The sequence below is a fragment of the Neolamprologus multifasciatus genome, chromosome 3, assembly GCF_963576455.1.
Source record: "Neolamprologus multifasciatus chromosome 3, fNeoMul1.2, whole genome shotgun sequence".
Lineage (NCBI taxonomy): Eukaryota > Metazoa > Chordata > Actinopteri > Cichliformes > Cichlidae > Neolamprologus > Neolamprologus multifasciatus.
The window spans coordinates 34990458-35116552 of record NC_140441.1 but is presented as its reverse complement, the minus strand read 5'-3'; the positions used below and the strand labels follow the sequence as shown (position 1 = coordinate 35116552).

The 126095-nt window shown below is 40.1% G+C and overlaps 6 protein-coding genes, 1 long non-coding RNA gene and 1 pseudogene across 15 annotated transcripts; 4 read left to right on the top strand and 4 right to left on the bottom strand.

The window, feature by feature from the left end:
* Positions 1-4182: 4182 nt before the first annotated feature.
* LOC146522799 (uncharacterized) lies at positions 4183-10486 on the bottom strand. 2 transcript variants are annotated; one of them, XM_085153367.1, is made up of 2 exons: positions 10136-10486; positions 4183-5100 (listed from the first exon to the last, which is right to left on the bottom strand). In XM_085153367.1, the coding sequence occupies exons 1-2, from the start codon at positions 10344-10346 to the stop codon at positions 4385-4387; spliced, it is 927 nt and encodes a 308-aa protein (XP_085009493.1). In that variant the 5' UTR covers positions 10347-10486; the 3' UTR covers positions 4183-4384. The 2 variants fall into 2 exon arrangements, with proteins under 2 accessions (XP_085009493.1, XP_085009486.1); XM_085153360.1 differs by having other exon boundaries at positions 4186-5109; positions 10136-10484.
* Positions 10487-20318: 9832 nt separating this feature from the next.
* On the bottom strand, positions 20319-39688 carry LOC146522798 (uncharacterized). 4 transcript variants are annotated; one of them, XM_085153218.1, is made up of 4 exons: positions 39659-39688; positions 28878-29066; positions 27257-27517; positions 20319-25243 (listed from the first exon to the last, which is right to left on the bottom strand). In XM_085153218.1, exons 2-4 carry the CDS (start codon positions 29047-29049, stop codon positions 24252-24254), a joined length of 1425 nt encoding a protein of 474 aa, XP_085009344.1. In that variant the 5' UTR covers positions 29050-29066; positions 39659-39688; the 3' UTR covers positions 20319-24251. The 4 variants fall into 4 exon arrangements, with proteins under 4 accessions (XP_085009344.1, XP_085009340.1, XP_085009338.1 ...); XM_085153214.1 differs by lacking the exon at positions 39659-39688 and adding an exon at positions 29889-30223 and having other exon boundaries at positions 28878-29279; XM_085153212.1 differs by lacking the exon at positions 39659-39688 and adding an exon at positions 30007-30223 and having other exon boundaries at positions 28878-29279.
* LOC146522797 (tripartite motif-containing protein 16-like) lies at positions 36379-39785 on the bottom strand (annotated as a pseudogene). The gene is made up of 2 exons (XR_014872702.1): positions 39659-39785; positions 36379-38937 (listed from the first exon to the last, which is right to left on the bottom strand). The product of XR_014872702.1 is annotated as a tripartite motif-containing protein 16-like (transcript).
* Positions 39786-41356: 1571 nt separating this feature from the next.
* Positions 41357-46583, top strand: LOC146522796 (uncharacterized). Of its 2 annotated transcripts, XM_085153062.1 has the most exons (4): positions 41357-41628; positions 42674-42862; positions 43626-43889; positions 45188-46583. In XM_085153062.1, the coding sequence occupies exons 2-4, from the start codon at positions 42691-42693 to the stop codon at positions 46420-46422; spliced, it is 1671 nt and encodes a 556-aa protein (XP_085009188.1). In that variant the 5' UTR covers positions 41357-41628; positions 42674-42690; the 3' UTR covers positions 46423-46583. The 2 variants fall into 2 exon arrangements, with proteins under 2 accessions (XP_085009188.1, XP_085009178.1); XM_085153052.1 differs by lacking the exon at positions 41357-41628 and having other exon boundaries at positions 42378-42862.
* A 4733-nt stretch (positions 46584-51316) lies between these two features.
* On the top strand, positions 51317-71374 carry LOC146522795 (uncharacterized). 2 transcript variants are annotated; one of them, XM_085153254.1, is made up of 4 exons: positions 51317-51539; positions 52574-52762; positions 55314-55577; positions 69090-71373. In XM_085153254.1, exons 2-4 carry the CDS (start codon positions 52591-52593, stop codon positions 69836-69838), a joined length of 1185 nt encoding a protein of 394 aa, XP_085009380.1. In that variant the 5' UTR covers positions 51317-51539; positions 52574-52590; the 3' UTR covers positions 69839-71373. The 2 variants fall into 2 exon arrangements, with proteins under 2 accessions (XP_085009380.1, XP_085009375.1); XM_085153249.1 differs by lacking the exon at positions 51317-51539 and having other exon boundaries at positions 51867-52762; positions 69090-71374.
* Positions 71375-73924: 2550 nt separating this feature from the next.
* LOC146522792 (uncharacterized) lies at positions 73925-123658 on the top strand. 2 transcript variants are annotated; one of them, XM_085153314.1, is made up of 2 exons: positions 73925-74884; positions 118337-123658. In XM_085153314.1, the coding sequence occupies exons 1-2, from the start codon at positions 74716-74718 to the stop codon at positions 119269-119271; spliced, it is 1104 nt and encodes a 367-aa protein (XP_085009440.1). In that variant the 5' UTR covers positions 73925-74715; the 3' UTR covers positions 119272-123658. The 2 variants fall into 2 exon arrangements, with proteins under 2 accessions (XP_085009440.1, XP_085009432.1); XM_085153306.1 differs by lacking the exon at positions 73925-74884 and adding an exon at positions 110158-110441 and having other exon boundaries at positions 118337-123657.
* Positions 85031-104130, top strand: LOC146522794 (uncharacterized). The gene is made up of 3 exons (XM_085153295.1): positions 85031-85887; positions 95966-96229; positions 102416-104130. The coding sequence occupies exons 1-3, from the start codon at positions 85719-85721 to the stop codon at positions 103180-103182; spliced, it is 1200 nt and encodes a 399-aa protein (XP_085009421.1). The 5' UTR covers positions 85031-85718; the 3' UTR covers positions 103183-104130.
* LOC146522793 (uncharacterized) lies at positions 98055-108452 on the bottom strand. The gene is made up of 2 exons (XR_014872987.1): positions 104956-108452; positions 98055-104888 (listed from the first exon to the last, which is right to left on the bottom strand). It is a non-coding gene; the product is annotated as an uncharacterized LOC146522793 (long non-coding RNA).
* Positions 123659-126095: the final 2437 nt, after the last annotated feature.

Sequence of the window (126095 nt, the reverse complement as noted above, 5' to 3'; positions counted from 1 at the left end):
ACTTTCGTGCCCTCTGATTACCACCATTACTCTGAGCCATAAGACTCGATTATCTCACTCCCTTGCAAAAACATCTCCCATTAACAGAGCACAGTCCATCTTCCATTATGTTCAGAGTGAAAAATGTGGGAATAAAAAGCTTTAATGAAGTCCCATAAATAAAACAAACAGACATTATATATTGATCACTCATGCTCAGAACAGTCTATATGTTGTGAGATGCAATCCTTCTCAAAGACGCATGAAATGAGAACAACAATAAATTGTCATCTAGTGCTGATCTATGTGATTTTCCAGTGTTGGATCAAGTTTACTGAGAGTTCAAACTGAAGGGGACTTTACAGTGCTTTCATTGGTATATCATCAATAATAAACACGATGGTTTTACGCTCCACACATAATATTTCAAAATGGAAAGGGTTAAAGGTCAGAATGGTTATATTGATGAAATACAGAGTGCTGGAGAGAACAGAGTGACTATCAGTCTGGTTTCCTGTGAAGAAAAACAGGAAAACAGATCACAAAGTTTTTATACGTTTCATTCAGAATTAATAAGCCAAGACTGTAAAAGAAGAAAAAATCTGTGTAAAAGTGAAATAATTTTTCATAGTAGTTATCTTTTCTTCTGTACGCATTTCTCAAGTACTGCATTGCACTTGCACTGCTGAAAAAGTTCAAGGGTGACCATTACGCTGACAGGCTTCATTTGGCTTGGGTTTCATCTGGAGAAGCTTTCTTTACCTTCTGTGGTAAATATTAATACTTATACTTTGAATAATGTGTCTGAAATGATTTAGCTCAGACGATTATTATTGGAGTATCTTGTGTCTGCTGCATCCAGATAAATCAGGAATATTTAACAGACTCGTTTTGAAATACTAGTGATTTACGTGACTTAAGCTTTACATTTTAGTAAATATAAATTTTATTTCTGGCTATGTTACCACCAGTTTTTGGACTCAGGTGGCCTGACAAGCACCGGTATTTATTAGCCACGGACAGGTACCTCAGCAAGAGCTGAGGCTCGGGTGTGAAATTTATGGTTTTCTGGGTTTTTATAGTTATTTTTTTAACTTGTTTATCATTAACTCTGTTTCCCTGGGTCTTTTCCCATGTGTTATGAATAAATCTTCAATTTTTTGGTAGCGGTACTGGTTTTATTTTGTTGCATTGATCCGTGACACCTTAAAAGCCGGTCCGTGAAAATATTGTCGGACATAAACTGGTCTGGGACCGCTGAGTTAAATTAATTCTGCACCCAGTATGTTTACCATTATGTGCATGCTGTAGTACATAGAACGGTTTAGTAAATATTTGCAGACAGTCTTTGTGTAACTGTGTTCATTACATTGCAGTGTAATGTGTTTGTATTAAGGATTTAGCAAAACATTGAGCACATAACTGTGTGCCTTTTATTCCATCAATATCCTTAGATCTGAATTATTTATTAGTTATCTGAAATGTGCATTATGAGCTTTCACCAAATGAAGCACTCTAAGCACTGCGCTGGAAAAGTCCCTTACTTCACTCACTGAAAAAGGATGAAGATATAAGGCAATGATGACTCAGGAAATGAAGGAAACCCCTGATTTTCTACAAAAATAAGCTAACTCAATTAGAACATTAAAGTTGTTTTTTTCAATAAACAGCTTGCAAAACAGAATGCCATTAAGTGCTTATATTTAGTCTTGATGTATACTTAGTGGCACTTTAAGCACAGTCATGCAGCTCTACATTGGCACAAAGTCTCACTCTGTTTTTTCCTGCTGGCTTTTTAGAAATCTGCTTAAATGAATGCTGTGATGATGATAATAATAATAATCCAGCTCAGACTAATCAATATTAAACTTTGTTTTATTCATTGTATTTCTTCTGTAACTGAAAAATAAAAACAGATAAAATATAATAGCATCTCTTAAGTCTGAAAAAGGTGAGTCAAAGGAGCAGAACGTCCTCAAATTCATCCAGGCTGCTGGAATTTGTAAATTTTCCCTGGGGGTGAATTAACTCTCTCCTCCTCATATCTGGTTGTCGAGTCTTTGCCTCGGTGTCATGCTATTTCTCTTCATATTGTTCAAGACCTTTGGATTCTGGAGTTAATTTTCTATTGATTTCATACCTTAAAAAAAAAACAAATATATATATATAGGGGAGACTGGGGATAGTTGTAACGTGGGTCAGTTGTAACACTTCCAATTTCTCCAATCAGAGCTAAGTTTCAAATGATGTGACTCATCCTGTGCATGCCCAATTCAGTTCTGCTATCACATGTGAAAAATCAGCACATTTTGTCAAACACAGACAATTTAACACAAAAAAAAGTAATTTTTATGCCAAAAAGTAAGTTTTTCTACTTTATTTCAATTTCTAATAGCATTATCTGCTTTGCAGTTAAACTCATCAAACTTAAATTATGTTATTTGTATGTCTATGGGGATATATTCTGTGTAGGTCTTTAGTGCTAATGTTTTAGCCGTTGGCTGTAATGTTAGCTAGTTCATGGCTATATGAGTCTGGGTCAGTTGTAACAGCAACAGTCTGGGTTAGTTGTAACAATAATGCAGATGTTACAACTGACCACACTATTACTTTAACTTATATTAAACAAGTTGGGGCAACGACATCAGCAGAGAGAGGTTCACTGGTCGCTTTTGTATATGCGGTTAATGCCATTGCAACACAATTCCTCCACTGTTTGTGTTCCCACACATACATTATGCAGACCACTGTGTCAGAGATGGACCAGTAGGAAGTACTGGTAGTGGAAATAAATCAGGATGGGTGCAAGAAACAGATTTCCTCATCTTTCTGAAGCACTTTTCAAACCACACCAAGGTAAGCCATGATAAAAAGTAATGGAATTGCGATGCTGGTGAACAACTACATTTTTTCAGTTTCATTGTTATGTTCAAAAGTTGGTGCAAGAGTTGTAGGTTATAATGCCCACTGAGCCAATGAGGCCAAACTCAATCAAGGAAGACCAACCAAAATTAATGAAATATTCAGTTGCAGAAAATTCCATAATTTGTCTTTTTTGGGGGGTTGGCATATGTTCAAAAGCTAGATTTCTGCATTCTGTCACACACACACATAGCTACATAAATGGCTCTAAGTGCATTCATGTGTTGAATAAACAAAGATTACATGTTAATTTTTTGTTAGTACCCTTATTTCATTGTGTTACATTTCACCCCAGGATATGTTACAACTAACCCAGACTATGGGGTTAATTGTAACATTTCACTCTTTGTGTTTGAGACCATACCATGCAATGGGTAATTGTGCTGCAGAGAAAATAGCTGCACTATTTAATAGCAGAGACATGTAAATACTTTGCATTACATTTTGAATCCACTACCTTAAAAGAGCTCCAAGCTACAGACAGAAATGTCAAAAATGTTACAACTATCCCCGGTCTCCCCTATCAAGTTTTGCACCAGGAATCTGAATTTGAGTATTTTTCTGTACCACATAATGAGATAAAATCTAATAAAATACAAATAATGACTGATTTAATGAGCAAAAAGCAATGAGAAAACTCAGAAAATAAGTCAAAGTTGTTACTGCAGCTACAACTCATGCATCTTGTTAAAGCATGGAAAGGCAAACAGAAATTATAGTACACCGGGCCGTATTTATCTGAAATCCAGAGCGGGGAAAGCAGTTTTTAGAGATACCGCAGAAAAAAAAAAATACTCAAAAGAAGTTTTGATTAAATATTTATTTAAACTTTGAGAAAGGATAATTAACTCCAATAAACAATAAAATAAAAGAACAGGAGCATACTGAACTAGAACCTTCATGAAATGTAAGAATGTCAGGTTTTCCCTGAAATAATTTTAAGAGTAAGGCAGCAAAGTGCAGGGCAGTGCTTCCTGGTGGGCCATGGTACTGCATGTGGGCTGCAGCAATAACAACAGAAATTCATTACTTAGGAGCAGGTTAAGTTACATATTTATAGAAATACATTTATTTAAATAAAAAGTGAATTACAACCAACATATAACATGATTAGTTTACTCAGAACTTACTGCTCTTTTACTGACGTTTGTGTCCCAGTGGCAGGTGGGTCACACTTTAGCCTTAATGCTAAGTATGAATGGGCAGCATTATCAATTTATAACCAACAACCTTTGTTGCTTTTGTTATTATTTTGTTATTTATTTGTTGAAACCAAGTCTCAACAAATAAATCACTCGTGTATTGATTGATAAAGAATTACAATGTTTCTGGGTTGTTGTTTTTTTAAGTGAGCTTCTCTCTTCACTTTGTGAATGGCTTTTCACTCAGCTGTCGCAGTAATTTGACTTCTGGTCAGTGTGAGGTCTACCACCAACACGCTGCTATGACTCACAGCTGTCCCACATTTTCTAAGCATGAAACCTTAACCAGTGTGAATTTTCATGTGTTTCTTTAATTGTATCATCTGAATGAATCTTTTCCCACAGATGCTACAACAATGCGGTTTCTCACCTGTGTGAATTCTCACATGTCGCTCCATACCCGACTTCTCTCTGAATTTTTTACCACAAATAGCACAAGAATACGGTTTCTCCCCCGTGTGAATTCTTACATGACGTTCCAAATCCGATTTCTGACCAAATCTTTTCCCACAAACGGTACAAGAATACAGCTTCTCACCTGTGTGAACTCTCAGATGTGTAATCAGATGGGATCTATAGGGAAACATTTTTCCACAGGTGTTGCATTGCACAGAATTTTTCCTTGTATGGGTTTTACTCTGACTGTCTGACACAAGAGTGTCATCTAGACTTTTACCATGATCTGTTCTCTTCTTCAGCTCTGCTTCAGGAGAGCTGAGAGGAAGGTACTGCTCACTGTTTGGTTCTGGTTCACTGTGGTCACTTTGCTCATAAGTTAGAGTCACCATGAAGGTATCAGCCTCCTGCTTCAGTCCAAGCTGCTCTCCCTCCTGACTGCTGCACAGTTCCTCCTGTTCCTCTTTAATCTGTGGAGGCTCTGGGTCCTCCTGTTCCTCTTTAATCTGGAAAAAGATTAAACTGGAGTTCATCTCCTGGTTACAGACCTGCTGCTCATCCACACTCTCATTTTCCACACAGTCGTGTAGTTGTGGGAGGTCTTCAGGAACTAAAACAAACAGAAAAACAAACAAACAAGGTCACTCATGTAATTATACAAAAACTACAAAGCTCAGCATAACTGGTGCCACAGTGAGGTCCCAGTCATGCTCAAGAAATATATGAATATATAATATTTTCATCACACGAGGCACCCCGGTGGCACCCTCAGATGCTAGGGGGGGAATTTACAGGTACTGATGAGCAGAAAATATATACATATTTTCAATGCTTAAAATTAAAATTAAAAGTTTCAGGGCTCAAATGTGTAAATGTCACATCAGAAATAAAAAGAGCACTTAGCTTATATATATTAATATATAAATATATAAATTTGTGAATATACAAGCTTAATAGGGTTCCACTGACACTGCTCTTGTCATATTTGCAGCATTTATGTTGGGTTTTGGTGTCATGAAGCAGAAAGACCGTCTGAACAGGGAAAGTTAATAACCACCGTCACAATAGAGCTCAACAGTGAAGTTCAAAGTGAAAATCCCATTCAGGGATTTTGATTATGAGCATAATGTTGTGACCATATAAGTAGACTTGCTAAAGGCTACGACACTGTGAAACGATGGTATGTGCTACATGATATCAAGCATGTTTGAACAAAAAAGCCTTTGTGGAAAAGAACAAAGCTACCTACGATCGCAAACTGAAACAGTGACGTCTCAATTGGTAAAATTTACAGTTACCACGTTTTGATAACGTCAAAGCTCCTCACTGTGAACACAAACATCACCAAAGTAAACTGCAGGTTGACTGCCATGAAAACGTTTCTAACAACCCTTATCAGAAACTTAAACATGAACCTGTTAAAGAAGGTAACAAGGTTGCTGAAAGTGGCTGAAGGTAAAATAGCCAGAGCCAGTCACAAGCCAGTAGCCTCAGTATGAGCAAAGGATCAAAGCAGTAAAGGAGGAAAGTTATGGAGATGATGAAAAAAATTACCAAAATTTTTTCTTATATTTGCTGAAGTCAGGGTTATACGGTGAGGTGCTGATGCAATGACCTGAGCACCCCCAATTGCTCATCTTAACCTAAAGGAGGTGGTACACTGTTAACGGTTTCTACCCTAACAAACCTCTTATTAGAATGTTCCTGATTCCTGAGAGTTCTCGAAGGACAAATCTGATAAACATTTTAAACGCCTAAATACAGCTTAGACATTTATTCAGCTGTGTGAAAACCAAGGAGGAACCCACCCAAGGGAAGTTTTATTTTGTCTAATCTAATCTAATAACTTTAATCTCAGCCAAACCGATTTACTCACGAACAAATAAAACTGAAAAAAGCCAAACAATAACATTTTTAGGTTATCTAAGTGACATATATATCATGATTAACCTGGGTAGTGAAATACCATGATGATCTGAAAATGATGTGCCGTGAATTTGCTATTCTCGCCGGCTCTGACCATCAAGCTCCCGGCTAGCTATCGAGCTGGTGGATAACAGACGTCTCCGAAAACGTCGGAGCACTTCTGCAAATATGCAATATTTTGATAAACCAAGCAGATATTTGAAGTTTACACAGCTACAATCACACCTGAAAATATGTTAAAAGTTTATTTGTGACCCAAAAAGAGCAATAAGAGTAATATTAAAACTTAGTAGCGGCTGCCATTGTTGACTGGAATTGGCTGGGCCGCGCTATGAATTCTGGGATATGGTAGGCCACGAAGGACACACCCGAACCATCCTTCAAATTCAGGGAAAATGAGGATGCATTTGTCGGCTGCATTCAGAACAGTCTACGAATTTGGACAGCCTTTGTCGCGTCACTGTGATGTAAACGGCCTACAATTGGGGCCTCAGAAGGATGCAGCCCATGAATTTGGACACTCCATATGTATCTCCCATTATTTCTTTCTCCTTCTGTTCTTCACATGCCTCCTCCACCACTGGTCTCTTTTGTCTCTCATCTACACCTCAAACCTCATCGCCTGAACTTTAGTCAAGGGTCTAACACACACAGGAGTGTGTGCTTATTTATTTATGATATTGTTGCAATTATGAATTTTCAACATGCGACTTTCCCTCCAATAAACAGTTTAATTACATTCTCACAACACATGAGAGTTCAATCACCAAGTGTCCAAGTGTTCCCTGACTCATTTACTCCTTTTACAAAGTTTTATAATCTCCTCAAAGTAAATAGTTGGGAATGTCCACAATCAGCATTATGAGGTAAACAGTGACCTGATAGCCTAAACTCGATAAACTAGGTAAATGCCAGGCAGAGTGTTTGAGTTGACTGGGGAGGTAAAAACTATCACCTATGAGTTTTTTAAGTGTTTGCATTATTTAAATATATTAAAATATAGTGTGAACAAAAACATTTGTATACAGAATCAATAGCAGAAACATGCTCCCTGGACGCAGACCTGGGTAGGGAGTAGGGCTGGGTCATATTACACCGTTCACAGTAATACCGGTACAATGTTATGCAACGATAAGAAAATAAACTATCACGATAGAATATGGGTAAAACGCGCATGTGCAGCGCCTTTGTCTTCATACGCACATGGCCGGAAAAGCATGGCGGCAAGGGAAGATGAGAAGGGGGGAAAGTGGATCGTTGAGTGAAACGGATGAACCATATTTGGTTTGTAAAAATGGTGCAATTTCAGTGGTGTGGAACTGGTTTGGTGTTTGTCCATCAGATAACCACCAAAGCACAATTTTTTTGTAGAACATGCAAAAAGGCCATTGTTATTACCATATTTATGGGACGATAAGGTGCTCGTAAAAGCCTTAAATTTTCTCAAAAATCGACAGTGCACCTTATAATCCAGTGTGCAGTGAGCTTTAATGCACACAAAAAATTATTATCTAAAACCTGCAGGACATCGGCTCTCGAGGCCTGGAGTTTGCCACCCCTGCCATACCCTAGCTAGTTAGAGCCCGAAGAAGATAGATGGGCTCACTCCTGTAGTCCCATCTCCTAGGGCAGGGGTGTCAAACTCCAGTTCTGGAGGGCCAGCATCCTGTTTGTTTTTGAGATATCCCGGCCCTACCTGCTGCCGATTACCTGGATCAGGTGTGCTTTGCCAATAAGAAGCTTCAAGGGCAGGTTCGTTGAAAAACAAGCAGGACAGCGGCCCTCGAGGCCTGGAGTTCGACACCTTTGGCCTAGGAGTTAGAGCCAATGTGTGTCAGGCGGTGGTCAAGAAGGAGGCCCTGGCAATCCTCAGCTATCAAGTGGTGAAGGAGCCTGAGCTAGTGAATGAAGCTGAAAGATACCAAAAGCACTCAACTTATTGGTCAATCTAGACCCCTACCCTCAATTATGGTCATAAGCTCCGGATAGAGACTTAAAGAATGTGATCGCGTATGCAAGTAATGTAATCAAGCTTTCCCCAAACGATGACTGAGCTTTTCGTTAGAGATAAGGTAAGAAGCTGATAGTAGAGTCAATACTGCCCCACATTGAAAGATGCCAGTTGAGGAAGTTCAGGCACCTGAAAAGGATGGCTCTTAGGTGACTCCTGGGCTCCCAGAAAAGGTTTTTCGACCATGTCACCAGAAAAGACGCCCAGGTTCAAGACATGCTGAAGAGATTATATCTCTCAGCTACTGTGTTATCCCTGATATGATGGAGGGGATAGCTGGGAAGAGGGAGGTACGGACTTGCTTGCTTTAGCTACTGCACTGCAACCCAGCCCTGTATAAGCAGAAGAAAATAGTTGTAGTTCAAGAGGTGACAGTGATTGACACTTAGCAGCAACCACGTTGACCAAAAGTTTATAAACACACCACAGTGGAATATTTTTTCCCAGTAGGCTGGTAAGTAAATTATATTTATTTTAGCATGCAGCATACCTGTCGTAGTAAGTTTAGAGCACTTGGTGTTGATAAGTGTCTTCAAATGGAGCTGCAATGCCTTTCAGTGGTTTCACTGAATTTGCCAATACAACAAGTTGCAAACAGCCGTTCATACAAAATATATGTTTGTGTTAATATAATCTACATGCAATGTTACAAAAACAATGTCTTGATCAAAGGTAAATATATGTAATGAACCCTGGTGATCAGACTTGTAATTGTGTACCTCTGTAATGTAGTTCCCATGTAATGGTTTCCTTAATATGCTTCTGACCCGTTTGAATGGATGCCTTCACCTTCTGTAAGTTACACTGTGTTGGTCAGTCAGCTTGACAGGCAGGTACATAAAATTGCATAAAATAAGAAAATGTGCTTTCATCAGTTCACCAGCTGCTCACATGGATCCCAACAATAACACAACTCATTTAACTCATTTAACAGATGCAATTTACAGGATGTTAGTGGTGATGTGCATACAATCAGCCTGAGAATGTAAACACAACAAAAAAGATTCCCAGGGAAGCAGAATGGTTTCCATTTTCCTCATGAATAACGTGATGATTTAATTGACAGACGGTTTGTCACTCAGGTGTGTCAGCATGTAAACCGGTGCACTGACTATCTAAAATTGAGTGGGGGTGCAGTGATTGTTAGGGAAATGATTAATCATAGTTAGTCTTTTACTACAAACTAACCTGACATTTGACCTGACAGGTAGGTCAGTCTGTCTCTACAGTAACATCATGGCCTTTGGTTACATGTTAATCAGTCTGCCCTGCACAGTTTCCACAAACATCTCTTCATGTTTGTGGAAACACTGAATTGTCCTATATCTGCTCAGCCTTTGAAGTAAACTCAGGTCTGTTTGAATGTAGTCAGTAAGTATAAATAAATAAATAATAGCGAATAGTTTCTTAGTTCTAACTCACTAATCTACAGGCTGAGCTGGTGGCTATATCGGCCAACAACTGAAATCCTGTTATTTGATTATTAGCATTATATTTTTAAAATCTTACTGACTATTTATGTCGTAGTGTTTACGTCTGAACACGGGTCTTTTTAAACTCCAATTTTCGTCCGGAGTTTTGTCGAAATGCTGACAAACAACCAGTAAACCTGGAGCACACAGTTTAACATCTTCTAGTAAAGTCAGTCACACTGAAGAATCTGAGCTTGAACAGCACAGAGTTAAAAACACGTCCATACCTATGATGTGTGAGTTTCTGTCGGGTTTCCGGCTGATATCCAGCAGTCTGTGCTGACGGTTGATCTCCTCCTCATACTGGACGATGGTTTTTTGAACCTCTGAGAAGATTTCTTCACAAACAGCAGTTAGTCTCTGCTTGATGAACTCTCTCAGATACTGAACTGAACTCATTGCTGCTTCCGCTGAGGCTGGACGGATCGATACAAGCATCGATGAAGCGATACAGACGTTGGTATCAGATCCACACTGACGTGAAGGTTTGTGTCTCTCCTTTAATTTCGATCCGCTTCGTCAAACAGCAGCCATGTCTGCGCACCCCGCTCTTGGCTCCTCCCCTGCTCTGCAGTGGTTTGCTCCAGTCACGTGAGGAATGTTTTTTCTCCTCCAAAACTTTATTCATATCACAGAAAACAGGATAAACAGGTTCGTACGAATGTGCAACATGCTGAAAAACAGTTCCTTCAACTTGTTATTGATACAGTATTGATCACAGGTCCTCCATCCTCTCCTGCTGACTTTGGTAACAGTATGAGGACACGTTTAGGTGCAGCATTAAAAACGTCAGTTGATACTTTTAGTTGTATGAATATTTTGTATTTGTCCACAAATTCTTTGTATGATAACAAAAACATTTCGATAAAGCAACTCTACCGTGATTCATTTATCAAAGCATATATGATAACAGATAGTCTTATTTTTTACTTGAACACTATTCATTTACATTATTATGTTTGTTTTAATCCCTGGCTTAGATTGTTCTTTCTATTTTTCTCCTCTCTGTGTCAGTGGGATAACTGTACATGTATCTCTGAGTGAGTGCAGCACAGCACACAGCAGCAGAGACTGTATACAAGGATAACAAACTGTGTGACATTGTACAACAGAACAAGAATTGATAATCCAGTTTTGTTTTGTGACCTCTCTTCAGTGATGTGAAAGTAAAGATTGTGTTACTAAGTTAAGTCTATAAGGCCATTGTCAGTTCACGTGGATGCTGAAATTAACATTTCCTTAGTACCGAAATTAAACATGATCGAGCAACTAAGAATCATATTTCATCAGGGAGCTGTTTTGAACAAAAAAGATTTCGTTCAGTATTTTGAGGGTTTGGGCAACAAAGGATGTTCATGAACAGGTCGCAAGGAAAACTTTGTTTTTCTAAGTTGTTGCACTTTAAAGCATCAGACAGTTTCAGTTTCTAATCTGCAACATTAATCGTGACGGCTCTGAGGGCAACTCAACCAAGGAAAAAATGTTTTCTGAATGCATTTAACCTGATGGACTGGTTTCCAACCAGCTGTGTGTGACTGTCATATTTTCACATACAGCCAAAAATTCTCACCTCTAATTCAAATTAAACTTCGACACATTTTAGTTGTTCTTATAGTTTCTCATTTTTTAACATACAGTTTAACTGTAGCAAATCATGCAGTTTAATATCAGTCATATAAACCAAAATGTTCAGATTACTCACTGAACGAGCTTCTGAACGAAAACAGATTGAACTGTTTAAAAGACTGTTTAAACTTCTAGAAACATCCAGCAGATAATATTGACAAATAAATATGCCCACTATTAATTGTAATACAACTGAATGTAAAGTTTATTTCATTTCATCAAAATAATCCCAAATGAAATTTATACATTATATTGTTGGCTTCTCCCCTTTTCACTCTATAAAATGATACAATAAGAATAAACTGATCTACTAATAAATAGAAAATATGTTAATTAATGGATTAATTAATGGTTACATGTAAAATTAAATTAAAATGAAAACAATCAAAGCATGTAAAATACCCAAATTACTATCAGTTTCATCTTGTAAAGTCCATCAAGACTATAAAGTACTCCTGCACTTTTCTTTACTCGAGCTAACACACTTCCCCTCTAAAGTGTTATGCAGTCTGATTGGCAGGGGTATAAAGGACCTCCTCAACTCTTATACATCAGAGTTGAGGAGGTCCTTTATATGCGGAAAGTAATCCTCTGTGTCAAGGTGGAGTGCAGAGGATGGGTTTTATTTCCATGACTGACTTTAATCTAGACAATGTTGTCTGTTCTTTTTCCAGAAGGTCCAACCTCAGCCCAAAAACCAAGCCTGCATTTATTATTATTTTATTCAGCCAGTGAATGTTCTTTGTTTTGGGACAGCAGCCCCAGCAGTCCACAGCATGGAGACACAAACTAACAACCACTAACTGATAAAAAAAAAAAATTGTAGCAGCTGCCTGCAGATTTTAAAATACACCAGCCTCCTCAGGAAATAAAGCTTGGCCTGTAGGGAAGGTTGGAGGCTACTGTCTCTTGAGTTTAACTCTGCAGTTTCTCTTTCTAACCAAAGCCAAAGTCCAGCATAGAGCGGCTGAGTGAATGTGGTCTGGACTCTGTGGAGGAGAGTCATGGTTTCAGAGACACTGTAGAAAGACAGAATACGTGCTCTGTGATCCAGGTACACTCCTACTCTGGAGGACCGAGGACCTGAGAGGACAGTTTGGACATTGTTGTGCCAAAATTTGTAACCGTTTGTATCACAATGTAACAGCCACGATTTGTTATTATGTCCAAAAAAACATTCATTTGAATTTCCTTCTCTGGGGATATTCTTGTATGCTACTGCTACATAAACCCATTTCCCATTCCATTCTTCCTCCCAGTAGCAACGTCCAGGTAGGCGTTCTTTACTGAGGACCTGACAGTAATAAGTGAATCTGTCTGGATGATCAGTACAGACAGAGATAACAGATACTCTGCTGATCAGTACGACAGAAAATCTTCATCACCTCATCATGACGAGAGCAGATGTTGTCCTGGAGTTTCTTGGAGAGGGCCACCAGCTTGTGTTTCTTTAATGGAGCTGCATCATAGTGAGGTTGGAGGTGTTTCTCACAGTAAGAGGTCAGACAGAATAAACAGGACTTGATGGCTTTCTGCTTCCTCCCAGTGCAGACATCACAGGTCACATCTTCAGGTCCAGCATAGCAGTGATCAGCTGGAGCAGCTTGGAGTCCAGTCTTCTTCAGCTGCTCCACTAAAACTGCAAACATGATGTTTTTCTCCAGGACAGGCCTGGAGTGAAAGTCTTCCTGCACTGAGGGCAGCTGTGGATTCCCTTCCTGTCCTCTTCATCCCAGAAACATTTAATACACTTCATGCAGTAGCTGTGTCCACAGGCTGTAGTCACCGGATCCTTCAGTAGATCCAAACAGATGGAACAAGAGAAGGTTTCTCGGTCCAGCTGAACTCCTTTCTGCGCCATTTCTCCTCTCAGTGTCAGTGACTGTGTGAGTTTCTTTATAACTGAAACTAGTCTGAGCTCTGATCTCAATAACAAGTGTTTCTGCAGTGAATGAAGCCTGTCAGCTCTTACACGTCATCACATGTTGGCTACACCCATCTTCAAAGTGCACATCTGAAGAGGGAGGAGAGGAGTGGACCCAAGGGCAGACAAACAGTGAGAAAGACGGATTTTTAACAGAAAGCAAGCATTTATTGTTGGTGCACAGGAATATTACAAAAACAACCAGCAAAGGGGAAACTGTGAAAAACCCTCAACAATGACTAAACTGAGGGGAAACTAAAAAGATGAGATTCACAGGAAACACAATAAAGAAGTCTGGGCAAATACTGGGACCTTGGAAACACGAGGGGGGAAGTACTGGATAATGAGCAGGGGAGGTGAGTGTCACACAGGTCAAGACAAGCAGACAAGCAGACAAACTGACGATGAGCAGAGGGAAGTACACACTAAAAATACACAAGCAGGAGAACGAGAGGATGGAAAACAGGTGGGAACATAGCTGGGACAAATCAGACCTAAGGAGACCAGGGAAGCAAAACTAGATACACTCCACACAGGACAGGGACTATCAAAATAAAATGGGAAGCATGACATTCATAAAGACATAGACTACATGGAGACACAGCTGACAGAGGAGATACAGGAGAGGCACAGAAACAGAACAGAAACCAAGTGAATAGAAAGTATAACGCAGACACCAAAGCTGATGCGCAGAAAAAACTCACTGTCCCTTTTTCATCACGGCTGACAGTTTTAACAGTTTGTGGATCCCATTTTCTTAACTTTTGTAGTCTCAGGGGAAGAATGAGAAAAAAGTCATCTTCACGCACCACTGGGAGTTGCTCAGTGAGCGTAGAGTGACAGCAGCGGGAGTGCTGCTTTCTCCGGGAAGAAGAAGCTGTGTCTCAGCGCGCAGGACAGCAGCACTGAGGCTAAAGACTGTGTATCCATGGAAAAATGGAGATATCACACTTGCAGCTTAGGAAGCAAGTTTGCTGGCAGGGAAGCAGGTGGAGCTTTACGGCATCTCCAAGGAACCCCCAGAGCTAAATGGGTCCCACGAAAAATGTGCTCGTAGTTGGGAGTGAGCCATGGCTTCCACCTGAATTCGTCCTCCAGCTGGGAGAACACTGCCTGCCGCCGCTTGTACAGCTCAATAGCTGGAGGGTCCATAGTGTGGTTGGTTCATACTGTCATGGTATGAGCTGGCAGACCATGTGGGGAGGAGAGGAGTGGACTCAAGCGCAAGAAAGGAAGCAAGAAAAATGGATGTTTAACAGAAAGCAAGCCTTTATTGTTGGTGCACAAGAATATTACAAAACCAACTAGTGAAGGGGAAACTGAGAAAAAACAAACAAACATGGATGATGATGAGCAGGGGAGGTCAAGCAGGAGAAACAGATGTGAAGACAAGCAGACGACCCGATGAGGAATGAGGAGCGGGAGGGTAGGTCGGTGTCAGTGTACATGCGTATGTGTGCGTGTGTTCAAGGGCCAAGAAAGAAAGAAGGGAAGCCACAAGAATCGTTCAGTGAAAGAATAAACCGCCTCTGACCTAACCTTAAGCTCCTTATTCCATACTCTCTGATAACTTGGCCTTAAGTGGTATTCTGGCTGACACACCGCGGTGGCTGTAGTGCTAAAGAGTAAACAGTGTCTATCCCTGATATGTTCACTACAACAAGATAAACCCCAGAAGAGGTTTCACTGCTGGAGATGGAAACGATGATGATAATCTGGCCAACTAGCTCATGGTCATCAAATTCAATTTCCTTCTTTTCACGAAATCCAGACTCAATTTCAAGGCAAGCACTTGACAGCTCCAGATACCACTGACTGACATATGGCATGGTAGTAAATACATTATAGTTACCTCAGGTGTTTTTGTGTCTAATTAACAGTAACAGTAGGATTATAAACCATGTTGGATTAGCAGCAGCTGTTATTAAATGTTGTAGCTTTAGTCTTTTGTAGAAACACGTTTCTTTGGCTCAGCTTTCGATAACGGTACAGCAGCTCTATGTGATCAACACTTTACAGCTCTTATCAAAATCTTACCTTGGGGATCTCAGACAATCTGTGGATCAGTTTTCAATAGAACTGTTTCCTCATGTTAATGTCTGTGGTACGTTTTTTTTAGCTAAGGTGTTTAGCACATCTTTTTAAAGTGTGTGGGAGAACGTAAACTCTACAGAAAGGCTCCAGCTGAGCGTGAAGTTTGAACCAGAGCCTTCCTGCAGCAAGACCACAGCAATAACCACGTCACTAACACAATCTTCTTGTTTCTCACTCAAGGGCAGCTACACTAAAACTTTCTTATAAAACATTGCTACATATTGGGGTAAACTTAAATAAAAACTAGAACACTTCAGTTCTGGACATGTTAGCAAACCTGTTACTTATCCAAACCTGCATTCCCTGTGTGAAAAAAGTGATTGCCTCCTAAACCTAATAAGTGGTTGGGCCACCCTTAAAGGCATCTACTGCAATCAAGCGTTTGTGATAACTGTCAATGAGTCTTTTACAGCGCTGTGGAAGAATCTTGGTCTACTCATCTTTGCAGAATTCTTGTGCTTAAGCCACATTGGAAGGTTTATGAGCATGACCCCAATTACTTTGTTCTCATTTGTTCCTGAATTTCCTTGGATCACAGCGAGACGTGTGGCTTTTAAGAATCTCATGGTCTACTTGTCTTTGTCAAGCAGGTCCTATTTAAGTGATTTCTTGATTAAGAACACGTGTGGCAGTATTCAGGCCTGGATGCAGCTAGAGAAATAGAACTAAACTTTCCAAAGATGTGGTACACCAAGGTTAATTTATGTTATAATGGTATAATAATAAACACATTCATTTAGAAACTGCATTTAGCGTTTACTTGTGTTATCTTTATTATTTAAATTAGTTGATGATCTGAAACATTTAAGTGTGACAAAATTTTAAAAAAACAACAAAAAAAAAACAGCAAGGTGGCAAACACCATTTCAGCTCATAGCAGCTCCATATGATATGTCTATATCCATCATGCACCTGAAAGCACAAGCCAGTGTCATGAAACTTATATCTGTCCCTTGGTGCAACCCGGCCCTCGAGGACTGGAGCTTGACACCCCTGTTCTAGTCCAAGTGCATTCCCAAAGAAGAAAAGCTTTTAAATCACTCCAAGTTATTTCCATATAATTTCAGATTCCTTCCTGGTACAACTTTCTTATTGCAAAATAAAAATTTCTTCAGAAAGTCTAAATCTACAGTGTTCTAATTAGCTGTACTGTAAACATGAGTGAAACCATCATCAGAGAGCCTCCACTATTTTCCGTGGTTCAGCCATCCAGTCGATTTATTCCAGGTAATTTAATCAGGATACCAGTTACTTGGGAGTTACTTAGAAATAGAGCAAACCTCATTCCAGGCTTTTAATTGACCCTTCCCATCACTGGATTCCTGGTTAGTCAGTGCTGCTTATACCAAGCCCCAAGACATGATTATCCAAAGAGTCAAAACATCGCTTTCTATATTTATATTAAACATCAGAAACAAACTTATGTAAAATAAAAAAAAGATGTGCTGCTTTCATATTAGAGGTTTCATCTCAGAAAAAAACCCTCAAAATATGTTTGAATCAAGTCTTTATTTAAACTTTAAGACAACATAAACACTAATAAACAACAGAACCAAACAATGAACCATCAGAGCAAAACAACTTTAACCTTCACCAAATCTAGAATCAGGATTTTCCTGATACAATAATAAAATAAATAATATAAACTGAATATACAATACTGAGAGGATATAACTGGTTTAAGTCATATCTGCATTCTTAACCCTCTGGCCTTGTTAAAAATCACTACCCTTTCAGCTTGTTCGTGGCCAAAAATGGCCACCCCTTGTTTACGTTTACAAAATGCTATAAAATTCATATATATTAAGAAAAATTCCCACTTTTTTTGACATGATTTTTTAGATTAGTACCAGTGCTGTTCATGAAAATCAAAATTTCATTCAAATTCATAATTTTAACCCTTTAAATACCAGTTAGATCACATAATCCTAGGAACTCATAAATGGAAAAAATCACAAAACCCCAATTTTTTTCCAAATAAAACATGCCATCTGATTTACTTTCTAACCATGATGGAGGTTAGATGCATAGCAATAATTAACAGTATCAATGACTTTTATACATCTTTGTTTTTTTGTGCAGTGACAGAAAAACATAAAAACTTCCTCTCAGCTTGTTCGTGGCCAAAAATGGCCACCCCTTGTTTACGTTTACAAAATGCTATAAAATTTATATATATTAAGAAAAATTCCCACTTTTTTTGACATGATTTTTTAGATTAGTACCAGTGCTGTTCATGAAAATCAAAATTTCATTCAAATTCATAATTTTAACCCTTTAAATACCAGTTAGATCACATAATCCTAGGAACTCATAAATGGAAAAAATCACAAAACCCCAATTTTTTTCCAAATAAAACATGCCATCTGATTTACTTTCTAACCATGATGGAGGTTAGATGCATAGCAATAATTAACAGTATCAATGACTTTTATACATCTTTGTTTTTTTGTGCAGTGACAGAAAAACATAAAAACTTCCTCTCAGCTTGTTCGTGGCCAAAAATGGCCACCCCCTGTTTACATTTACAAAATGCTATAAAATTCATATATATTAAGAAAAATTTCCACTTTTTTTGACATGATTTTTTAGATTAGTACCAGTGCTGTTCATCAAGACCAAAATTTCATTCAAATTCATAATTTTAACCCTTTAAATACCAGTTAAATCAAATAATCCTAGGAACTCATAAATGGAAAAAATCACAAAACCCCAATTTTTTTCCAAATAAAACATGCCATCTGATTTACTTTCTAACCATGATGGAGGTTAGATGCATAGCAATAATTAACAGTATCAATGACTTTTATACATCTTTGTTTTTTTGTGCAGTGACAGAAAAACATAAAAACTTCCTCTCAGCTTGTTCGTGGCCAAAAATGGCCACCCCCTGTTTACATTTACAAAATGCTATAAAATTCATATATATTAAGAAAAATTTCCACTTTTTTTGACATGATTTTTTAGATTAGTACCAGTGCTGTTCATCAAGACCAAAATTTCATTCAAATTCATAATTTTAACCCTTTAAATACCAGTTAAATCAAATAATCCTAGGAACTCATAAATGGAAAAAAATCACAAAACCCCAATTTTTTTCCAAATAAAACATGCCATCTGATTTACTTTCTAACCATGGTGGAGGTTAGATGTATAACAATAATTAAAAGTATCAATGAGTTTTATGCATCTTTGTTTTTTTGTGCAGTGACAGAAAAACATAAAAACTTCCAAAAATGGCCACCCCCTGTTTACATTTACAAAATGCTATAAAATTCATATATATTAAGAAAAAGTTCCCCTTTTTTTGACATGATTTTTTTAGATTAGTATCAGCGCTGTTCATCAAGACCAAAATTTAATTCAAATCCTGACTTTTAACCCTTTAAATCACAGTTAAATTACATAATTTTAATGATTTACAAAGGGATAAAAGCATAAAATCCCCATTTTTTTCCTAAATAATACATGCAAACTGATTTATTTTCTAACCATGATGGAGGTTAGATGCATAGCAATAATTAAAAGTATCAATGAGTTTTATGTATCTTTGGTTTTTTGTGCAGTGACAGAAAAAAAAAAAAAAAATCCCTCTAATTTTGTTCGTGGCCAAAAATGGCCACCCATGTTTACGTTTTCAAAATACTATAAAATTCATATATATTAAAACATTTTTCTACTTTCATTGACTTGATGTTTTAGATTAGTATCAGTGCTGTTCATCAAGACCAAAATTTAATTCAAATCCAGACTTTTAACCCTTTAAATACCAGTTAAATTACATAATTTTAATGATTTACAAAGGGATAAAGGGATAAAGGGATAAAAGCATAAAATCCCCATTTTTTTCCTAAATAATACATGCAAACTGATTTATTTTCTAACCATGATGGAGGTTAGATGCATAGCAATAATTAAAAGTATCAATGAGTTTTATGTATCTTTGGTTTTTTGTGCTGTGACAGAAAAACAAAAAAAAACTCTCATTTTGTTCGTGGCCAAAAATGGCCACCCATGTTTACGTTTTCAAAATACTATAAAATTCATATATATTAAAACATTTTTCTACTTTCATTGACTTGATGTTTTAGATTAGTATCAGTGCTGTTCATCAAGACCAAAATTTAATTCAAATCCAGACTTTTAACCCTTTAAATACCAGTTAAATTACATAATTTTAATGATTTACAAAGGGATAAAGGGATAAAGGGATAAAAGCATAAAATCCCCATTTTTTTCCTAAATAATACATGCAAACTGATTTATTTTCTAACCATGATGGAGGTTAGATGCATAGCAATAATTAAAAGTATCAATGAGTTTTATGTATCTTTGGTTTTTTGTGCTGTGACAGAAAAACAAAAAATCCCTCTCATTTTGTTCGTGGCCAAAAATGGCCACCCATGTTTACGTTTTCAAAATACTATAAAATTCATATATATTAAAACATTTTTCTACTTTCATTGACTTGATTTTTTAAATTAGCACCAGTCCTAGTCATGAAAACCAAAATATAATTCAAATTTAGATATTATACGCTTTGAACTGGGTGTGGTTCCCAATCAGCCAGAGTTCACACCCAGTTTCACACCTTGGCTCAGGCGATTAGAGGATCATCAGGGGGTCCCTTTGTCCCTCTTGGGGTGGGGGGGACACTCCCACCTTCTTGCCATATTGCCAGAATAAATGGTCTGGAAGCTGTTAGGTTGACTTACAGCAGTAGCAACGTCTGCACCTGCATAAACTCCAGGACACGTTTACAAACAGTGTTTGTTGTTGTTTGCGCTGCAGCTGCAGGTTTGAACTGTGCAAAATGTCCTGTGATTGGGGTTTTTTTTGTTTTTGTTTTTGTTTCTAGAGTTAATATTTTGGGTATGGTCTCTTTTTATGAAAAATACAAGAGTAAAAGTGCTTTTCACATGTGCTTCAAAGCTAAGTTTGACTGGGAACCTCAAAGCTCAATATCCTGCATCCACAGGAATTCACTGCAGCCTATGTAATGTTTGATGCGTCATTATTTATTCCAGTCTATCTTGCAAATACATGTTTGTGCTGCAATGTCATGCACAAACACAAACTATCAGATCCTTAAGACCAAACCTATGTCAAAATTGTTTCATTATATTGGTCCATTGGAGTGTGGTAACCCATCAACCCCACCTAGTGGAAACCAAGAATATTACATGAAATTGCTTGCTTGGCAGAAAATGGGCCAAGGATGTCATGTGGTAGAAAAAATGAAAAACTACAATTTTCATGTGTTGAGTTTAGAATGAAAGCAATTTTACCTAAATTGCATGCTATAGTACTGCCAGTAACAAGGAATCAAAAAAGGTGGTTATAATGGGTTTCAATTGGCCAAAAATGGCCACGATCAGTAAAACAGGAACAAATTGGTGTATAGTGAATATTATTGACATTATTAAGTTGAAATGTTGAAAATTAAAAAATTTTTAAAAAATGCACACCTTTGGAAAGTTTCATTCCATTTGCATTAACAGAACAAAAATGGTTGAAAACCGAATAAAGAAAGTGGCCAAAAATGGCCAGATAGAGACCAGAGGGTTAACAGCAGTGTTCAAGTTGATTGTTTGCTATTATCCTTTAAAAACAAAATGTGAATCCCACAAGGTTCAATTTTAGGACACTACTCTTTTATCTATATAGATATATAACCCAGACACCCTCAAAGAACCAGAGTACTAAATGTATCCTGATGATGTAGTCGCATACGCAACAGCAAAAACTGAAAAGGTTGAAGATTTACTGAACAGGCACATGATTCGTGTCTCAGTGACTCCAAAATAATTTCCTGTCTTTGAACAATTAAAAAAATTAAACACTGTCAACGTGTTTCTCAATCAATCATAAGACAATTATGTGATAGTTTTTCCATAATTATTGATTATCGATCAGAAAAAAAATACGTTAATTAATTAACATGCTGGGAAGTAATACGGACTCATCAATTATAATTTGAAGCCCATTTTAGAAAAATGCCCGAAACGAGAGATTATACAAAGATTGAACTGTTTGACTTGTACAATTATCATCTGCCTGTAAAGGCTGCCCAGTTAAATTTAATGCTATGATTCTTTTTCCATATCTTTCATACTGTGGCAACCAAATCAGCCAGTACAGTGGCTGTACCGTAAAATTTAGGAAGGATATAATATAATATGCTTTTTTTAAAACACATTTTTCCTTATTAAAACTGTACTTTAGATGTGTAAATGGCCTTTGCCTTTAAATCAGTTACATGATTTGGAAATTCAGCAGTAAAGGTGTAAACACAAGGAGAGTTATTAATAATTGTAGGTTACCAAAATGTAGACACATTTGGTCTGTCCTCCGAGTTAACGACCCACAGATTTGGAATACTTTGCCACTGAAAAATAAAAATATTAGTCACTAAATTTTAAATGCAAAGGTAAAGTTATGTCTTTAGTCGACAGACACACCAGTGCCTCCAAATGAGCTCGCGGAATTAAAATGATGAAGTAGCACGATGCAGTCTCACTGAATCTGTCTCAATTTGAGTTGACAGTGAAGACTAAAAACTACCAGTTTTAAAATTGTGTTGATAGGAAGGGTTTTCTAAGCACAGCGCATGCCCTTGCGATCGGGGGCAAAAAAACCTAAGTATTGGTTGAACAATTCACCACATCAGGACCTCCCCAAAGGACACTTTCAAAGCTAAGCTAAGGTCTAAAAACCCACTTTTATTCCTTGGCTTTTAAATCAGAATGAGTTTGTACTCAAATCTAATTTTTTGAGAGAACAAGGGCCTCTGTAAAGAGGGCGCAGAAACCTGATAAATTAATTAAAACATAATAATTAATCAACAATAATATTTATTGCATATTATAAATAATTAATACATGTTTGAATATACAATAATTATTCTAAAAAAAAAAAATCTTTATGCCGCCGAAACCTGTGATATGGTATTTTTTTTTTAGATTATAATTCTAATTATTTTTTCTATAAAGACACAATTTCCTACTTTTCCCCTATTGCGGGGGTCCCGGGACGTAACTCCTGTGACAATTGAGAGAATGCTGTAGTCTAAAAGACCCGTTTTTATTGTTTTTCGCCACTGACACACTCAGCACAAGCTGTGCTGACACAAACCAAAATGCTGCAAAAAAAATAGAAAAAAATCCGGATTTAGGCAAAGAATACAAATGGACTGATGTAGAAACGGAAGATTTCTATCAGCTTTCTGGTCTCTGGATTTACATATCGCTGCCAAGACTAAGACTACTGGAGACACAATCATGCCTTGTCTGTGCCCCTTCCATCAATGACATAATGACAAGAGACAGGTTCAGAGCCATATTTTGGAACATCCACCTCACTGATCCTGAGTAGGATGTAAAAAATTATGAAATCCTCTGTGCCACCCAGCTTATTAACACCTGAGGAGGGAACTGGCAGTTGATGAAAGGATGGTGGCACCTAAAGCAAAGCCTGGCATGACACAATACATGACGGACAAACCAACTAAATGAGGGATGAAAGGTTTTACATTGGCTGAATCAACCTTTAGATTCATCACATACACTATTAAGACTTTAAAAGCAAGTGATGATGGGCTGTCTTACGATGTGGCGATGAACCTTTTTCAGCTGTTGCTTAGCACAGGATGCCATGTTTACATGGACAGTTGTTTTATACCAGTCCCAAATGTTCCTGGATCTGACCAGCACAAGATTTGGTGTATGTAGTATCTACACAGGGAATGCCTGGGAGGGAGGGAAAATACTCTCAACAAAAAAAATGTGAATTGGGATCTGTGAGATGGATCAGAGATGACCCACTTGGGAGGTGCCTGTGCGCACCACCATCCACCTTTATGTCCAGGGGAAACGGTGAAGAGAAAGGTGGAGGATGCAGATGGACACTGGGCTGTGAGAGGGGCTGACATACTAGACCAGTTCATTCAGTATTAGTCCACCCACAGCAAGACTGCTGCAGGTACGGGACCGTGCTGTTACACTTCCTGGAGATTGAGACAAGAAAAGCATTCATCTTGCACCGTGAGGCGATCAGTGCCATGCAGGTGCTGCCCATGGCACACAAAGAATTTGTGGCGGAGCTGGTGTGTCAGCATGGAGACAGGCATTCCTCACAGCAGAAGAGCTGAGCAGATCGTGTTCCCATTGTCACAGACAACGATGCTGTCCAAGGCACTAAAGGCAGACGCTTATTTATACACCGTCTCGAGGTGGACAGCAAGAGGAGTGACACATCCCGGAAGTATCAGGACTGTGATGTGCCTTTCTGTCTTGTGGTGGACAGGAACTGTTTTTGTAGAGGCATCTTATTGTGACACCTGATTGTTTTATTATGTATATTGTTGTTATTTCTGTTTTTTTAAGGGTTTGATTTTATACTTTTTTATATTAACTGGTGCATTAGTTACTTGCCAAATTGCCCATAGGTGTGAATGATTGACCATCTATGTTTTAGCTCAGGAGCTGACCTGTATCAGCCTACGTCAGCTGTGATAGGCTTTAAAATGCAGAAATCTTAATGTATCATCCTTGTATAAATAAACAAAAAATATTTCTTTTTACTGCTCTGCTCTACACAACTTCTTCACTCAAGTGTTGCAGTCATTAAACTTCTGGTCAGTGTGAGCTTTATGACCAACAGACTACTACTACTCAGCCATCTTATCTAAGCACGAAACTTCAAGTAGTATGAATTTTCATGTGCCTATTTAAGTGTTGCTTTTGAACAAAGCTTTTGCCACAGATGCTACAAGAATGTGGTTTCTCTCCCGTGTGAAGTTTTACGTGAGTTTGCAGTGTTGATTTATGACTAAATTTTCTCCCACACATGCTACACGAATACGGCTTCTCGCCTGTGTGACTTCTTACATGAGTTTTCATTCCTGATTTCTGAATGAATCTTTTCCCACAAGTACTACAAGAATACCGCTTCTCACCTGTGTGGACTCTCCTGTGAGCTATGATCCCTGACAGGTCAGTAAATCTTTTCCCACAAGTGTTACAACAATGTGGCTTTTCACCTGTGTGAATTCTTAGATGGCGTTGCAATTCTGGTTTCAGACCAAAACTTTTCCCACAGGTGCTACAAGTAAATGGCTTCTCACCTGTGTGTGTTCTCAAATGACGCTTCAAATTTGATTTCTGAATGAATCCTTTGCCACAAGTGGTGCAACAATGTGGTTTCTCACCTGTATGAACTCTTAAATGTGCAGTCAGATTAGATGTATGTAAGGTTTTCCCACAGATTTCACATTGTACATACTTTTTCACTTTGTCAGATTTACTTTGACTCTCTGACACAGTGATGTTGTCCAAGCTCTGACTGTGTTTCCTCTTCTTCAGCTCTGCATTTTTACTTGATCCTGAGTCCACGTGCTTTTCTTCATGATCTTGGCTCTCTGCTTCAGGAGAGCTGTGAAAAAGGAGCTGCTCTTTGTTTGACTCTGGTTCACTGTGGTCACTTTCCTCATAAGATTGAGTCACCATGAAGATATCAGTCTCTTGCTTCAGTTCAAGCTGCTCTCCCTCCTGACTGCTGCGGAGTTCCTCCTGTTCCTCTTTAATATGTGAAGGCGCTGGATCCTCCTGGTCCAGACTGGAGTTCTTCTCCTGGTTACAGACCTGCTGGTCTGTGAGAATTTCCTTCTCACAAATGTGTTGGTGTCGGAGGTCTGAAGAGACAAATTGGGAGAAATAATAGAAAAAAAAAACAACCCAAACATCTGAGGAACATTTTCTGATTTGAGCCGTTGTCTCTAGATAGTAGTCACTTCTGTGTCATTTTAAATCTCAGTAACCTTCTGCTCTTAACTCTTAGGCCTGTGTCTTGGTTAAAGACAAAGGAAGAGAAGTGGGTGAGGCATTGTTAGAGAAGAAAAGGCAGGAACATGAAGGTTAGAGTACAGGCTAACCTTATCTTGACCTCATTGGTACTTTACTTTCAGTGTCATCTCTGCAAAACAACACAGTTTGTCACCATGGAAGATGTCTGCTCCACCTCTGCTGTAGTTGTTACGCCTCAAGAGTCTGTGCATGGACCTCTTCTTTTCACCATCTATGCCCTTTCTTCATTACCACCTACTCAGCTGGACTTGGCACGGTTCACCACACACGCATACTTGGTTATAATGGAAACTCGGTCAATTTGAGTTGAGTCGTGGCGTATTGTGCCGAGTCGATTTGAATAGGCATTAATGGAAAAGGGGCTTATATGTACCCCCTGCTCAACTTGCCCTCACAATCACGTGCCATCTAACCTCCCCAATCTAAACAGTAATAAAACAGTGCTCCTGTTTGTGGCCCCCAAAGTCTCACTCAAAAATCCTTCACTGCCCCGACCCTCAATACCTGTGCGACCTGCTGAAGCCAAACACACAGTCTCAGACACTATGGTGCTCTGCCTTGCATCTGCGTTCTGTCCCTCGCATTAACCCTCATACCTCTAGTGACAGAGCCTTCTAAAAAAGGCCCAGCAGCATCGTTTTTTGAGAGTGCTCAGGAGGAACAACCTGGAGGAGAGGCTGCTGGTGACATTCTATAGAGCCACCATAGAGAGCATCCTAACATACGGCATAACAACATGGTATGCAGGGTGCTCAGTTGCAGACAGGAAAGTACTGCAGAGGATCATCAACACAGCCCAGAAGATCACTGGCTGCTCTCTGCCTAGTCTGGAGGCCATTGCAAACTCTCGGTACCTCAGCAGAGCTGGCAATATCATTAAGGACTACTCTCACCCCAGTAATCAACTGTTTGAACTATTACCGTCAGGCCGACGGTACAGGTCACATAAAACCAGGACAAACAGATTCAGGGATAGCTTCTTTCCCAGAGCTATCACCATAGTAAATAAGCACAAAACAATTGAACCTGCTTAACTATACCATACTTGCCATTGTCACTATATTATGCTGCTATTCATACTATCATTATATTATGCTGCTATCCTGTATATATCGTACTTATTATTGTCTGAGTACTTCGGTTGTTTTATTGTACTTTTTATATTTTACATTTATATTTATTATTGCATTTTGCACCAAGGGAGTGGCACTCCAATTTCGTTGTACTTTGTACAATGACAATAAAGGCTATTCTATTCTATTCTATTCTATTCTATTCTTCTGTGTGGCAGCCCCGACCCTCTGAAACGCTCTCCCATCTTAGTTTTGCAACACCTCATCACTGGACTCTTAAGAAACGTAAAACTGACCTCTTCAACAAAGCCTTTCAAACTCTAGCATTTTTGTATGTTTATAAATTGATTTATTTAAACTCCTTTGTACAGTGCCCCTGGGTTTCTTGAAAGGCGCTATACAAATAAGTTTTATTATTATCATTGTTAAATATAGGGATATGACTCCCCCATTCCTTATTTTCCTACTGGCCCCTTTGCTTTTCTGTAGAAACGAGAAATCGACTGGTATTTATTTCAGGAACAAGGGCCGCGTGCAGGGTTGTAGTAACTACAGCTAATAAGCCAGATATGCGAAACATTAGCTGAAGTTAGGTTAAGGAGAGAGGTGATGATGAGCAAGCAGTAGTATGACTTCATGTTGCTTATTACAGTTGGACCTTCAATTCTTCCTGTGCCTCTAAAAAGACCAAAAAATAACTTTAAGCTCTGATTAGGATCCTAGGTGAGTCATATTCATTGTCATTAAGCCCATCACAGTTTTACATACCTTTTCTGTGCAAGTTTATCTCAGGTTTCCAGATGGTTCCCAGCAGTCTGAGCTGCTCTTTATCAGTCCAGACGATAATGCCTTCAGTCTGCTTCAGTCCAAGCTGCTCTCCCTCCTGACTGCTGCAGAGTTTCTCCCATCCCTCTTTAATCTGTGGAGGCTCTGGGTCCTCCTGGTCCTGACTGGAGTTCCTCTCCTGGTTACAGACCTGCTGCTCATCCAGACCCTCCTCTTCCTCACAGTCATGCTGTTGTGGGAGGTCTTGAGAAAACAAAGAAACACAAGAATAATAATCACTAAGGTGTTGATACAAAAAACACACAACACTATTTTACAAAAGCATGAATCAAAACCTGAACAAATGGTGATCATTTACACACAAATGTTTTAGAGACAGTGAGCTCAGATTGTGGCGTGACTGGTGTCACAGTGAGATGTTGATCGTGTTAAATAAACTACATAAATAAAAAATATTTTCATCAGCTGAGGCGCTCCCTGGTGGCACCCTCACATGACTTGATGCACTGCAGCTTTTTGCAGGAATGTTTTCCTCATTAGAAATGATCTGGTGTAAATTTTTAGAGCACAATATGCTTACAGTCTACAAAAATCACAAGTCCAAAAGGCTAGGCAGCGCCTGTACCACCTACGACAACTGAGGAAGTTCAGGGTCTCTCCAGGGATCCTCAGGACTTTCTATACAGGCGCTGCGTAGAGCATCCTCACACAGAACATCGCATCATGGTAATGGGAACAGCTGTATTAAGGACCAAAAAGCTCTTCAGAGAGTGATCTGTACAACAGAACGCTCCTGCAGGACTGCTCTTCCCACTAGAGCAGCTCAGATACTGAAGGAGTCGTTCCGCCCCATCAATAAACTGTTCCAGCTTCTGCAATCAGGCAGAAGGTTCTGCACCATGCGGACAAGAACAGAGAGGCTCAAGAGGAGCTTCTACCCTCAGGCCATCTGTGTGTTAACTCAGGCCATGCCCCCCCCCCCCCCCCCCAAATCAACCATAATGAACTGAGAAAGGACTCACATATTCCCATTTTATGCCTGATCCTTCTGACTTTATTGCGGCACAAGCCACTTTAACACCCCACTCACACAATGTACATTCCCAAATTTTGAACTGTAAAATTCCAGATTGTTTTATTCTAACTTAATGTACATAATTCACTCACTTATCGCACTTAATGTCCTCGTTGTATATATCCACTTACTTACTGTATATAATGTTTTTTGTCTCTCTATTTTGCACAGTTGAGGAGCGTATCAGGTCACATTTCCCTGTGTGTTAAACTGGTACAACTATGTACGTGACAAATAAAATGATCTTGAATCTTGATATTAAGCTTGTTTTATTTCATTTCATTTTCTTTTTTAAAGCCTTTTATTAATGATTATCATGGAAAAGAACCAGCCTACCCTAAACAGAAACAGTGACGTCTCTTATTGGTGTATGTAGCAGTGACCATGGACCTGCACCAGTCCAACATAGTCCATCACTGGACACTGAACCACAGCACTGTTAAATACCCAGTTTAACATCTTCTACTAAAGTCAGTCACACTGAAGAATCTGAGCTTGAACAGCACAGAGTTAAAAACACGTCCATACCTATGATGTGTGAGTTTCTGTCGGGCTTCCGGCTGATATCCAGCAGTCTGTGCTGACGGTTGATCTCCTCCTCATACTGGACGATGGTTTTTTGAACCTCTGAGAAGATTTCTTCACAAACAGCAGTTAGTCTCTCCTTGATGAACTCTCTCAAATACTGAGCTGAACTCATTGCTGCTTCAACTGGGGCTGAGCGGATCGATACAAGCATCGATAGAGACAATACCAGCAATGGTATTGGTACCAAATCCACACTAATGTGATGGGATCAGTACTTTAATTTGTGTATCTCATTTAAGTTCAGTCCACTTCATCAAACAGCAGCCATGGCCGCACACCCACAGCACCTCTCTTGTTCTTCACAGCTTAATGGCATTTGGCAAACAGATCCATTATCGTCACCTGTGCAGACAGGAGTAAAGCAGGGAAATCAGGTACACACTTCCTGTGTGGCTCTCCCTGACAAATTCCTACCAATTCTAGCAAATTACTGCATCCAGTAATGTGTTTTACTGATCTGATTGTTTCCAAACCAATATTTCCAATACAGGTCAAAACAACTGACAGCCCAAGATAAAAATCACAGTGCTTCACTCATGATATGATGTGATATATGTGCAATTTATACGTTTTGTCATCTTTAAATCACGTCCTCACAGTGAAACTTTTGTCATTCTCATTTAATCCAATAAAACAGAAACAAGTAATCTGAGCTGCTTTGATACTTACAGCATCTCAGAACAAAACCATCTCCGTGGTGGGGAGGTCTAACCTCATAGCTAATTTATCCAGTGTACATCTTACTTTGCTCATAAAACTTAATAACAGCAGCCAAGCCGTTGCCGTTACATTTCTCGCTGTAATATGTGTTTTAAACCAGCACTATTGTCCCTGTTTTCTTTTCTTTTTCTATTTCAGGTACTCCGGATAACCCCACAGACGCTCTTTTGTTGTCAGGCAGCAGACTGTGGAGTTCATTAACGCTTATTTGACTCAGTCGTGTGTCTTTACCTTGCTGAACCACATCCCTACAAACATTCATCAGAGATCCGTTTCTCAGTATTTTAGCACTCTTCATCTCCCTACAGGCGTATTTATCGCTGTTGTAGCTGAATCTGGTTCCACTCACCGAACGACGACCGTCTGGAGACGATTTAATGATCACTTTAAATCCGTCCTCGTGTCTCGTTGTCACGGTTACACTGCGCTCACTGTCCGTTTCCTCCACATTACAGGTTTACTTTCACTCTTCTTGTCGTTTTTCGCCTGTTTTAACGTATTTCCGCTCTCCCGCCATCTACTTCTGTTCGCGTTTCACTTCCTGATACGTCACTTATCTACAGCCAGCTGGCTAAACCCTGGTCGACCCCGCCCCCTCCACGTCAGCTCTACTGTGTTCACTTGGAAGAGCTAAGTTTCTTTGTCTGCTCTAAAACTATTTCTCTATTTTATTTCTCCAAACTATTTTATATCACACAGAGACAGCGTTAACATCTAAATATGCATCAGATGTGCAACATGTTGAAAGACACCTTATATTTGTTATTGATACAGTATTTATCACAGGTTCTCCATGCATTCTCCTGCTGTATATCATTAAATAAGGAAGAGCAGGAGTGTTTAGAAGCGCAGACAGTAACAGAATTAATTAGATTCCTAATATTTTTCTTTATCAACACATCAGAGCAGTGGAATGGTCTTGAAGGTTGTGTTGCTTAAGTTTACATGTCTGTATGTAGGTGTGTGTGTGTATCTGGGTCTGCTATACCTAGCAGACCTAACTTTACACAGTAGACAAGATGATTGTTACTTGAATGGGTTTGTGCAGGATTTGAACGCGGGACCACTCACACACACCTAGGGAGAGGATCATACACCTAGACCAGGGGTCAGCAACCTTTAAAACGCAAAAGAAAACACTGGGAGCCACAAATACTTCTTGACATCTAAAATGAAGATAACACTGTACATCGTCAGGTCTGCCGTGATATTTTTACAATGGGACTTCTGCTCCTCAACCTCTGAACAAAGCGTCTGCAAATCGGGGCTGTACGAAGTCATTTTCATCTTTACGCAGGACTGTAAGCTGCCGTCTGTGAGGCGTGAGCGGTGTTTGTTTTTAACATTGTTCACGGTGGAGAATGGCTGCTGACATAATGTGGATCCGAAGGTCCATAATTGGCCTACCTCGGGTTGAAAGTCTCGATAAATGCACGACGTTTAGGCTTCCGCGAGTTTAACAGTTATTTTGAGCGATGAAAAAATTATAGAATATATATTTTTTTGTATTTCAATATCACAATAATCTTCCAATTTAGAACTACAAGTTAAAAAAGAACTAACATAAATAAAATACACTTCAGCTAAATACTTCTAATTTATTTTCCCAAACTACGCAGAGCCGCAGTATAAGGACTAAAGAGCCGCAGGTTGCCGACCCCAGACGTAGACCAACAAGCCACAGAGCGTCTGTGAAGTTTTTTTCTAAACACAAGTAAAAATTAATCTGAGGATACAGGATTACTGCTGTGACATAGAAAGTACTGCTTATATATATTTGTTAGCTAATATAGGTTAGACTGTTTGAGCTCATTAGCTAATTTTAACGTCTACACTATATGCCTGCTGGTATGTCACCAGCCAAAGAGCTAATGTACTTTATCAGTTTACAGAGTCAGGAGACTGGCAAGCAATGTTCCCTCTAAGCTGCGCGCATGCGCAATTGCGCACTGCTGGCACGGTCTCTCCGCACAGAAAATCTGCGTTGCACACAAAAAAAATCTAACCTGAATTGAAATTAAAATTAAAACTTTAATAATTCTGTTTTGCAGTGTTAGTCAGTAAGTGCCGTCATCCTAAGTCAAATAATCATACCTGTAAAAGATGTACAAAAGAAAAGGTAAAGATAACACAAATGTGTGGTCTATCCACAGAAGATCTTCTGGAAGTTGAGCTCGCCCTTATCTGATAATGCCAGCAATAAAGATTTGGAGAAGAGATTGCTACGTTGTTAAGTGGAAGCAATAAATCCTTAAGCTGACATGATAAGTATGGCTGGAGTTACTGGACTTTCTCAGTACCACAAGTCTCATTCATAACAGAGGCATCAGATTTCCCTGCCCTCCTTGGGATGTCTAGAGGTAAGAATCAAGTGCACCCAAAGGAACTTTGCATCAGTGGCCATATGCTTACCATGCAGAGCAGATATTCGGAGCTGCTGCAGAGCATTGCAGTTGCAACTTGTTGTTTTATGTGATTAAGTTGTGCGTTAATGAATCTGTAAGTGTTGTTCCTTTGGTGAATTAATTGGCGTGATTCGCCTTACTGAGGCAGATTAACTTTGTTATTTAAAGGTTGCAGGTTAGTGCAGGATAAACAGGTTAGTTTGCTGCACTGTGATGGATTTAAAGTAAAGAACAGTGTGTTACTGCTGCACAGTGGCTGTGGTTTTCATGCTCAGTGTTCGGTTACATTAAGTGTAGCAGAGATGAATTTGAGTTAAGCTGATAATGCTTAGATTCATTCACTAAATGTATAAATTCCACAGCTGTTTTACTTTTGTACATCAGACTTTTTTTTGTCAATTCCACTAATCAAAACTCTATTTCTGGGAAAATGTCTTCTTGCTGGTTTATGAAGTGTGTAAGTATCCTCCCCTTTAGACAGTGTTTCACCTCCTGTAGTGGCAGCGTTACATCTGTTGATTCCCCTGCAGCAATGTGAAGCTTATTCACACTGCCCAAACCCACTGAGTGAGCAGGGTCATGATATCATTTATGTCATGTGTTTTCCACGATCGCTATGAGACACAAATGATCAGAATGTGAATGTTAACACATCTTCTTATTTTATTTCCATCACACAAAAACACTAAGCAGTGCACGCCCGTTAACCCTTTGAGTTCCACACCAAGAAAAAAGCAATGGAAAAATATTTTGTTTGTATTTCTTATTGACTTGGGTGAGTAATAACCACAATCAATTTTTTTTTCAATAGACCCTGTAGTTTTTAAAATATTGATCTCTACCAAATGCTTGAGAAGTCACTGGTAAAAGTATGAAATGTCATGCAAATACAAGTACATTAAATAATACAGTTGAAAAAATCTAATTATAATTATAATTAAATTAATAACAAAAACTATCCAGGGCACAATAAACTGTATCCTTGTATCCAGGGATACAAGTTTATTTCTAGTAGCATGCCAGTGACCATTGCTGGCTTCCATTCCATCAAAGGAAAGTATTACATCAAACAACAAAATACATGTTTTTTAATCTGCAAATGTGACAAGTGTGCAACAGCACAAAATTCTCACATTCAGGCCACTTCTGATTGAATGCTACAGAGCAAAATCATTTTTGTTTAAAAAAAATAAAAATAAAAACAGTGCAAATCAAGCACATCTGCTTGTGGTTTTGGTCTTTGGTGTAGCATTTATTCTGTGGTCTTGGAGAGCTGGATCATGGTTGTCCAACTCTAGAGGCTGGCTTGTTAACTTGGTTCACACAGCCAGGTGGAAACCTTTTGAGAGCCATTGGTTTCTGATCCAGTAGGGCACAGTTCCTCTTGTAGACCAGGTATTCAAGTCAAGGATGTATCTGAACAGTGGAATATGCTATCTCCTTAACTTATAACTTGTGTAATATCATATCAGAAAGCTTAATTCCTCTTATATGCTAATTATATACAGGGATGAGTGATGGGCATTGATCTTTGCATTGGACTCTTTGCTCCACCGTTTGACCAATGAAAGAAGCATGAACCCACAGGCATTGTTTAGGAGGTTGACACATTTCTTTTCAAACCATTTCATTGCAATCAGACCTTCATCAGAGCCTGTAATAACAGGCTCCATGGCCCTTCTTCATCAGGTTTTTGGTTTTAGTGTGGGAAGCATGGTTTTTCTGCTATCAGGGGAGCTCCACAAGTGCAGTTTGGTCATACAGTGCCAATGTACCTGACAGGTGCGCAAGTTCTGCACCAAGCTGAAACTTGTGAAGAGCTGAGGTTCTTTTATGGGCTTGCATAGTGTTTTTTTTACAACTTTGCCCCCTTAGAGGTAGCTCCTGTTCCTTTTCACTGAGGGGAGAATTGAAGAATGTAGATCCCCCTTGATACAGCAGCGAGTCGTGGATGATGCCAGATGAACTTGCTTGGCAGAACAATTTAAAGCCCCACTCATCAGTGGACTTGTTGTGGCGGTATGCAAATAGTAGAGGGTCCAGTGAGTCGGGTAGTGAAGAGCAAACGAAGTTCCTGACCAGCTTCTCGAAGCATTTGCTCACGATGGGGGTCAGGGCTACAGGTCGCCAGTCGTTCAATGCTGTCATGCTTATTAATGCTGTCAAGTGGCATACATCTGTTTAGTAAGTCCTCTAACACTACCATGTATCAAAAAATTATATCTTCCTATAGTTTCATCAAAAACACTCAAAATATGTTGGATGTTTTCTTGTTTCTGACTTCCTGGTTAGGAGAAGTATAAGAAGAGTCAACCATTCACATTCACAGTGCTTTCTGGTGGATTTATTTGGCATTACAGATGTAAACCAATTGGTAGAAAAGACTCAATAAGGTAGGTCAATTTCAGTGAAAGCCCCAGTTAGATATAGGGCCTGAAAATGTACCCTACCAATTGGTTGAGCAGAATGCTAAAGGGTTACATTTTATGCTTCCCACACTAAAAGTTTCTGACCATGTGTAGGGAATTGTGCAGCACATCATCAGTTGTGTTACACTTTATTCTGCTTCAGCTGGAAGCTGATGGAGGGCATTCAGAGAATGTGTTAATCAAACCGCAAACATAAGGCTGGAAACCCGTTTCATAAATCCTCTGGATCGTACCATGAATCTCGTTTGTTTTTGATTCACTTATTGAAACTTCAAACATAAGGGAAGTACTCTTAGACTGTGTAAAGGACCTGACATGACTCAGATGTGGGATGCTTTATATTTTGCCCAGCACTCTGCTGGCACTACCACAGTTGTGTTTTTACACTCCCCCTGACACTCCTTCTTGTGCTGCTTGTCCAGCTGCTTCTCCCTCAGCTCATTTCTCTCCTCCTCCGGCCACAGCAGCTACTTAAAGAGGGAAGATATGCTTAGATGATGCTTGCTGGCTGTGACAACCAGCCTCCCTTGACACCACACCCTGAACCCATTTCTCCACCCCTCCACTGAAGCTGAGCTACAAAGCACACTCTGCCACAGTCTGCTGCTAAGAATCAACATCACACAAAACATTGGACATTGGATAGACCCCCGACTACATTGGGACCGACAGACCCAAAATAGGCATGAGCTGCATGTCTATATTGGGTCCGTTGGTCCATGACCAGTTCACATCATGTGGACATCTATTGGTGGTCCAAGAAAGACTTGTAAAACATGTCACTCCAACCTTTGCGCAGTTGGGAGCATTGTCCAACTCATTTTGAGACGCTTGTCTCGTGGATCCTGTATTCTGATTTTTTTGGTTTTATGGATATTTTTGAATTTGTCCAGAAATTCTTTGTATGATAACAAAAAACATTATAATTGATGTCCTTTTTGTTCCATTAAGTATGTATGTGGGAAGAAAACAATTCAAATGAGGTGCTTGAATATGATACATTTACATATTTGTTGTTGTTTTTATCTGTAGTATTTTCTCCTCTCTGTGTTTTTCTGAAGAATGACAATGTGTATTTCCAGCTGTTTGTCTCCCCTCTGCACTTTAGTCTTTCTTTCTGTCATGTCTTTGTTTGTCCACCAGGTGTCTCCCTCAGCACTTTTTCTCCAAATCAGAAGCATCAGATTTGTGGAGACGCTCTGCCTGCCAGACACAGCTCGGAGCAATGACACATGTCTATTCTCCACAATATACAAGCCTGTGTTATTTAGCTTTTATATTTCAATGTATAAATGATCAAGTGTGATCAAGCATTTCATTTGAAGAATGAGATTAAATGTCATCACTCTAGCTATACTAATAATAATAATAATAATAATAATAATAATAATAATAATGATAATAATAATATCAAAAACCTCAAAGATTCAATTTTTTGTTATATTTTTAAAAGTTCAAACCTCAAAGACATTAAGTTTACGATCATATATGATCGAAAAGAAAAATCAACAATCTTCACATTTCAGAAACTGGAACCAGCTTTAAATGCGACTAAAATAATGATAAAACAATCAATTCTCTAATCATTGACTAACTGATGAATCACTGCAGCTCCAATATATTGTTGCATTTGACAACCCACTACAGCAACTACAGAATAAAACCACTAACCAGACTGATGACAGATTTCAAACATGCTGAATATGAAAAGTAGTATCATTTAAACTCACATGATTATCAGCCATAAGAACAAATTCAGATTTATATTGATGATATATAAGATATATAAATGTAAGTACAGTGTTATGGCCCGTCTAGGCGTGGCCAGACCATAACATAAGGGTGATCCATCCCTGTCTGATCCAAAGCAGCACATCACGCAATTAATACTTTTTGACAGTGATTTATTTACAATGAGTGAATTTGGAAACAAAGGAAGGGAGAGAATTATAACTTCGTGGTGAACCTAAGGCCAAAAAACACACAGAAGGGAGCCTATCTCAGGGATAAATCAAACTTACCTATTCAAAAGAATTAAACCAAACCACAACGAATTACCTCCCTAACTAACAAAAACAGGAGAAAACTGTAATCAAACAAAAAGGCGGTCCACCCGTACATGCTCCTGCATTAAACAAACATTACTATACAGTGAACACACAGTCTGCCGGTTGGGATGAGCCGAGGATGAATGACTGGCCGTCCAGGGGGGTGTCTTCTTATATGCTGCCTCCTGGTCATTAGCCAATCGGTACGAACCGTCCCACTGGATGCACCAATCATGGAGAGGCACCTGCACACTCAGATTTGAATATTAAAATTACGACAACAGTCGTAACAAAAGTTTGAATCAGTCCAATATTATTTTCACACATCAATGGACCACTGAACTTCTCAACTTCTAAAATGTAAAGCCTCATTTAGAAACTACACAAGTACATATAATGGTCAGGGATCAACATGAACCTGACTTCTCTGTTTATTTGACTTTAATCAACTCTGCAGTGGCTCCAAGTCCATAAAGAAAAAGTCCAGCATAGAGCGGCTGAGTGAATGTGGTCTGGACTCTGTGGAGGAGAGTCATGGTTTCAGAGACGCTGTAGAAAGACAGAATACCTGCTCTGTGATCCAGGTACACTCCTACTCTGGAGGACCGAGGACCTGAGAGGTGATTTTGGACATTGTTGTGGCGAAATTTATAATTGTCTGTGTACCAATATAATGCCCAAGATTTGTCATTGCGTCCAAAGAAACATTCATTCACTCTCCCTACTCTGCCGATGTTCTTGTATGCGACTGCTATACAAACTCCTCCCCATCCCCACTCCACCTCCCAGTAACAACGTCCAGTCAGGCTCTCTCTACTCAGGACCTGATAACATCCAGTGAATCTGTCTGGATGATCAGAATAAGACTGTTGTTGCTTCATAAATGTTGCTTTTCTGTTCCCATCAGATAATAACAGATGTGTGTGTGCTGTGTTTGGATCCAGTGTGATTTCATGTGAATATTTTAAGAATCCAGCTCTGGTCTTTGGCTCTGCTGGTGACAGTAAAACATCCTCTTCAGTGACTGTCAGTGAGATGTTTGTCCATTCCTCTCTCAGAATGTCCTGTAGTTTATCTCTGGTCTCTGACACAGCTGCTGTCACATCCTCAAAGTACCTCAGAGGACGAATATTGATGCTGGATGAGTGTGTAGACTCACTGAGTGCTGACAGTGAGGGGTAGTTGTGTAGAAACTGGTTGTGATCCTCTGTGTGTGAGAGCTGCTCCAGCTCGCCGTCTTTCCTCTTCAGCTCAGCGATCTCCTGCTCCAGCTTCTCCTGAAGCTCTTTGACTCGACTCACTTCAGTTTCCTGCTGGGATCTGACCTGCTGCCTCACATCAGAGCTTCTTTTCTGGATGAGACGGATCAGCTCAGTGAACATCTTCTCACTGTCCTCCACTGCTTTATCAGCAGAGCCATTGATGGCCTCCACCTCCTGTTGAAGCAGCTTCACATCTTTCTCTCGCTCCTGGATTCTCTGCTGGATGTTTAGTCGTCTCACCTCGAGCTCCTTCTGCTTCTCAGTCCTTTCTGCTGCAGCTGGGACTGTTTCATGGCCTTTATGTTCATCCATTGTGCAGAGATAACAGATACTCTGCTGATCAGTACGACAGAAAATCTTCATCACCTCATCATGACGAGAGCAGATGTTCTCCTGGAGCTTCTTGGAGGGGGCCACCAGCTTGTGTTTCTTTAATGGAGCTGCATCATAGTGAGGTTGGAGGTGTTTCTCACAGTAAGAGGCTGGACAAGATAAACAGGACTTGATGGCTTTCAGTTTCCTCCCAGTGCAGACATCACAGATCACATCTTCAGGTCCAGCATAGCAGTGATCAGCTGGAGCAGCTTGGAGTCCAGTCTTCTTCAGCTGCTCCACTAAATCTGCTAACATGATGTTTTTCTCCAGGACAGGCCTCGGTGTGAAAGTATTCCTGCACTGAGGGCAGCTGTGGATTCCCTTCCTGTCCTCTTCATCAAAGTGGGTTTTAATACAGTTCATGCAGTAGCTGTGTCCACAGGGAATAGTCACCGGATCCTTCAGTAGATCCAAACAGATGGAACAAGAGAAGGTTTCTCGGTCCAGCTGAACTCCTTTCTGTGCCATTTCTCCTCTCAGTGTCAGTGACTGTGTGAGTTTCGCTTCCTTATAACTGAAACTAGTCTGAGCTCTGATCTCAAAATGTGAATGGAGCCTGTCAGCTCTTACATATCACGACATGTTGACTGCATGTCAGATCGATAGAAGTGATACAGATGATGGTATCAGATCCACATTAATGTAATGGTATCAATACTTTAGTTTGTGTCTCTCCTTTAACTTAAGTCCGCTTCATCAAACAGCACCTCTCTTCTTCAGAGCTTAATGGCATTTGGCAAACACAGATCCATTATCATCACCTGTGCAGACAGGAGTAAAGCAGTGAAAAGGAAAAAAGAAAATCTTTGAATAAATCAATTACACAATTGGCCTGACAAATTCCTTCCAATTCTAGCAAACTGTTGCATCCAGTAATATGTGTTTTACTGATTTGATTGTTTTCTTAAACCAATGTTTCCAATACAGGTGAGAATCAACGGAAACCCCAACATAAAAATGCCAGTCCTTTACTCAGGACATGATATGTGCAATTTAGACATTTTTCATCTTTAAATCACGTCCTCACAGTGAAACTTTTGTCATTCTCTTTAATCCAATAAGAAAGAAACAAGTAATCTGAGCTGCTTTGATACTGACAGCATTTCCGTGGTGGGGGGAGGCCTAACCTCATAGCTAATTTATCCACATCTACATCTTACTTGGCTCATCAAACCTAATAACAACAGACAAGCCGTCACATTTCTCGCTGTAATATGTATTTTAAAACAGAACTTTTGTCTTCGTTTCTGTTTTCTTTTTCTATTTCAGGTACTCCGGATAAAACCCCACAGACGCTCTTTTGTTGTCAGGCAGCAGACTGTGGAGTTCATTAACGCTTATTTGACTGAGTCGTGTGTCTTTATCTTGTTGAAACACATCCCTACAAACACTCATCAGAGAGCCGTTTCTCAGTATTATAGCACTCTTCATCTCCCTACAGGCGTATTTATCGCTGTTGTTGCTAAATCTGGTTCCACTCACCGAGACGAAGAGTTTTTCTTCTTGGGCCATTTTTTTTATACTTTACATCGCTCTTCGCGTCTCGTTGTCATGGTTACACTGTCCATTTTCTCCACATTACAGATTTCATTTTGCTCTTATTGTGGTTTTCGCCTCGTTTAACTTCGTCGTCTTCTTCTTCTTCTTCGTCGTCGTCGTTTGTTGGCGGTTAGCAAACAACGACGTGGCGCATTACCGCCACCAAGTGGCTTGGAGTGTGGACCAGCGTTAGCTCATAGCAAACAATCAAATAAATAATAAATAATACCGTTTATTATTATTATTATTATTATTATTATTATTATTATTATTATTATTATTATTATTATTATTATTGTGTTTGTTGATGATGGTGATGATAACAATAATAACAATAATAATAATAATGCTAGAATAAAACACATAACACAACGTTTACAAAAGAAGATCAATAAACACAAAAGCACAAGATAAAATGAACAAACAGTGGGTTCACAGTGAATATGCAGATTTGAACAGATGGGTTTTGAGTCTTGATTTAAACTGGGGGAGCAAACCAATGTTTCTTATATCTGCGGGTAGAGAGTTCCACAGCCTGGGAGCAGAGCAACTAAAAGCTCTGCTTCCCGTGGTGGTGAGGCCGTAAGAAGGCACAGAAAGCTGGATAGAAAAAGAAGATCGAAGTGAACGGGCAGAAGAGGTAGTGCTTAACAGGTCAGAGAGGTAAGGAGGAGCAAGGTTTCTCAGTATTATAACACTCTTCATCTCCCTACAGGCGTATTTATCGCTGTTGTTGCTAAATCTGGTTCCACTCACCGAGACAAAGATGAAGGGCCTTGAAGGTGAGCAGAAGAAGTTTGTATATTATCCGGAAGTTCACGGGGACCCAGTGAAGTTCCTGAAGAACAGGGGTGATGTGCTGGTAGGAAGGGGTTCTGGTAATATTGCCAGCAGCAGAGTTTTGAACCAGTTGAAGCTTATGGAGGGATTTTGGAGGAAGACCCTGGAAGAGAAAATTACAATAGTCAATGCGAGAGGTAATTAGACTATGGACAAGAATGGATGTAGACTGGGTGGAAAGAGAAGGGCGTAATCTGTTGATATTGCGTAGATGGAGATAGGCAGAATGAGATTATTACACAGTGACCATAGCTTTCTCACTGAATTCCTTATGTCTGTCCTCTATCACTGCTTTCAAAGCCTGAAGGGAAGATGCTTCATGTGCTCACATATGCACTTACTTTGTGGAACAACATCCTGACAGTAGCTCAGTTGGTTACCTTCTTTAAATTTATTATTATTATTATTTTACCATACAAAGAACTTGTGGGGCAATTTAAAATATCCATAAAACCAAAAGGATCTGCTGTAGTTTTATATGCTGTACCAAAAAGTGTCATCATACTGTTACTAAACTCTGCTGTTGGTGCTGTTGAAAAGAGAAATGTTACTGTCTCTCCTTCTAAACACTCCTGCTCTTCCTTATTTAATGATATACAGCAGAAGAATGCATGGAGGACCTGTGATCAACACTGTATCAGTAACAAGGTTAAGGAAATGGCTTTCAATATGGTGCACATTTGATACGTGGGCAATTTTTTGCTGTTATTAGGCGAGTAGAAAAGGTCACGTGACCACACACACACGCACACACACACACACACACACACACACACACACAACGGCAGGGGGTGGCGAGAGGTTTGACCGGCAGGTCTGCGAAGGGACCGGAAACAGCAGAAGGACGTGACGTTTCAGGAAGTGAAATAAGAACGGAAGTCGATGGCGGGAGAGAAGAGCGGGGGTGAAAAAAAGGTCAAACAAGAGGCGAAAATAAAAAAAAAACAGTGAAAGTAAAGCTGTGATGTGGATGAAACGGACAGTGAGCGCAGCGTAACCGTGACAACGACACACGAGGACGGATTTAAGTCGAGGATAAAAAACTGTCTCCAGAAGAAAAACTTTTCGGCTCGGTGAGTGGAACCAGATTCAGCTACAACAGCGATAAATAAGCATGTAGGGAGATGAAGAGTGCTAAAATACTGAGAAACGGCTCTCTGATGAGTGTTTGTAGGGATGTGGTTCAGCAAGGTAAAGACACACGACTGAGTCTAGTAAATGGAAAGGAGGTGCAGTTTGGGCAAAGTGTTCAAGCAGTAGAATGACAATAAATGTGGTGGAAAACGTGACAAGATGGTGATAAAGTGGCTGAAGTGATAAAGAGCTCAGCATAGACAGGAAAACATGACAAAAAACTAACATCATGTGAAATCAGCTCATTGTTATTGTTCTTAATATTTTTACTTCAGCTGGGATAATTGATGGATGAAGGAAATGTTACTGCAGTCACAGAAGGTGGAAATAAGTTCCACTGAATTACAACAAGTAGATATAGGAAAATAAGATATGTGTTACTATATAAGCTATGGGACAGATTTATGAAGCAGGACAGATTATTGTGACGCAGCAGTTGCAGTGAGATTTAGAAACATTGTACTGTAATTTATTTAGAAGCGTGAAGCCAGTTCACTTGAGTAAAGAACAGCTCAAAAACCAACCGATCTGATGAGGGAAAGAGTGACGGCCTACTAGCTAAATCAAGATGTGACCCTGTGAACGACTTCCCTAAACCTGCAGTCCAGCAGTCCAGCAGTCCATCTAAACAAAAGGTACCTAGACTAAAACAGATGTACTTGTGTTTCCTATACCATAAAAGAATAAAAGAAGGTACGAGCTCTTCTTGTGACTCCAGGATCCGAGTGAATGCCAGAACACTCTGGAAGACACACAGTCTTTTCAGACTACTAAGGATCACACATCCTATCACTACACAATCGATTATACACCTCTAAGCATATATGGTTATATTTTTCTAAGCATAAATGACAATCAACAATATAAACCTGACAGATGTGAATGGCCTGTATTTGTGAGAAACACAAACTAAAGTATTGATCCCTTCACGTTAGTGTGGGTCTTATACCAATATGTCTGTATCATTTGTACCGATCCGCCCAGCCCCAGTTGAAGCAGCAATGAGTTCAGTTCAGTATCTGAGAGAGTTCATCAAGGAGAGACTAACTGCTGTTTGTGAGGAAATCTTCTCAGAGGTTCAAAAAACCATCGTCCAGTATGAGGAGGAGATCAACCGTCAGCACAGACTGCTGGATATCAGCCGGAAACCCGACAGAAACTCACACATCATAGGTATGGACATGTTTTTAACTCTGTGCTGTTCAAGCTCAGATTCTTCAGTGTGACTGACTTTACTAGAAGAAGTTAAACTGGGTATTTATCAGTGCTGTGGGTCAGTGTCCAGTGATGGACTATGTTGGACTGGTGCAGGTCCATGGTCACTGATAGATTAGGTGTTCTGCTGTTTGGAATAACACTATCCTCAGCCGTGGTGAGAATATCCAGAATAAATCTAAACTAGTTTATATCATTGCACAAAACCAGATTACAATAAATGATTAAATATGTTGACTGAAGTTTTCTGCAGTTAAATTTAAATATAGTTAAGGAAAGCTCCTTTTTTGATTGATATGTTTTGATTCATTTATTTAAAGTGTTTGTCGAACAGATTCCACTGTTGAGTTCATCAAGCATCAGTGTTCCTCTCTAAGCACTGAGACTGTGCAGTAAAGATAAAGGTAGATCTCAGATATACAATACACATTTAACTTTAAAAGTTGTTATCAGACTTCTCTGAAGGGGATGACATGTTAGGAGGCAGTAAGAGAGGAGGAAAGGCCGCAAAGGAGGTTCATGGCTGTGGTGAAGGAGGACATGAAGGGAGTTAGTGTGAAAGAGGAGCGTGCTAGAGATAGTGTGGTGGAGGCAGATGATCTCCTGTGGAGGCCACTAAAGGGGGCAACCTTTTAGGATGGCTGCCAAATGCACAAAGTGCTTTTTACAAATAATTATTTCGCATTAATTACCTTTTTATTGTGTTTCTTTTCTCCTCAAGACCTCCCACAACAACATGACTGTGAGGAAGAGGAGGGTCTGGATGAGCAGCAGGTCTGTAACCAGGAGAGGAACTCCAGTCTGGACCAGGAGGACCCAGAGCCTCCACAGATTAAAGAGGAACAGGAGGAGCTCTGCAGCAGTCAGGAGGGAGAGCAGCTTGGACTGAAGCAGGAGGCTGAAGCCATTATCGTCTGGACTGATGAAGAGCGACTCACACTGCTGGAGACCATCTGGAAACCAAAGTTAAAGTTGCACAGAATAGGTACGTAAAATTATTATTGCTTTTATATTATTAAAATGAATATGACTCATGTAGGATCCTAATCAGAGGTTAAAGGTGTTACGGATTCAAATATTGGGGATGGATACAAGAGGAAAACCCAAAATAACCACATTGGTCCGGCCGGGTCAAGTCAAACGATGATTTAATGAACACACGCGTGGGAGATGGACACCATACAGCAGACAGCATCAAATCTCAAAATGGTGGAGCCTTGATCAAACTCTTATAGCCTCTAGTGGCCCCCACCTAATCATAAAAGCCTAAACATTCACATTCTTTCTCACACACAGCGCCTAAGCTACGACCTTGGCTCCCTGTTTATCTGCTCCTGGTGAGATGGGGCAGTATGCTCTGTTCTCTTCTAATCAGACAAATAAGGCGATGACTTTCTGTGAACAATATTTTCTTATAACTCAGCAGTATAATGCATCATAAAACAATATCATTCATTCACAATAAATCAGCAGTCTAATATAATGCAAATCAGTTTACCAAATGTAATAGTTATCACCTTCTTCTAATTCAGGAGCATAATGCAAACTAAAACTACATAATAATTCACAATCTTTAGTTAGGGTCTAACATAGCATAAAATAATATTATAATCCGACAAAGGTGTTTTTTTTTTTTTTTTCCTTTTTAGAAGCACAGAAAGAATTAAAAGTCCAATCAGCATGAATGCATCTCTTTTCTCTTAACATGTAACATTAAACCTTCACTTGGTATAAGTCAAAGAAACTGACTTTAGTCTGGAACCTAACTAAGCTGTTAGCTTAATAATGTTTTATTACCTTAAAGGGTTGTTGGTTGTTTTCTAAATACAGTATTTCCTCGATTATCAGGAGGGTTGTGTTCTGGGACCCACCACATTAGGTACGAATCAATGAAGTGGAAACCATATCTTTTCTAAAATTATTTTTTAGATGTTTTTTTGCAAGAACTTCAACAGATAACAAACTGATGAGCAGTCAGGCCGAAGCGTCCATTTCTACCTGTTCATGTTTATAAAGTAAAATCACTATGACGACCACTTTAAAGTCTTTCTGTTGGTTTTCATTTTTAATTTGTGTTTTCGGCTTTGTGTTCATATCTTAATACTAAGAGAAAGATCATATGTGTGTCCTTATTAGGATAGGGATTTGTGTTGGTGTGTGGCTAATTAGTAGAAAATGGATTTCAGGTCATTTTCACAGAGAAATGTGAAAGTAATGAGAATATTCAGAGTTTAGAAAATATTTTCGCCCTTTTCTATCATTTTTCTCTGTTTGTCTCTTCAGACCCCACACAGCAGCAGGTCTGTGACCAGGAGGACCCAGAGCCTCTACACATTAAAGAAGAACAGGAGGAACTCTGCAGCAGTCAGGAGGAAGAGCAGCTTGGACTGAAGCAGGAGACTGAACAAAAACTAAACAGTGAGCAGCTCCTTTCTCACAGCTCTCCTGAAGCAGAGAGCCAAGATCAAGTAGAAAGCCAGCATGTGGACTCAGGATCAACTAGAAACATGGAGCTGAAGCAGAGAAGACATCACAGAAAAACAAGCCACGATCAGAGAGTAGACAACACTCCTGTGTCAGGCAGTCAGAGTAAAACTGAAACAAAGACAAATGTTCTAAAATGTGACAGCTGTGGAAAAACTTTCAACTCTGAATCCGATCTGACTACACATCGGAGAGTTCACACAGGTAATAAATCACGTTGCTGTTGTTGGACCTGTAGGACAAAATTCAGTCAGTGCTTGAAAATTCACACAGGTAAGAAATCACATCCTTATAGCACCTGTGGGAAGGAATTCAATCGGAAATCAAAAATGGAAATTCATACAAGAACTCACACAGGTGAGAAACCGTATTCTTGTAGTACCTGTAAAAAAACATTCAGTCATAACTCGTCACTGCAATCTCACATAAGAACTCACACAGGTGAGAAACCGTATTCTTGTAGTACCTGTAAAAAAACATTCGGTCATAACTCAACACTGCAATCTCACGTAAGAACTCACACAGGTGAGAAGCCGTATTCTTGCAGCACCTGTAAAAAAACATTCGGTCAGATCTCAACACTGCAATCTCACGTAAGAACTCACACAGGTGAGAAACCGTATTCTTGTAGCACCTGTGGGAAAAGATTCCGAGAGAAATCAACACTGACAATTCATACAAGAACTCACACAGGTGAGAAACCGTATTCTTGTAGCACCTGTGGGAAAAGATTCAGTGAGAAATCAAAAATGGAAATTCATACAAGAACTCACACAGGTGAGAAACCGTATTCTTGTAGCACCTGTGGGAAAAGATTCAGTGAGAAATCAACACTGACAATTCATACAAGAACTCACACAGGTGAGAAACCGTATTCTTGTAGCACCTGTGGGAAAAGATTCAGTGAGAAATCAACACTGACAATTCATACAAGAAATCACACAGGTGAGAAGCCGTATTCTTGCAGCACCTGTGGAAAGAAATTCAGTGAAAACACACACTTAAAGAAACACATAAGAATTCATACTGGTTGAAATATTCATGCTTACAAAGTGTGAGACAGCTGTGAGTGATTTCAATGCAGTGAAAGCAGAGGCAGTGGCAGCTTGTCAAGTGTTCTTATCTCCCTCCAGTCTATTGGTGACCTCACTTAACATTAAGATAAATCCTTCTGTTGTGATTCTGTGATTTATAAAATGTAATTTAATGATTATATTCAGTGAATATATGTTTGTTGTGAACAAAAAGCTTTTATATGAAATAAAACTTTGAACAAAATCTTTTCATCTTTCTTCATTCCAGGATGTCACTCACTTCTGAAAATGTGAAACTAATCTTTGGCTACGTTCACACTGCAGGCAAAAGCGCATCAAATCCGACTTTTTTGACCCTATGCGACCCATATCTGATCATGGTATGACAATGTGAACGGCACAAATCCAATATTTTCAAATCCAATCTGGGTCACTTTCGTATGTGGTGCTGAATCCGATACATACAGTGGGGCAAAAAAGTATTTAGTCAGCCACCGATTGTGCAAGTTCCCCCACTTAAAATGATGACAGAGGTCAGTAATTTGCACCAGAGGTACACTTCAACTGTGAGAGACAGAATGTGAAAAAAAAATCCATGAATTCACATGGTAGGATTTGTAAAGAATTTATTCGTAAATCAGGGTGGAAAATAAGTATTTGGTCACCTCAAACAAGGAAAATCCCTGGCTCTCACAGACCTGTAACGTCTTCTGTAAGAAGCTTTTCTGTCCCCCACTCGTTACCTGTATGAATGGCACCTGTTTGACCTCATCATCTGTATAAAAGACACCTGTCCACAGCCTCAACCAGTCAGACTCCAAACTCCGCCATGGCCAAGACCAAAGAGCTTTCGAAGGACACCAGGAAAAGAATTGTAGACCTGCACCAGACTGGGAAGAGTGAATCTACAATAGGCAAGCAGCTTGGTGTGAAAAAATCAACTGTGGGAGCAATCATCAGAAAATGGAAGACATACAAGACCACTGATAATCTCCCTCGATCTGGGGCTCCACGCAAGATCTCATTCCGTGGGGTCAAAATGATCATGAGAACGGTGAGCAAAGATCCCAGAACCACACGGGGGAACCTGGTGAATGACCTGCAGAGAGCTGGGACCAAAGGAACAAAGGTCACCATCAGTAACACACTACAACGGCAGGGAATCAAATCCCGCAGTGCCAGACGTGTTCCGCTGCTGAAGCCAGTGCATGTCCAGGCCCGTCTGAAGTTTGCCAGAGAGCACATGGATGATACAGCAGAGGATTGGGAGAATGTCATGTGGTCAGATGAAACCAAAGTAGAACTTTTTGGTATAAACTCAACTCGTCGTGTTTGGAGGAAGAAGAATACTGAGTTGCATCCCAAGAACACCATACCTACTGTGAAGCATGGGGGTGGAAACATCATGCTATGGGGCTGTTTTTCTGCCAAGGGGACAGGACGACTGATCCGTGTTAAGGACAGAATGAATGGGGCCAAGTATCGTGAGATTTTGAGCCAAAACCTCCTTCCATCAGTGAGAACTTTGAAGATGAAACGAGGCTGGGTCTTCCAACATGACAATGATCCAAAACACACCGCCCGGGCAACAAAGGAGTGGCTCCGTAAGAAGCATTTGAAAGTCCTGGAGTGGCCTAGCCAGTCTCCAGACCTCAACCCCATAGAAAATCTGTGGCGGGAGTTGAAAGTCCGTGTTGCTCGGCAACAGCCCCAAAACATCACTGCTCTTGAGAAGATCTGCATGGAGGAATGGGCCAAAATACCAGCTACTGTGTGTGCAAACCTGGTAAAGACCTATAGTAAACGTTTGACCTCTGTTATTGCCAACAAAGGTTATGTTACAAAGTATTGAGTTGTATTTTTGTTATTGACCAAATACTTATTTTCCACCCTGATTTACGAATAAATTCTTTACAAATCCTACCATGTGAATTCATGGATTTTTTTTTCACATTCTGTCTCTCACAGTTGAAGTGTACCTCTGGTGCAAATTACTGACCTCTGTCATCATTTTAAGTGGGGGAACTTGCACAATCGGTGGCTGACTAAATACTTTTTTGCCCCACTGTATCTGATGTTTTAGAAAGCGACTGCTGTTTGAATGGTCACGTCGCATTAAATGCGTCTTTTACGTCACTGACACAAGACAGACGCCAATTATCAGCGCCGGAGAAGACATCGCGAACGCTTCCTGGCCATCCCGTGTAGATGTTAGTGAAACAGTTGGTAAGACAGCGTTGGAGGAACGTGGACATTTTATTTGTACTGTATAATCGGCAGATTTTGACAGAAATCTGCAACTATCCTTTGAAGCACCGCTCCTCTCTAAAACAGCAATAAGGAACATTATTAGGCCATATGTAAATAACACAGTAACTTTATTACTCAAAGCAAAATTGGGAAACGTAAAGTCCGAAGTCTTTATATTAAGGGTCAACAGTCAAACAATACTGTTTGCTTTGGGTCTAAACAGCGCGTTGTGTGTGACGTCTTTTTTTGCGCATGCGGGCCGCTTTGAGGGTTCACACTAGAGCACATTTGCTGTCGCATTTTATTTGTAGTGTGAACAAGCAGACAAAAAAATTGAAATTGAGCATTAAGACCTGCAGTGTGAACGTAGCCTAAGAGACGTGTTTGGTTTTGCCTCATAAATCATTGTGTGTGTGTGTGGAGAGAGTTTTTCCGGAGGGTTAAATTGGGTGTTTTGCTAAAAAGTGATTCCAATGTTTCCATTTGTTTTTGTTTTTTTAATGTGTAATGTCTTTACTTAAATTGTCTAATAGACTTTAGTGAGCAGGATTTGCAAAGGGGTTATATACAAAGTGTAAAAGTGTCTTTATGACTTTGCATTATTGTACCAACATTATAACCAATCCACTCCTTTTTGGCCACTTGAAATATGTTTACAGCCAGCTCATGCTTAAAAAAATACATTTTTAAAGTCAGTGAGGTTTTTTTGGCTGGATAAACAAATGATATATAAAAGTCACTTTGCAAATAACATAATTCAGTTTTTGGCACCATCAGCTCTCCTTCACAGTTGAGTGACATCCAACTCTTAATCCATAGTGTATAATGATTTTGGCCCAGTCTCTAAAGCTCTAACAACCTCAATGCTTCTGCAGGGCTTTCCACAAACTTAATCATCCCAAAAGTGTTCTATTAGTTGAGGTCCTGGCTCTGCACATGCCAGTCAAGTTATTCCACACCAAAATTGCTCATCATTGTCTTTATCGACCTTGTTTTGTGCACTGGTGCGCAGTAATGTTGTGACAGGAAGAAACCATGCCTAAAAATTGTCCACTAAGTTTGAGTCAGATAATTGTCCAAAACATCTCAACAAAAAGTCTCTGCTTTCAAGGAGAAAATAAAACAGGAAGAGTTTTCAGCTCTGTCTGTCCTTTTCGATTTTTTTCTACTTTCAAGAGAAAATGTTATTTGCTCAAGTGACATCATCCTCACTATAAACCATGACTCACATTCTGTGTCACCACAAGAAAAGAAGAGCTAGAAAAACACATTAATTAATTGCAGGTGATCTACTTCTTAGCAATTTTCATGACAAACTATTTTTTTCTTTTCCCTTGGTTATTCTCACAGACACTTCTGGTGCGACTATCACGCAGGTGTTGAACTCCAGGCCTCGACGGTCGGTGTCCTGCAGGTTTTAGATGTGTCCTTGATCCAACACAGCTGATTTAAATGGCTAAATTACCTCCTCAACATGTCTTGAAGTTCTACAGAGGCCTGGTAATGAATTAATCATTTGATTCAGGTGTGTTGACCCAGGGTGAGATCTAAAACCTGCAGGACACCGGCCCTTGAGGCCTGGAGTTCGACACCCCTAGAGTATCTCATAACAACAGGAAGCCAGACGTTTATTATAACCGAAACTCGAGACTCAGGCTGAGTAAAACATCATACACAGCGTCCAAAGCAGCAGCTATACATCGCAAATAAAGTTGAGGAAAGTTTCTTCATCGTTGCCCCAACTGTTGCGATTGGTCAGGCGCACAAAAATACAACAAATGTGATATTTTTACATACAAGGTATAGGTTCCAAAGTGGGGAGGCGTGCCCCCTGGGGGCGCAGAGCCATTGCAGGGGGACTGCGGCATGAATAAAAAAAAAATTTAAAAAAAATGCTTGGACACTGCTAGCATAATGGACAGGTTTTTGACAGGGCTCCCACACAAACGCAAGGCAGAGGCTGAAGCATCGCCAAATATGTTTCCAAACCAACTTCCTTCCAAGCCAAAGACTAGAAAATATGATGAAGCATATCTTGCCTTTGGCTTCACCAGCACAAGTGCCGAGGTAGGTGTCTGTGACAGAATTATTATTATGTCGTGTGATGAACTCTGTATTCCTCGTTATTTATTGCAGTTTACTTACTGATAAAACAAAAATACAGTATTTATTTGGAGATGTCAGTAATTACTCATATTTAAAATATAAATTAAAGTTGTGTAATACAAACATACCATGTGATTTTTAAAGGTTTTAGCCAGGTTGGTCTCCTTGTTTTCCTGCAAGTCTCTCTAATACTGCAAAAGAGCTGAGATTTTATTGTTCACCACAGCTAAGTATTTACAAGTATTTATTAGTATGTGCAGAACTTATTAGGAGACATCAGCTCATAATAAGTATGCTCAGACAGGTGAAAAATACACCTTTCTTGCAATTTCCATTAGATAAAAATAAGTTTAAAAAACAAACAAACAATAAAGTCAAAAGTCCACAAAGTGTGACTTGTAAGTTGTAACTGCCCCCTATTTTAATGTCAAGCACACACACACACACACACACACCAGCAGAGGAGGGGGAGGGGGGGGGTCCACGAGAGGTTTGACCGGCAGGTCTGCGAAGGGACCGGAAACAGCAGAAGGACGTGACGTTTCAGGAAGTGAAAGAACAGAAGTCGATGGCGGGAGAGAAGAGCGGGGGTGAAAAAAAGGTCAAACAAGAGGCGAAAATTAAAAAAAAAAACAGTGAAAGTAAAGCTGTGATGTGGATGAAACGGACAGTGAGCGCAGCGTAACCGTGACAACGAGACACGAGGACGGATTTAAGTCGAGGATAAAAAACTGTCTCCAGAAGAAAAACTTTTCGGCTCGGTGAGTGGAACCAGATTCAGCTACAACAGCGATAAATAAGCATGTAGGGAGATGAAGAGTGCTAAAATACTGAGAAACGGCTCTCTGATGAGTGTTTGTAGGGATGTGGTTCAGCAAGGTAAAGACACACGACTGAGTCTAGTAAATGGAAAGGAGGTGCAGTTTGGACAAAGTGTTCAAGCAGTAGAATGACAATAAATGTGGTGGAAAACGTGACAAGATGGTGATAAAGTGGCTGAAGTGATAAAGAGCTCAGCATAGACAGGAAAACATGACAAAAAACTAACATGTGAAATCAGCTCATTGTTATTGTTCTTAATATTTTTACTTCAGCTGGGATATTTGATGGATGAAGGAAATGTTACTGCAGTCACAGAAGGTGGAAATAAGTTCCACTGAATTACAACAAGTAGATATAGGAAAATAAGATATGTGTTACTATATAAGCTATGGGACAGATTTATGAAGCAGGACAGATTATTGTGACGCAGCAGTTGCAGTGAGATTTAGAAACATTGTACTGTAATTTATTTAGAAGCGTGAAGCCAGTTCACTTGAGTAAAGAACAGCTCAAAAACCAACCAATCTGATGAGGGAAAGAGTGATGGCCTACTAGCTAAATCAAGATGTGACCCTTTGAACGACTTCCCTAAACCTGCAGTCCAGCAGTTCATCTAAACAAAAGGCACCTAGACTAAAACAGATGTACTTGTGTTTCCTATACCATAAAACAATAAAAGAAGGTACGAGCTCTTCTTGTGACTCCAGGATCCGAGTGAATGCCAGAACACTCTGGAAGACACACAGTCTTTTCAGACTACTAAGGATCACACATCCTATCACTACACAATCGATTATACACCTCTAAGCATATATGGTTATATTTTTCTAAGCATAAATGACAATCAACAATATAAACCTGACAGATGTGAATGGCCTGTATTTGTGAGAAACACAAACTAAAGTATTGATCCCTTCACGTTAGTGTGGGTCTTATACCAATATGTCTGTATCATTTGTATCGATCTGCCCAGCCCCAGTTGAAGCAGCAATGAGTTCAGCTCAGTATCTGAGAGAGTTCATCAAGCAGAGACTAACTGCTGTTTGTGAGGAAATCTTCTCAGAGGTTCAAAAAACCATCGTCCAGTATGAGGAGGAGATCAACCGTCAGCACAGACTGCTGGATATCAGCCGGAAACCTGACAGAAACTCACACATCATAGGTATGGACATGTTTTTAACTCTGTGCTGTTCAAGCTCAGATTCTTCAGTGTGACTGACTTTACTAGAAGAAGTTAAACTGGGTATTTATCAGTGCTGTGGGTCAGCGTCCAGTGATGGACTATGTTGGACTGGTGCAGGTCCATGGTCACTGTTAGATTAGGTGTTCTGCTGTTTGGAATAACACTATCCTCAGCCGTGGTGAGAATATCCAGAATAAATCTAAACTAGTTTATATCATTGCACAAAACCAGATTACAATAAATGATTAAATATGTTGACTGAAGTTTATTCTGCAGTTAAATTTAAATATAGTTTAAATTTGTTTGTCGAACAGATTCCACTGTTGAGACTGAGACTGTGCGGTAAAGATAAAGGTAGATCTCAGATATACAATACACATTTAACTTTAAAAGTTGTTATCAGACTTCTCTGAAGTGGAAATAATTCTTTATTTAAAGGTACAGTCAGTCATCTTTTCAATTTATTTAATAAGAAAAAAGAACATTGTTCTCATTCACATTTATTAGTGTCTTCTAACAAACTGATTCAATGTAATGAACTTAGAATTAATCCATTAGAAACAGGAGCATTTGTTGGTTTGTGGAATGTCACTAGAGCAGGGCGATATGGCCAAAAATATTTATCACAATATACATTTGAAAATTTGCAATAACGATATAACTGACGATATAATTGACACTAGACAAAATACTTTACAACTCCACAACTTTATTAGTGCAAAAAACCCCAACATCAGTGTATTTTCACTTAAACAAGCAGCTGTTTTTTAAGTGCATTAAAGTTATATAAAAATTTAACAGTGCAAATGCAAATTCCTTGCTGACAGTTTAACCAAAAGGCATTTCCAGTGGAAATTGGCCGACATATCCTCAGCATAACCATGTATAATATCCACAAAACTTAAAAAGAGGTTATACAGACACAATACGGTAATATTATGTTGAAGCACAGTACGTATCACTCCGCGAGGCTCTGCCTACGATAGCCGTAATGCTCCAACAATCCATCAAGCAGTGCGGCTTCGTAGCTTAGCAAAGTCGTACTAAAACTTGACAGATTTTCGAGCGCCGTGTACGACATAAAATCGTTTCGAGGTCAGTAAGCACAACCAGAATTCATACATTTTCAGAAAAATCAAAGGATTGATTTTAAGTGTGCCGTATGTTCCAAAAAACATGGTAACAACAACGGCCCGCTAGCATGCTCTACCAAAAATAGTGTGATAGGTTTGTAGCTTAAACCTATTTGCTGGAACGTTCAAGACAATTTACTACACAGCAAAAAGCAAGACACGAGTAGGCAAAGTTCTTTGTGTTGCTCATGCATGAGGGAGGCCTGCCTGGAGCCAAGTGTTGTTCCACCCAATTGACCTCCGTCAGACTCTCAGCCAGGTTCCCCATAGCGCTCCTTTTATTGTGGTTACATGATTATACATAGGTTCATTAACATATGACATATACATACACACAAAGAGTACTTTCCCTGTGTGTGTGTGTGTGTGTGTGTGTGTGTGTGTGTGTGTGTGTGGTCAGAGTGACTTAGACACAGGCACTTAGACTTAAACAGATATACGTGTGTTTGCTATATCAGTAAGAGCAGATATAACCTCTCTCCTGACCTTAAGTTGTGTGTGCAGGATCAAACCTCTATCAATCTACAACTAATTATAAAACTGTAAGCATATATGAGTAGATATTTCTAAGCATAAATGACAATCAACAATACAAATCTAACATAGTGCTTTGTTGTGTTTTTGACAGACGAAAGCTAAACCAGTTCCACACCACTGAAGTTGCAGCATTTTTACAAACCAATTCTGGTTCATCCGTTTCATTCAACAATCCGCTTTCGCCGCCATGATTTTTCCGCCGTGTGCGTATGAAAACAAAGGCACTGCGCATGCGCGTTTTACCCATATTCTATTGCGATATTTCATTTTTCTATCGTTGCCCAACATTATACCGGTATTACCGTGAACGGTTTGATGTGGCCCAGCCCTATTACCCACTATCTTGAATACACTGGCTGAGATGGTCATCCCTGTGTTTCAGTAGATTCACAGCCCTTTTCTTAATATAACTGCTTTAAACAAATCCCCTTTGGGGGGTTTGTCATGAAGGATATCTGGTGTAAAATCTTCACCAAATGTGGATAATTAAGAATTTGACCTCCGTACTGGATTGATCAGGGCCCAAGTTAACGACAGCCTTAAGTCCTTTTGGCCAACAAGGTGTTGGTGGAAACTGTGTTACTGTTGGCCAGAGACAAAAGAATCAGAGAGGGGGATGACATGTTAGGAGGCAGTAAGAGAGGAGGAAAGGCCACAGAGGAGGTTCATGGCTGTGGTGAAGGAGGACATGCAGAGAGTTAGTGTGAAAGAGGAGCGTGCTAGAGATAGTGTGGTGGAGGCAGATGATCTTCTGTGGAGGCCACTAAAGGGGGCAACCTTATAGGATGGCTGCCAAGTGCTTTTTACAAATAATTCTTTCACATTAATGACCTTTTTATTGTGTTTCTTTTCTCCTCAAGACCTCCCACAACAACATGACTGTGAGGAAGAGGAGGGTCTGGATGAGCAGCAGGTCTGTAACCAGGAGAGGAACTCCAGTCTGGACCAGGAGGACCCAGAGCCTCCACAGATTAAAGAGGAACAGGAGGAGCTCTGCAGCAGTCAGGAGGGAGAGCAGCTTGGACTGAAGCAGGAGGCTGAAGCCATTATCGTCTGGACTGATGAAGAGCGACTCACACTGCTGGAGACCATCTGGAAACCAAAGTTAAAGTTGGATAGAATAGGTACGTAAAATTATTATTGCTTTCATATTATTAAAATGAATATGACTCATGTAGGATCCTAATCAGAGGTTAAAGGTTTTTTTTTTTCCTTTTTAGAAGCACAGAAAGAATTAAAAGTCCAATCAGCATGAATGCATCTCTTTTCTCTTAACATGTAACATTAAACCTTCACTTGGTATAAGTCAAAGAAACTGACTTGAGTCTGGAACCTAACTAAGCTGTTAGCTCAATGATGTTTTATTACCTTAAAGGGTTGTTGGTTGTTTTCTAAATAAAGTATTTCCTCGATTATCAGGAGGGTTGTGTTCTGGGACCCACCACATTAGGTACGAATCAATGAAATGGAAACCATATCTTTTCTAAAATATATTTTTAGATATTTTAAGCCATAAAACCTCCCACTCCTGCTGCTACTTCAATCATGAAACGGATCAATGATCAGCTGATCGTCTTTTCTGTCACGAGTCTGTCTCTCTTGTTTGTTTATCGCCCACTTCGCGCCAGAAAGAGGAAACCAGCGGCTGAACAACAGCAGCACGTTTAAGCTTGATAATCTGTTGTTAGAATTTATTTAATATTACTTTCTAGACCAGGATCGTTTTCTACTTAGCTGACGGCTGGTAACTGTGCAGGGCCGGATCTAGCAAAGTTTTGCCAGGGGGCCAGGTAGAGCATTAACTGTAGTTGTAGAGCATCTTTCTTATTCTCATTTAAAATGTCCAGCTTTTAATAAATAATTATCTAAATCTTACAACCAAAGTTTTTATCTGATGTACAACATATAGAAATCATACATATACCAACAAGACAGTGTACATCACTGTCACAACAGCATTTGTTTTAATTCAAAGCCTTTATGGATTTTCCTATAATTCCTGGTGGGCCGGTCTCTAGTCAAAATGCCCGGGCCGATTTTTTTTGTCCCAGTCCAGCTCTGGGCACAACACGCAGTGAATTAATCTGAGCGGGTGCATTAAAAAATAAATGGCCGGGCCCGCGGTGCACATCGCAAATCAGCTCGCATAGACACATTAGTTGTACCGCTTCTTAATGACGGCATCTTAGCTAACAACCCCAATTTTAATTGGCTAAAAATCACATAGCCTACTGGTGAGAGGGACGTTGCTAGCTGGCAGTTTTTTCAAGCGATGTTGAAATTTCCACATTCTGACACTTCAAATGCTTCAGGAGCTGTCCACTCAGCGCAGCAACTGTTAATATAGATCGTTATTAAATTTATTGCTAATGCAATTATATGGCACATTGACTTCTGAGGAAGGCACTCGTCATCAAAAAGGTTGCCTACCCCTGGTATATAGTAATTATTAAGTCTAATATACCCTAGTAAGCTATAGTACTTTTTCCTTTGGGAAGATACCATCTGTGCAGTCTGCAATTCTGTTGAAGAAAGATGTTGAATCTATTTAATTATTCTTGAAAATAATTGATTTCTGTGCATTTTTTTCACATTGCATCAAATAAAAGTTAAGCATCATGAGGTGGAGGGTGGGGGGTGGTTCCCTATTTTTATTTTATTTTATTTTATTTATTTTTGCTAGGAGTTTCCAACCCTATTGGTTAGGTTGCTTACTCTTTAAAATACCAGAATAGGGAGGATGGAGTAGGTTTAAGTTTATTAGATTGATCAGTATTGCTGAACTATGAAATATTTTGGGTGCAGTATATTTTTTGCATACAGGTATAACCAGTGTTGGGTAAGTTACTTTAAAATAGTAACTTAGTTACATTACTAGTTACTTCTATCAAAAGTAACTCAGTTACTTCAAGTTACTCGTTACTTTCAAAGTAACTAGTTACTAGGGAAAGTAACTTTGGTTTTACTCAGAATTCTCCTTTTACATCCAACACAAAAACTGCAGTCGTGGTGCTTTGATTGTACTCAGAACTCAGAAATTCTGCCTTCTGAATAGGAAGATATAGGTAACACCAGACTGCAGATGAGCTGCATACAGGGCTGGACTGGGACAAAAAATCGGCCCGGGCATTTTGACTAGAGACTGGCCCACCATTATAGGAAAAATCATAAAGCCTTTGAATGAAAACAAACGCTGTTGTGACAGTGATGTTCACTGTTTTGATGGTATATATGCATCAATCTATCAATCCTTTGTTGTAAGATTCAGATAATTATTTTTTAAAAGCTAGACATTTTAAATGAGAATAAGAAAGAAAAGTATTTCTTTGTGCCCCCCTCTCCCTTTTAATGCCCTACCTGGCCCCCCTGGCAAAACTTTGCTAGATCCGCACCTGCACAGTTACCAGCTGTCAGCTACCTAAAAGGGGATCCTGGGGTTATCTGTCTCTCAGAAACAGTTCATAACTTCCCTTCAACTCATTCATGTCACCTAAAAGATAAACCTGTTTCTCCATCACCTGTTCAGCTCTGATGATTCAGTAAGGACATCTCCTGGTTTCATCTTCATGTTTCCCTCTCACCAGATAACCAAACCGATATCATGACCAGCAGCTTTTTTACAGCTGTGGCTCCAGCAAACATCAGCTGATACTAGAAAGTAATATTAAATAAATTCTAACAACAGCTGATCAAGCTTAAACGTGCGGCTGTTGTTTAACGTGACATCGGCTGGTTTCCTGTTTCTGGCGCAAAGTGGGCGATAAACAAACAAGAGAGCTGATCAGCTGATCATTGATCAGTTTTCATGATTGAAGTAGAAACGGGAGAGGGAGGGGGGAGAATGAAAGAAGAAGAGGCAGCTGTGCAGCAAAGACACAGAATAACTCCAGCTTTGTGTCTTTTTCATTGTAGCTGAATTACGGGACAAACGGTTCCTTTTCACCTCAATAAGAAACGCGTAATATTTTCTCTGAATACCAGACGGGACGGTTGGCAACTCTAATAACTTATGAACAAAATAAAGTTCAACATCATTAACTTCATAGCACCCACACAGCTGTATAGAAACTCCGTCATGCTAGCTAGTACGCAGTACGGAAAAAGTCAAAATAACGAAAATAAACTCCACCTAAACTTGGTTTATATCTGACCCAGATAGACTGCAGGTCATAACTTCTTACCTGAAGTTCAGTTCACACTTGGACCGGCGGCCGCCTCGGGTCTCTTTTCCTTCTGCGTCCCCTTTCCCTCATCCACCTGCTGCCTCCACCACTTGCTAATGTTATTGAATCTGTGGAAGCTCCGCGATAGCCACCACACGAAGTAACGAGTAACGACCCTATCTAAATCCCAGTAACGACTAACGCGTTCCTGATTTTGGCATAATAACTAGTTACCGTGCTCGTTACCACAATAATAACGTAGTTACTGTAACGCGTTACTTAATAACGCGTTAGTCCCAACACTGGGTATAACAGAATAGCTTCAGTGTTTTTTTGGTTTTTTAAACTTGTGTATGAAGTTATTCAAAAAGCAGCAAGATATTTTAAAAAAAAAACTGTTTTATTGATTAAAAACACACTATATCGGATTCATATCGGTATCGGCAGATATCCATATTTATGATATCGGTATGGGACATAAAAAAGTGGTATCGTGCCATCTCTAATATGGACTGTTTAACCCAGTACGCGGAGTTACAATGGAGGAGACGGGGCTGTAGAGCTGGAGCTAAGTGTCGAGAGTGGAAGAGACGGTACAAACCATCTGTACCCTCGATCGTTATTGGAAATGTCAGATCTCTTCCCAATAAGACCGAGGAACTGGCGGTGGTAACCAGACTCCAAAGGGAGTACCGGGAGGTTAGCATGATGTGCTGCACAGAATTGTGGCTAGCACATCCGTGTTAAGGAGCAGCGCTGTACTCGAGATGTGGAGCTATTAGCTTTTAGCATCCGACCGTATTACCTACCTTACGTTAACCATGTACATCCCGCCAGCGACAGATACGGCAGCAGCATGTGAGACAATTCACACAGTAGTGTCCCAACTGCAGACATGACACTCCCAAGCCTTCCTTTTCATCTCTGGAGGTTTCAATCATGTTTCCTTGTCCTTAACTCTCCCTACTTTCACTCAGTATTTGGATTGTTTCAGGGAAAACAAAACACTGGACTTACTGTATGCAAATATTAAGTATCCATATACATCATCACCCCACTGGGTCGCTTGGACCATAACCTGTTCCATCTGGTTCCCTCATACATACCTTTTGTGTGTAAACAACCCCCCACCACAAGGTATGTGAGAGCATCGTCTGAAGAGGTGAGCGGTAGAGGTGGGAATCACCATACATCCCACGATACGATATTATCACAATACTTAACGCACGATACGATATTATTGCAATTTTTAAAAATATTTTGCGATATTCAGATTCTGTACATAAAGGTAAACTTTATCAATATTCATTTTATCTAATATCAAAGTCTCACACTCAGTCTTTCTCTCATTTCAGTTTTATTGTTGACAAACTGAACGGTTTGTATTACAGTCTAGTCCAACTTAACTGAACGCAACCATCTGGTACAATTATAGCTATTCTGAACTATGCAATTTATGAAAACTATGCAGCCCATTCAGCAACTGAAGAATTTGAAAGTAAATTAAAACAAAATATAATTTTACATTAAATAAAAAAGTTTTAAACTTAATTAAAATAAAACATGTCTTAAATTAAAATAAGTAAACTGTGATGTTTATTGCTGCCATAAAAAAGTTAAACACATTTGGACAGTGAAGGAATGTCAGGATTCTTGCTCAGAAAAAGGATCAACATGCTCTGAAGTCAGAGCACAAAAACCTTTTTGTAACAAAATATCGATTTCTGCTGTCCCTGTATCGATACATTATTAGCAAACAAAATATCACGATACTACACAGTATCGATTTTTTCCACCACCCCTAGTGAGCGGTGAGCATGGCACTGAAAGACTGCTTCCAAACTACAGACTGGGTGGTGCTATGCAGCTCTCATGGGGAGGATATTGACACACTAACCACCTGCATGATAGAATATATCAACTTCTGCGTGGATAACACTTTATCAACCAGGAAAGTACGGTGTTACTCCAACAGCAAGCCGTGGCTGACTCCAGATCCGAGGACCCTGCTGGAGCAGAAAAGGAGGTCTTTCACATCTGGAAACAGAGAGGAAATGAGGCGAGTCCAGAAGGAGCTAAGGAGAGAGATGAGGAGGGGAAAGGACAGCTACACGAGGAAGCTGGAGGCGCAGCACTAGCAGAGCAACCCCAGAGGTGTGTGAGAGGATTGAACACCATCACTGGATGGAGCAATGTGAGCAGAGGGGGTCCAGGTGTGGGCTAATAGACTGACCCATTTCTAAACTAAATCTAAATTCAACCCTCAGTGCTAAGGGAGAAGATGCAGGGAGAGGGAGTGGACCATCAGCTATCCTCATGCATTATTGACTACCCCGGGAGAACCCAGTATGTGAGGCTGTGGGACTGTGTGTCTGAGGTGGTAGTCTGTAGCACTGGGGCCCCACAAGGAACAATACTCGCCCCTTTCCTCTTTACCCTGTACACTGCAGACTTCAGTTATAACACGGACACTTGCCATCTCCAGAAGTTCTCAGATGACACCGCCATTGTGGGTCAGGTGTCGGAGGGAAACGATCTGGAATACAGAGGGGTCGTCAATGAATTCGTCAGCAACCATTTTAGCATCAATGCCAGCAAGACCAAGGAGCTGGTGATTGACTTCAGCAAGAAGCCACACCGGTGAACATCCAGGGTTTGGACATTGAAACGGTGGAGGAGTATAAATACCTGGGTGTTCACCTCAATAACGAACTGGACTGGTCCACAAACACAGATGCATTTTACAAAATGGGTCTAAGTCGTCTCTACCTGCTACGGCGGCTGAGATCCTTTGGGGTGAACAGGACACTCCTAAGGACATTTTATGACACTGTGTCGGCGTCTGCTATTTTCTATGCTGTGGTCTGCTGGAGTGGTGGAATGGCAGAGAGGGACGGGGGGAAGCTCAACAAACTGGTCAGGAGGGCCAGCTCTGTCCTAGTCCGCTGAAGTCCATCGAGCAGGTTAGGGAGGACAGTATGTTGTCTAAGCTAACATCCATCATGGACAACACCTCCCAACCCCTGCATGAGACTGTACGAGCATTGAGCAGCTCGATCAGCAGTGGACTTTTACACCCACAGTGTAGGAAGGAGCGCTACCACAGGTCATTCTTACCAGCAGCTGTCAGACTCTTTAATGCAACTTAACAATCTTTTGGTCATCTTACTCACCAGCTTGTTTATTTACTGTACATTTTATACATATCTCCATACAAATTTTTCCATTTTTTTCCATTTTTCTATACATGTTCTGTACATTGTTACCAGTACATACAAACTTCGGTTGTTTATTTTTATAGCACCACCCTGTGTCTTTTTGTGTCACCCTTTGCTGTAAGAGTTCTGTAACACCAACATTTCTCATCCGTGGGATAATAAAGGTCTATTCTATTCTATTCTACTCTACTCTACTCTATTCTCTTTTAAACCCTTTGTATAATCTTAAAGGGAACCCCGCTATTAACACATCTTTGCGCTAAAATATGCACTAGGCTTTTAATAACATATATATATATATATATATATATATATATATATATATATATATATTAGTATTAGGTATACGCCAAATGTTTTCCTTTTAAGCACATTTTATATAAAGCTGATTTACCAGTAGGCCGCCATTGTTATTTACTTCTCAATGCACTCTGGCTAGTGCGGTTGCACCGCATCGAGTTCACAGTTAGCAGCGCACTGGAAATGGCTTCTGTTCAACCTTTTCAGTTTGAACCAGAGCAAACCGAAAGAGAGGATGAAAATAGTCAACGAGTACTTAGTTTAGATGAAGATGAAAACAATCCGTCACACGAGGACACACGAGTGAGGGAAAACTACTGCTGTCTATGTGGCTACTTGTTGCCAATGGCAACGGCGACTGAGAGCGTTCGTTGTAAAGAGCTCAAAGAGCTTTTATGGCAGCAGCTATCCATGGTAGCATAGCTGCATGATAAAAACATTAATAGAATTCTAAATTTTATTATACAGTGAAATTATAATATAGTTATTTGTACAGATACTCCATGCAACACATGGACTAATCATGGACTAACAGACACATCATGGACTAACAGTATCCCACATTCGTGATTTTTAATTCTTAAACACTTCTTATAGAGACTAATTACTCCAGAAATTTTGAGATATTAGCTCTTTATACAGTAAAGTTACAGTGGGATACAAATAATATCAGGCTGATCCTGCCACAGTCTGTTCCCCCTGTCCAAATACTTATTGCTCCTGAAATTTTGGAGGTTTTAGCTCAGTACAGTTCTGTACAGTTACAGAAGGATATAAATAATGATCGTGGCTCAAGAGTTGGCAGTTTGTCTTATAATCAGAAGGTTGCCGGTTCGAGCCCTGGCTCGGACAATCTTGGTCGATCGCCCGATATAAAGTATAATCACTATGACGACCACTTTAAAGTCTCTTTTTGTTGGTTTTCATTTTTAATTTGTGTTTTCGGCTTTGTGTTTGTGATGGACCGAGCAGTGAAGGAAAAATTAGGCACAGGTTAACGTCCAAAAAAATGATTTTTTATTTAACCCAAAAAAACATAATTAGTTAAATCATGACAAAAGAATCAAAATCTTGGGCCCATAAAAGAGGTCAAAATAACAAAACTCTACTCAAAGTACTGATAACTCAAACAAACTGACCTAACTTAACAAGACAAAGGGGAAACTTAAATAGTGGCTGATCAGCCCACAAAAACAGAAAAAGGGGTAAAATACACCAAACCTAACTAAACCAAACATAATAAACTCCAATTCCCCCCCATGGTCCCGAATTATGGCATGAACCAATTTGTATTGTTCCTTTAAAACTCGCTCCGCCCCTTTTCCACCTCTTGGCTCCTCAATCAAGGGACTGGAGCAGCTGCAACTAAGGTAACTCGGAAAACAAAAGATTAATCATACATAACAGTGTAAACTAAAATGTGCGCACTTATTTTAGAATACAGTGTCATGTGGATATGTGAATTAACTTTAAACAAAAACCAGTTATTTATTATCCTGTAAACTAATGCCTATATTTAAAGAAAGACAAATGTGAATGTTATGTTACTTATAAGCCTCTACAAACATGGTGGGTATTACCACTGTGGGGCTGTAGTTGCAGCCATCACACACTCCCCCTCTTCAGATCTCTCCCTGGGACAGCGAGAGAGACAGTCTGCAGTGCAGTTATCTTTGCCAGGGATGTGGTTGATGGTAAACCGGAATGGCTGGATTGCAAGGTACCATCGCGTGATCCTTCCATTTGTGTCCTTCATTCTCTCTATCCATTGAAGAGCCTTGTGGTCTGTTTCCAATATGAACTCCCGTCCGAGAAGATAATACCTAAAGGAGTCCAGAGCCCATTTGATGGCCAGTCCCTCCTTCTCGATGGTTGAGTATCGCACTTCCCTCGGAAACAGCTTGCGGCTAATGAAGGCCACTGGATGACGCTCTCCAGGCGGTCCCTGTAACAGAACAGCTCCCAATCCTCTCTCTGAGGCATCAGTCTGAAGAATGAAATTTCTCTCAAAATCAGGGCTGTGCAAGACTGGGCTCTTACTCAGAGATTGTCGTAGGTCCTGAAAAGCCATCTTAGCCTCCTCTGTCCAGGTGATCTTATTGGGACTTCGGGCACCAGTCAGATCCGTCAGAAGAGCGGCCCTGGCGGAGAAATGAGGGATAAACCGATGATAGAATCCCGCCATACCCAAAAACGATCTCAGCTGTTTTCTGGTCTCTGGCAAGGGACAGGATTCTATGGCGGTGACCTTATTAACTTGAGGTTTTATTATTCCATTTCCAATCACAAACCCAAGGTACTCAGTTTCAGCCTTGGCAATGGCACACTTAGCTGGATTAACAGTCAACCCTGCAGACTGAAGACGCCCCAATACCTTCTCCAGGTGTTGCAGGTGTTCTTCCCAGGTTGAACTGAAAATCACTATGTCATCAAGGTAGGCTGCAGCAAAATCAGACATGTCAGACAGTACCTGGTCCATCAGTCTCTGGAATGTTGCCGGGGCACCATGCAGTCCAAAGGGCATGACTTTAAACTGGAACAAGCCCCACGGCGTCCGGAAAGCAGTCAGCTCTTTTGAGCGCTCAGTCAGTGGTACCTGCCAATAACCCTTGCAGAGGTCTATTGTTGTCAGGTATCTGGCCTTCCCAAGGCGCTCAACCATGTCATCAATGCGGGGAGTTGGATATGAATCAAATTGTGATATTGCATTCAGGTACCTGAAGTCTATGCAGAAACGGATACTGCCATCCTTCTTTGGCACCAGGACCACTGGATGGCACCACTCACTCTTCGAGGCTTCAATGATTCCTAGTGACAACATCAGGTTGATCTCCTCTTTCAACGGGATCAGTAGACGCTCAGGTATCCTGTAACTCATTCTCCTCACAGAAGCTCCATCTTTCAACACAATGTCATGTTCCACAATGTCCGTTCTACCAGGATTTTCACTGAACACATCTAATTTACACAGGTTTCTCACCTGAGCCTGTCTTTCCTCAGGAAGATGGCTGAGATCCAGGTCCTGAGGAGTGGGTTTTGGCAGATACTGATCATCCACTTCCTCCTCCTCCGAAACCTCCCGGATCAGAAAGACATCTGCTTTTGGTCTCTCCACCCATTCCTTAAGCAGGTTGATGTGCAGTACTCTGCTGGAGCGGGGCTGATCTGGAATAGCGACCTTATAGGTTGTTTGTCCAAGTTTCTTTTGGATCTCATATGGCCCTTGCCACTTTGCTAACAGCTTACTGTCATCACTTGGAAGAAGCACCAGCACCTTCTGACCAGGACTGAAGGATCTTTGCCGAGCTGACTGGTCATACCAGGCCTTCTGGTGCTGCTGCGCTTCTGCTTTGTGGGCTTGGGCCAGCTCTGTCATCTTCTCCAACCGTTCCCGCATCTGGACAACATAAGAGACAACATTGACAGCCTGTGATCTTTCTTGGACACCCTCCCAAGTCTCCCTTAGAAGAGACAAGGGGCCTCGTACCTCATGGCCATACAATAGTTCGAAAGGTGAAAAACCTGTAGAGGCCTGGGGTACTTCTCTATATGCAAAGAGGAGGTAGGGCAGCCACTGATCCCAGTCTGTACCAGTTTCATTGACAAATTTGCGTAACATTTGTTTCAGAGTCTGATTGAAACGCTCTGTTAGGCCATCTGTCTGAGGGTGGTATGGCGTTGTCCTCAGGCTCTTAATCCCAAGGAGCTGGTACACCTGCTTCAATAAAGTGGACATAAAGTTAGTGCCACAGTCAGTGAGAATCTCACGAGGAAAACCAACTCTTGAGAAAAACTGTATGAGACAGAGGGCGACTGCTTTGGCTTTTATTGATCTCAAAGGAAAGACCTCTGGGTACTTTGTAGCGTAATCTGTCACAACAAGCATGTAACGGTTGCCTGCCTTACTTCTTTCTAGAGGACCAACGATGTCCATTCCTAGCCGTTCAAATGGAGTGCTGATAATTGGTAGAGACTGGAGAGGAGCTCTGGAGGGGATTTTAAGAGAAGACTTCTGGCACTGAGGGCAGCTTTTACAGAACAGTGTCACATCCGAGCGCACTCCAGGCCAATGAAAATATTTTCTAATACGGGCCATGGTTTTGTGCTTTCCCAAGTGGCCAGCCCATGGAATGGAGTGTCCCAAGGAGAGCACCACCTTCTGGACTACTCTAGGCACCACCAACTGCAATGCTGAACCCTGCTGACGATACAAAATGCCATCTTTCAGCAGAAACTCCACCTTGCTGTTCAAATCTGGCTTCGTTCCTTGGTTCCTCTCTGCAGCTTTCTGGAACAGAGATGTTAGAGATGGATCGTCATGTTGCATTTCAATAATATTAACAGGGATTTCAAAACCCAAAGGTAACTCAGGCTCTGTGCTAGGAGCTACTCAAACAGCAGTATGTAGAAACTTCTCTTGCCTTCTCTGTCCACGTGACTTACGAGACTTCCCGGGTGCAGTCTCTATGTCTGCATCATAGAAGGGCAAGGCACAGAGTGGGTGTAAGGGCTCCTCTTTCTTCTTAGCTTGAGCTCTTGTTACTGCAACATTGCATGTATGACTAGGATTCAGCAAGTCAAACAACACAGGCAGATCTCGACCCAGCACTACTGGAAATGGCAGATTCTCTGCAACACCAATATTCAGAATATACGTTTGTCCCTGTACCTTGATGTACAGATCTGCTGTCGGATATGACCTCTCATCTCCATGAATGCAGCGAACAGGGATTGTCTCCACATTAACTTTATTTGCAGGAACAAAGTCTCGGTGCACAAGAGTCTGAGTACTTCCTGAGTCAACCAGGGCCTTTAATGGTTTCCCATCAACCTCAACTAAGGTCATTTTGAAACCATTCTCAAACTCCACCTTAGGCTCCACACTTTGTCGGGGCACAAAACACATCTGAGTTATTTTTGTAGTATTCTTCGGGCACATAGGTTTTGTATGGCCCTCCATCCCACACAAATAACAAATCACAGTCTTAGGTGGGGGTCTTGACGGCATATTGACAGGCTGGCTCTTTGGATGTTTACTCACCCCTGCTTTCTGGTAGTGAGGGACAGATTTTGGAATAGCTCTCATTTTCCATGCTGTGTGGCTCCATGGCTGTCCTTTTCTCCGTGCTGCCACAAACACATCAGCCAGCTCTGCAGCCGCCACTGCAGAGTTTGGATTGCGTTCTTTAATCCATATCTGTAACTCAGGAGACAGCATTCTCAAGTATTGCTCTAAAATTAATATTTCACCAACCTCATGCACCGTTTTTCCTTTTGGCTTTATCCATTTCTCATATAACTCTTTCAATCTTGCATATAGTTCTTTTGGATTCTCATCAGATTTTACCTCCAGCGAACGGAATCTCAGTCTATATGTCTCAGGATTAATGTCATATTTTTGAAGAATAGCTGCTTTAACTTTGTCATAGTCTAGAGAGTCATCCATATCCATATGAACATACGCACCTCTTGCTTTGCCAGTGAGTAAAGGAATCAGATGAAAAACCCAGTCCATTTTTTGCCACCGGCAAACCACAGCCATGCGTTCAAATGTTGTTAAAAAATGTTCAATATCATCCTCCTCTGTCAATTTTTCCAGCCTGGGTTCATAAAAGCGAGACTGACCTGATTGAGGATGTATTTGCTCATTACTGGAGCCAGCACAGGGAGGATCCTCCTGTTCAAAGGACTCTACCTCTGGTTGTTCAGGTACCTCCATTTGAGGCTCGGGGACCGGGGAGGTACGAGCTTGCACTTCTACCTGCAACAGCTGAAACTGATGTTGTAGTGCTCTAAAGCGCTGTTCCTGGCGGGTGAACTCCTCCCTTCTTCTTTCTTCCTGGGCCTCCTGCTGACCCATATGAGAACGAAGGATGGAAATCAGTTCTGACATTGTCGGCTCCTTACCTTGGCTCTCAGTACTATCCACCCCTCCAGAGGCTCCATTTTCCTCTTCTCCTTCTACTTGCTCTACCACTCCAACTGGCTGGTTTTGACAATCTCCTTTTGCTCCTCTGCCACTCCTTCCCATTCTGTGCATGGCTTGATAAGTGAAGAGGGGAAAAAAAAGAGAAAAATAAATCCTGTGCCTTCAACTGCTGATCCCACTCCTGACACCACTTGTGATGGACCGAGCAGTGAAGGAAAAATTAGGCACAGGTTAACGTCCAAAAAAATGATTTTTTATTTAACCCAAAAAAACATAATTAGTTAAATCATGACAAAAGAATCAAAATCTTGGGCCCATAAAAGAGGTCAAAATAACAAAACTCTACTCAAAGTACTGATAACTCAAACAAACTGACCTAACTTAACAAGACAAAGGGGAAACTTAAATAGTGGCTGATCAGCCCACAAAAACAGAAAAAGGGGTAAAATACACCAAACCTAACTAAACCAAACATAATAAACTCCAATTCCCCCCCATGGTCCCGAATTATGGCATGAACCAATTTGTATTGTTCCTTTAAAACTCGCTCCGCCCCTTTTCCACCTCTTGGCTCCTCAATCAAGGGACTGGAGCAGCTGCAACTCAGGTAACTCGGAAAACAAAAGATTAATCATACATAACAGTGTAAACTAAAATGTGCGCACTTATTTTAGAATACAGTGTCATGTGGATATGTGAATTAACTTTAAACAAAAACCAGTTATTTATTATCCTGTAAACTAATGCCTATATTTAAAGAAAGACAAATGTGAATGTTATGTTACTTATAAGCCTCTACAAACATGGTGGGTATTACCACTGTGGGGCTGTAGTTGCAGCCATCACAGTGTTCATACCTTAATACTGTCCTTATTAGGATAGGGATTTGTGTTGGTGTGTGGCTAATTAGTAGAAAATGGATTTCAGGTCATTTTCACAGAGAAATGTGAAAGTAATGAGAATATTCAGAGTTTAGAAAATATTTTCACCCGTTTTTCTATCATTTTTCTCTGTTTGTCTCTTCAGACCCCACACAGCAGCAGGTCTGTGACCAGGAAGACCCAGAGCCTCTACACATTAAAGAGGATCAGGAGGAACTCTGCAGCAGTCAGGAGGAAGAGCAGCTTGGACTGAAGCAGGAGACTGAACAAAAACTAAACAGTGAGCAGCTCCTTTCTCACAGCTCTCCTGAAACAGAGAGCCAAGAAGATAAAACAGGTCACAATCAGAGAGTAGACAACACTCCTGTGTCAGGCAGTCAGAGTAAAACTGAAACAAAGACAAATGTTCTAACATGTGACAACTGTGGAAAAACGTTCAACTCTGAATCCGAACTGACTACACATCGGAGAGTTCACACACGTAATAAATCATGTTGTTGTTGTTGGACCTGTAGGACAAAATTCTGTCAGTTCTTGAAACTTGACACAGGTAGGAAATCACATCCTTGTAGCACCTGTGGGAAGGAATTCATTTCAAAGTCAGCACTAGAAGCTCACATAAGAACTCACACAGGTGAGAAGCCGTTTTCTTGCAGCACCTGTGGGAAAAGTTTCTGTCAGAAATCAGCACTGAAAATTCATACAAGAACTCACACAGGTGAGAAACCGTATTCTTGTAGTACCTGTAAAAAAACATTCGGTCGGAACTCGACACTGCAATCTCACGTGAGAACTCACACAGGTGAGAAACCGTATTCTTGTAGCACCTGTGGAAAGAAATTCAATCTGAGCGCACACTTAAAGAGACACATAAGAAAAATTCATAATGCTTGAAATATTCATGCTTCCAAAGTGTGAGACAGCTTTGAGTCGTAGCAGTGTGTGGGTGGTAGAGCTCACTAACCAGAAGTCAAATTGCTGCACTGATTTAAATAAATGTAGAAACTGATGTTTTGACTTTTACAATCTTTTCACATTTGTGACCTTAATCTGGTCAGTCCTTGAGTATGGTTGTATAGTTTTATGTTTTATGATAAGTTTGGTTTGGATGATCCTGTGGCTGGACTCCAGAGTTGGATCCGTTTGGCAGCGACTGTAGTTGTAATGGCTCTGCTAACGTATCCAGAATTGAAGACGTGTTCCAGTTTTTTGTTCGAGACTGAAATAAATATGTGTTGAGGAAAAAGTCTGGGTGTTTTCTTTTTTCTCTCTTTTTTTTTTTTTTTTTTTTTTAACAAAACAGTCTTAGAGGAACTATTTGTACACAGAATGTGCTCGTTTTTATTGAAAAAGTAACCACTAGGTGGCAGTGTTTCATGAGACAGAGTTAGTATAGCTGCCCCTGCAGTACGAAAGAAGGAAATCCCTGTGCTTATTTGAGCTAGTTGCTAGAAGTTGCTAAACGTCATTGACTTTCTGTGGTTTCTGGTTGTTAGTGATTAGCAAAATTAGGCTTCATGAAACCAGCTCCACGGGGACACCTGCTGGCCAATTTTGTTATCGCTACATGTTGTAGATGCTGTTCTGTGAAACAATGATTCAGATAAGCACAGCACAATTTTAAACAAAGTTCCTTACTACAACATGCAATCAGTAATTACGATCAACACAATTTTGAGAAATACTTATACAATCAAATAAAAATATTGAGACTGTTAAAGAAAACAAGCTCAACTGTTGTCAGGAAAATTCTCCATCTGTTAAGACTGACTGAGATGTGTTTACTGTAAAACCACACAGGGTTTCAACTGTTTTTGGATTCAGTTGGCTTTGGTTTTTGCTCACAACCCACAAAGTTTGGTTGACATTTATAATTTCTAGTTCTACAACATCATCACAAGCATCAGTTCTACACACTCTCAGCCAAAGGTAAATGCTGGCATAGCATTAGGTTCTAGTTTAAATTAATTAAAAAACATATATTGAAATGGAAAAAAAGACTAAATATGCTCTTCTATATAAAAAAGTAACGTTTATTATATTTTCATGGGCTTATTCTGACCAATCATAATAGTCTGTCATTATATGACAGAAATCACAGAATACGATTATTTATTTAATTACACTTCTAGTGATTCTAATGTTTAAGAAACTACATTTGTCTGTGCAATCTACAGCAAAGTAAGAGAGACAGTTTTCTTTTGCACATGCTCGTGTAATATGTCATTTTACAGAGTAATGCAAAAGTAATCAGTGTTGGGAAGGTTACTTTTAAAATGTATTTGACTACAGATTACTGAATACATGCCCCAAAATGTATTCCATTACGTTACTCTGAGTAACATAACAGAATACTTTGGATTAGTTAAGGCATTATCATGCTTTTTACAACTACATGAATGTACTCTTGCTGTGTGATTTTTTTTTTTTTTTTTTTTTTTTTTTTTTACTATTACTAAAGGCTACTTGTTATACCAATACCAACTAGATTTTTAAATCCTAATATAAATGAGTAACAGTAGGGTGGACATTAGGTAAGGCTGCACTTTTTGCATCGATCTCGAATAGAAAACTATTTTGTGCGTATATAAACAGGTCCGCAGCTCCGAACCGTAGTAAAGGGACCTCTGGCTAATACGTCGACTTCCGTGTCGGGCCGAAAACTATCCTTACTTTGTTGTCTGGATCAACTTTGCCCAGCGAGACAGAGAGAGGCGTTGAAAGGCTGCTCTAAAAGAACTTATTGTTTCGAGAGAAAAAAAACACGAGCGCAGCGTACAGTCGAGTCTTAATAGCTTACTTACAACTGGGCTCGTCAGGCACTCTTCTTGGCTGCAGTGGTTATTATGATATTTACATGCTTCCATCTCCCGTTTCTGCTCGGTGACAACTCGTACTTTTCGACTCTCCTTTTTCTCCCTCCCTCGCTCACAGACACATAATGGGTATGGCAGTCCATTCTCCCTCAGCATGGACTACACTGCCCATGAGGCCACATTCTTTAGAGCATTGCCTGTAACACTCTGCCTATTGCCTTCAATTAAAAATCAAAATTAAATATTTTTTGAATAATAATTTGTAAAAACAAGTAGAGGTGACATGAGCCACGAGATTGAGACACAGGCAGACAGCCTCTTAATGTGTGTTTTGTTTGGGTTTCCACCACCATGGAATTACCAAAAATAGAGAGGGTATAGACCATAGGTGTCAAACTCTGGCCCGCAACCTAATTACATTTGGCCCGCGAAGCCATACCAAATTACTATTAGAGCTGGCCTGCTGGTATTATACAGCTAATATATATATTGTTTAGTATTAAGCTTTGCTTGTTCCATATTCAGTTTTTCAGCAAAACGTGTTTGAGTCCATAAGAAAAGATTCATTCTTATATCTGGAGGAATAAATATATCTCAATAAATATTAACGTTAGCCCGCGACTTTGTTTCAGTTTTGAATTTTGGCCCACTGTGTATTTGAGTTTGACACCCCTGGTATAGACTAACATATGAAACAGGAAAAGACGCCGTGTAATCCATTTATTTCAACAAAGTAACTGTATTCTGAATACCACCCTTTTAAACAGTAACTGTAACGGAATACAGTTACTCATATTCTGTATTTTAAATATGTAAAGCCGGTACATGTATTCCGTTACTCCCCAACACTGAAAGTAATGTAATAAGAAGTGTAACAAATTACTTTCTCCTGGGAGTAGTTAAGTAATGTACTGCTTTACTTGTAAGAAAAATGTTCTGTGTAATATTTAAATTACATTATTTTTCTGAGTAATGACCCCAACACTGATCACAAGAATGAAGGGAAATACGTCCAACATGCATAAACATTTGACTTGACAGCATGTAATTAATCGGCACAATGTATTTGATTTGATTTGCTGCTTGGTGATAGTGGTGACTCTCAAAGCAGAGCCAATGAGATTTGATAAGAGAATCAAGAAGTGATACTGAGAATGGAATCGGAATCTCAAAATTCTTATTAATCCCTAATCACATCGACACAATCACAAGTCGCTCGGACCTCTGTGCCAGACAGCAGGAAGGTCTAAAGTTTTTCAATGTCTAATGTCTTTGTGTTTCCCTGATGAGCATCACTAATAAATAATACAGATTTTTGCACACAACTTTTATTCCTTGAATTATTTTTCTATTGGCAGCAAAGAATTTTATTGTTCTACTAGCACACAGGAGACATGGCCTGTACTTGCTGACCTCATATCAACTCTTAACTTGGACTATGTTGGAATTCTGCCTTTATATCTCAAACCTTTAAACAGCACCGAGTCTGCACCAGAGAGCATAAGAACTCAAACTGTCTGGAGCAGCTTAGCCTCATTTATTAGAGGCAATCAAGTCTTATTTTTAGATCCAGTTTAAAGTTTGCGCTTTTCCACTGATTGAGCGCTCAAAGTGCTTTTTACAACTTGCCCCATTCACCCACTCAAGCAAGCTTTTTTTTCTATGCTGTTCCTTTGTAGGTACTTTCTAACATTCACACACAACTTTCACAAACACACACGTACTGATATTGTTTCATGCTTAAATTTCAAATGAACTGCTACACAATTTGCCTCACTGTTAGAAAAACCAAATGACAAACCGAGACTGAGCAGAGGCAGAAAGTTTGACCTTATCTTGCCAGAGGTGTAAACGGGGAAGTCTGTTGTGCTTTTATACACTGCTTCCTAGTGACACAACCTGAGGAGTTGTTTAAACATAGCAAAACAAACAGGGGTGAATGTACATGCGACAGGTGTGTGCCATGCTTAGTTGTTTCATCATAAATGGAATGGCGCAAACATGTAGACTGGTTGGGGATTGAACCACCATCCTTGTGATTAATAGATGACCTGCTCTACCTTTTGCAAAGCCAGCTGTGTCTCCCCTGATAAAGTTTTTCATATAAAATTTGTAAGTATAGCTGATGTGCAACAAGGACCATCATTTGCAAATGATGACGGTCCTTGTTGCACATTAAGCGTGTTTCATGACTGATTTCAATGCAGTGAAAGCAGAGGCAGTGGCAGCTTGTCAAGTCTGCTAATCTCCCTCAACATATGATGCATTTTTCCTCCGTTGTTGTCATTCTGATTATAAAATGCAATTTTAAAGATTCTATTAAATGAAGATATCATTATCTTTAATGTGAACAAAAAGATTTTATATGAAATAAAACTTTGAGCAAAATCTTTTCATCTTTCTTCATTCCAGGATTCCAGGATGTCACTCACTTTAGTTTGTGTTAGCAGAAACTTCATGTTGAGCTCAGTGTGATTGACTTCAAATGTGAGAAAATCATTACACACAACTGAACCAGCAGTAAACATTAAAGTGAGCAGAGAGACTGAAAAACAAAGAAACTCTTCTTCATCATGGTTGTAGAAAACTGTCACACAGAGCTGAGCCGAGGGGACACCTGGTGGACAAACATAGACACAACAAGAAGAATCACTAAAGCGCAGAGGAGCGACAAACAGCTGAAAATACTTAATGAAAAGGATTATCACGCACCATAAAAAGACTCAACTTACAAAGTCTAACAGTCTTTTATTATCTGTCTGTATAATGTGACCTTATGTGGCCAATATGTAAATATAAAGACCGCGGTTCTATGGGACTGTTGAGGATTGATCACGTGACACCAAAAGCGGGAACTGCTAGCTTAGACAACGTAAGCTTCATGTTTGATTTGCACTTAGCCGAGGACATTATTTTAGTAATGTTACATGAAAATATTAAAGTTGTGAAACAGCAATGAGTTCAGTTCAGTATCTGAGAGAGTTCATCAAGCAGAGAATAACTGCTGTTGGTGAAGAAATCTTCTCAGAGGTTCAAAAAACCATCGTCCAGTATGAGGAGATCAACCGTCAGCACAGACTGCCGGATATCAGCCGGAAACCCGACAGAAACTCACACATCATAGGTATGGACAATCCAAAAAACTCAAAGCTTCATAGAACTGAAACAAACATTTATTTTTAGGTCCATTCTGCTGCTGATACATACTTTAGGTTTCTGAACATTAAACTTGTTGCTACCTTTCATAGTGTGTAACTTGAAGGCCCTGAGTACTTTCTCCCACACTGAAAACACTGGAATGATACAATCATTTTAACATCACCTAATAAGACTGATTCAGGACAGACAATTAGTTATGTTAAACTTTCCTAGCAGTCCTTCACAAACAGGGAACAGTCTGTCTATTCTCTCCATCTGTCAGCTGCTGCTGGCTCTTCCTCCTCCTCTTCCTCACACACTGCTGAGTTTGTCCTGGTGGATCATCAGGGGTGCAAAGCCTCACAGATGATGTGCAGCAGTGGGTCCCTCAGTCTGTCCTCACTCTGGACACTTGCAGTTGTCACACATGGAAATCAAATGTGTGATAAGCTGCAGGATTCAAACACAAGAGTAACTTATAAATACATGTTCATACTTTTATTACACAATCAGAGAGAAAGAAACAGAGAGAGAGTGCAGGACAGACAGACAGGTGACAGTCTCAGGTGTATACACTGCTACAAACAGGAGGATTTAGTGTTTGTGTCATGATCCTGGGTCCTTTTGACCCAGCATTTTGTGTTTTCTATTAGTGATTTTGGTTCTGTTGTTTCTCCTGTTTAGTGTATTCTGTTCTGCCCATCTATTCCTGTGTTAAGTCCGCGTTTCCTAGTCTGTGTCTTTGCGTGTTTCCTGTTTTATTGTGAAGGTCTGCGTCTTATGTGAGTGTTTTCAGTTTGCCTCCCTAGTCTCGTCACGTTAATCACTCCTACCTGTGTGTAATCTCCCTGTGTTCTCTGAGGTTTTCCTGTGTGTTCTGGCCACATCGTTCTCCCTGCTAGGTACCTTCGTTCGTGTTCTGGCTTTGTGTTTAGTTTTAGTTTTCCCAGTTTAGAGTCTTTTTCAGTTCTGTTTTTCGCCACCCTTTTTGTTGTACTTCACCTGTTGTTAATAAAGCTCACCCTCCACTTAAGCAGTCTGCATCTTGGGTCCATTACTAATCCACACACGGCCTGCCTCGGCACCCCGTGACAGTTTGTGTTATTACGAGTGCTAAACAAGAAGAGTTCCCAGATGGTACAGTGGACACATGTGTGACTCCTGTGATTAAAGCATCTTTCTTTCAGCTTAACAAGTGAACTGTCATCTCGTTCAAACACACGTTAAAGTCCGTTTGGCTCGACACCACCAAACAGAGGCAGCAATATAACATAGCTAACATTAACAGTGCAGTGAATCCTGCTTGTGCCGTGATATTCAGGACTGCAAACCGAGCAGCATCACTGACTTTCAGCTTGTTGTGTTTGTGGATATATGACTGACTCTAATTATCCATAAAATCATCAGATTCTCTGTAAGATTAAGGTCGACTATATATATATTTAGAAGTAGAGGCTTTAAAACCAAGTTAACGCTGAACGTACAAACATCACTAGTGTCACATAACTTTGCAGACATGTGGTCAACAGTAATGTTTTAATGTTCTTCATTATTAAACATTCGCACATAAATGACTGACATCATGTTCAGTACTTACTTTTGACAGTTCACTCTTCGGCCGCTCCCTTCTGCCGTATTTTGCGGCAAAATTATCCACACCCACTGCCGCGCTATGAATTGTGGGATATATGGGACCACGAAGCGTGCACCGGACCAGGCTTGATATTTGGGGAAATCGACGGCGCATTTGGAGTACACTTCGAATTGGGACAGATAACGTGGCGCGGAGAGCAGCCAAGATGGCGACCGAGGTAGACGCTCTTCTCCGTGGCTAAGCAGGATTTTGCAGTTTTACTTCCCTTTCAGCCGTTGTTTTTTCTATGAATCACAAATGAGTTATTCTACTGACTGTTTATTCAGTACACGTATGCGGCGTGTGTGAAGGAAGATATTTCTCATTTATTTTGGTCATGCTTATACACGAATCTTTTCTGGCAAGAATTTTGTGTTTTTGTTGTTTCCTTTATCTTTTCTGAGTTCTCTCTTTGTTACGAGAAAATATTGTTTTGTTTCTTTAAGTACCCCATGCACAGTGCAAACGAATTTTATTTGATTAATTTATTGATATTATTGGCTAAATTTCATATACATAAGTCGAAATTTTCTAACGCAAAACCATCTTTTCGGTGCTTTTAAAATGAAACCAAACAATATGTTAAAACCATACAACATTCGCAAAATCAAAAAGCTGTCAAAACCATAAACTTATGTTCCCTGTTCAATATCATGTGATTCTTTAATAGACTGTGTCTATTTTGTTTTTTTTTATATGAACCCCCTGACATTGTGTTTGCTATTTTGTATTTGTATATCTGTATTTTGTGTTTTGTCAATAAAACGTATTCAACAAAAAAAAAAAGAAAAAAAAAAGGCTCCAGACCCTGAATTGGGATACAGCTGCTGTGTCCCATTTCAGGGTCTGCACGCTTGAAGTACGCATTTTAAGTACGGTTACGTCACCGCCACGCGACGACGGCTGTCCCAATTCGAAGTGTACTTGAAATGCATACTCCAAATGCACCGTCGATTTCCCCAAATATCAAGCGTGGTCCGGTGCACGCTTCGTGGTCCCATATATCCCACAATTCATAGCGCAGCGGTGGGTGTGGATAATTTTGCCGCAAAATACGGCAGAAGGGAGCGGCCGAAGAGTGAACTGTCAAAAGTAAGTACTGAACATGACGTCACTTATTCGTGTGCGAATGTTTAATAACGAAGAACATTAAAACATTGCTGTTGACCACATGTCGGCAAAGTTATGTGACACTAGTGATGTTTGTACTTTCAGCATTAACTTGGTTTTAAAGCCTCTACTTCTAAATATACATATAGTCGACCTTAATCTTACAGAGAATCTGATGATTTTATGGATAATTAAAGTCAGTCACATATCCACAAACACAACAAGCTGAAAGTCAGTGATATAGATTATATATATATGTATATATATATATATATATATATATATATATATATATCATAATAATCTGACAATACTATAATATTGGCCATATTATATTTACATTACCATAGTGAGATGACTTTAGTCTCATGAACAACATTAACTAATTATTATTTACTAGCTAATCTTAAATGACTGTTCAGTACAGAAATGAAGCCCTTGAATCATGTTTTACAGTCCTGTGGTCTCAGCCTCAGATACTCAACTAATCAAAGTGATGTCATGACAAAAATGAATGACCAACAAAACATTTTTCTCCTTCATTTCTGTCAAACAAAGCTGTATGTAACGTGTCTCGCGGTTAGTATCATGGTTGCTAGGCAACCTGAACCGCGCGACGAAGCATATACCGTCCCATTTCACAAGCCTCTCACTTCCGCACTTCTCGTACTTATAGTACGCACCGTATGTAGTACGCGTAGTGCGCGTACTTCAAGCGTGCAGAACCTGAAATGGGACACAGCCAGCCTGTCACTACCCGATCCGTACCGGAAACCCGATCGGTACCCCGCATGCGCGAAAGGTGTCTACTTCCGATCGTAGCGTTTTATGATAGTTATGGGTCAGAGTATCGGTTAAGATGTTAAGAATAATAAGTATATCTTAAAATTTTTGCAATAATGAAGCATTTCAGTACAATGTAGACAAAAACAAAAAATAAAAAGACAGTTACGGATCGGGACTCATAGATCCTTACTGCGCATGTGCAAAGTCGGACCGTACAAATCGGGTCTACCCCCCCGAGATTTGACCTGAAACGTGGTATTCGCCAAGGATGTCCTATTTCACCATATTTATTTTTACTTTGTACACAAATTCTTGCAACTAATATTTCAAACAGTGTTGTACAAGGAATCACCATAGCTGATAAGGAGCTTGTCATCAGCCAGTTAGCCGATGACACCACACTCTTCTTGAAGAATGCAAACCAAATCCCTCCAGCTCTTACTGTGATTAGGGATTTCTCTGAAGCCTCTGGTTTATGCCTAAATCTAAAAAAGTGTGAGTTACTAGCAATTAAAGACTGCCCTGCAAATATAATCTGTAATATCTCTGTTAAACAAGAAGTCACATACTTGGGACTGTTAATATCCAAAGACCAAAAATCAAGATGCTCTTCAAACTTCACTCCAATTATACAGAAAACCCTAAAAAAGTTCAACCAGTGGCTGCAAAGGGACTTGTCGTTGAAAGGTAGAGTGTTAATTACTAAAGCTGAAGGGATATCCCGATTAACATATGCTGCTCTCTCCTTACATCTGGATAAGAAAATTAGTAAAGATATTGACCGTATGCTCTTTGATTTTATATGGAAAAACCGTACGCATTATATTAGAAAAACTGTTGTGATGAATAAGTACGAATCAGGTGGGCTTAACGTCTTAGACTTTTCTACTTTAAATAACACTTTCAAAATTAATTGGGCTAAACATTTTCTTAAAAACCCTACCTCTATCTGGAACTTTATACCATATCATATTTTCTCTCGTTTTGGTGGCTTTAATTTTATTTTAAATTGTAATTACAATGTTGAGAAACTTCCTGTAAAGCTTTCATCCTTCCATAAGCAGGTCCTCTTAGCGTGGACCCTCATTTATAAACACAACTTCTCACCTCACAATTACCTTATCTGGAACAACAGAGATATTTTATATAAAAATAAATCACTTTTCCTGGAAACTTGGGTCCAAAAATGGGATCCTATTAGTGGCTCAGCTGGTTAATAAAGAGGGACAACTACTTACTTACAACGACTTTATTGCACTATATAATTTTCCAATCAGTGTTCAGGAATTCTCAATGGTGCTTGGTGCCATACCCTCAGGGACTTTAATGTTATATAAAAAACACTGACAGCTCAATATCTACCTCAGTCACTCTCCCTGATCCAGCTGAGTCACCAATAGGAAAAATCTGCTTTTCACAGGAACTTGGTAACAGCAATAAGAGAATACTAGTTTATTCCAATAAGATATCGTCTCTCTCCCATATATAATATCTTATAGACAGACTTTATCTTGACAGACCACGTGACTTTCGCGCATTGCATGCCGGTAACTCGTGGCAAAACAGTCCAAAACGTTCATTCTCCGGTTCCAATACCTTCTTGCTTTTTCTTTGCCCCCCAAAAAAGTTATGTACAAAATGAAGGAGAACAATGCTGGTCCGTACAAAGTCAGACTTGATGAAAAGGCAAAGAAAAGATACGAGGAAAAAATCAAAGGAGTGAAAGGATTAGACCCTTACGAGCACACAGAGTGGACAAAATACGTTAGCGTGCTGCCCAACTTTCACCACGCTCATATTTATAATCATACGGTTCTTGGAGTGAGTGCATACACTCATGAAGTTCAGTAACTTCAGGTCACTGCAACAAGCCCAGGAACAGTTTAACGACGGATGGGTACAGGACCGTGAAATGCACCGTGTAGAACGAAAGACCATCGTACGTATCATCAGTTTACCAGTCTCACAAATCGTCTTCATAAATTAGAGTTGGATGTCTCGAGACCGGTCTTGGTCTCGAGGTCTCGAGACCACTTTTACGTGGTCTTGGTCTCGTCTTGGTCTCGACAGACTTTTGTCTTGGTCTCGGTCTTGGTCTCGACGGACTTTTGTCTTGGTCTCGGTCTTGGTCTCGACGGACTTTTGTCTTGGTCTCGGTCTTGGTCTCGCTGTCTCGGTCTTGCGCTCTCAAATCGACATAGTGTTCGGGAGATTTGGAGTCAACCATCAGCGGAGCGGGGGGTGTCTTACTGGGCTTAAGCCCGGGTCATTTTTTCTGAAGCATGGGGTTTTTTGGAGTGTAATTTGTTTGTTAGATGCCTGACTGACAACTGTATAAAACAAAAACAACACACGAAGCACAGAGCGCACCGTCCTAAATTCCCCCTGATTTTGGTATGATCCGAGCTTTGGCACTAGGCGACTGAGCACAGCACCCATGTGAGCGAGGGGGGAGAAGCTGCTGCCTGCGAGTTTGCTGCAGAGGAGAGCTTAAGTTTCACCAGGTACCAACGGAAATCATTCGTACTGAACTAATAATGTAAATATGACGGTGTATCACAAAAGATTGATATCAAACTGATCACTTGGTTGCGTTACTTACTCTTCAAGTGAATCAACAAATGGATAAATAAAAAGCCGAACGACAATGCTGATTTTGTTTAGAGAGTCTTAGCTTACATCTCATATTTTCAGTTGTTACCCTCCACGGCTAAACAAACTCTCTAAATCGGTTTCAGTTGTGTACTGATGAACACAACAATGGACATAAGGAGCTTCTTTCAAAGAAAAAACTCAGGTAGATGTTATTTTATATATTATGCTTTGTATGTTGTTGTTGTATGTTCAGTATATCTATGCGAAACAAGAGGAATTTCAATACACAGCAGTATATTCACAGTTGAAACCAGATATTTACATACACTTTAGGGAGAAAACATAAAACCTTTTTTTTACTGTTAAACATCAATTTAGAGTAAACTTTTGTTTTAGATAAATAAATGTTGTAATGTCTTTTGAATTAGTTAAATGTCAGAATAAAAAGAGGGAGCTGTCTATTTTAATCACTTTCATCAAATGTAGGAGTACATATACACTAAGTTTATTGTTAATTAAGATTAATTAAGAAAACTCCAGATGATTCCATTCTGAGCTTAAGAAGCTTCTGATTGGTTAGTAGAGTCCATGTGGGTAAATTGGTGGCACAGCTGTGGATGCATATAAGGCAAAACACAGCCTGTTTCTTTGAAATGGGAAAGTTTCTTTGAAAAATCAAGAGCTGTCAACCAAAACACCTGGAAAAGAATTCTGGAAAAGAATTGTGGAGCTCCATAAGTGTGGCTCAATTTTGAATACAATTTGGTGCCATTTACAATTAAGAAATACAGACAGTTTCTCTCTTTACTCTTAAAGTTAACAAATATGTTTTTTATATTTATCAATCTAAAAAAAGAAACATTTAGTCTGATTTGATGTTACAATTAAAAAGTGTTTGTGTTTTTATCTGAAGAGTATGTAAATATCTGGTTTCCACTGTATATTTGTGTTTGGCTTGATTGTCAGCACAACGAGGGAGAGAGAGGAACAGAGAGGGAGAGAGACGACGAAAATGACGACAGAACAGAGATGGAACAAGAGCAGGTGAGACACACAAGTTAGTCAAATGGTTGTTTGCCAAAAACTCATCAGAACATGTATCTCGTACCTATTGTATCTTTTTAGATAGCGTTTGTTACTTTTAAAATTCTATATTTATTAAGTTATGCAGGCTTGTTTGCTCAACAAGGCTGAATAATTATATAAACTTTTCAGAATCTAAATAGTGTACTTTGGTAGAATTAAAAAATAAGTGTAGTGCAGGTCTAAGATGATTTTTAGTGCTGCTATCATCTAGTTCTGATTCTGGTTCTGTCTTGGTTACTGTTGTAGTCCTGTTTTAATTCTGGATCAGTTCTGGGTCTGGTTGAATTGGGGTTTAGTCCCTGTGTCTTGATACAGGCCCGACTTTGTTCTGCCTTGCTGCTTAATTAAAAAACTATATATATATATATACTGTATATATACATATGAAGTCATTCTTTTTTGAACAAAGCTCAAAACAGAGCCTAATAATCTTTCAGTCATTTCTACCCCCACTTAATTTCCTTTGGCTGCTCAGCTCTCACACAGTGGCTCAGCTACGCTCCAATCCCTCCATATTGTGGCCAATCACATGCGAGGATATAGGATAATATCATTATGTGAAAAACAGAGAGGGTGAGAGACGCAACAGTCAAGTGGAGCATGCGTCAGTCCTTTCAGTGAGTGAGTGAGACAGTAGACAGCGGTGAGGAGGGCTGTGCGAAAGCAAAAACACATAAATATGCCCGAGACCCGTAAACGAAGCAGCATCTGGCTGCAGTTTAAAGACTTTTTTTGTCTCGGTCTTGGTCTTGGTCTCGTCTCGTCTCGGTCTTGGTCTTGGTCTTGGTCTTGTCTTCGTCTCGGTCTTGGTCTTGGTCTTGTCTTGGTCTCGATACCCTCTGGTCTTGGTCTTGTCTTGGTCTCGATACCCTCTGGTCTTGGTCTTGTCTTGGTCTCGGATTAGGCGGTCTTGACTACAAGTCTATCATAAATACACATTCGTTAACCAATAGGACCTTTGAGCTCAACGGTAATTAATTAGTAGTGGAAATAATTTCTGGTTCGCATTACAGAAACGTAGCAGTGACAATAATATTGTATGCTGTAATCGTACTGGGCAATTAGTGATAGCATAGCTCCACAATTTCCGTTCAGCGCCAGACTTGCTTGTAACCTATATCACCAATTATGTTATGAAAAATGACGTATTAACTACTACAAAACACTGACCTTTGTGGAAATGTTTGGAGCAGACTAACCTGTGAGCTGGATGTTCTGGGACGTTATATTTGGTCTTTGAATGGCTGTAATCCAGGCCATCCGTCGCCTCTTTTTGCTTCAGAAACATGGCTGAACAATTTCTCTTCAACGACGTAATCCGATAAAAAAACGATCTCTTTACCCGTCGGCTTCCCGTGGCTGTCATGCGACCGGCTATTGCAGTTAATAACACAACAGCTTCTTGACAGTTTTTTGTGTTTCTTTTTATCGCTGTGTGACTGATTTCAATTGAAAGCCTGCGTGCGCTAGTACCTCTTGCCACGAGTTCCCAGAATTCTTTGCGGTTTTACCCTTGAATGACGTCACATTTTCAATCTCGATTGGAACCGATATCTTCCAGATATCAAGTGGAAGACAGTCTGGATGATCCCCCATAAATATTTGATTGTAAATAAGGTGAAAGAAGTCTCATTTAAAATTCTACATAAATGTTATCCAGCCAGTCACTACATGGTAAAATTTAAAAGGGACATAAATACTAATTGTAATTTCTGTGGGGATCATCCAGAAACTGTGACACATCTTTTTTGGTACTGTTCTTTTACACAGAGATTCTGGAAGGAATTTAGCAGGTTTGTTATTTTCCATATTTTAAGGGAGTTTTCTTTACGATGGGAAAATGTTTTATTCTGTTTCTTTAAGTTCCCCAAGAAGTATGATAAATGTTTTTTTATGATAAATTTGTTAATACTTTTAGCTAAATTTTTTATCCATAAATGTAAGTTTACTAACAAAACACCATATTTCTGTCATTTTTTTAAGGATGTGGAAATGTACATTCAATCAATATCAGACTCCACCAACAAAAAGGCTCTCAAAACAATATATGTATGTGAATTTTTGCGTGTATTCTTATAATTGTTACCTTTTTCTTTTACCCCTGGCTTTTTGTGTTCATGTTCTGTTGTTTTGTATACTTCATCTGTTCGTATGTTGTATACTCATTGTTTGTTAAATAAAGTTAAAATAAATAAATAAATAAAAAATAAAAATAAATCGGGTCTACCCGATCCTCACTGCGCATGTGCAGTGGTTTTCTTCTTCTTCTGCTCGTTTAATGGCAGTTTACTCCCCAGTATACAAGCTTACTGCCACCTGCTGACCGAGCGAATGAACCCTATTGTAAACTGAATTGGCATCATTACAAACGTGTGTTAAATTTGATTTAGTGATAATCAAGTGTGTTTATGCTTGTCTGTGTGGAGAGGATTGACTGGGATAGTGATGATGATGTCCGCTATCACTGTCAATTGTCAGTAAACACTTAATCTGGCTGCTGAATCTTCACGTGACACATTGCTAAGTCAATATTATTAAGTCTGTAATTAGGCGCCATTCTTCTTATTTTACGGCGCTGTTTTTCAATCGGGGGGCGCTCTCTGTTGAGGAGAAAAGCATGATTTGTTTGTATGAATGAATGAATGAATGAATGAATGAATGAATGAAAGCCTTTATTTGTCACATGCAGGTTGCCCTGCTGCGAAATGGGGACCCCCCCTACCTTACACATAAGACACAAACATAACATGGGGTTACAAGTCGGAGATTGGTAGCTTTTTTTTACAGGAAAACACCGAAATGTCCACACAACGGGAAGGTACAAGAGGAAAAAAAGAGACCTCCACTGATGCTGTGCTTCCATGGTTGGACAGCACGAGAACAGGAAACAAAAAAAACTCCTCTGCACAAAAAAGTACATGAATGTCCACGTCACAACATTATTAAGACATAACAAGCCACAGGGTTGGGTAGGGGGTGAGGAGTAATCCCAGGCAACACAGCAGCAATCCTTCCACAGCGCCGTCTCTTTTACAGCGCGGGCCCAGACCCGCCTCGTGTTCCCAGGGGACAACAAGCATCGAAGGCGTTGGAAAAGGGGGGGGGTGAGTGAGTGAGTGCTTATCAGTGTAAGTGTGTGTGTGTGCGTGTCCATAATTCAGCTGAGACAGTGTCCTTCGCCCTATCAGGCTAAGTAAGCAGTCCTCCAGCCAATCCAGGTGGCCTTGCATGGGATGGGGAGAATAGTCATCACACAGTCGTTATCAGGGAGTGTTTGTCCGGCTTCAGCCTTGGGCCTATGCTTCGGATTATCCATTGTTTAAATGTCCCGGGCAGTCGAAAAGGAGGCAGAGCTGTTGAGAAATGCTAGGAGCTAACTGGGCGCTAACCGTATCATTCAAATATATTGAATGTCGCAATGTTGGCAAAGAGAGGAAGTGACGTAAGATTTGCGCATGCGGAGTACCGATCGGGTTTCCGGTACGGATCGGGTAGTGACCATTGACTGTCGACACAGCGTTAGTTTCGGTTTAATCAGCTAACATTTAGAAACCTCGACAAAGAAGAAACCGTCACGTTATCGATCCGCTCAGCCTCCGCGGAAGCAGCAATGAGTTCGTATCAGTATCTGAGAGAGTTCATCAAGGAGAGAATAACTGCTGTTTGTGAAGAAATCTTCTCAGAGGTTCAAAAAACCATCGTCCAGTATGAGGAGATCAACCGTCAGCACAGACTGCTGGATATCAGCCGGAAACCCGACAGAAACTCACACATCATAGGTATGGACATGTTTTTAACTCTGTGCTGTTCAAGCTCAGATTCTTCAGTGTTTGGTTGATTGCTGATAAATCTGAAAGTTTATCAGTTTCTCCAGGATTTCTCTAAGCTGATGTTAGCTGAGAGCAGGAAGCTGTTACTATGGTGATGAATTCAGAGGAGCAAACGGTGATAGATCAAGAAGAGCACACACACTCACTGGAAGTCCCAGGCTTTTCTAAGCCCAAGTCAGCCAAGTGGAAGCTAAATTGGCTAGTTTTTTTTTTTTTAGCATCAATTCATATGTAAATTAGGTTGTTACTGAATGATTGCTGATTTCTAACTGCCAACTGCCTCTTTGTTAGTGTGTGGGGGTGGGGAGCTGCTAAAAGCTGTGAACTTCCTTTCCTGTTGAGGTCAATGAAATTGTCATCTTGCGGGGTTTACTAGGCTGCTGGTCAGCAAACCTGTGAAACCCACAGTATAACCCTAACCCTGCAGTATATTGCAAGTAAACCTGACAAGTTTGGGATCAAGTTTTGGGTGGCTTGCGACCTAAAATCCAAGTACATTTGCAATGTCTTCCTATATCTTGGCAAGGGAAGTACATTTGCAAGAGAGTTGGCTCACTCTCATATGGCTGGGAAGAAGGCAAGAAAAGAACAGTTGCTTTGGACACAACCCTCCACACCTAGCCCTGGAAAAAGAGCCATGTGTTATATGCCGGCTTGTACACATACACGAGAGACACGAGAGTTCTTCTTTACTGATGTTTACTGTGCTTCTTTAACGTACACAGGTACACCGTAGAACTGGTGAATACAAATGTACAAGAAAATTATATTCCAGCATTAAACATATTACAATATAAAATTCACAAAATATAAACAAACATACCACTTTGGCCTGCAAGTAGACAAACCGGTGTAATTGGAACTTAGGACTTATTTCTTCTTTCTTAGCTTGACTTTACACGGCTAGACCGTCACCATGAGCAGCTTTTCTGACCTTACTTCCCAAAACAGGAAGTGACCTCTGCCCTTACCTTATACTTACAAATTAACCGGTTATTTTCCATGTATCAAACTAACTGTACACCAATCCGGTAGGCAAAAAAGGAAAATGTTAACATGCTCAACACAAAAATAAAACATACAAAATAAAATGCGTTAATTACATTATCATTACAAGAGCTCCGCCTAGTGGTCAAATACTAACATAACAACTGTTACACTCCCACCATCACACTATCGCAACAGCATGTGTGATCCTAAAGGAATTTGACCCAACAATGAACTTAGCGAAGGTTAACCAATAAACATTATGTTGAGTCTTTACTCTGCTTCAAGTAAAAGTATAGTCTTATGTATGGGTCTCTCTAAAATCGTCTTAGTTGTGTGCTTCCCTTTATTGTCTCTAGTAGAGTCACCGATGAGAAGCTTAACTTTTCTGACTCTGCCGTCAGCTCCTGGAGTGACTTCCACAACTTTGGCGAGTTTCCATTGATTTCTTGGAAGACAGTCTTCTTGCAATAACACAATGTCATTTATTTTTGCATTTCTTCTGTTTTTATTCCATTTGCTTCTCTGTTGCAGGTTTAACAGATATTCCTTTCTCCACCTTGTCCAAAATACATTCGCCAAATGTTGTACTCGTTTCCATCTTTTCTGGAGGTAGAGATCTTCTTTAGCGAATTCTCCAGGTGGTGGTGAGATCACTGCTGATTTCATCGTCAAAATATGGTTGGGTGTCAACGGCTCCGGTCCTACAGGGTCGTTGATAGACTGTACAGTCAGTGGTCGACTGTTCACTATTGCCATAGCTTCATACATGAACGTTCTCAATGATGAAGTGTCTAATCTTGAAGCTGACTGGTCAAGAATGGGTTTCAGAACATTTCTTATTGTCCGAATCTGCCTCTCCCAGACTCCTCCCATGTGGCTAGAAGCAGGTGGGTTGAAAACGAAAGTTATTCCCAGCTCTTTGACCTTCTCTTGAGTTGCTTGCGTTAGAAGCTCGTTTCTTGCACCGATAAAATTGGTGCCTTGATCACAATGCAGCTGACCTACGTTGCCACGTATTGCTATGAAACAACGGAGTGCATTGAGAAAACAGTCTGCACTGAGATCATCTAGAACTTCTATATGTATAGCTCTCGAGCACATACATGTAAACAAGAGTCCATATCTCTTCAAGTCTTTCCTCCCTTCTTTTACACAGAATGGTCCGAAGCAGTCCATACCGCTGTATGTAAATGGAGGGGTAGCTTCCAGTCTTTCTGGTGGCAGGTCGCCCATCCTTTGTTCTTGATTGCCTTTCCTGTACTTTCTACATTTGACACATTTGTATATAAATGACGATACTTCAGTACTGCAGCCAATTACCCATATGCCATTGGACCGTATCTCATTTACTGTCATCCCTCGGCCTTGATGATGCGTCTTATCATGAAAATGTTTGATGAGCAGGTGTGACACATGATATTTCTTTGGCAGAATGGCTGGGTGTTTGATGTTGGGATGGATTGACGCTTTTGTAAGTCTTCCTCCTACCCTCAAGATATTGTGTTGATCAAGGAATGGACTTAACTGAAGTAGCTTTGAGTGAGATGGTCTGACTTCCTCCTTATCCTTTAAGATCTTAATTTCTTTTCCAAATGCTTGTTGTTGAACTGTCCGTATGATGAACTCCTCGGCTTCTTTCCTTTCTTCCAATGTAGTACTTTCATTGGACATTTCCTTTGAGTTCTTTGCATACTTTACACGCCGTCTCAATCTTGCTATTGCTTTCACAACTCTCGTCCAATCTGAGAATTTTTCCAGTCGTTCTAAAATGGATTTCTCTTCTTTTGCCTTAACTGCGAATACTGTTGTGACTTTGAGTTCTGGATCTTCGATACTGATCTCTTTCACTTTAGCATCTTCTTTTGGTAGTTCCTTTTGCCATAAAAAAACTTGGTCCTGTGAACCAGTTGGACTGTACTAGTTCTTTTGTCATGACTCCACGTGACGCGTGATCTGCAGGATTTTGTTCAGAGGCAACATATCGCCATTGACTTGGTTCTGTACTTGATCTAATTCTCTGTATTCTGTTAGCAACGAATACATGAAAGCGCCTTGCGTCGTTGTTAATATAACCAAGGACAACTTTGGAATCAGTCCAGTAGTACTCCTGAATATTTTGGATCTCCAATTCTCTCTTTAGAAAGTCAGCTGCTCTCGTAGCTACTACAGCCGCAGAAAGCTCCAATCTTGGGATGGTTGTCACTTTAGTAGGAGCGACTCTTGCTTTACCCATCACAAGAGTGCACTGTACTTCTCCAAACTTGGTCACTGTTCTCAAGTATGAGCACACACCATAACCGGTTACACTGGCATCAGAAAAGCTGTGTAACTCATACTGCTTCACTTGGTCAGATGTTGATGGGACATAACAACGTGAAATCTTTATGGAGGACAGGTTCTGGAGGTCTCTGAGCCAAGCTTCCCATTGAGGCTTGAGATCTTCTGGAAGCGGCTCGTCCCAGTCCAGCTTTTCCTGACACATTCTTTGGAGGAGTTTCTTACCAACTAAAATGAACGGAGCGACAAATCCAAGTGGGTCGAATATTGAGGCCACTGTCGAGAGCACTCCTCTTCTAGTGAAGGGGTTATTCTTTACAATCACTCTGAATTGAAAGGTGTCTGAGCTTACACACCATTGGACCCCTAGGGCTCTTTCTATCTTTGGCTCTCCTAGTGCCAGATCCAGATCAGTTGCTCCTGCTACACATTCTTCCTTTGGGATAGCAGCAATCACTTCCTTGCTGTTGCTAATGAACTTGTGCAGGTGCAGCTTACCCGTGGCACACAGTTCTCTAGCTTCCTTTACAAGTTGAATAGCTTCTTGCACTGAATCCACACTCACCAAACCATCATCCACGTAGAAGTTGTGTTGCATGAACTTCACCGTGGCTTCACTGAACTTATTTTCACCTTGCGCAGCGACATGCTTGAATCCAAAGTTTGCACATCCTGGTGAAGATGCTGCACCAAACAAGTGGACTCTCATGCGAAACACTGATGTGGACCTTTCCATGTTACCATCCTCCCACCATAGGAATCTGAGGTAATCTTGATCTTTTGGGGAAACATGAAACTGGTGAAACATGCGCTCCACGTCACACATGACAGCTACATGTCCCTTCCTGAAACGACACAGAACTCCAACAAGAGTATTTGTGAGATCAGGTCCTGACAGGAGATGCTCGTTGAGCGATGTATTCTGGAACCTTGCAGAGCAATCAAAGACGACGCGGATCTTATTTGGCTTCTGCGGATGGTAGACGCCATGGTGAGGAATGTACCATGCTGGTTGATTATTTAGCTCAGCCTCTGGCACTTTCTCTGCGTCACCTCTCTTTATGATGTCTTGCATGAAAGTCACGTAGTCCTTGTAGTAGCGCTCGTCTTTTCTGAGACGCCTTTCTAAACACTTCAGTCTGTGTTCTGCACAAAGTTTGTTGTTTGGCAACTCAGGTCTTTCTTGTCTGAAGGGTAGTGGCATTTCAAAGTGCCCATCTTGCTTTTGTCTTATACCTTCTTCTACTTTGGCTAGAAACAATAGATCTTCTTGTGACATTGACTCTTCTTCAACACTTTTTTCAACAAAGTCCATCTCTAGCACATTAAGTATCTCGGCTGGAGTAAGTATTTCTTTGACTTTGTTTCTGCTTACAAAGTGAACTTCTGTTTTGAGCTTGTGAGCTGGTTCTACAGCTGGCAAGACTTGTCTAACAATAACACGATGGCTTACTCCTATTTCATCTTCATAATCACCTTCAGAGTCACTGTAGCCAATGATGCTCCAGCCAAGCAGAGATTTCTGTGCAAATGGCTGGTCTCGATCACCACTGACCACTGCTAGAGGGAGCAATGCTTGAGGACAGTTATATCCGATCAGTAGTCCAACTTCACAGTCAAGCTTGGGAGCCATCTCCTTTGATAAATGTTTCAAATGTGACCAGTTCTCTGCTGTTTTGTTTGTGGGAATATGTGATCTGTTAGCAGGAATGTAGTCTCTGGTATAGCTTGTTGGTAGTTTGATTCTCGTTTCAGAGTAAATGCCTCTTACTTGTAAGTGCTTTAACTTGCTGCTTGAAACAACTTTTGTTTTGGACGTTATAGTGGAAATCTTGAGTTTAACTGGCTCTAACATGGCGTTGAGTGACTGAGCTGTGTCTTTCAAGATGAAAGTGGTGTCACTTTGAGTATCGAGCAAAGCATACACTAACCTTTCATTCTCTGGTTCATCCACAGTTGATACATAAACTGGGATAACTGAGGAAGTACAACCTTTTGACTTTTGTCGCACAACTCTGTTGGATGTAACTTGGTTAGATACTTGCTCTTGTACTTCAGAAACCTCTGTTTCCTGGTTAGTCTTTGATTGTTGTTGGCTATTCTTTCTTTGTTCCTTGTCTCTTTTCTCTCTGTCTTGATGTAGACAAGTTGGGTGAGGCTTTTGGCATTTGTCACACACACTTCTGGAAGTACAGTTCTTAGAGTTATGACCAGTCTTGAGGCAACCAAAGCACAGTTTTTCAGATTGCACAAACTTTACTCTCTCTTCAACTGACTTGTCCATTATCTTGCGACATTTCTGAAGCGTGTGACCAGGTTTCTTACAAAAGAGACATGTGACATTTGTCCTTTCACTAGAGCTTGTACTAAGTGACTTAGCATTCAGCATGTAGTTTCTTTTGGGCTTGTCTTTGAATGCATGCTTGTCTTGTTCAGTTGGCTTTATTGCAGGCAGAGAAGTGATAGGATTACATGCAATTCTTGCTTCTTTATTCAGGAATTTGACAAAATGACTAAAATCTGGGAACATTCTGTGTTCATCTTGAAACTCTGTCACCGTTCTGTTCCATCGTGCACTTAGCCAATCAGGCAGCTTTGCAGCTATCCTCTGATTTTCCACGCAGTCATGCAAAACTTGTAAACCTTGAACATAAGGTATGGCTGACTCAACACTGCTTAGAAAATCTGCAAACTCACGTAGATCTTTAGTGTCTTTATTGTTAATTTTTGGCCATGACTGAATCTTGTCACGATATGATTTGCCTATCACAAAGGGATCTCCAAACCTGTCGTTGAGTATCTCCCAAGCAGCATGATAAGCGGTGTCTGTTCCAACCAGAAAATGTCCTTCAATAGCCTTCTTCGCTGAACCTCCAACATACTTTCTCAGGAAGAATAGCTTTTCTTGTATTGGCAGATTCTTGCGGTCAACTAATGTTTGAAAAGACAACTTCCAGTCGTTATATTGCAGCGGATCACCTGTGAAGACTGGAGGCTCTGGGATTGGGATTCTGTTTGCAGTGATAGCTTCAGCGAGCATCCTTACAAGGTCAGTGGAGGGCGTTTCATTTGCACTACGAATTACTGTTTTTGGAACAGAGGCTTGGAGAGGTGCAGTTTGTTGCGGAGCTCTAACTTGAGAGGGGATGAATGGTTTTGAGTTCACATTTGGAAAGCTTGATTGCGGGAAGGAACTATCTTGTCTTACTCGGGAATGAACAGGAGATTTGTCTTCATCCTCACTGTTCACACTTTCAGCATACACCTTCAGTCTTGCTTGTGCTGCATTACGCTTTTGCAATTCTCTCAAAAGTTCCACTTCCTTTCTCTTTTCATCTAACCTTGTCTTTATTGAGGTGCTCTCAGTTAGAAATTGAGCTCTTTTCCTTGCATCCTCAACTTCAAGTTCTCTGATTTCTTCCTCACACTGATGCTGTGTTTTCATTATTTTAATGACTTCTTCTGTAGCTGCTACTTCAGCTGCAGCTTCTTGTCTTTGTTGTAGTGTGACCAGAGATGATTGCTTTGACATCCCAGAGATAGACCTTGACTTATATGTGATCCTTGAAGAAGCGCTGGATGAACTGCTGTCATACACGGACTCTGAATCAGGCCATGGTATACTATTTGGATCACCATCTTCTTCTAAAAGGCACCGAGCCTTTGCTCTGGCAGTTTCACTGATAGCCATGCACACATCACATCTTCTGCGCATTTCAATATCAGGACTTTGTATTTTTCTGATCTCATCATGAATGTTGCAGATGTCAGTCATACTAGCGTCTATAACACTTACAGCTTCAGGTATTAACTCAATGTCTTTACTCTTCACCATTCTTTTAAATAAGTTTATGTGGTATTTCCACTTCTTGTAAACTCGCTCAAAATTGTTTGTCAAGTCATTTAACTTGGCTTCTTGTAAGGATTGTCCCTTTTCAGTGAGAGTGCGTGTGCGCTGGCTTCTGCGTAAGCTTTCTGACTGTGTGCCTTCAGTAAATACTGAGGACTGTGGAGTTTCTTCTCCATTTGTCTGCTCTTTACTTTCATCATTTTGAGAATTATCATCGGCACTTTCTTCTTCAGTGGGCTGTATTGCATCTTCATTTTCATCTGCCATGTTGTCTTAATAGTATTTTCACTTGACATTTACTTGATAAATCTTGATTTTAGCTGCTCCTTAATATGAAAGGTCACTTTGAATTTCAAATGGAACTGAGACTTGATAGCAATTTACAAGTGCTTTTGTTACTTCCAAGACACGGACTTTTGTGCTTGCTTGATTATCTTTCACTTGTTAGCTTGCTTCTTTACTTATTCAATGCATTTGCTGGAGCATGTGATACTTCTCTTGCTAGTAGCTTCTCTTGCTAGTAGCGTCTCTTGCTAGTAGCTTATCTTGCTAGTAGCTTCGGTCCAACCATCTCGTTGCCTTCTCCGGGGCAGTGTAGTGTTCTACTATGCCGGCTTGTACACATACACGAGAGACACGAGAGTTCTTCTTTACTGATGTTTACTGTGCTTCTTTAACGTACACAGGTACACCGTAGAACTGGTGAATACAAATGTACAAGAAAATTATATTCCAGCATTAAACATATTACAATATAAAATTCACAAAATATAAACAAACATACCACTTTGGCCTGCAAGTAGACAAACCGGTGTAATTGGAACTTAGGACTTATTTCTTCTTTCTTAGCTTGACTTTACACGGCTAGACCGTCACCATGAGCAGCTTTTCTGACCTTACTTCCCAAAACAGGAAGTGACCTCTGCCCTTACCTTATACTTACAAATTAACCGGTTATTTTCCATGTATCAAACTAACTGTACACCAATCCGGTAGGCAAAAAAGGAAAATGTTAACATGCTCAACACAAAAATAAAACATACAAAATAAAATGCGTTAATTACATTATCATTACAAGAGCTCCGCCTAGTGGTCAAATACTAACATAACAACTGTTACATGTTAGGTCAAACACAACTGCAAGAACAATCGTGCCACTGTGCGATGTGTTCACTGCTACAGATACACATGTGGTAAATGCAGACTACAGATACCATGGCAGTGCCAGGATAGTGAGTGATTGCTGAAAATGTTGAAATGTACTCACTCACTTTTTATTATTATTTGTAAATATGTGTACAAATGGTTGTTTTTTGTACTGTTTTTATCAATAAATCTCAGCAACAAAGGAAATACACCCATGTGTGTTGATTTCTCCCTAAGATGGCAAACAGAAACACAAGTTTCCTTGTGGGTTAGGGTTAGGCTAACCCACAAGGGTTATTACTTGCAATATAATAACCCTTGCAATATACTGCAGGGTTAGGGTTATACTGTGGGTTTCACAGGTTTGCTGACCAGCAGCCTAGTAAACCCCTCAAGATGACAATTTCATTGGCCTCAACAGGAAAGGAAGTTCACAGTTAGGGGTTAGGCTAACCCTAACCCCTAACCCTAACGGCTCAGCACCACCTTATTTACATAACAAAAGCAGCAGTTCACAGTTCAGTTCAGGATATTAGCTAAAAGCCTACCTGCCATTTGGCTGGTTGGCGGGTTTTAAACGTAGAAAAGCCAAATGGCTGCTCTCTGGGACTTCCAGTGAGACAGGGTGAAAACTGTCTGATGACTAACATTGATGAAGATGGCGTCCACATCTACTGTTTATTCCATTTATTGTTCATGAGAGCCTCAAAGTGAACACACACAGTGACTCTCTAGAGCATCAGAACAAAAGCTGTCCACATTGCAAATACTGCTGTAATTAATGTCTTTACATCTGCAGCAAAAGCAAGAAAACAATCAGTGGATAAAGTTTCTGCTCACTGAAGCAAAGTATAATGTCTAAAGCGTCCCCCTGTTTCCATAAAAATATAAGTGTCTGTTCAGAGAAAACAAAGTGCGCAGACTGATTGAAGCAACAATGTCAACTTTTAGCATTAAACACAGAGTAAAGTGACTTTACTAGAAGATGTTAAACTGGGTATTTATCAGTGCTGTGGTTCAGTGTCCAGTGATGGACTATGTTGCACTGGTGCAGGTCCATGGTCACTGATAGGTTAGGTCCTGGTAACAGCAGAGACACATTTTAATTTGTTAATTTTTTTTGTCATTTTAATTTTAATGACACATGTTAGTGATGTTGATAGACTCAGTCAGTCTTAACATGCTGTGCAGCCTCTATTACGATAACATATGTGTGTGAAATGGGCTGGCAAGCTACTCAATTGGTGCATCTCTAGTTTGTAAAATTTGAGCATTTGCATAATAACAGTGAACTCCACCAATCTCAGACGTTGCCTTTTTCAGTTTAGGATTGTGGGTGGTGTAGTTCTTTGAAGAAAAGTCTCTTTTGTTATAACAAGCGTGATATCATAGAGACATTTGGTTTCTACAGGAGCTCATACCATCGTTTCAAAGTGTCATAATCAAAATCCCTGAATGGCATTTTTACTTTGTGAGCTTCAGTGTTGAGCTCTGTTGTGACAGTGGTTATTAACTTTCCCTGTTGAGACAGTATTTCTGCTTGAGGCTCTGTGTTTGCTCACATAAAAAGAACTGTTTGATGCACCTTCTTTCTGTCTTCTTCATCACAAAATGGACCAACTAAAGAACGCCTGCTCTGATCAGAGACATTATCACATGACCTGGTGATGAAGATCTACAGGGAACATACAAGAATAACACCAAAATGCAACATTGTCATTACAAATATAACAAGAGAATCTTGTCACTCTGTTTTTCCTCAAGACCTCACAAAACAACATGACTGTGAGGGAGAGAAGAGTCTGGATGAGGAGCAGGTCTGTAACCAGGAGACGAACTCCAGTCTGGACCAGGAGGACCCAGAGCCTCCACAGATTAAAGAGGAACAGGAGGAGCTCTGCAGGAGTCAGGAGGGAGAGCAGCTTGGACTGAAGCAGGAGGCTGAAGACATTATTGTCTGGACTGGGGAAGAGCAGCTCAGGCTGGTGGAGATAGTCTGGAAACCTGAGATGCACTCACACAGAATAGGTATGTAAAACTGTGATGGTCATAATAAAACTGAATATGACTCATGTAGGTATGGAGAAGGCCTGCAGAATTAGAGAATGGGGGCAAAGAGAGCATTGCCTAACACCAAATTTTATAGCGCTGTTTATTTCTAGCAGAGTGAGCCTTAAAGTTTTGTACCTTGTGGTGACATCACCAGTCCAGAGAGACCATCCCCATCAAATTCCTCAAAACACTTCTGTCTGTGTCTGCTAGTGTCAGTGTGCAGTCCACTTCCAATACATATTTGTAGAATAAAAGATAAAACATAAATGTGTGATACAAATTATGAGGTAATTATGTAATATAAAGAAATCAGGGTATATGAGCCTTGAAGATAAAACAATACATTTTAAGATTATACAGAGTGTTAAAGCAATGGCTTGAACCTACAGCCTTTAAAGTGGAGATTAAAAAGCTGTCTGAATGCAAATCAGTCTATATGTTACCCCATAGTTTTTTTTTTAAGTATCAGAAAGCTAAGACGGGGTGATTAAAACATTAGCTTACAATAATGGTTGCTAGCTTATGCTTTTTTGAAATAAGATCATGTGACCCTTTAACCCTTTCATGATGACAACCTCAATCTGGATTTTTTTTTCTTAAGTATTTTTATTCATCTTTAGACATGGGAAAAAATAATAATTTTGAACTTCATTTTTTTTAAAACATGTACTTTTCAAAGAGTTTTTTACATGTCCACTTAGGTGGACAATATAGGTTTTGACAAATTAATGAAGAATATACACTGTGTAAAAACAATAACATAACAAAAATACTTTTTCATATATTTCAAATATATTTTATAATAATATAAGAATATATGTAACAAATATAACTGGTCAGCCAGTGGGTGGCAGGGCATGGAGTGACACATCAGTGTAGTGGTTCATGTGCAAGTACACAATCAACACTGACAGAAATACAAGAAAAAACCTTTGAACAGCTGTCCAATGTAGTGACCAATTCAAATTTGTGTTATTCATACAGAGCACAATCCTAATAACAGTTGCTTCAATGCACTCCTATAGTAAGAAGGGAAAACTCCCTTTTAACAGGAAGACACCTCCAGAAAAAACAGGTTCACAGCAGGGCAGATATCTGCCCTGACCGGTGGGGGTGAGGGCAGGAGGAAAGGACAAAGAGATGCTGTTGAAGAGAGCCAGAGATTAATAATTTGTAATGATTTATTGCAGAGAGGTCTATTAACACATAATGAGTGAGAAAGGTGACTGAAGAAGAAATACTGAGTGTATCATGGGAGTCCCACAGCAGTCTACACCTATTGCAGCATAACTATGGGAGGATTCAGGGTTACCTGATCCAGCCCTAACTGAATGCTTTCTTAAAAGTAAAGAGGTTGTCTGTCTCCTCTAGCCAAATATTCTAGAAAACACCAGTAAATCTGCAGCCTGAAGACAAGTGTTTTAATGGAGTGATATGGTACTATAAGTTCATTAAGATAAGATGGAGCCTGATTATTCAAGAACTTTGTGAAAAGCAGGATTTAACAGAACGGTAATGAAGAGACCCCGATATAGTAGAAATATGCTCTCTCTTTCTAGTTCCTTTCAGTACACTTGCTGCAGCACTTTGGATCAACTCAAAGCCTTACATGGAGTTTTAGGGCATCCTAGTAATATCAATTTACAGTAGTCCAAACTAGAAGTAATAAATTCATGAACTAGCTTTTCTAGAGAGGATATTGGTATTTTTTGAGTTACTATGGAAATTGAAGAAAGCAGTCCTATGTATTTGTTTAATATTGCCATAAACAATTTAATGGTTTGGATTTAATTCGGCCTTCATTTATTTATTTATTTATTTCACACTTGGTTCAACAGTTTCAACAGTTTTATCCTTTCATACACACAAACCATGCTTTCCCTTGATATAGCACTCCAACCATGCGTGAAAAGGAGCAGGAAGAAGAAAATATTCTCATTAAACCCCGCCCTCTATCTGCGATCCAACTAATATTACAAGTGGGCACCATACACCAAGGAACACACTAGCATTTATCTCCAGATCCTAACACAGACCAAACAACACATTTACAATCAGCAATATACCACATCACATAATAACAAGGAGAAAAAAAAGTAAATAGAATAAAATAAGGAGAGAGAAAGAAGGAGAAAAAATTCCCTTCTTCAATTAACTCCAATTTCTTTCATATTCTTCATATTGATTTATAGTTTTAAACATGTAACACTTTTTAAAACAATGTAAATTTGTACAACTCCTTAGATTATGATGAAGTGAGTTCAGCACAGTTGTATACCCCTAACCGTTGACTCATTAATCTTTGTGTAGTCCTAGCTAGCTGATGCTTAAAATGATATTTTCTTCTGCTGTCTTCACCTCTCGAACACATTGAAAATAAATTTTGTAACTTGAAAGGCAAAGTATTATTTTTAGCCTTAAACATAATTAATAGTGTCCGTAGTTTCACTAAATCTTGTAATTTTAATAGTTTGCAATTTTATAAACAATTTATTTGTATGTTCTCTATATTTAACATTATGAATCATTCGTATCACTTTCTTCTGTAATAAGTATAGAAGGTTTATGGTATTCACATATGTATTCCCCCAAGCTTCCATACAATAACTGGGGTATGAGAAAGACAATGTAAAGTATAAGATGCGCATTGACTTGTAGTCTAATAAATCTCTAACATTTCCCAAAATATAAATGTTTTTGACTATCTTCTTTCTAATATACTCAATATGAGATTTCCACGTTAAATTTGCATATACTATTACACCGAAAAAGCAAAATTCAGTAACTCTTTCAATCAATTCTCCAATAGTGGACATAATAACTTATTCCTCCTTTACACCATTACCAAATATCACAAATTTTGTTTTTGTCAGATTCAAAGATAATTTATTTACATCAAACCATTTTTTAAATATTACCATCCCAGAAACCATAATTTTAACCAAATCTTTCAAATTCTCTCCTGAGCAATAAAAATTTGTATCATCTTCAAATAAAACGAAATGTAACCTTTTTGATACATCACAGATATCATTGATATATAAATGAGAAAGTTTAGGTCCCAAAATAGAACCTTGAGGAACGCATTATACAATCTTCAATCTTTCAGAGGTGTTGCCTTATTATGGCCATTGAAAGTAAAGCTTGATTTAAACCTATGCAAGAAATCTACGCCCCAATTTACATTGTAATTGGAAGCTCCTTTCAACCTTCCAACCAATGCAGCCTCAAGATGTTGGAGGCTGCATTGGTATGATGTGTAGTTAGGCGTGGGAAGGTTACAGCCTAGGGTTAGAGCAGTTTCTGGTTACAACATTGTTGTCCTGGATAGGCTCTGTAATGTTCTACACAGGTCTTCAGTGTCTGAAGTCTGAAGATGTAAACTAAATGGATTTTTTTTCTGTTTAATTGAAGGGGAATGGATGAATGGAATTAAGTTTTAGCTGTGTCCAGACATCCACTCCAAGGCACAAACATAATGAGAGCACAGAAATGAATCTGGGTATCATTTACATATTTGATAGTTGGCTTATCACAGCTAACTCCTAAAAGATGTCATGAAGAGACAGCATATGAAGATTAAATAGGACAGTCCCATGAATTGGTCATTGTGGGACTGCACACAGCATCATGGTTTTTTGCATTTCATAAAGGGGTGCTGCTATCCCTTAGTGTTCGTCAGTGTTGCCAACTTATCGACTTTGTCACTATATTTAGAGTTTTTCAGCACTGCATTTCTGCCTTTTTTTCTAAAAAGCTACTAGCGACAAATCTGGTGACTTTTTCTGGTGTTATTAGGAAGACTTATGACCACTTTTTGATGTGAAAAGCACATATCGCTCTTACACTGGGCACCTCGCCCATGCCAAAGTGCTCACAGGCAGCAGATAGTCCTAACGCAGCAGTCCACGCCCCCAGCTGCTGTCAGAGTAGAGATGTTCACAAAAGTAACTCCGCCATAGTGCCTGTTTTGGGTCACTTTTGGGGCTGAATAAAGGAGGAGGGTTAGACTTGTGACATTTAAAAAAAACAATAATTGCTAAAAGAAATTTAATTTGTAGTTATAAATATATTCTAAATGCTTTAAAGGTGTTTTTTAATTCACAGTATGTCCTTTCCACAATGTTATTTCTCTCTCCTACAGCATCCATTACCAATTATGGAGATTAGGCAATTAGGTCATTTAGTGACTTTTAAGAGAGCTAATAGTGATTTCCTGTTCCTGTCACTTCCTGTTCCAACATACCGTGGTGCTTTTGTGTAGTTTTTTTTCTTAGCAATTTAATTTAAAAAACGTATAATTTCTTATTTCATAGTGTAATCTTCACATACTTCATCCAAAGCACTCTCTCTGTGTATTCACTTTCTAATTTATAGTCACAGTTTTCACTCACTGTGTCTTTAGGGTTTCCTAGCTTAGCTTAGCTTAGCTCGTAGCGGACTTGCTAGCAGCATGACTTCTTCACCAGCCAGGCCCCTGTAGCTGGTGCAGCCAAAAGTAGCATAGGCCCCGCTAGCTGTCCACCCGCAGACTGCCCTGAGCAGCTGGGGAAACAGGATGACTTGGAGACGATAAAGAGGAAGCATAATCTTAAACAGAAGCCCCAGGTACACCACCAACCTGTTCATGTGTCTAACCACTTTTCCCCACTTGGCGACACACCCGCCAGGGATCAAAACCTTGTAATTGTCGATTCTGTTCTGAGACATGTGAAGCTACAGACACCATCAACCATAGTCAATTGTCTTCCAGGAGTCAGAGCAGGTGACATGGAGGGAATTTTAAAACTGGTGGCTAAACGTAAATTCAATCAAATTATAATTCACCCACCACTTTAATCACACTCTAGATCTTATTTTAACATATGGCATAGAAAATGAACATTTAACAGTGTTTCCTGAAATTGATTGAAGAAAATAAGAACAAACGTAGATTTATCTTCAACATTGTAGCCAGGCTACCAGTAATGACTTCATGAACTTCTTCACAAATAAAAATGTAACCATTTAAGAAACAATTAAATGTTATCTTAATGACCTTAAAGTACTATATCATCCCATTAGAGCTCTCACACTGCAGGCTTACTTTTTGTTCCAAGAGTATTTAAAAGTAGAATGAGAGGGAGAGCCTTCAGTTTTCAGGCCCCTCTTCTATGGAACCAGCTTCCAGTTTGGATTCAAGAGACAGAGTTGGCTGCTGGGGGATTCGCATGATGCATTGAGTAGTTCTTCTTCAGTCACCTTTCTCACTCGCTATGTTAATAACCCTCTGTGAATTGAATCATACTTGTTATTAATCTCTGTCTCTCTTCCACAGCATGTCTTTCATCCTGTCTTCCTTCTCTCACCCCAACCAGTTGCAGCAGATGGCCGCCCCTCCCTGAGCCTTTTTCTGTCAGAGGTTTCTTCCTGTTAAAAGGGAGTTTTTCCTTCCCACTGTCACCAAAGTGCTTGCTCATAGGGGGTCATATGATTGTTGGGTTTTTCTCTGTACGTATTATTGTAGGGTCTACCTTACAATATAAACCGCTTTGAGGCTATTGTTGTGATTTGGCGCTGTATAAATAAAATTGAATTGAATAAGTATAAAAGTAGTCAAAATAATCCTTGCCTTCAAGATAAACAAAGTTCCTGGGAGATAAACTGAATTTTGTAATCTGTCTAATAGTACATTACAATTTCCACTGTAGAAAAACTACTCAAGTTGTTATTTGTTTCTGATTGGTTCATTGGTTTACTTTTTCCCTCCAAATGAGTGAGACACGGAAATGCTAAGAAACTCCTGCTTACTTATACTGGATTAAGAAAAAAAACCACATTAAAACTATAACACTCAGTAACAAAGCTTTGACACTGTGAGCACAAAGAAATGTTTCTGAAGCAGCACAAATGTGTAACACTTAAACTGAGAAATCCACTTTCATTTACCAAAAAACACACCAACATCACTACATTTCACACACTATAGACATCCACACATTAAGCTGATCTTTATTAATAAGAAATAAGTAATTTGCATCAGTGCCCAAATAATTTGTCACTTTGTACTTTTTAAATTTCACTGTTACATGGTCACTACGTATAGAGCTGCAAATGATTCAGATCAGAATACATTTTCTCAAATGTTTGTTATTAGTTAATTTATTCCCTATTTCTCTCCAGACCTTCACCAGCAGAGTGTCCGTGAAGAGGAGGCGGTCACCAGAGAGAAGCAGGTCTGTAACCAGGAGAGGAACTCCAGTCTGGACCAGGAGGACCCACAGCCTCCACAGATTAAAGAGGAACAGGAGGAACTCTGCAGGAGTCAGGAGGGAGAGCAGCTTGGACTGAAGCAGGAGACTGATATCTTCATGGAGACTCTGACTTATGGGGAAAGTGACCACAGTGAACCAGAACCAAACAGTGAGCAGTTCATTTCTCACATCTCTCCTGAAGCAGAGAGCCGAGATCATGACGAAAGCCAGCGTGTGGACTCAGGATCAGCTAGAAATGCAAAGCTGAAAAAGAATAGATATGACAGAAAGAGAAGTCACAGTCAGAGAGTAAACAACACTTCTGTGTCAGAGAGTCAGAGTAAACCTCAGAACAGGCATAAGCATCTGATATGTGACATATGTGGAAAGCTTTGTCAAAAGAAATCCAAATTGACTAGACACAGGAGAATTCACACAGGTGAGAGACCGCATTCCTGTAACACCTGTGGGAAAAGATTCATTCAGAAATCACATTTGAGTAGTCATGTAAAAATTCACACAGATGAGAAGCCACATCTTTGCAGGACCTGTGGAAAAAGATTCAAACTAAACTCTGCATTGCAACGTCATGTAAGAATTCACACAGGTGAGAAACCGTATTCCTGTAGCAGCTGTGGGAAAAGATATAAGCGGCTTGAACAGGTAAAGACTCACATGAAAATTCATGCTGTTTGAATATGCTTCCCAGAATAGGGCAGTTTATTACCTCATTATTATATAGTCAGGGAAAAAAACCTTTTGAACCTTTGCTGAAATTGTAAGTCTGCCCGCTAACAAAGGAATTATCAGTCTATAAATCCAATGGTAGGTTTATTTGAACAGTGATAGAAGAACAACAACACCGAAAATCCAGAAAAATGCAAAAAAAAGTTATAGATCAATTTGCACGTTCATGAATGAAATAAATATTTGGTCCCTTTGCAAAACATGCTGTAGTGCTTGGTGGCAAAACCTTTGTTTGCAATCACAGAGGTCTGATGTGTCTTGTGTTGCACATATCTCAGTGGGGATTTTGTCCCACTCCTCGTTGCAGATCCTCTGAGTAATTGTTTCATGGCATCTCAAACCTTCAGCTCCTTCCACAGATTTTTCTATGGGATTAAGGTCGCTAAGCCAATCCTTTGTAGCCTTGACCATGTGTTTTGGATCACTGTCATGCTGGAATACCCACTAACAACCCATTCTCAATGCCCTGGCTGAGAGAAGGAGGTTCTCAACCAAGATTTGACAGTACATGGCCCCTCCCATCCTCTCTTAAATGCGGTGCAGTTGTCCTGTCCCCCTGGCAGAAAAACACCCCCAAAGCACAATGTTCCCACCTCAATGTTTAACATTGGGGACGGTGTTCTTGGAGTTATAGGCCATATAGTTTTAGGCCGTATGTTGTTTTATGTTTTTATCTTCTGTTTTTATTGCCTGTTTCTATTGTAAAGGACTTTGTAGTTTTTCACCTGTGAAAGGTAATGTATAAATAAAGTTTGTTTACTTACCTTGTTTCCGATGTTGTTTTATATACTGTAAATGCAGAAATTGATGTTTTGACCCTTTTGGATAAACATGCCTCATTCCATATCGTTGTTCCAGTTTACCTTTCTTCTTTGTTTGAAAAAAAAAAACATGGCCTTATAGAGAATGATACTAGGATTCACTGATCAGAATATGGTCTTCCAGTAGAAATGACTACATAGACACACTAACACTTACAAAGTCTCGAAAAAGTATATATTTCAGTTTCAATTTTATTTCTATAGCACATTTAACATCAAATTGCTTCACACAATTGCTGTGTTGCAGGATTACAACAATAGAAGAACAAAGAAAATACAGTTATCATTACAAAATTGTTAGAGGTAAGTGGCGTGGCACAAGCGCAAACTGGGTGGAAGTTAAAGTCTAATTTGTTTCGAAGGCTGGCTTAAACAGGTGGGTTTTTAAACGTGATTTGAAAGACTGAATGGATTCCGACACACAGACATCAATCAGCAGGCTATTACAAAGTTTAGGTGCAGCAATAGCAAAAGCACAATCCTCCCTAGTCTTCTGTCAGGACATTGGTTGCAGTAAGAGCGATTGATTAGAGGATCCAAGTGCTCTCTTGGGGTTATATAGGTCAAGGAGGTCAATTAAGTAACTGGGCGCCAAGTTATTTAAAATTTTAAAAGTGTACAAAAGGATTTTAAAAACGATACGGTATTTGACGGGGAGCCATTGAAGGTTGGCTAAGACAGGTGTAATATGATCATGTCTTCTGGTGCCGCTTAAAAGACGTGCTGCGGCATTCTGGACTAGTTGCAGGCATGGGATGAGGGAAAGTTGGAGGCCTAGATGAAGACAATGTTCAGATTTTCACTGGGAGTGAGCGAGTACATCAGAGAGCCAGTCTGGAAAGAGAGAGAGAGTGAGTAACGTCTTAAATGATTAGACTAATTTCCAAAGAATCAGTGGTACCTCATTTTGAAAATAAAGCCTCATCCCTTCATCATTGTGCCAAAGTTCAGAAGTTTTTACTGCACAGTTGTTGAGGACGAAAGAAGAAGAGGAGGACAAAAAGTAGAAATGTGACAAAGAAGCTGACTTTGCTGCTCGGCCTGTTACACTTTGTGATTCAGCATATTAAACACAAAATATCATTAGCAGCAATTAAGGCAACCAATAAATGTGTAGATTACGTTTCAATACAATGAGAATTGTCTGTTTTGCATAACATAATTTAAACCTTTGGTTTTAATTTTTTCTTTTACAACCATGATGTAGGATACAACAGAAATAGTGCTCATAGTTAGGAATAAAAATCTCCAGAGAAAACACACACATACAAAATACATTCACTGATACATTCAGCATACAGCATGTGTTGCATCATTAGGTCTGACATAATGTAGGAGATCACATACAGCAATAATACTCACTGTTACCTGCATGTAACACAGCAAAAGCTGAATTTAAAACCAAATTATTAGCTGATAAACATCATGTGTTTCAAATGTCTTGTAGCTGCATCGAATGTTATGCAATCTACATTTCATATATTTTATACAAAAGCTTTCACAAAAGGATTAAAAACGTTCCCAGATAAAATGGATACTAAATGGTAATATGCATTTCTGCTAAACAAGAGCACTACGTGTATATTATACCATTTAATATAAATTTTTTGTATTTCATTTAATTGAATTTCAAGTTATTATAGAAGGGACAGACATGACTGGGGAAAGAAAGGAAAGAAAGAAAGAGAGGGAAAGATAAACAGAGGGGAATAGGGGCAGTGAGAGAGGACATTTAAAAAAGAAGAAGAAAAAAATCACCTGGATCACCTGTTTAGGGAAAAAAAAAAGAGAAAACATAAAAAAGCATAAAAAAGAGCAACACAATAAACACAACATCATTGCAATAACCTAAATAAATGTAAATAACGGTAAATACTAAATATTGAATGTTATTGTGCAGCATGCAAGACCAACAGCGCATAGTGTGCTTCGAGGTAGCAGTCAAAAAATGTGTAGTTTGTGTCTGTGAACACCTGTGTGGACGGGCGTGCTTGTATTCAAATTTCTCCATGTAACAATCTGCTAGAGGTTGTGGGGAGCCATAGCCCTGTTCCTCAGGTCATGAAGCAGGCATGGAGGAGATCCAGGCCCCAGACATCCAGAGGCCCCCAGAGTGCGAGAGCCCAAGGAGGACCAACAGAGGGGCAACTGTGCCACCATCCTGGAAAGAGCTGAGGAGAGCCCCAGACGAGGGGTCACCCAGCAGACACGGTGCAGAAGCCACAGGGGGCTGCAATGACAGCGAACGGGGCTCTGCCAGGTGCCAGCTATGCCAGAACGGACCTAGCCCCGGGCCCAGAGGCCCGAGGGCCCCCCAGCCCCTAGAAGGGGCCCAACCGAGCCATGGGTGCCAGGCCCACATCGGGTACATACCTGAGCACCCAGCCTGGACACCGAGAACCACCAACGCACCGACGTGTGAGGGCATCAGCCACCGGCAGGGAGTCTCGTGTGGGGAGATAGGCCTCCATACCTTGGAGGGCCTGAGATGTTTCCAGAGAGGTGGAGTCTAAGACCCAAGCTGACATATAGACACAGACACAAACGTGCATTCCTCCACCCCTCATGCACACATATATACATACTCGGCACTCGTCCAATGTGGAGACAAACAGACATGGACACTGTACACACAGTCACACGATATATATCGGCTGAAAATATAAAAACATCTATTGTTTGTTTTGTGTCGCAAAACTAACTGTTTACGGCAATATTGTTTTTCATCATTTTGATGGTCATTGTAGTGGCTATATTATTTTCTTACAGTTCTCTCTTTCTCTTATATTTAAAATAACCAAACTACAGACAGACAAGCAACTGCTTTTATACGTTGTCATTAGCAACATCGCATGATCGCGTGGCTCCGCCGTCCGCTTGTTTATTTTCCACATAAACCTTTCACAATAAAGCTGAAGATCCTGTTGAGATTTTTCTAAATAAAATGAATCACGTGAAAGAGTATGCAGTGTTTATGGATGAGAAGCAAAAAAGAGCCGTTAGGTGCAACAAAAATTAACGTTAGAACAGGCTTTTCCCCGCAGCACGCCGTGTAATAAATACTGAAAAAGAAAATGGCGGCCGTTTCAACTTATGTCTAAAAATGTATAGTGTTAGGTTCAATATTGAGGAGGGGTAGAGGAGGTAATCAACTTCCATAATAACAACACTGATCCGGCCGGGTGGAGTCAAACAATGATTTTAATGACACGCGTGGGAAGACCGCCCACTGTACGCAGACAGCGCCGATCCCCAACTTACAGAGCATAAGCAGGTGTTTTATACCTTCTGGGCTTAAATTTACTACGCCCCTTGACGTCACTCAGATACAGTTCATACATAGGATTCAAAACCACAATGACTTAATACAGTTTAAAATAACATTGTCTCCGTCTCCACAGCAGATGCTTCCTGTCATCTGACTTTCACTTCTTGTCTGGAAACCAAACTGTTCCTCTTTTTGCAGAGACAGCAAGAAACTATTCCTCTTTTACAGAGACAATTTTAGAGTTACAGGCAAACATGATTAACCTCTCACCTATAAATGAGATAAAGTCTACTGTGTGTTTGTCAGCATGAAATGCACTCAGTTTCAACTTGCAACCTTTTCCACCAGACAGCACATACACATTTAAGATTATAACAAGCATTCAAAAGCATTTAAGATTATAGATTCAACTCAACAGTTTAGAGTGGTTATAACTGCACCTGTAATAAAGGCTAATTGGGTACCAATATGTTTAAACATCTGAATACAATATCAATACTGTAGATTGTATTATTAATGCAATGGTAATGAGGATGATGATTAACAATAACAGTAAAATATATTTCTAATTGCTCACAATAGCTTCGTAAATTGGTCAAAACACTCGACTCCAGGTACACGACGCCCAGCGGAAAACACTTTACGCAAGTCGAGTTGCCCGAGATTCACAGAATTTACAGAAAATGTTACGTTTTTGTGATTTATATCGTTGTCGGGACAATAAATGTCTTATATCAGAATATAAGATTTTGGTCACATTGCACAGCCCTAACAAAGACAAGATCTGATGGATGAGAACCAAAGTAATTCCTTAGTCACAAGGAGAGGCTCCACCTACTGTTGCGTCTCATAGCTCTCATAATTCAAACAGAAAGAATCGCTCACTTTCCACAAGAAGAACCCACTGGACCATCACACAGGTCACCCAGATTCCTAAACAGGAAGGCTGGGGCAGTAGTTATGAGACACAGTCAGCAGGGCTGTGCAGAGGTGTTGAAGGGGCGGGTATTCAACGTTACAAAGGGGCTCATAGAACCAGGACGAATAACAACAACCCGCATTCATCTAAAAATCTAATATGCAATCACATCAGACTATATCACTGTCATTAGGTGGGGACAATGCAAAGCAAACATACCCTATGTATGACCTGGTGGGTACAATGTTGTTGTTGAGGGGTTTCTGCTGCTCCTGCTGCTGATAGTGCTGGAGGGCAGGGCTGATCTGATGTCTACAGGAGAGATGGTAGCTGATAAAACAAGTGTTATGAGTTAATAATAAAATGCAAAGATTGGTGACAGTGTTTGGAACCATAAGGCAACAAAATTGAGAAGTAAACTCGGCTCTGCATGTGAATCACTCTTTGCCTCTCTTCCTCCTTCCATCTCCTCATCTCAGCTATCACTCTCCACTTGCTGTCCATCTGAGAACAAGGCACAATTTGCTATTGCGTTAAGCTATTATTTAATTATCCACACTTAACAACTCTTACACCTAATCCATCAATCCAGCAATGATAGAAAATGCTATAGAAACAGCCTTACGAGGCATGTCTGGACTGTGTTAAGTAATAATTAAAAAAAAATCTATACATATAAAACACACACATACACACACATACAGTGACATTTTCTACCTTCTCCAGAATACTGTATATACTATGACCACAAGTTTGCATCATGACGCTGATCCAGAATACTACTTATTCCTAGCGCTATAATAATAAAGTAATAAGAATATAAAAAATCTATAATAAATATAAAATAATGCATGTTTGACTATTCACTCTGTGTAGACAGGTTTACTAAATGTTTAAACTGTAGAGATAATTTTGCTGCTGTAAAATCAGCATTTTGTTATATTTGAAATATAAATCTAATATAATACTGTTTCTTTAAAATACAATGTGTGTTTTTAATATCATAATGATAATAATCCATAATTATTTGGATATGCATATTAGATAGTTGTTAGTGATATATAAGCCCTTCAGAAAGGCAGGAAAAGCCCTGTAACTTACTTTAAAACTAAATATGGTGGACAGAGCTACAGACCCATTACAGCCTTACCCAGTCAGCCAGCAGCTATGACCAGCACTACCTGTGCAGTTAATAAAAGGACAGGTAATGTTTGTCGCGCTGTTACACACACAGCACGCTTATTTGTTTATTAAATCGTCTTTCGCCACAACACAGCTTACCAACGTGTACATAATAACCTAATACTCCTGTGTGCTGTAGACAACAGTGTTCACTGTACACCTACTTACTGGTTTTGTTGCATCAGTCTGCCTCTACCAGTTAATTTGCGTGTTTCTCCTACAGCTCCGCTGCTGCCGCCCAGGCAAGAAAATGCAAGTGCTCTTTGCGAGCTCGTTCCCGGCTCGTAGCGCGCTCTGCCGTCAAAGACGAGCATTGGTTAATGGTAGTCATGTGACTGATGCAAACCGGATCATTTTATTTAGCAAAGTTGTTATTAATAGTTAAATATTATTGTTGAGGGGCACAGACAAGACTCACACACACATATTAATAATTAATTAATTAAATAAATAAATAAATAAATGCCTCAAGACAAGGGTTCTTTGGGCACTGATCAGGAAAGGGGCAGGTGGTCAAGCCGCTTCCACCTCCCCTCTACACGTCCCTGGTCAGTTAGAAAATTTTTAGTGTAATACATTACAGTCAATAAAGTTTTGTTTAAAAAAAAGGTTCGTTTTTCACGTGGTACGGCCGGCTCCCGGGACTTCGACGTCATCACATATGTCATCAACAAGCGCCTCAATAACGCTTCACAAAAATCTGTCTGGACTCGGGTTAATCGGTTTTATCGGGTTTATCGGCTCACATTTAGCAGCCTCGACACAGAACCGTCACGTTAGTGAGGATCTGATACCAACGTCGGTATCGCTTCATCGATGCTTGTATCGATCCGCTCAGCGGAAGCAGCAATGAGTTCAGTTCAGTATCTGAGAGAGTTCATCAAGGAGAGACTAACTGCTGTTTGTGAAGAAATCTTCTCAGAGGTTCAAAAAACCATCGTCCAGTATGAGGAGATCAACCGTCAGCACAGACTGCTGGATATCAGCCGGAAACCCGACAGAAACTCACACATCATAGGTATGGACATGTTTTTAACTCTGTGCTGTTCAAGCTCAGATTCTTCAGTGTTTGGTTGATTGCTGATAAATCTGAAAGTTTATCAGCTTCTCCAGGATTTCTCTAAGCTGATGTTAGCTGAGAGCAGGAAGCTGTTACTTTGGTGATGAATTCAGAGGAGCAAACGGTGATAGTTCAGGAAGAGCACACACACTCTTAATGAGACAGGGTGAAAACTGTCTGCTGACTAACATTAATGAAGATGAGCGTCCACACCAACTGTTTATTGCATTTATTCTCCATGAGAACCTCAAAGTGAACACACACAGTGACTCTCTAGAGCATCAGAACAAAAGCTGTCCACATTACAAATACTGCTGTAATTAATGTCTTTACATCTGCAGCAAAAGCAAGAAAACAATCAGTGGATAAAGTTTCTGTTCACTGAAGCAAAGTATGATGTCTAAATGTGCCACATGTTAGTGATGTTAATAGGCTCAGTCATTCTTAGCGGGCTGTGCTGCCTCCATCAATAAATGATGCTATGTGAAATAGACCCGCTCATAATCGGTCACATGACAGGCTGACCCAACAACTCCTGGCCAATCAATCCATACAGTTCATTTTTTTTATTCATATAGTACTTGTCATGGCAGTAGATTTAGTATCTGTGTCATACTTGAAGCACTGTTTAAAAAGTAACTCATGCAAAACTGAATTTCTTTTTTTTTACAACAATCTTTATTTACAAAAATGCAAATACAAAAGATGATGATCAAAATATCTCCATTTACAACTTCTTCATCTTATTTTGACTAAACACGGCAAGTGCAGTGACACTGTATTGTTCTGTTCATCTGTGATCCTTCTATCCTTTCAGTGTATTTTCTGATAATGCTTAACATGAAGTAACGCTTTCATGACTTTCAGTATGATGGTGCCTGTGTTTGGCTCTGCCGCCGCCGGGTGCAGTTTGCCCCACTCTACTTTTGTGTTATTCTTCTCTGCCCTGCTGTTCTCACTTTGTGTCAACGATGTACTGGCTGTCTTGGTGTATGATCCCCTGGCTTTGCTATCCATCTGATCCTCTATGATGCCTCACGATGTACAGGCCAATCTCTAAATTACCATTAATTGCTAGGTTTCTAGAAAGGGTTGTGACTAAGCAACTTATAACAGTTCTGGATAAACAATGCATTTTTGATAGGTTTCTGTTTGGCTCTTGTAGAGTTCATCCCATGGACACAGCTCTTCTTACGGTCTCTAGTATCATTTTGATGAGTAACGATGCAGGAAAATGCTTTGTTTTGTTGATGTTGGACCTCACGTCGGCATTTGACACCGTTTACCACCACATCCTGCTTGAAAGGCTTAACTATTGGGTTGGTGTATCTAGAACTGCCTTGGAGTGGTTCTATCTACATCGCCTGTGGTTTTTCTGTGGTGGTTTTTGATTTTAGGTTATCCTCTACCTCCCTTACTTATGGTGTCCCTCAAAATTTGGTTTTGGGTGCTTTATTGTTAAATATATCTTCTCCCCCGCCAGCATATAATGGGCTCCTTTGAGGACATTTTCTGTCACTGTTATGGTGATGACATTCAGTTGTTTATGTGTCTAAGCAAAGTTTCCCTGGATCGTCTGCAGGTTGTGCAAAACACTGCAGCTATGCTTTGACCAGATCCTCTAAGTCACAGGTGTCGAGGGCTGGTTTCCTGCACTTTTTAGATGTGTCCTTGATCCAACACATATGGTACCAGCACATATTTCTGATCTTCTACAGCCCTGTGTCCCTAGCAGGTCACTGAGATTCCCTGATCAGGGCCTACTTGCTATACAACACACAAGGATGAGAACTAAGGGTGATAGAGCTTTGCCACTGTGGAACTCTCTCCCTCTAAGTTTAACAACTGTGGCCTCAGTAGCACTTTGTGACTCTGTCCAGAAAGGTGCTATATTAATCATTTTCTTTTTTACTTATTTAAAATTAAACTCACAATTTCACAATAATGTTAAACTGTAATCAAACTCGCCCAATGATTATAACAGAAAATAAATGACAACAGGATTTGCACTAAACGTGATCTCTGTATAATCCATATTTATGGCTCTAAAAGCACCTTACAGAGAAAAACCCAACAATCATATGAGCCCCTATGAGCAAGCACTTTGGCAAGAGTGGAGAGAGGAGGAGAAACTCCCTTTTAACAGGAAGAAACCTCCTGTAGATACAGGCTTAGGGAGGGGCAGCCATCTGCTCCGACTGGGTGGGGTGAGGGGAGGAAGACAGGACAAGGACATGCTGTGGAAGAGAGCCAGAAATGAATATGAATTAAATTCTGTGAGTTGTATAAAAACACAATGAGTAAAACAGGTTAGTAAAGAGGAAACGCAGCCTTGACCTATTGCAGCATAACTAAGGATAAAAATCCGAATATCATTATTGTCATTGTAACATGTACAATGAAATTAAGAGCACTCTTTGCGGTGTCAGAAACAAAAAGTTATATAAAATTTAAATATAATTACAAGAATAATATAAAAATGAAGTAGAACATGGTAATTCAATATAATAAATAAGTAAACCCTTATTCAACATAAACTCTGTTGCACAGGATATCATCCGTTGCACTGTACTTGTCGGATTGTGAAGAATGTATAATGTAAATCCAATATTTCTATCAGGGAACCCCGTGGAAGTCTATTATTAACCTTAATGTATAAAGAGGACTCCCAATTTACATGAACAACTTGGAGTCTATTAAACCAAACCACCACAGTGCAGTACCTTTAATACTTGCAACATGCTCTAATTGATCAAACACCGCAGTCAAGTCTAGCAGGACAAGCACAGAGATGAGTCCACTGTCAGAGGCCATAAGAAGATCATTTGTAACCTTCACTGAAGCTGTTTCTGTACAGCGATGAGCTCTGAAACCTGACTGAAACTCTTCAAATAAGCCATTCCTTTGCAGATGATCAGTAAGCTGTTACAACTACTCTTTCAAGATTTTTTTTTTTTTAGATTAAAAGTGGGTTGGAGATCAGCCTACAATTAGTTAAGACAGCTAGGTAAAGTATATGGGTTTTTAAGTAACAGCTTAACTACCGCTAATTTGAAGCCCTGTGGTACATAACTGACTAGTAGTGATAGGCTGATCATATTTAAGATTGAAACACAAATTAATGTTAGGACTTCTTTAAGCAGTCTTGTAGAACTGGGTTCTAAAAGACATGTTGATGGTTTGGAGGAAGTGATTACTTAAGTGTACTGAGAAAGATCAATTGGGATAGGCTGCAAATTCCCACAGCCCCAATAAGTGGAAGAGAATGGATGGATTGGAGGTAATCTTTGTTGTGTTGTTTACATTTTTAGGACACAAACATAATGACAAAGTCAAATAAATCTGGGTATCATCAGCATAGCTGTGATAAGACAACTTATCAACTAACTCCTGAAAGATTTCACAAAAAGGAACCATATGTAGATTCAATAAGAGGGCCCTGTGATTTGACCCTTGTGAGATGCCACACAGCATCATGGTGTTGTGTAATTAATTAGCATCACTGTAGACAAAATGATCCCTACCTTCAAGGTAAACAAACTAAGGATTTTTCCTGTGAGACCAAATGAATTTTCTAACTATCACGATCTATACTAGGACTGCAACAATTCACTGAGTAACTGGACTAATCCTCAACACAAAATTCTTTGATTTTTGTGCACTTTGCAGCACACTGATGTGTTGAATGATTTAAATGTGAGTGTTTCACACACATTTTCAACTAGAAACAGACCTGCAATAGAAACATATGTAGGAGCAGTGTGTTACAGCATAATCACTATACATACACTTCCAACCCAAGGGAGTGAGACAGACTATGTGTGAGGCGAAAATCAAATCAAATCAAAATCAAATCAAAGTTTATTTGTCACATACACAGTCATACACAGTACGATATGCAGTGAAATGCTTGGACAACTGCTCGTGACCTTAAAAAAAAGGGCTATGAATAAGATAGGAAATAAATAAATAAATATGAAAATAAAAAAGGGGTAAATTTAACCAGGAAGGAATAAAATAAAATAAAATAAAATATAAAAAATTAAGTTAAGAATGAGATAACTGTACAACACAAATTAGAATGAAGGGTAATTTAACTGGGAAAGAATAAGATAAAATATATAAATTAAAGTTGAAAATAAGATAACTGTACAACAAAATACACAGTATAGACATATATAAACATATATAAGAATGTATGAGAAATATAAATATATATACACACAATAACAGCAGCTGTACAAATATTAACTGGAAATGAGTATAATATAATGAATATAATATAATGAATATAATGTCCAGTGTTGTGCAAATATGCTTAAAGTGATGAAGTGAAAACAATGTCCAGAATGTCCAGTGTGTGTGTAAGAACTATATGTGTGGGTCAGTACTGTGTGGTGGTGTGATTGAGAGACCGTATCGCCTGCGGGAAGAAGCTCCTCCTCAGTCTCTCTGTGTTGGTCTTCAGGGAGCGGAATCGCTTTCCTGACCTCAACAGAGAGAACAGTCCGTTGTTGGGGTGGCTGAGGTCCTTCACGATCTTCCTGGCCTTGGTCCAGCACCGCCTGCTGTAGATTGAGTGCAGGTCAGGGAGCTCTGAGCGGATGGTGCGCTCAGCTGAACGCACAACCCTCTGTAGAGCTCGTCTGTCCTGCATGGTGCTGTTCCCGAACCAGGTTAAGATGTTTCCCGTCAGGATGCTCTCTATGGTGCAGGAGTAAAAGTTCCTGAGCACCTTGGGGGGCAGTCGGAAGTCTCTCAAGCGTCTGAGGTGGTAGAGACGCTGACAGGCCTTTTTCACCACGGTGTTGATGTGACAGGACCATGACAGGTCCTGCGTGATGTGAACTCCGAGGTATTTGAAGCTGTCCACTCTCTCCACTGGGCACTCGTTGATGACGGGGGTCTGGTAGTTCCTCTCCTGCTTAGTGCTGAAGTCCACTATCAACTCCTTTGTCTTACTGACGTTTAGAAGGAGGTTGTTCCTCTGGCACCAGTTCTCCAGATTCCTAATCTCCTTCAGGTAGGGCGTCTCGTTGTTGTCAGAGATCAGGCCCACCACGACGGTGTCGTCAGCAAACTTGATGATGGTGGTGGAGCTGGTAGTGGCCACACAGTCATATGTGTACAGGGAGTACAGCAGGGGGCTCAGAACACACCCCTGGGGGGCTCCAGTGCTGAGAGTGGTGGAGGCTGAGACATGTCCGCCCATCCTTACTGCCTGTGGTCTGCCAGTTAGGAAGTTGGAGATCCACTGACACATAGATGAGCTGAGTCCCAGATGCTCCAGCTTGGTGGTGAGTGTGGAGGGAATTATGGTATTAAATGCAGAGCTGTAGTCTATGAAGAGCATTTTAACATAATTCCCCCTTCTAGTGTCCAAGTGAGTAAGTGATGTGTGGAGGAGATGAGAGATGGCATCGTCTGTGGAACGATTTGGACGGTAAGCGAACTGTAGTGGGTCCAGTGTGTCTGGTAGTGAAGAAATGATGAAGTCTCTGACCAGGCGTTCAAAGCACTTCATCACTACTGAGGTGAGGGCTACAGGGCGATAGTCATTGAGAGAAGCAGGGTGGGGTTTCTTTGGGACAGGAACAATGATGGACTCTTTGAAGCATGTGGGGATCACCGACTGAGATAAAGAGATGTTGAATATCTCAGTGAACACAGGAGCTAGCTGGTATGCGCAGTCTCTGAGGATACGACCTGGGATGCCGTCTGGTCCTGCTGCTTTCCTGGTGTTCACTCTCTTGAAGGCTCTCCTTACTTCATGCTCGGAGATGACGAGCACATTTCCGGTGCTGGCAGTATCTTCCTGTCTGCAGCCGTTAGCGCCGCTAGCACTAGCATCGTTGGAGTCCTTAGCTGCAGCCTCGAAGCGAGCATAGAAAGTGTTCAGCTCATCTGCCAGAGTCACGGCCGTGTTCGTCATACCGGTTGTTGGTGCTTTATAATCCGTTATTTTCCGTAGTCCCCGCCACAGGCTCCTAGAGTCACTCTGTTGGAGTTGTGACTCTAGTTTCCTCCCGTAGCGCTGCTTCGCCTCTTTCACCGCCTTCCGCACGTTATATGACGCGGCTTTGTACAGGTCCATGTACCCCGTCATGAGTCCCGTGTTGTAGGCAGCGGTGCGGGATCTCAGAGCGTCGCGGATGGTTTTATCCACCCACGGCTTCTGGTTGGGAAACGTTGTGATAGTCTTTGTCTCCACGGTATCATCCGCTAGTTTCCCGATAAATCCCACAACCGCTTCCGTAAACACGTTGACATCATCGTCGGAGCTGTTTCTGAACATGTCCCAGTCTGCGTCGTCGAGTGCGTCCTGTAACGTGGCCACCGATTGATCCGTCCAGCGCGCGACCTTCCTCTGAACCGGAACTTCCCGTTTCAGCCTTTGTTTGTATTTTGGCATGAGGAAGATGGCGGCGTGATCGGATTTGCCAAACGGAGGGCGGGATTGTGCCTTGTAGCCGTCCTTGACCGTAGTGTAGCAGTGGTCCAGTGTCCTTTCACCTCTGGTGGGGCAGGTGATATGTTGATAAAAGTTCGGCGCTGCGCGTTTGAGGTTGGCACTATTAAAGTCCCCCGTTACAATAAGCGCAGCGTCCCGGTGTTGTGTCTGGTGCTGTGTGAGTGCCTCATGCAGCTCGCATAAGGCGGTGACCGTGTCCGCTTGTGGTGGAATATAAACGGCACTTATAATGACCGATGTAAACTCTCGAGGTAGATAAAAAGGACAACACATGATGGACAGTAGTTCCAGATTTGGTGTGCAGGAGCGTGTGAGAGGAACAACGTTCGCACTGTTGCACCAATTGTTGTTCACCATTAAACACACGCCGCCTCCCCTTGACTTCCCCGAGTCCCGTGTCCTGTCCATGCGGTGAACCGAGAAGAACTCGGCCGGCTGGATGGCGTGGTCCGGCACCGCTGGGTTCAGCCATGTCTCGGTGAAGCAGAGGAGATTGCAGTCCCGAATGTCTCTCTGGAACTTTATCCTGGCCCTGAGGTCATCAAGCTTGTTCTCCAGTGACTGGACGTTGGCGAGCAGGATGCTAGGCAGAGGTGTGCGGTGTGCACGAGCTCTCAGCCTGTTCCTGACGCCGGCTCGTTTCCCTCGAGGCCGCGCTTCGCGTCGCGTCCTTTGTTCCCCCTCAAGATCTCACTCGGCCAGCTCGGATCCGGAGTTAAAAACTTCGAATTGTGAGTACATTGTATACCAATAGAAACAAGAGTGTCACTGTCATACCTAATGTACCCAATGGTGATGATTTTGCCGATTTAGAAACGCTGAAAACTAACTTAAAGAACAAAAACAAAGAAAAGGTGGTCAGAGCAGTCGTGACGGCAGCCGACCTCACCGGCGCCATCTTAAAAGAATCTAGAAAATGTCAGATTACTCAGTAAAAAGATCAGCCATCTTTTATTGGATGGACAGGTGTGACTGTGTGTCACTAAGTCACATTTAAATAGTTGTCTGACCTGACTCCACCAATCAGAAAAAGCTTGTTTGTGATTGGTTCATTTGTTTACTTCTTTACACAGAAACGCAGAGAAACTCTTGCTTACTTACCCAAGATTAAGACCTTTCCACATTAAAACTATAACACTCAGTGACAAAGTTTTCACATTGTAAACAGAAAGAGATCATTCTACTAATAAGAGTGCCAGAACTAAAAGGTCACTTGCATCAGTGCTCAAATAATTTGTCAAATTTTGTACACTTTAAATTTCACTTGTATATGTGAGACACATTCTCACTGTGTAGAGACCTGTTAATGTTTCAGATCAGAACATATTTTCTCAAATGTTTGTTTTTCTGTCATCCCTACCCCCTTCATTTGTCTTTTCAGACCTCCAACAGCAACATGTCATTGAGAAGGAGGAGGTTCTTACAGACCAACAGGTCTGTATCCAAGAAAGAAACTCCAGTCTGACTGAGGAGGACCCACAGCCTCTACAGATTAAAGAGGAACAGGAGGAACTCTGCAGCAGTCAGGAGGGAGAGCAGCTTGGACTGAAGCAGGAGACTGATGCCTTCATGGTGACAGCCGCTTATGAGGAAAGTGCACACACTGAATCAGAAGCAAACGGTGAGCATCTCCTTTCTCACAGCTCTCCTGAAGCAGAGGGCCAAGATCAGAAAGCAAGCCAGCATGTGGACTCAGGATCAACTAGAAATGCAGAGCTGAAGAAGAGGAGACATCACAGCAACGGAAGTCACAGTCAGAGAGTAGACAACCCTGCTGTTTCAGAGAGTCAAAGTAAAACTGACACAAGGAAAAAGTCTCTGAAATGTGACGTCTGTGGAAAACATTTTCAGTTTAAATGCCACCTGAATGCACATCTCAGAATTCACACAGGTGAGAAACCGTATTCTTGTAGCACCTGTGGGAAACAATTCCGTCAGATATCAGCTTTGAAAAATCATGGTAACTGTTACACAGGTGAGAAACCATATCCTTGTAGCACTTGTGGAAAAAGATTTTCCTATAAATCACATTTTGAGTCCCATGTAAGGATTCACACAGGTGAGAGGCCCCATATTTGTACCGTCTGTGGGAAAAGATTCAGTCGGCGTGCACATTTGTATTATCACTTAAAAATTCATACAGGTGAGAAGCCGTATCTTTGCAGCACCTGTGGGAAAGGATTCAGAGAGAACTATGAGTTGCAACGTCATTTAAGAATTCACACTGGTGAGAAACCGTATTCCTGTAGCATCTGTGGGAAAAGATTCAGTCATCTCGGACACGTAAAGAGACACATGAAAATCCATACTGATTAAAGTTTCATGCTTAGAAAATGTTGGACAGCTGTGAGTGGTCCTGCCATTTTTGTTTTTTGTTTTTGTAAATTAGCCTCGTGGTCAGGACTGACATATGGAGGCACTGCTCTTTATTTACCTGTTGCCATGGTGAATTGTGATATTGGAGCTCCATTAATGATGGCTTCCTTTCTCTACTCTGATCAGCTGTTTTGGAACAAACACTCAAAAGCCTCTTTTGAAATTAGTAGCTACTCGGATCGACTTGCCACAACTTGACTGGTTTTCCACTACAATCCGGTACTATCTAATGTGAGTGGTTGTTGTCATAGCACTCGTCCCGCAGTGTAATTAATACGCAACATGAAACCTACAAAAACGGTTGATTTCGAAGCTGGGATTTACCTGCTTCTCCGTTTTTGTTTTTTTTGGGTAACAACTGGGTTTCAAAAATGGCAGTTTTAATTTTCATGAAGGAGACTTTCTCATGACTCATTGAATGACACTACTGACCAGCCAATCGGTGGCATGCAGTATGACGACGTCACATTTTAGTACCTGCTCGGATCACATGGAGCAGCCGAGCAAGCAGGTACTAAAAAATTACCTGATCCCATGTACTGTGACCTGGTACCAGATGGAAAACCTTGGCAAATTGTGCCAAGTTGATCCAAGTAGGTACTAATGGAAAAAGGGGCTAAGGTTTCTGATCTCAGAATTAATCAACTTTTGAACGTGCTTTCTGCAATAGTTAAGTTTATCACCTCATTATTAAAATGTGAAACCATGATCATACATTTCATGATGGTTAAGGTTCAGTATCCTCTTGTTCTGTTTGATCATTGTTTAGGTTTAGTTTTAGTGTTTGCTTTGTGTTCCTAATGTTTAAATAAAGTTTTGTTTAAATTTCTTTTGAGATTTTATTTCTGAGGTGTCATTTTTAATGTTTGAAAGACGCATAAAAAAGTATTCTGCCTTATTATGCACAAGATTTTCTTTGTTTCTGATGTTTTATACTAATTTAGAAATTCATGTAAACATAAACTGTAAAGAGCTGTGCTCCAGCAAAATTCTACATCTGTTAACAAAACTGGTGGGGGTTTTTTGTTGTTGTTGTTGTCGTTGTTGTAAAAACCACACAGGGCTTCAGCTGTTTCAGCTAAATCCTCCTCTGCTGAGAAACCTCTGAACCACGAAGATGCTTTCTTCAGCTTCACTTGGAGCATATAGCTACTGTGGACTGTATCGTGTAACATGATGTCTGAGTCTGGATGTGTGTGGTTATGGTGAACCTGCCTCCTGTTGATTATGAAACATTCACACCACAAATATCATTGGCAACAAAAAATGGGAAGGGGAAAAAAAACTAGTCAGCGGCAACAGGACCGCTAGTCTTTGACTTTATTTTCTGCTGTGTTTTACTTGCATCTATTTGAAAGACTGAGTGTAAACACAAAAAATTTGTTGTTTTATGTGCTCAAATGTGCAAAAAATAGGTTTAAATGTTAAACAAATTTCTTCCAGTCAGAGAATGTTGCATATAATTACATTTTTTAAAAGATTAAAACTAATAAAACAAGTTTTAAAAAGAGATGTTTCCATTTGATTACATTTTGAATGATGGATTATGCAGAAAAAGTAGACTTGGGCTGAAAGATCTATTTATCACCTATTCAGGTTGTAAATCGTGTTTTTAAAAAATAACTAAGTAATTAATTACTTTTGAAAATAAGTAATCAGTAAAGTAATGGGATTACTTTTTCAGGGAAGTAATCAGTAATTAGTTACTGTGATTTTTAAAATGGTGGAAGCCAAACAGTAAGAGGGAATTCATGATGATATTTATATGAAGCTTACTTTGGATCTTCTTTTGCTGCTGGTTCAGTCAATTTTGGTTGGAGAGTGAAGAAACTTGAAGCTTCAGAATCTGGTGCAAAAAAAACACAAACACGAAGCCAACACATCAGAATCTGTAAGGTTTCGGCTTTCAGCCCCAACGGCTGGGTGTGAAAGCCAACACCTCACTGATTCTGATACGTTGGGTCCGTGCTTTGTGTTTACGTCTTCTTGCGGAAACCATGTTTCGTGGTTGTTGTAGTCAGGTTTAAACTGAGATTCTGACATTTCTGGCAAAAGACATGTATGTTTAAAATTTGATTCACGATTTTAATGAATCAATATTGCATTATTAAAGTTAAAATTGATTTGAAACCTACCCATAGTCAGTAGTAAGACCTTGGAAACAATCATAGCGATGGAGACACACACCCGTGGGATTCATAGATTTTGATATCGCTCTATCTTTGTCTCACTTTGATATAGTATAGTGAGGTTTTTAACAACCAGTTATGGGACCTAACCCACACTAGTGTGGACTTTTAGTTGAAGCACCTGCATCAATTTAACCTTCTCATACTCTGTTACAAGATCAGAAATATTTATTAGGGTTAGGGTGCTGTTGGCTTCCATATGATGTACCAGTGAACTAGTCATCGCTTTGGGCACTGTAACATCCCTGGTCTAGAGGTAACTTAGACTTAAAATGCACTTTGAACCCACACATATCCCATGCTCAGGAAATATTCAGGAGAGTGGAAAAATTCATGATATTAGACATAATAAATAAATTATAAATTAATGACTGAATGCGATGTCATGGTAGAAGCATAGCAGTTTTGTTGTTTGTTGCACCCAAGCGAGCCCACTGGGCCCCTTCAGGGGGGTGGGGTGCCCTTGGCCCCTGGGCCTGGGGCTTGGTCACTCTGGCACAGCTGGCTGCCGGCGGAGCTCACGGGCACGTCACTGCAACCCCCCCTGGCTTCTGCTCCGCGGCTGCTGAGTGACCCCTCATCTGGGACTCTCCTCAGCTCTTTCTGGGACAGTGGCTCGGCTGCCCCTCTGTTGGTCTTCCTTGGTCTCTTGTGTTCTGAGGGCCTCTGGATGTCTGGAGCCTGGATCTCCTCCATACCTGCTTCATGCCCTGGAGGACGGGGCTGTGGCTCCTCACACCCTCTAGCAGATCATTACATGAAGGAACCTTTTGAATACAAGCGCGTTCATGCACACAGGTGCACACACGGGTGCTCACACACACAATCTACACCCTTTTTGGCTCCTACCTCAAAGCACACTGTGCGCTGTCAATCTTACATGCTGCACAATAATGTTTAACATTTAGTATTTACTGTTATATTCACATAGATCATCGCGATGATGTTGTTTATTATATTGCTCTCGTTTTTGCTTGTTTTCTCTTTTTTCTTTCTCAACAGGTGATCCATGTGATCGATATATGTATTTTTGTCTGTTTGTTTTCTTGGTTTTTGTTTTTTGCCCTTTATCACCGTTCCTCTTCCCCACTGTTTTTCTTACCCTACCTCTCTTTCTTTCTCTCTTTTCCTTCCCCCAGTCATGTCTGTGTGTGTAGCAAGTGACAATAAAATAAAATAAACAATAAAAACAAAGATCAATCAAATAGACCAATATGGCAAGGCCGGGATGGTCCATTTGGTAAAGTAAATCCATTGGGCATCTTTCTTGGCCTTTAGAAAATAATTCTGATGGCAAAAGAACCAAACGGAACAGGCGGAATAAAAAAAAAAAGTTTGGTTTCAGTTAAGTGTGATATCAGGATATAGAGAGATGGACCTGGAGCACGTAGAAGCATGTCACCCACTGCCCAGGAGGAGTGACAGACTGCCGGCCGTCATTATGAGATTCGTCAATCGGAAGAACAAGGTCGCACTGCTGAAACAAGGACGCAAACTGAAAGGCACGGACGTTTTCATTAATGAGCATCTGACACGAAAAAACGCAGACATCGCGAGGAAGGCAAGGCAACTGAAGAAGAACGGTAAAATACAACATACATGGGTAACAAACTGCAAGATTTTCATTAAGCTAAACGGGACACCAGAAGAGGCAAAAGTACTGATAGTGAGGAACATGGAGGATCTGGACAAGTACAACTGACACTAATGTATCGAGGCAATATATAACTCTAATGACAATCAAATGATAAATACACCAACATCTCTAATTACACCAGGAAATGACATGGACACATTGAAATCAATTCTCCAACAGAAAGTAATTGATCTAGATTGTGAATATAAGGAGTATAATATAATAGACCCAGAAATAGATTCTGAAAGTAATTTTCTTTCTTCTTTTGTTAAAAATTGTAATTATTTCACACAGGAACAATATGAAAAAAAAAAATCAACCTAGACGGGAAGCTCTCATTAATTCACTTTAACAGCAGAAATATGTACTCTAATTTTGATTTCATTAAGGACTACTTGCAACAATTTTCTCGCCCCTTCAGTGTTATAGCCATCACTGAAACTTGGTTCAATGTCGATAAAGGAATAGATTTCTGTTTGAATGGATCCGATTTAAAATACATGAATAGATTAAATAAGGCGGGCGGTGGGGTTGCTATACAGTGGGGCAAAAAAGTATTTAGTCAGCCACCGATTGTGCAAGTTCCCCCACTTAAAATGATGACAGAGGTCAGTAATTTGCACCAGAGGTACACTTCAACTGTGAGAGACAGAATGTGAAAAAAAAAAAATCCATGAATTCACATGGTAGGATTTGTAAAGAATTTATTCGTAAATCAGGGTGGAAAATAAGTATTTGGTCAATAACAAAAATACAACTCAATACTTTGTAACATAACCTTTGTTGGCAATAACAGAGGTCAAACGTTTACTATAGGTCTTTACCAGGTTTGCACACACAGTAGCTGGTATTTTGGCCCATTCCTCCATGCAGATCTTCTCAAGAGCAGTGATGTTTTGGGGCTGTCGCCGAGCAACACGGACTTTCAACTCCCGCCACAGATTTTCTATGGGGTTGAGGTCTGGAGACTGGCTAGGCCACTCCAGGACTTTCAAATGCTTCTTACGGAGCCACTCCTTTGTTGCCCGGGCGGTGTGTTTTGGATCATTGTCATGTTGGAAGACCCAGCCTCGTTTCATCTTCAAAGTTCTCACTGATGGAAGGAGGTTTTGGCTCAAAATCTCACGATACTTGGCCCCATTCATTCTGTCCTTAACACGGATCAGTCGTCCTGTCCCCTTGGCAGAAAAACAGCCCCATAGCATGATGTTTCCACCCCCATGCTTCACAGTAGGTATGGTGTTCTTGGGATGCAACTCAGTATTCTTCTTCCTCCAAACACGACGAGTTGAGTTTATACCAAAAAGTTCTACTTTGGTTTCATCTGACCACATGACATTCTCCCAATCCTCTGCTGTATCATCCATGTGCTCTCTGGCAAACTTCAGACGGGCCTGGACATGCACTGGCTTCAGCAGCGGAACACGTCTGGCACTGCGGGATTTGATTCCCTGCCGTTGTAGTGTGTTACTAATGGTGACCTTTGTTACTTTGGTCCCAGCTCTCTGCAGGTCATTCACCAGGTCCCCCCGTGTGGTTCTGGGATCTTTGCTCACCGTTCTCATGATCATTTTGACCCCACGGGATGAGATCTTGCGTGGAGCCCCAGATCGAGGGAGATTATCAGTGGTCTTGTATGTCTTCCATTTTCTGATGATTGCTCCCACAGTTGATTTTTTCACACCAAGCTGCTTGCCTATTGTAGATTCACTCTTCCCAGTCTGGTGCAGGTCTACAATTCTTTTCCTGGTGTCCTTCGAAAGCTCTTTGGTCTTGGCCATGGCGGAGTTTGGAGTCTGACTGGTTGAGGCTGTGGACAGGTGTCTTTTATACAGATGATGAGATCAAAACAGGTGCCATTCATACAGGTAACAGGTGGGGGACAGAAAAGCTTCTTACAGAAGACGTTACAGGTCTGTGAGAGCCAGGGATTTTCCTTGTTTGAGGTGACCAAATACTTATTTTCCACCCTGATTTACGAATAAATTCTTTACAAATCCTACCATGTGTTGTCTCTCACAGTTGAAGTGTACCTCTGGTGCAAATTACTCACCTCTGTCATCATTTTAAGTGGGGGAACTTGCACAATCGGTGGCTGACTAAATACTTTTTTGCCCCACTGTATATGTTCATAACTCTATAAAATATAATGTTGTAACAACTATGTCTATGGCTATTGATGGAATTTTGGAATGTTTGACTATTGAGATCATGAATGAAAAAAAGAGAAATGTTATAATAAGTTGCATATATTGGACACCCAGTTCAAGTATTGACACTTTTTATGAATGGATAGAAAAAATGTTTGCTTCGGTGAACCAAAAATTACTATTCATCTGTGGTGATTTTAATATTGATTTGCTAAACCCAACAAGGTTAAAAGCCATTGATGACTTTACTGACACGATGTACAGCTTATCACTATATCCAACAATAACAAAGCCAAACAGAATAACATCACATAGCGCCACTATTATTGACAACATTTTTACTAATGTCATGGATTTCCAAATTAATAGTGGCCTGCTTGTCTGTGACATAACTGACCACTTACCAGTTTTTACTTTGTGTGACTGTGATTTAAAAAAAAAATAGATACCAAGATTACGATAGCAAAGTGAACAATAAATGAAGAAGCAATTCATGCCTTTAATTTCGATTTAGCACAACAAGATTGGAGTTCGGTGTATGAAGAGTCAGATGTGGACAAGGCTTATGACAATTTCCTAGATATTTTCACTATGTTGTACAATAAACATTGTCCTGTAAACGAACACAAGACAAAGAAAAAAAAGATAAAAAGTCCTTGGCTCACAAAAGGAATTATCAATGCTTGCAAAAAGAAAAACAATCTGTATAAACAGTTTATCAAAGTAAAAACAAAAGAAGTGGAACAAAGATATAAAGCATATAGAAATAAATTGACTGATATTATAAGA

Excerpts from the sequence above, each read along its gene's own strand:
- LOC146522795 (XM_085153249.1), top strand. The coding sequence starts at position 52,543 with ATGTCTGTATCATTTGTATCGATCTGCCCAGCCCCAGTTGAAGCAGCA. Across the intron at positions 52,763-55,313 it reads CAGAAACTCACACATCATAG|ACCTCCCACAACAACATGAC; the intron begins GTATGGACATGT and ends TTTCTCCTCAAG. Across the intron at positions 55,578-69,089 it reads GTTAAAGTTGGATAGAATAG|ACCCCACACAGCAGCAGGTC; the intron begins GTACGTAAAATT and ends TTGTCTCTTCAG.
- LOC146522792 (XM_085153306.1), top strand. The coding sequence starts at position 110,240 with ATGCTTGTATCGATCCGCTCAGCGGAAGCAGCAATGAGTTCAGTTCAG. Across the intron at positions 110,442-118,336 it reads CAGAAACTCACACATCATAG|ACCTCCAACAGCAACATGTC; the intron begins GTATGGACATGT and ends TTGTCTTTTCAG.
- LOC146522794 (XM_085153295.1), top strand. The coding sequence starts at position 85,719 with ATGAGTTCGTATCAGTATCTGAGAGAGTTCATCAAGGAGAGAATAACT. Across the intron at positions 85,888-95,965 it reads CAGAAACTCACACATCATAG|ACCTCACAAAACAACATGAC; the intron begins GTATGGACATGT and ends TTTTTCCTCAAG. Across the intron at positions 96,230-102,415 it reads GATGCACTCACACAGAATAG|ACCTTCACCAGCAGAGTGTC; the intron begins GTATGTAAAACT and ends ATTTCTCTCCAG.
- LOC146522799 (XM_085153360.1), bottom strand. The coding sequence starts at position 10,346 with ATGCTTGTATCGATCCGTCCAGCCTCAGCGGAAGCAGCAATGAGTTCA. Across the intron at positions 5,110-10,135 it reads CAGAAACTCACACATCATAG|TTCCTGAAGACCTCCCACAA; the intron begins GTATGGACGTGT and ends TGTTTGTTTTAG.
- LOC146522798 (XM_085153214.1), bottom strand. The coding sequence starts at position 29,088 with ATGCTTGTATCGATCCGCTCAGCCCCAGTTGAAGCAGCAATGAGTTCA. Across the intron at positions 27,518-28,877 it reads CAGAAACTCACACATCATAG|ACCTCCCACAACAGCATGAC; the intron begins GTATGGACGTGT and ends TGTTTTCTCAAG. Across the intron at positions 25,244-27,256 it reads GATAAACTTGCACAGAAAAG|ACCTCCGACACCAACACATT; the intron begins GTATGTAAAACT and ends TTGTCTCTTCAG.
- LOC146522796 (XM_085153052.1), top strand. The coding sequence starts at position 42,643 with ATGTCTGTATCATTTGTACCGATCCGCCCAGCCCCAGTTGAAGCAGCA. Across the intron at positions 42,863-43,625 it reads CAGAAACTCACACATCATAG|ACCTCCCACAACAACATGAC; the intron begins GTATGGACATGT and ends TTTCTCCTCAAG. Across the intron at positions 43,890-45,187 it reads GTTAAAGTTGCACAGAATAG|ACCCCACACAGCAGCAGGTC; the intron begins GTACGTAAAATT and ends TTGTCTCTTCAG.